Below are 132,884 nucleotides of genomic sequence, written 5' to 3'. Positions count from 1 at the left end.
AGTTAAGGGGTGTATAAAACTTTAATTCAATTTATGGAAGTCACCTAATCACAAGAAGTACATTGAAAAAAAAATCATAATATGAATTTGTTTTTTTTCCTTATAAGATGAATTCACAATCATACAAAAGAGATTAATGGATTAAAGAATTTATTTTTTGTATACTTACACCATTACTATCTATATATACGAATTTAAAACCGTAGACCTATTACATTATTCACATTGTTTTCATATGTTTATTTGATTATATTATAATCGAATATATTATGCAAAGATTTTTATGTTATTTCTTGTTTTTTTATTTGATTCTTTATGCTTTGTGCACGTTCTTCAAAACTTCAAATATAATAACAAAAAGAGAGATTTTTACAAAAGATTAGTTAGTACCTAGTCAAAGTTCTTAGTCAAATTTTAACTAATACAAAAGTAAATTATAAATTATCATTAACACTCTATTTATAGTGTTTTTTCTCATTGATCATGGATTTAATTGGATGAGGTCATCATCCTACTGACCCAATTACCTACCAAACAAGCTTCATCTTTTGACCAAGTCCATCAATGCGTCATTGGATAGGAGACATCAATCCCAAGTCTCTGGGTTGTGATATCTAGTCCATGGTGTTTGGTATTCCACTATGTTAAGGCTATAGACTTTACTTGGGAGGGCCAGTAAATCTTTAGCCCTATACAGTACAAATTTTAAATAATATTTGTGATATAAATTTTAAAAGATGGGTAAATTTATGTTTAAAACATGTTGTTGTTGATTGACCTAACGAGTGAAAATGAAAGGGTCAAGGTTCTTTGCATAAAAAAAAGGAATGTTTTCAAGGTATTTGTGGATAAAGTAAAAGCATCAAGGGTAGATACATAACACCAATAAAATATGAACTTAGTTTATATGTCTTGTTTCTTATATATTGCTTAACTTTTCATTTCTATTCAATCTGAAACATAGGTTTGCATTTGAATTTTCCAACAATCATATTAAGAGAGATGAGTGTGTACTTAACGACGAGCATATACACTTCTTCATGAAAATCACCATGCAAAAAAGCGTTATCCACATCAAGTTGATGTATAAACCAATAAGAGGAGACAACTATAGAGAGAAGGAATTGAACTATAGTTAATTTAACTACAGGTTAAAAGGTTTCAAAGAAATCTACCCACCCTGTTTGTGTGAAGCCCTTAGTAATCATTCGAGTTTTATGTCTTTCTATGGAACCATTTGATTTATATTTGGTTTGGTAAACCTATTTGTAAACCATAATTTTCTTCCTTGGAGGTAGACTAACCAAAGACCAGTATTGTTTTTCTTTAAACACATAAGTATGCTTTCTTCTTTGAAAGATGTAGTGTTCGATGTACCAGAAATAGACAAACAAAAAGCAGTATGAGATGATGAGCCTTTTGAATAAGAAAGATAAGATTGTAAAGGATAAGGTGTGGTACAAGTAAAATGTAAAGAGGCAATGGTAGGACAATGGTAATCATATCATCTAAGTATGAGTGAGACCTTTTATTTCTAGTGGAAATCCTTATATTATAGTTAATGACTTGAAAGAGAATCGTGAGGATAAGATTCAATGTTCTCACTAGATGTAATGTTATCATGATTTTGTAAAGAATTTGTTGAAATAGAAAAATGTGGATTTTTAAAAGTAAAAAGAAAGCTAAATTTTATATTTTTAGTAATGCCACAAGTGATGTCTATGGTGGAAGAATACACTGTTGGGAATTCAAGTGTGAGTCTAAGTCCCACATTGGATAAAAATGAGAAAGTAGAGCAGTATATAAAGAAGAAAGACCCATTAACTCATAATAACAAGATGATATCAGGGACATTGCCATAAACTAATTCGGGAGCTTAAAACATGTAAAAAAGGAGTAAGAAGTCTATTCATGACTTGAGTAGCATGTTTAACAACAAAAGACCAAAAACAAATTGGTAAATGTGCTTGAAATAATAGTAAGTAACATTTAATAGATGTTGGTATTTTTATTCAACCATACTATTTTGTTGAGGAGTCTCAACACATGAAGTTTCATGAAAAATGCCTTTTGATGAAAACAAATATTGTAGAAGAAGTTCTTTACCATTATCATATATGAGTTTCTTAAGCTTTAAAGAGAATTAATGTTCAATTAGTTGAATGAAAGAATAAAATATTTGACATCAAATTTGGCTTGGAGAAGATGTATTCGAGTGAAACGAGTAAAATCATCTCCTACGGTCAATAAATATTTGGTGATGGAGTGGAAACTGGACCCATATGTCCCATGTATGAGTTAAAAAAACTTGAAATTGCTACTATTACTAGTAGCAAAAGACAATATATTTTTTTTGGCATGTATCACAAGGACGTAAGGAATAAAAACCAATATCATTATATATGGAAGATAATTGTTTCAAAATTTTATTTGAAGTATGACCAAGTCTAAGATGTCATAACATAGATTTATCACTAAGCATTACATTGGAAAGATGTGATGAATTTATGAAAACATTAGAACGAGATCTGCATGACTTGAAGTCACTAGAGTCTTGTAAGTAGAATAAGCCATGCAATTTCTTAGTTGCACCAATCATTTGAAAATTGTTTTTCTGCAGAACTAAACAATGTGCATAACAAAATATGACCATGCAATTAATTGTGGAAATGAGTTTGAGAATTGATATAAGATATGCAGTCTAGTACATACAAAACATCAACAAAGGTTAACTTTCCAAGATGAATATTGCTAGAAAAATGGGCAATGACAGTGGTATTATTGGGTAATTTTATTTTAATAGGATTGATAACTTTTAAAAAAGAAAAAAAAATGGATGGGCAAAAGTAAAAAGAGATATCACATTTATGATGGACTTGAGAGGTTTGATTGTGATTGACAGAGGATGAGTTGACCTTGGATTGTTGGAGAAGAGTCATAATAGCTTCATATTGATCCTCTAAAAAACTAAATTGACCATGATTAGAGCTATCAACCATTTCAGTTTGTTGTGAAGCTGTATCAAGATGTACTTCTACCAAACTAGCAGAGGTGGTGGAAGTAAAGGAATTTCTACGATTTCTCCAATAACAAGATTCAATATATGATTGATTTTCTTATATTTCTCACAAAGTTTTGTGTTCCTGCCACTGGTAATCTAGGAGTGTGATTCTTTTGTGATCCAGTTTGAATTTTATTGAAATTGTGAGGTTGAGAGTTGTGGCCATATTAGTGATTTGAACAGAAAAAACAATAGAATATGGAGATGAAGAGGAATTACCAACAAATTCACGTTCATTTTGGAGGATCATGAAAAAATCTTTGACAATTGAAGGCATAAGATCCATCATCGTTATTTAAAAGCATACTTGAGAATATTCATTGTTCAAGCCTCAAAGAAATCAGATTATGCAATCGTATTCGTGTTCTTTATTGTAATCTTGGAATTAACCCGCAAGAACAGGATGTTAAACAAATGCAGAAAATAACACTTGTACAATTCAAGTTCTTTCCACAAAATATAGTATTTGTGATGATAATGTTGTAAGTTAAATGATTATGAAAGGTTTAAAGACCATAAATATCAATATTTTTGTACTTATTTCTATCAATTACAGTTTTTTGACATATTTTTCATGTATTTAAAAAAATGGTATTTTGTCTTTAAGTTTACAAATATCAAACATTATTATTCTGAAATACACATTAGCATTAATATAGAATCCAGAAAACAAAGAAATTGTACCAAATATCATGTTCAATCCAAGACCAAATTTTTTTATCACAACGATAGATGCAGCTGAATTACTTAAAAGATTTTAAATATCTATAATTCAAAATGACTTTTAGTGGCAATGCACTCAGTTCAAGTTGGGGATGAGATTGGAAAAAATACTGTATATTCATTCTCCATAAGTGTTATTGAAAAAAATTCAATTTCGTTCTCTAGGAACTAAAAGGAGAATTAAACAAAACATGAAACAAGTAGAAAAAGGAGAATTAGTTTACACAGAGCAAGAGTTTAGGCGGCACGGGAAATGCCTTCCAGCAACAATCTTGTTTCCTGAACAGATGTGTGCAGATTCTGCATCTCATCCTCTAACTTCTCCAACATGCCTGAATAAGAAATGGAAGAAAAACTGTTTTTGTTGTTTGCAGCAATGACCCTAGCTGTCTGTAACTCTTCGGCTCTTGTCAAATCCATTTGCAATTCTTCTCCTAGAATCTTCATTTCACCCTCCTTTAGGTCATACTCAAACACATGTTGTTGGAGTTCAATAATCATATGCTCTATTTCAGTCATACAATTATCTCTAAACTCCAAGAGCATCTCTTTCTCTTTCATCACACGTTCAAGTGCAAGTTCCTTCTCCTCTGTGTTCCTCAAGCATTGCTTTATTTCCAGTTGAACCGCCTCAATCTGGCTTTCTACATTTGCCCCCTTCTTGTTTAGATTTTCCAGTTCTTTTCTTATAACCCCGAGTTTCTGCTGAGAAAGCTTCATCTCTGCTTGCAGTGTTGTTTTCTCTTCTTCAAACTTAAGTAAATCAGTGGCTTTGCTTCTAAGATGCCAATTTTTCAGCGAGGAATCAATATTCTGTGTGTTTTCGACCGCAATTAGAACCTTTTCATCTTCGTGCTTTCGATTCTCTTCCTCCAATTTCAATTTGATGCACGCAATATTTTTCTTCAATTCAACTTCGGATTCTTGGTTCTTCTCTTTAGCATTCTCCAGTCCCTGTTTGGACGCTTGAAGATCAGCCAATTTCCCTTTCTTGTGGTCAAGATGAGATGTCAAGTCCTTAACAACTGCTCTGGCCCTTGTTTCCCGTTGCACAAAGTAAGAAAATGTCGAGGGAAAGTTTGATAATGAGTATTTTAGCGCTGACAACTTTTTGTCAACAATTGTTCTTCTTTCATGTGCTTCAGAAAGCTTAAGTTTCAAAGATTCGAACTGCTGACGCTTGATGTGAATATCATGCTCTGTAATCTCAATTTCTCTAGAGAGCTCATCAACTTGGACTGTTGCTGTTTCAGCACAACCAAGTGAAGCTATAGTCTTGACTGCATCTGAGATATGTTCATCGACTCTTTCAAGTTTCTTTGTAGCACAACTTAATTCCTCTGATAACTTTGCCTCACTGAGATTATACTTCTCAGAGTTGACCAATACATCAGCCTCACTGTCATCCTTTAAAAGCTTTTCTTGTTCATATGCATCACAGTCAACGTCCATATCAGACCCAGATGTAGTAGTGGGTTCATATTTATTTTCACTTTCACCCCGCACTTCCTGTGAAATAATTTCTACTCTCAAGTCTCTTTCCCCACCATCAACTTCAACAAGCTTTTCTGGGCAGTCCACGAATCCTTTGGTTTCAACTTGGTCTTGTCCAATACATGAAAGGGTTCTTTTTAGATCATCCCTCTCCTGCATGGCTCTTTCATACAAATTCATGAGCTTTTCATTTTCTTCATTAATTTCCATTAACTGGTGTTGGAGATTCTCAACCACTCCTTTCAACTCAGCTTCCTCTTTCGTTATTTCAAGAGAAAAGCAACCGTTGTCAATCTGGGAACCAGTTTCATGAGCATCCTCCCCTTTATGAGCATTTCTATTAATATTCTCTGCAGCAGCTTGTTCATACAATTCAATCAGTTTACTATTATCCTCGATCAAGGTTTTAAGCTTCATCTTGAGTTCATCATTCTCTTTTGCCAAAATAATTGCTGTCTCGTGAGCCTCTGCTTCTCTTTGACTGGCAGCAGCTATGGCATCAACCATTGCTTTCAATTCCAGTTGGTCATTGTTGTTAATTACAGGCATATCGATTGTTGATGGAAGGTCCATTTGCTGCTTTCCTTCATTAACTGTTCGGGATTTCTCATGTTCTAATTTTGCCGTCAAATCATCAACATGACTGCAAGATAAAATTTAAAGGAAAAATTTCAAGCTTTGTTTTGTTCATGGTGGACAACAAAGCGAAACACATCTACGCCGAAACGATTGGAATAAGGAAATATTACGAGAATGACATTCTGGTACAAACTATATACAAGTAATATTCAGAAATGAACAAACACCCCATATATATGACAAAAATGAGATAGTAAACAGCACCTTTTTAATTTTTCTTTCTCCTCAAGGCAAACCTCTAGCTTTTTGAAAATTGTATCCATTTCTGCCTGGTTTTGAATAGCCTGTCATAGATAAAATCATATCAAGTCATGAGAGAACGAAAAGACATGAATTATTAAGTTGAATATTGTTAACACAGTGCAACAAGATTTTTCTAGACCTGAATCCGGAGAAACTCGTTTTCCTCCCTAAGCGAAGACTGCCAACGTAATTTTGGACTTGACTCCTGAAGACAAACATCAATAAGAATTAAACACTTGAATAAGTTACATACACAAAATTTAAAATGCAAGTAATAAAACTACAAGTACGGTAAGTAAACAGAAAAAATATATGTTGTCTATATACAGCAGGCATGAAAATTGCCAGCTAATACGAAAACCTGATTAAAAGGACAATCAAAAACAGATTCTAGTTTACATTTATGTTGATGTAGTCTATTGTGACATTCACTGCTTCAGACATGATTAAGAGTGCACGAGATTCTGTATCATCCTTACCAGTTTGGAGACAAGATTGTCATCACTACGTACATCTTCCATCATCGGATCAGAATTTGCTTTCTAACATTCGAAAAACCAAGAAGATCGATCAAGATAGGAATTTCAAATGACTTCTAGACACAAGGAAAAATTATTACAGTAACAGTTATTACCAGATCGGGTTCATGCATGAACTTCCAGTCTAGTGCTTCCAACAACTGCACATTCAAGTGGAAAAAAAACATAATGAACATGAAAGGAATTAACTGAAGATTTTATGAAGTACAAAGGCGTGTCATACCTTGTTTTCCAAAGCCATGATTTGCTCACTCATCTGTTCTCGTTCTCCTTCCAAACAGAATGACTTTAACCTGTCTCGAAGATGCATAAGTATTAGAAAAGAAAAATATGTAAATCACCGATAAGTCACAGTAGTCTAGCTAGTACTACTCTTTTGGTGAACTCAGACTGGTTAGTTGACTTGTTTCTCGTGTCTAGACAATATCATAAGGCGACTTCTTGCTTCAAAAGACTTTCATAATTCATATTTTTTAATATAATGGGCAAAGTTTATAACTGCGTATATTGTTCATACTAGAACATTGATTTTTGGTTGTAGGGTAAATATGTCACTTCACAACCTTTATTATTTTAATCATATGAAATAAAATGAGTTACTTTTGCATTCACAAGAGACAAAAAAGCTTCAGAACTAAAAGGATTTTCCTGTATCAGTGAACATGCCTTCTAATTTCTTCTTTTAGCTGCAAATTTTCCATAGCAAATCTAGTTACTTCATTATTCCGATCAACCTGCGCTCGCAAGACCTCAATTTCCTTCAAATGCTCCTCTTTTTCTTTCAACAAATGTGTCTCTGCTGAGATCTTCTCAGAAGCAACTGCTTCTAACCTTTTTATTCCAGCTTCTCGAAAACGTAATCTCATCTTCAAACTTTGTATCTCATCTTCTCTTTGTTTCACCTGAATCATCCCATATTTCAACCATTTAATCCACCATCACAAAAACATCAACTATTAATAAATCAGCAAAAGAGAATGGCTGCAAATTAAAAGAGCAAAAGTATACTGAAAACCTAATCAAGAATATTAGAATGGAGCTTTATGACAACCTGACAAAATTAGTAAGCATTTCTCACATAAAATTGGTACTTGTAGGTCAAAAGCTTATATATTCCTTCCGTCATTAATCAATCATTCAAAACTAATAACGAAACTGGTTTGTAAGACGGCTTTTCAATCATCTCCCTCACACCTATGAATGCCAGCCTAGAGTGTGGAAAATGGAAGCCACCCAACAATATAGGAAAGTCTGATACCATCTAAAAATTTCTATTTAAGCACAAGGCAACCCACAAAGTCTGTTCGTAAGGTGACAATTCCATGTAAGCCATATTTCTAGCTGATACAAGATTAAACTAACGCCTTGAGGCTGCAAATAAGGCAGTCATCAAAGAGGTCGTAACTAAGACGAACTAAGACAAACTAGAGGTGACCACAATTAAGGTGACTTCTCAACACACATCAATAAGAAATATACTGTTTTTCAAAGATACCAGCTTCATTGATGCTTGAACTTCATCTCTTAGTGCTTGTAATTTCATCTCTTTGTCCTTTTCCCTTCTAAAGGCCCCAACAAGGGCGATGTCATAGTCTTTTTTCTGCAAAAAGAGAAAGACGCTTATCAGTATACAATGTTATGAGAGACTAAATGATTTCTTAGGCACAAAAGAACATCAACCTGGGATATCCTTTTAACAGAGGTTAATGGACTGAATGATCCTTGCACACCCTCCCACTTGAAGCATCCAGGAGAACCTGGAAAGCTGATTACTGAATTGTCATTATCCTGAATTTCTCCTCCAGCAACAAGACCACGTAAACGGGATAGTTCCTTCTGAGACCCCAAAATAAAGTGGAGTGAAAACAAGTTAGTTTAGTGAGGAAGAAATACAACTTGTTGGAACTATTTAAATAGTAGATGAAAAGTAAAAGTAAAATCTGGGTCACAGTTGTACTTTTCCTATAAGCAATTAAGTAATTTTACATAAAAGCTTCAATAAAATAATTACTCTTATGAATTGGTGATGGCATGAAATGTAAGTTGATGTTATTGTTCCATTAGCATTCAAAGTACAGATGATGAAAAGTGAAAATAAACACTTGCTCACTGTCACACTTCTCCGATGGCCAATTCGATAAGCATGCATCCAAAGGCATTAACTAAATTACCCCTTATATACTCATTATATATAAAGAAGAAGGTCCGCCAAACATTTTTTATTCAGAACATAAGAGATGAAAGGATAAATCAAAATTATAATACCTTAAGTTGCTGAATCTGAATTCTCATGGCAATGACATCTCCAGACGCATCCTCATTTACAATAGCCTGGAGAAAAATACAATTATTTATATAGCAACCACTACAAGTGTCTGCACAGATCACCTACATAACTAAACAGCTGAGGCTATGTTTAACAAAACTAGCTCAAAGCTGGAATTTGATTGCTAAAATCCGGTGAAACACCGATATTCCAATTTGCTTCATGTATCCATGTGCAATACATATTAATACTCAGAGGGTACTTCACAGATACATATCTATGAAGTATTCAAACCTACGAAGCTCCAATACTTTTATTTGTTTCACATATAAGATAACAAACATTTTGGATAATTCACCGAAAAATGTTGAAGTGTCCAAGCTTTTAAACATTTGTATCCAATAACTACAAAAGAAAAAACATTTAAGTATATGTAATATAGAAACATATAATCATTATTTCTTCACTAACCAAACAGAGAAATCGCTCTAGGTGAATTAATTAAAAAGCAATAATGAGATTGATAGTATTGTTCTATATGTAAAAAATAGTGAGTATTTTTTTATGACAACTATCCATTTATTTCGACAATGTTTGTAAAATATGGTTTTAATTTGAATTTGTACAATTACAATTATATATTTATCATGTTTTATGAATTTTTAATGTGTATCTTACACACATATCCTATCATGTTATTTTTAGAATATCTGCATTACTTTATCTGTGCATCATAATTAACAGTTGTTAAACAAACTTCCAAAAGTAGAGCTAAAATAAACATGGGTAATACATTTTTTTAAATTAATTAAAAGAAAACAAAATTATCAACTATCAATAATATTGCATCGAAGTGTAGTCCTCCTCAGTAAAATAAATATTTCAAATAATATAATAGTTAAAATAAATCATATAATAAAAGAGTATCTAATCTAAATAATAATGAGAATAAACTTTTTTTTATCATTGTCAATATCTTATTTAGTAAAAGATGGATAACAAATTTTTACCTTATATGTAAAAAGATAAACATAATAAAATCATGTCCTATAAGTAAACGAAGAAAATAAAATAATAAAATCATGTCTTGCATAAAAAATAAAAAATAAATAAAATAAATAAATAAATAAAAACTAAAAATGGAACAAAATAAGAATAAATTATTGTAAGAACAAGATAAGAATAAATATAAAAAGCTAGAAACTAACGTTTAAAAAATGTTATTTTTAGTAAAATTAACGAAAACATTATAAACCGCTAAAAAAATGTTGTTTTTAACTGAAATGGCGTATCAAACAGCCTTTATAAGCTCTAATGACTAATATTGATGTGATAAGACTAGCCTACCAAGGCCTATAACTTTTTTATGAGTTTTGGAGGACTATTAATTAAAGTTTTTAAATTAATAACATAGAATAAAACAATGTATGTTACTGCATTGTAATAATTGAGAGTCAGTCCCTTGTTTTAGGTAGAAGATAGATGCACATCAATGTATAGTAGGTTCAAAAAGTATGAAAAGACATACGTTGTTCTTAATATATTTGGCACGCTGTGCAAACTTCAATGTGCTTAATGTCTCCAATGAACAACTGCAAAAAGTTACCAAATGTCACTTAAATATTAAAATATTAATAACCAAATAAGGCAACCGACAATGAAAAATAAATAAATAAATAAATTTTTGAAAAAATTATTAAATCCATTATGACTATTGGAGTTAATATACTCGAATACTAGGATAGCGACTCTAAACAGAAAAACATTGTAACTTTCTCTCACTGACGGTTTCCCCAAAATTCCTTATGGAAAAGCAAGCAACCAAGTCCCCATGCAAAGATATTTAGTACAACCATAAGAGGTTTACTGACCAAATGGAGGGGCTTATGTTTGCAATTATGATTGTTTTTGAATTCCCTCCCAGAGAATCCTGAAAAGAAAAGAAGATAGAATACCGATCAGATTTAATTGATAATTACGGCTCCTAATTTATAATGAAGTCAGATAAAATAACAATTTTTTCCTCTAATATTTAAACTATTCATTTTTCAGTGAAACACTTGCTACATGATTTGAATACTACCAGGCAGAATATTACAAGGATCATTGAGTCAAACATTTCAAGTAACAGAATAACTAATATAGTTGCAACAATTATAAATTATAATTGACAATACCATAAAGATCTGCATTTGAGGTGCTTCTACACTATAATGTGACAAGTGCAGTTCCAAAATAAGCTGCTGGTTACATATAGCTGAAACTAAAGCCCCTTAATAGATAACAAATGGTTCTCTAATGAAATTTTATTGCCAAGGAAAATTGCTAGTCGCTATTGCAAAAAAACAAAGTCAGTTAAATAGTAATTAGGTTAGGTGTGACAATTATTTCATACAGTTATTATTTTATAATGACTGCATACTTACAAATTAGGTTGCAACTTTTGCAGTTCTAAACCAATTCATATCCCCCAAAACTATTTTCATTTTATAAGACCGATTTCAGTTGCCACAAGTGTCAGGACACTGAAATCTAATTTACCTAAGGAAAATAAACTTAGAAAATATTAGCACCAACCTGAAGTAAAAATGTCAGCTTTGAATCACGGTATGGAACATGGAGCGACTTCCCATTAGATATGCTCACTAGGTTCATAATCACAAGCCTGCAAGTATATTATCACCTACAATGTTATATTTTTAGGATAATACCACAACTCTATCAACTAATGGGAACTAGCATATCAATGTAACAGATGAGAATTCAATGTTGTCAATGAGGATAACCAACCCCAAGGTTGAAAGAGATTTGTTGATATTAGTAGCTTCCTTAAGGCGTTCCCCTTCAGCACCAGAACTCTTCTGCCTATAATCAAAATGGATATAAAGTATCATCTATGTGAATGTTAAATGAGGTGAAATACTCCTTGCTTCTGTTCTTATCTAATCATGAAAACAAAAACAGACTCTTTGGAATCAAGTACCTCTCAGATCCAGCCAAATCAACTAAATTAAGTCGAGCATACCGAAAGTGAGTCACTCCTTGAGATTCCCACTAACAAAATAGTTCAAATAAAATTGATTGATGATATACTTGGAAAAATAGTGAAAGTTCAACATCTTTTGCACGAAAATAGAAGATAGAACATCAGTATTGACTCACCTGACTCTCAATGATGCAAGTAAATACACTATGAGAACGACTGCTGGCCCGATTCATGTTAGTGGCCGCTACCTTTCTGTTTGAAGCTCCCTAAATTACATTGTTATTTTGAATAAGTGCCGATTCACTTAGTTCTAAAAAGAAAAGTGAAAAATAACTTCACATAGGCTACTTTTTTTCCTCAATTTGGAAATGCAAATGACAAAAAATGAAATTAATTGGTACATTATTACAATCACAAACTAAAAAACACTTCAAAAAATTATATTAAAAACAAAGTACAATTTGATGTTAAAAATAAAAAAACAAGGGCGAAAGAATACCTGAATAAGTAGTTGAATGACCTCTCGAGCATAATTAACTTCTATTTCCTTAAGATTTTCGACATAAACTCCTTTCTTGCTATCTTCTCGTATCTGTCACACAGATGTATGATTTAAAATGGTTTTTTCACGAACACAAAGAAATAGCAGCTCATACAATATTATTTTATTATTTCTCAGCTTTAGAAGATTAATCCTCACGATAATCAGTTCTTCTAATGATTAGAGATTTTGAGAACAAGCAAAATGAGAAAAGATATCGAACAAAAAGGATCATGATTTTATATTTGAAGGGATTTCTAAAATGTTCAATGAATGAATAGTTAGCCATACCTGCAAATTGTTAGATGATGGCTCCAAAAGATCAAGGATCTGTTCATTGTATATCTCCAAGAAAGAACATTTGCATGTAAATTTTAACTTTTCATCTCTTCGAGCCTCTTTTTCCTGACGTATTACAACAATAAGATTACAGATTAAAATTAGAATTTTGCAAATATAAATATATATGAATAATTTTGCTGCAGCATAAATTTATCTTAAGCTATACAGATTAACTAGTCCAAATTAAAATTTAAAATATGAATAAGTCAAAACCTCAAAGTATTATACAACCGGCAAGATAAACATTGATAATTGTAAAATATGACATTTGGAATCCTAAGGAATACAACTTGTAGGAACACTGATTCAAAATATAAGATACTATAGTTAACAAATGGCTTCAATATTTTAACTAGAGAGTGTAAATTACATGAAATTCGTCTGATGTGCAAGCAATTGCATTAATCTAACGTACGCATTCCTTAAAAAATGATTGACTGTCTAGTTGAACAAGAAACAATACCTTTTGAATTCTAGAAAATAAGTGCTCAAAAATTCTTGGTGTCATTCCAGAGTTGACACTGTGTCTTCTAGTTCCCCCCTCAATGTCACCAAGCATGGTGTGCGTCTTCCCACTGCCAGTCTGTACAAAATCAATTATTTTTAGTCATCACACGAGTGTTTCATTTTCATATTCCAGACCAAAGAACAAAATCACGTAAAACATGCAATTAATGATACGAAAACCTAATGAACCATTTGTTTCGAATTAAAATTATGATTTATATTCCTGCGTAAAGTGATTCACGGAAATGTTGTAGCCTGAATATCTCACCTGACCATAAGCAAACATGCAGCTGTTGTAGCCTCCCATGCAATTTTCTACCATTGGCAAACCAGCTACTTTAAAGAGATTTTCCTGTCATATCAGCCATGTGAAGTGTGAAACCCAAGCTTCAAGGTTCAAAAAATTAAAAAGCAAAAGGTTTGTACAGTAATTTGGATAAAATTTATTAATAGAAACCACAGTATGAAAGAAATTATCCAACAAAGTTTACCTGGCTAACATTCTCATCAGCAACCGCATCAAAAGTAAACCGCGACTCGGGATGTCCAGTCCATGTAATTGTTTGACAACTCTCTTGCCTAACACACTTTCCATACCCTTGCACCGATATTTCAGAGTTGCTAAGAGGACGCATTCTAATTATAACCTAGCTCACAAAAGTAAATCATATCAAACTCAATTCCCTTAAACCAAACTACAAAAAGACCGAGATATCGTGAGCCTGATTAGAAACAATTTTCAAATATTAATAATTACAATTATTCTCCCAAACAATTCTAATTATACAGTTTCATTACTTACAGAGAATAAGAAGAATCAATTATAGCCATAAATCTTGAAATTAACAAACACAAAATTTCTTTTAATCAGCATAACTCTTGATACACTGGGAAGCTTTGCATTAGACCTAGTGAACCTGCATAGAAAAATGTACTGTTGTTGTACCTGAACATTGTGATCTTTCCAGAAGGAAGGATCCTCGCAGAATTCAAAGCTCCGAGATGAAGAAACGGCGGCGCTACTTTGTCCGACTACACTTTCGTCGTCCCAATCGCTTAGGTTTCGAACTATGGAGCTTTGCGCGAGCGAGTCCTTGGTAGCGGATTTCAGAAGATCCGGAGTGTTCTGAACCAGCGAAAGCGATGCGGAGGGGTGGTCGTGGAAACCGAACCTGCTTTTAATCGCACTGGCAGCCTCAGATAGGAACGGCATCGTGGAGTGATCGGTCTCGGTGGAGAATTTTGGGAAATGGAGGGAGTGGTGTTTGTGAAAAGGGCGGAGAGAGAAGGGAAAAAGGGGATGAAGTTGAAGAATGAGGAAATGGGGAAGGAGGGAGAGAGAAAAATGAGAAGGAGCGAAGACCAGAGCAAAAGATTTGGTGATCTAACGGTGGATATTCGTTTAAATTCAAACTATGAGACCGTTTGAGATCCGCGTTTCAAATTTTCGAAGAAGGAGCCAAGAGATCCTCTTCCTTCAATTTTTTTATTTCTTTTTTTACTATTTAGTTTACTTTAATTTCTAATAAATAATAAATTAATTGACAGTTCACTCTTCGTATTAAATTACTTTTTGTTTTAAAAGTAAAAACACAGGTAATGAAAATAGTATATTTTTAATATTTTATGTTGATAAACTTATTTATTTGGTTATGACCTGGTATATGTTTTATTTTAGTTTTTTTATGCATTTTAGAGGTTTAAGTATATTTTTAATTTTGTAAATGTATTTAGTTGGCATGGACCGATTAAAAAATCAATAAAAAAATCGAAAAAAATAGGAAAAAATTCAATCATAATAAATAAATACATAATACATTTTATTTAAGTTATACATGTATTTTTTTATATCATACAATTCATTCATGTAAGGAAATGGTATATTGCTGGTTACATGTTGTTTACATTAGCTAGAAATAAAATTTTAAATAAGTTACTGATAAACTCTCTTGCTAATATCTTTCATGCCTAAAAAAATCCTTTCTTTCTAGTTACGGAAAACTTGTCATCAATTTTACTTTCATTATTAGTTATACGTCACACTAAGTCACCATTTTTAATAGTCATTTCTTGGTCGCCCTCTATTTAGTAGTCATTTCACAAATCTTGGCTTTTTCTCGTTTTTCTAATCTTTGTTGTTCTCGTAATCAAAATATACTCATTGAGAGGACGACTCCCCAATTTTTACAAGGAACATGGCGTTAATATCATATATTACACTAAAAGGTGTTTCTTTACTATAGGACTCAGGAGTACATTTATATGCCTACAAAACTTCTAGCGAATCTTTCGACGAGTTGCCCTTAGTTGAGTCTAGTCTCTTTTTCAACTCCACCAAGATGACTTTGTTGGTGGCTTCACCTTGCCCACTAGATTCTGGATACTTCACTGAGTTTGCTATGCATTTGATACTGAGATTAACATGGAATTTGATTAATCCCTTGTTTATAAACTATCTCCCATTGTTTATGATAATAGTATGTGGCACCTCGTAGCGGCATATTATGTTCTTTCAAATGAAGCGTTGTACTTGTTAAGTGATAGTTGTCAAGGGCTCTATCTCAATCCATTTGGTTAAGTAGTGACTATCAAGAACTTGAACTGGCCTTTGTCGGGTGCAAAAGGTCAACGATATTCATTCCTCACTTTGTGAAAGATAGTGGGAAGAAGATATAATGCAACTTTTCATGTTTGTTGTGGATAATGTTTTTGTGCTTTTGACAAGTACATCTCTTAATGTACTCGGCACAATTTGCTTTCATAGTTGGCCAAAAGTAATCAGCTTGTAGGACTCATGCTATCATAAACCTTAATGTATTTCACGAATTATGTTTTCTGCTTGGTTTAAGATAATGCATTTAAGCAGAGATCAATTATAACCTCTTCTAAACAAGTTGTCATTCAACAAAGTTTACTGCACAACTTTCCCAACCCATCCCTTGTCTTCACCCTCAATAACACTTCTGGTCTTGAGATATTGGATGAAAGGAGTTATTCAGGTTGCTCCCCATTGCCAACTTGCATGCATTCATTTATTTTGTTTGTGGAAGGTGATGATAACCCTTGTTAGAGCAGTGACTTATATCTCCCCCTCTTTTTTGTACTTGTTAGCTTTAAGAGCACATAGGCTCTCATATTTTCCCATTTTATGATATGTTCAAGCTTAATCTCGATAAAGTTGTCGATTATGTTTTGGATTAAGTAATGATACTTAAGAAGAAAGGCGTTTTTTATTTGGTAATCTCATGTCATATAGCCTACCATGAGCCAAGAATCAATTTTAGCATATTATCTTGTTTGCTTTGACTTCTTTGGCCAAGGTGAGGTCGACTATGATAACCTCATAATAAGTCTGATTGTTGGATGTTTTGTAATTGAAGTTCAGTGATTTCTTTATTAATATATCATCTGGTCCTTCAAGAACTATATTAGTTTTTGCTTCCTTAAGGTTAGAAGAACCATTTACATATAATATATATCATTCTTCTTCCAAAATTGTATCACCTTGAGGATCACTAGCAAAGTCTGGTAGATATTGTGTCTGCCCTCTTAGTTTGTATCAAAGATTGAATTATGACAACTTCACAGACCATGATGACATCCTCCCTACGAAGTCCAACTTCTGTAAGATCTTTTGTATGGTAGTCAATTTTGACCACAATTGTATGACTTTGAAAGGACGACCTCAACGTTCTTGTTGTGATGGTAAGGGACAACATCACCTTCTCCACCATTTGATACCGAGTTTCAACATTGTTACGGGTTATACTTATAAAGTACATAATATGTTGTTCACCATTGACCTCTTAAACAAGGGTTGCATTGATTGCATCTTTAGCCGTGTAAACAAGCAAAGGTCAAGCAATATCTAGTTTATTAGAATTGGTGGTAGTGCTAATATTTGCTTAAGTTGTTTGAACCTAACATGACACTCGTCATCATGGACAAACTTTGTAGATTTCCTCAATAGTTTTATCATGGGCGAGCCTTATCCGTAAACTTTGGAAGGAATTGTGAGATTATGGTTAACCTTTTAATAAGGCACTGTACTTCTTTAACATTCTTGGAACTTCTCATATCAATAATCGCTTTTCACTTTTTAGGGTTCACCTCGATTCTCCTATGTGTGAGCATAAATCCAAGGAATTTATCATCATCTACCCCAAACACATTTTTTTTTGTTAAGCCGTTAGTTGTATGTTCGTAAAGTTGAGAACATGCCAGATAAATCTTGTGAATATTGGAAAAGGTTAAGGGACTTCACTACCATGTCGTCTACATATACATCGACACTCCTACCAATTAGGTGTTTGATCACTCTGCCCATAAGCTTTTAGTTTATTGCTCCAACATTCTTTAGACCAAAGGGCATGACCTTGTTGATACTAATAGTTAGTCTATTATATAATGAAGGCAGATTTTAGTTTTTCTTTCACTATGAGAACCTGATTATAACCCAAGTAGACATCCAAGAAGCTCAATACATGGTGGTTGTTGACAACTTATCCACTAACCAGTCAATGTTAGGTAAAATATAGTCATCCTTAAAGCAAACCTTATTAAGGTTAGTGTAGTCCACACACATACTTTACTTTCCACTACCTTCCTTTACTAGTACAATGTTGGCTAATCTTGTTGTGCAGTGTGCTTCCTCAATAAAGCCAACTTGCAATAGTTTTTTAGTTTTGACCTTGCCAGCTAACCTTCTTTCTTCCTCTAACTTTCTATTCTTTTTACGATATTGGTCTGACTTCACTAAAAATGGATAACTTATGGGAAACTATCATTGGGTCGACCCTCGGAAGGTCAACCATTATCCACATAAATAAGTCAGCCTTGTCGGTTAGAACTAAGCTTATAGCCTTCTATCCTTCTTTATCCATCATCGCTCCAATATTTAGATCATGGTCTTTTTGCAAAGGGAATATATTGGTTTCTCCTATAGGCTCCATTCGTACATTGTTTTGTACCTTCGATCAAGATATTTTCTTTCTTTGGTGGGTCCAACTACACTTGATTGCTCAATGTTATTTGCATTAAGTGGAAGGATCAAGAGTCGTAAACTTGTCATGTAGCATTCATAATCTGTCTTTTGGTTGTTGTGGACTGTGATAATATCTATAACGATGAAAACTTTATAGTTATGTGAGGGGTGAATACCACTATACCTAAAAGACACTATATCTAGGAGGTTAAGTGATACATTATAGAATGTGTTGGGTCAATGAGTTGGATAGGTATGGTATTTGTGAGGTTGCCTTCTCCAAATTGTATGTAGATAATTTAGCAATTGATACTTACCCTTTCTCTATAAAAATTGTATATGGGTTTATCTTACGGAGTAATTGTCTCCTTTGACAAGTCTAACTTGTATAGGTCAAATATATGAACTAAATTATACCTAATATTAGTTATATGTAGTCAAAATATTTTTAAAATATAGAATTATTGTTATGTTTGTAGTTATCATATTTAACCATCGCTTTTTTAGTTTTAATAAAATCATCCATTAACGATATACATCACTGTTTCTAGTATTAACTATAATTAGTAATATAAAATTGCATATTTTATCTATATTTTCCGTAAGATTTCATTGTAGATTATCATTTATGATTATATATTTAAAACAAATGGAAATAAAATCATTTATATTTCATTGTCAGCACAATAAATTGAGTAATACTTATTCGTGTCATTGATTTATTTAGTCAGAATATTTTAAAATATCAAATAGTTTTTGCCTTTATAGTTACCATATTCAACCACTAGTTTATTTTTAAAATAAAACTATCCATAAACAGTCTACATAATTTCTATCTACAATAATAACTGCAATTGGTTATATAAAATTCCAATGACAGTCATCTTTTATCTAAATTATATTTTGATTTTACATTCTATTATTAAAATTTGGTTTTAATTTACTCGTTTTAAACTAAGAAAGTTGATTTTTCCTATATCTTTATCCTTATTAATTAAATTTATCCTTATGATAAAGATGGATAAAAATCATAAGAGACAAATATTAGTATCAAAATATATTGAAGTGTAATTATAAATAAGCTAATAGCTTGATAATCCATATATCTATATCCAAAAAGCTAAACAATATAATCTGTATCTACATTTTTAATTTTAAAGTTGTTATGTGATTTTCTCTGATTTTACAAACAGTGCTTGATATACATAGGACATTCAATTTTTGAAATATGTAATATTTTCGTGTATATATATATATATATATATATTAAAAAATAAAACATTTCAAACACATGCAATTCAATTATACAATTATCTATCTATGTGACGCTTGCATATATGATTTCTTTATATAATATTTTCATACAACATTTTTTATTTATATGAATCAAAATTTTCAATTATATATTTATCATTTACAAATTTATTCTATCGGGTTTCACAATATTAACATATAAATTCAATCTTTTAAATTCGATAAAACGAGAGCTTTTCAGGAGGAGAGGAGGAGAAAGAGATAATATGGACATACTTTAATTTGTTTTTTTCATTAACAAGAAACAACATAATTTATTATCAATTCACACTTGATGTAACATAATCATATTGTTTTTCTTTTTTAATTTTTTTAGAAAACAATTGAGAAAATTATGGATAGTGTCTTCTATAAAAAAAGTTTAAGTGTATTGTTTAGAAAACAAAATATGTTTTTATTTATTTCATCTAAATTTTCTCAATTATAGTTATATTTCGAATCTCTAATTACATATTAACAAAAAATAAATAAACTTAATCTTTACTTTCCTAATTAAAAATTTACGAAAGTGTGAGTTGGTGATTTATTTTTTATAGCATGTACATACATAAAGATATATTCAAACTTTCTAATAATAAATGTAAATTTATTTTATATATTAACTTGATTAAATTTCAAATATTTGCGTTAGTTCACAATAAAAAAAACATTTATAAAGTAATAAAATATAATTATAAAATTGATTTATTTTTATAATTTAACAATATGGTATTTTAATAATTTATACTATTATGTTATATACCATTATATATTATTATTATTTATTATATAAAGTAGATAACACATAATTTCTCTTAATATTATATTTTAATTGAATGATTTTATTTTCATTTATGTAAAAACCCTTCTGGTTAATCTATTCATCTACGAATACTACTCCCAGGAACAATTTTCCATCTTCCACAACCTTGTGCCGCCATTCTATTCCAAACCTTGACGGCGAACCTGCGCGCTCTCAATCTCTCACGGGCCGTTTCTCACTAAAACAGGTACTCTTCTATCTGCTATATTGGATGCCTACCGATGCCCTAGAAATTTCGCGTTCTCACCTAACTCTGAAGGTCATTCTTGCTTGTAGTTAGATTCTTTCCTTTTCGATTTCAGTACTGCACTTGTTTCATCAAAATCCTCATTGTGAACACCGTTTTCTGAAGTGGATTCATTCAGCTTGTTGAAATACTTTGAAACTAACTCTGCTGTATTGTATTCCCTATATTTGCAACTGACTCGATTGTGATATTTAAATTCAATTTTTGTAGAATTTAATAAAATGGTATAATTGGGGTTTGGAGGTTGATATTTGAGAGTTTGACTAATATCAGAATTGATTTATGTTTCTGGCCAGGGTTTTGAATAATCTAGCCCTTTCTCTGATAATGGGTAAAGCTAAAAAGGGTCCAAAGTTTGCTGTTAGGAAGAAGATTGTCACTTCCAAAACAATAAAAAGGTGAGTTTTTTTCTTTCTCTTCCTTGGGTGTTGGTTCCTTCATCGGACTTGGTTTTATTGCTTGAAATCCTGTCAATTTCAGTTACAAAGAAGAGGTTTTGAACCCAGAAAAGAAGAATATTGTGAAGGAAAAGTTACCCAGAAACATGTAAGCTACTATTCTCACTCTTTGAACCTTGCCCCTTTTAATTGGTCCTGAATTTATTGTTTTTCTTCCTTTCTCTGTCGGTTAAATTTGTGGTTTGAATTTGTCTTGTTCAGTCCAAGTCATTCTTCGGCACTTTTCTTTCAATACAATACTGCCCTGGGACCTCCTTACCGGGTTTTAGTGGATACCAACTTCATCAATTTCTCAATCCAGAACAAAGTGAGTGTGCTTTGTTTTGTTTTAATTTATAGCCTTTTGCTTCTCTTTCGAATAAACAAATGGTAACTCTGACTATACACAGCTCAGATTTGTAATATTTGATATGTTTGCAACTATATGTAGATGACATGCCTTATTACATTTGATGCTCATGATATAAGATTATCACTGTTACATTATAAAAGTACTTAAGTATTTCGATTGTAATGGATTTTTTAGTTTGTCCCTTTCTCACACAATTTTTTTCTTTCTTTATGCAGTTGGATCTGGAGAAAGGGATGATGGACTGCTTGTATGCAAAATGTGAGTTTGAAGTAGATGATAACTTGTCTTAATTAATGTATTTAATTTTTTTTAGTTTAGCTGAATGCCGAGGTTACTATTAATTTTAGATATTGTGTTGTGATGTTCTTTGCTATTATTGAGAAGCTCATTTTTGTAATGTGGCATTGTATATGTGAATCAGACCTTCCATATTATATAATTACCTTTGTTCTATGGCTACTTTGGACTTTCAGGCACTCCTTGTATCACAGACTGTGTGATGGCAGAACTTGAGAAGTTAGGCCAAAAATATCGCGTAGCTCTAAGGTAGATGTTATGACTTGATTATTATAGATTTATATTCTTACATTTGAGATGTACATGTATAAGGTTGGCTCCCCCATTTTAGTGAGGTACCTAAATAAAATCAAATTTTTGTTTGCTTGCTAAGCTTGTCCATGCTTTCTGCATGTTTTGTTTTTCACTATCTGCTTTTATAAGTTAAGTTTAGGTCGGATAACAAACAATATTCTTTTGTATTTTCACTGCTAAAACCCTTTGTTTTTTCAAAAGATAAAAGATTCAAATATCCCACTTATAATTTTCATCCATTATGACATTCTCTTCAAGCTCAAGTACAAATTGTTTAAATTACAAAAGGTAAAATATCTTAAACAGATTTACGAAGGTCAAGCCTCTGGGCATATTTCTCATATAAGTTGCCTTCCAATATAGTAAAGAAAAGGATTATATTATTCTTGTTTCACCTTCTGGCTGTATTTATTTATCCCTTTAACACATAACAGGATTGCCAAGGATCCTCGATTTGAGAGAATACTATGTACTCATAAAGGGACGTATGCTGACGACTGCCTTGTTGAGAGAGTTACTCAGGTGTGATTTATTTTTAAGAGCTAAATGCTCAGAAGCATCTGGTAGCAATTTGATTATTAAGATTAATGATATTCCAAGCTGGATGAGAAATAGTCCATTTGCTGTTCTTTTTATGTGTATTATGATCATGAGGAATGAAAAAACAACTTTTCAACATCTTTTGTTCTATAATGAAGGCAAGGGCCAACACTAGAGGATTGTAAATTTGGTTCATTTCTAAACCCTTGTACAAATTTTCATTCATCTTATTCTATAATGAAGTCAAGGGCAATCATAAGAGGATGATAAATATGGTTGATTTCTAAACCCTTATACATTTTTTGTTACTGATAGATATCTTATTATGTGGGATTGTAATAGTTGAATCTATTAACTGTTTATGGTCATCTAAATCAGTAAACAAATGTCTACTGCTACTCTTGAGATGTAAAGTGAATAGAACATTGGTATACAAATGTCCCCTTCCATGTTGTAAATTGGAACTATGAAAAATTGTAGCAAATTTTTATTTTTGTTTTGAAATCATAGCCAAGAAATAGGTATCACGGACATTTAATCTCTTTATTCTTTATGTTAATAGAATTCATCTCCAAATTCTTTCGTTTTAAAACGTACATTCAGTATTCATTTTAAGTGAACTATTTTATTAAAATGATTTCGAATAAAAGCAATGATAGCACCCATTTGCTGCTTATATCTGTCTTCCCCTTCATTTATGCAAACTATTTTCTTGGAAACAGCACAAGTGCTACATTGTTGCAACATGTGATCGGGACTTGAAGAGGAGAATTCGGAAGGTAAAGTTACATTCATTTTTCATCTTCATTGTTTGATATTGGATTCTGATGCATAACCCATGAACTGAATTTCTGTATTACAGATTCCTGGTGTTCCAATAATGTACATCACCAAACACAGATATTCAATTGAGCGGTTGCCAGAAGCAACAATGGGTGGCGGTAAATACTCTTGTTTAGTGAAATTTATAATGATTGACTACGAATTTGAACTTAGACACCCAACTTTGCACAACTTTATTTATAAAATACGTAAATTAAGCTTCATTGACTTTTGTTCATCAACTCCTAAGCTGTTCTTTATTTACGATGTTTACTCGTGAGCTTCAAATTGCCACCTGCATATCTTGAATTCATGTGGAAATAGATAATAACCGTAGGTTTTTTGTACTGTCAATTACCCTGGTAAGTATGATCTACTATAATCATAATAGAAGAAATCTACAGAACCTATTTTTCTTACATATGACTAAAGCTAAGTTTCAGCTTAGATTAAAGTTAAATTTGTGGGGAAGCTTAACAAATTTTTGCCTTTTTGCACCGGAATTTAGTTGATTTCATTGACACTCTCAAATTAAATGTAATTTTTAGTTGTTGATGATGAAATTTCATCAATTCTTTAGGTAGTCATGAATGGAAATGAATTATTAATTCATCATTTAGGTAGTCTTGTATATATTTGACACTCAAACTGACGTACTTGTGATTCTCAATGCAGCACCAAGAATTTGATGCAGTCAAACTAAAACTGGTAAGACTTGCTATACCAAAAGTATGGACACCAAGAAGTATGAAATCCTGCTACAATACCTGCATGCTTGGTCTTTTTGCTGGCTGGAATTAATACTACCGGAAGCTTGAGAATGAAGAAAAAGCAACTCTTCAATGGATACCTGAGTTTTTCTTAGTCTAACTTATAGGTGTAGAATTGTTCAAATTTTTGGTTTCCTCATATTTTGCCCATCTAATGTATCATGGTCAGCAGAATTCTTGAAACGATGTTTTTTTTATTGCTAGAGAAGGACCTTATTTTCCTTGAATCTAATATGTATTGGTTGATCCTTCACATGTCAGAAGACTGAAGCAGAAAGTAGAAAATTCAAGACTACTTTACCTCTTTAAAAACTACTAGCTCCAAAAAAAAATTGTTTCAAATTTTTTGTTTAATTATATATATCATATATAATTACTATAATTACACTCATTATTAGACGTAAATTATTCTGAACAGGTCATTTGATTAAACTTGTTTGCTTAATAACTTCAACTGGGTGTATGTATAACCTTCAATTCAACATGTTATATTTCATGTCAAATAAAGTGCTACAGGGCATAAAACAAAAATTGCTACGAATTGATTTCATTTTATGTTTAAAAGTGTCTATATTACAAAATTCTTCAACGTTTTATAGATGTTTAGAAATGTATAAAAGCAAGAAATGAGATTTACCTATGGATTCTGTATCGAGTTATACGTTACTTGTATAATAGGGTAGCTATTAGTATGAGAACTTCAAGAATATGAAAACAAAAGTTATTGATATGCTTGTTCAATTTAATTTTGGATGTGCTTGTTAAGGTTTACAAAAAAAGTATACCCTATTGCATTTGTTTTTATGGTTGAATTGGTTTTTGATTAAGTAATGGAAATAACTAACAATATCTTTGAATATCAGAGGAAGACTTCGGAAATAAAATATTTCCGTCTAAATTGAAGTAAGAAACATAATATATATTAAAAAGTTATCATTACGTGAGAAATTTGACTTGAGGGATGAAAACGGAAGTTTGACTATCATATTTTTATTTTTTAAAGTAAAAATTTGTTTTTATTTTCATATTTAACGAGTTTGAAATTTTGTATTATTTTTATTGTTTCAAACATTAATTAAATATTAAAAAACATTAATTAAATATTAAAAAAACAATGAAATAAAAATAATAATATCAAGGATTTAATGTAATAAAAGGACACATGATTTCAAGAGTTTATATATTTGATTTAATAAAATTAAGATTTGTTTTTCATAAGATGTAATAAATTATTTGAACTTAATTACACAAAAAAAAAATAGTAAATTATAAGAGTTTTAGTAATTAAAACCGAGAGAATGTATGAAATGAAAATGAATATAAAAATATATATAAGACAAAAGCTAGACAAATAATATAAAAGTAGATATAGACATGCACATATTTCTCATATCGACTCAATAAAAAAAATGAGAACTACTCATACTTATATCATGTTGATACTAAAATTTTCTATCAAAACCATTACACTACAAATGAATTTATTGGTTATCCCTGGTCTAAAAGTTCCCTTCCTTTCTTTTCCACACAACCTTTTAAAATAATAGAAATATAGTTTTAATATAATAAAAATATTTATTAATTAGTTTAAGAATCATAAATTTGAAATCTGAGGAGAACCACAATATTTATTATGAGGGAAAAATGCATTTATTTTATTGAATCTCCAATGTGCACTTTGATTTAATTTATGAGTTGCAGTGGGACATATAAAATGGGAGAATATTAATTCCAACAGGTTTTTTTGTCTCTATAGAGTGAGGTATCAGCAGCGACGCGCGAGGGGGAGGTGGAGTGCGGGTGAGGGTAAGCGTTCCGTTAGTTACGTTAAGGTGTTATCGAGTTTGGTACATGGACGAAGTGATGACCATGGCGGATGTCGCAGCCAACACGCAAGGATCAACCACCGCCTCTTCTTCCCTCCCTTCCAATTTCCCTCTCATCTCCGCCTTCCTCTCCTTTGCCCTCGCACAGTTCCTCAAGATCTTCACCACCTGGTGCGTTCCTCCGTTTCTTACACTTCCACCAACGCGTAACGTTTCTTCTCTCTTTTTCTCTCGCGCCATTAAGTCAAACTCGATTATCTGCTTTACCGCTGTTATTTTCCTCGTCCGTTAGATCAGAGCGTTGTGATAACAAAAGCGCGCGTGCTAGCGTGTTTTAATAGGATCCAGCATGTTACTCGCTGTTTTACGCCTGCCTTGCTAATATCTGTGTTTTCGTCGATAATTCGTGTATCGGTGTTGTGTATTTGGGTAAGGATTGTTGAGATTTGAGTTTTAGGGTTTGGAATTAAAGTACTGTCCGTACTCTGGATAGTGGAGTATTGGGGATGAATCAATCCGTTGGGAGTTATGATCTCTGTGTGCCTATAGATATGCTTTTCTTAGCAATTTTTTTCTTATCTGAGAAATCGAATATTTTATTTTGTATTGTAGGGATTGGATTCTGAAGCGCTGTTTGGTTTATTTTTTTTATATAAGTACTAATTGGAAAAGAAAATGCAATAAGGTTCTTTCGAGTTATAAAAATTAGCTTAATGAATAAGCTAAAATCAGTTTTCTGAAGAAGTTAAAGGAGATAAACTTTTCTGAAAAACTGAGTTTAATTTATGCATAAGTCCATTTTATTTTATGATAGAAGTTTATTTAATTTTATCTTACCAGAAAACATAAGAACATGAGTAGAATATAGTGTTTAAGCTGGTAGTTTTACTAGCGCGAAATGAAATGTGAATCATATCTAGTTAAAGTTGTGTGCACGTGTTTGCTGACATCTCGTAAATTTTTGGACGTTTGGCTACATTGTACTGTACCTTTTTTTTTCTTTAGAACTGGATTTTTTCTTTGGGCTGAATTGTATGAGATTGGAAATATGAGCTCAAATTTTTGCAAAACTTTTCTCCTAGATATTCAGGTATAAGGAAAAGCGATGGGATTCTAAAAGGATGCTTGATTCGGGTGGAATGCCTTCGTCACATTCTGCAACGGTGTCGGCTCTGGCTGTTGCTATAGGTCTCCAAGAAGGGGCAGGGTCATCTGCATTTGCTGTTGCCGTTGTCTTGGCATGTATTGTATGTATGCTGTATTGTCTTGTTTGTATTCAAATATTATTTTTTATTTTTCATTTTTTTGGTGTTGACATGTCTGGAAATATGTCCATACTTTTACGCTGCTTTCTTGTTTTTAGTCTGAATAAGTTTTATTAATTAATTAATAACTATGATTTAATGTTTTAAGAAGCCATAGTATGTTGCAGCATTCAGAACAAAATTTATAGTAGCCTACATAAATTGGGATTTAGAAGAGAGAAAAAGGGTTCATTTGGTATGAATCTCTATCTTTTGAGTCGTCTGTTGCCCTAAATACAAATTATTCCACATGTTCTGAAAAACAACTCCACCTGTAGATTTATTTACCACTTTCATTGTTATGATGCTTCCATTGGTGGAGCATTAAAGAATACATGGTATATGTTGGGAATTTACTATGAGATTGATTTAATCTCTCAATGTTATTAGTTCTTATGTTAGTAACGTATTCTTATATCTTGTAAAATACGTTTACCGAGGAGGATTCTATAATATGCTGATTGTTATTTCCATCATAATCCTTTCACTAAAAGAAGTAAGGAGTGTTTTGACCACTTTGCCGTGCTTCCTTATCTTTGGTATTATAATTTGTTCAAGATGATTTTTATCCGAGCTTGGAAATGCAGTGTCTTTGCTGGTCCCGGTCTTTACTACAGTCGAGTGGGATGATTAAGTTTTGGGTAACATTTGTAGGTTATGTATGATGCGTCAGGAGTTAGACTTCATGCAGGTCGGCAAGCAGAAGTAAGTTTTTATAGATGATGCTAGTGTTTTTCTCTTGCTTTACACTTTGCCATTAGTTTATATATACATGTACATTTTATACGTTGCTTCTGTGACGTACTGCAGTTGCTTAATCAAATTGTGTGCGAACTACCTCCTGAACATCCTTTGTCGAATGTCAGACCGCTGCGTGATTCACTTGGTCATACTCCATTTCAGGTGCGTTGGGCTTTTTCCCTTGCTTAAGGAGCTTACTTGTTATGATTGATGTAAACTCTTTACTCCTCTGTTTGCTAGACAGCATTTTCCTTCAATGTTCATTCACAAGTATATATGTTGTCGTTGATTGCGTATTTATGACCAATACCATAGCCAAGAACCGCATATAGCCATCCGTACCTTTCATAGTCCAATCTCAATGTTTATGTTAGATAGTTGCTTAACATTATTGGTCCACTAATATCTTATTATATCTGATTGTGCACACGTTTTTCATCATCAGAGACAACTGTTTTCTTTGGTACAGGTTGTTGCTGGTGGGGTATTGGGATGCATTATAGCATTTCTTATGAGAAAATCAAATTAAGATCCTTGTGATGTGGCTGATACTAGTCTTCAGTGTCAAAATTGTCGGTGCATGAACGAAACGAGAGCATCATGGAAAGGATATAAAAAGCTGTTGATGCAAGTATGCAAGTGTATAAAGTGCTTTGATGGTTCCTGTGGGAGATCCTGCGTCCAGACTTTTGGACATTCAGATTTCTCTTGTACACATTAATTAATCGTTTTGTTAGTCCTGTCTTAATTGATCGTTACACAATTTGGGATCACACTGGCTATTCTTTGGCTTGTTGCAAAGCACTCAAGGTTGCATTTTATATTTTAAGTAGATTAATACTTATGTTTCTGCATGGTTATCACAATTTTGTTTTTCAAGTTTTTAGCATCTGAATTATTCTGTGTCATTTTGATTGGTTGGCCGAGTTTATGGAGTAGTAGCTATTAACATTTTATTGCTAATTTGATTGTCATAAATGGATCACTCTTTGAAGCTAATATTTTAAAGAATAAATTACTAATTAATAATTAAAATATTTTAAAGAATGAGTTGAAAAGTATGTTTTCAACATTAAAAATATTTTAAAGAATGGATTTGAGAATATTTTTATTAGGAATGTTTCTGAAAGCATCCCTTAACATTTTTAAATATCATTTGAAATTTACTGGAATTTTGTTAAAATGGGTAATCCAGTTCGATTTGATACGGTCCATCACGAGTTGATCACTTAGTGAGTCAATCCAACTTAGTTCACTTATTAGTAAGTCAAAAAAAATTGGATTCGGTCTGATTTACAATAGGTTAGTGGGTTAAACAGGTTGACTAACTAATTCACTTAATTACAATTTTTTTCTTAAATTAAATAAAAATTATCATGTTTTTGTAATTTAAATATAAATAAAATTTATTTTAAAATGATGTTAAACTCCAAAGACAATTCAAAATAAAAAAAGTAGTATACAATCCAAATGTAATTCAAAAATAAATACAAAAAGCGAACAAATAAGTTCCTAATATTAATAATTTTTGTGTCACTTATCCATTCATAAGATTAGAGTATTGAATGAATAAATTCATAATATTTTGTTCTTTTGAAACATACTTTTTTAATCCCAACTATAATATAATAAAAAAAAGTGTTAGTGAGTCGAGTTTTAAGTGAGCTAGAATGAAAACTGATTCTCTTAAAAAAATTAACAATTTTTTCAAACTCAATCCAAACCTATGATAAGTCAGGTTGACTCACAAGTTTTAACTGATTTTGACAATAGTAACTGAAATGCATTCCTTAATTGGTCTATCTGTCATCTATTTAGTACACTTGATTGGTGAAAGAAGAAGAAAATTAAAGAAAAAATAGAGTAGAAACTAAGATTGTTTGTAGGAAGAAAATAAGTCAAAAGTGAAGTATTTTGGATCACAAAAAAGAAAATGTATAAAGTGAGTAGAAACTCGATAGAAATGTGAAAAAATAATTTTTCTTATATTTAGAAAGACATTTTTAAAAGTAATTTGATATGAAAATATTTTGAAAATTATAAATTAGAATGAAAATAATTGTTAAATTAAAATTAAAAATATTTTCAAATTTCAATGGCCAAAAATGTTATATTTTAAAATAATAATATATTAAAGTAAAATAATTTAAAAGATATAAATTTTAAAATAATTTATTTGTTTATGTTTTATTATATTATTTTTGTTTTAAATATTTATTATATTATAATATAAAATATAAGAACTTATATATATACATATATATATATATATATATATATATATATATATATATATATATATTACAGTGAACATAATCTATTAATGTTAAAATTTGAAATTTTTATTGTATTTTACTCTTTCTCTTCTCATTTTTTTTTCGCTTTCCCATATCTATATTGAGATCTAATAAAAGAAATCTGTTTACAAGTAATAAAACTTCCAACGAAGAGAAAAACTTATGAAATTTCTGGAAAATAAAATGATAAATTTCTTTCTGGTTAAACTACTTATTTTATACTACATTTTTAAAGTTTCTTTCTCGTTTACTTGTTAAAATCTCGCGTGGATCACATGTGTAAATTTAATTTGATTTTTTTTGCACAGTACGCTAGATGTAATTTAGTTTGAATATTATGAGTTGAATGTCTTGTTTATTGTATTTGAGTAGGAAAACATTGTCCAACAAAATCTAATAACAAATTAATGAAGTAATAATAATATATATAATAATCACGGGTCATATACAATATGTCATCCCATACATACATGGGTAGAATTGAACTTTATCGTACTCAGACCTGATTAAAATAATTTGAGTTAAATTGAGCTGAATTTTTATCATTCTTTTACCAAACTTAAAGGAAAGAAGTAATCATAAGATTTTTAAAAAATATTATTTAATTAAGAAGTAACAACACTAATATTCATGTTCTCATATCCATGGATCATTTCGATTAATGTTAACTCCTTGTAAATAATAATTTGTAAAGTTGGAGTATCTTTCAAGAGATTTGTACATGTATGGTTAATCCTGTATTTTTATTGTACCGTAATTGGATGATAATGAGGTTAGACAGTTTAAAGACGTAAAATATCAGAAACAAAACATAATCTCGATAATTTGAGAAGGATCGGACGGACATGTGAAGGACAAGACAAATATGAGAATGACCTGACAATCTATCTTGGTAATCAAGTTCTTCTTAGAGTAAAGTCAAAGGTAAGTATTGATTAACTGTAATGGGATGAGGTTAAGCCGTAATTAAGGTTTCACTCATCTCAAGTTCATCTCAATAATATAAATGGAAGTCAAAGGTAAGAGGTATGTGATCGTATTTACTATGCATTTAAGATTATTGCTCTAACCCGTACAAACGACTTATTAACTTAAGAATCGGAGTATCTTTGGCAGGTATCCTAGTCAGTTAGAGCGAACGCGAAAACAGAACAAAGATATAATTATCCAGACAGTTCTGAAAAAAAACTGTGAAAGTATTTGTAGAAGTTAATCAACCCTACACCTGAAACATTTACTAATTCAAATTATGAGTACAGACATAATTTCATTCAAATTTTTCCAATAATTTCACATTACTAAATTAAAGTTAATATTATATGATCTACTCAAAAGTTTATTGAGATTGAATTTCATAAAACAATATTAATGAATCACTTTAAACAATATATTTTTAATATAACTACATTTATTAAAATTCACAGGTTCTAATTTTTTTAAAACAATTTATAAATCTTAATTTGAAAATACTATCCTTTAATTATTTTAAAACAAAATTTACATTAGAAAAATATGTTTAGAATAACCAATACATTATAACTTATGTCTAAAATCACACATTTAAGTTATTCGATCCTTACTCAAGTTTTAAATCACTTTTCAATCTTTAAATACTATAACACAATATTCATGAAAAAAATATGTATTACAAAGATAAAGTCTAGACTTGAGTTACATCACATCCAACCTTAATAAATGAGAAAATTAGTTACTTCTATATGCTTTGAGCCTAAAAATATATGAAAAAGTGGAATGAATGGATGAAAATGGACAAGGTTCTCGATCTATTGGTGCATCTATGCCTTTGTATTGTATTTGGATGAAGTGGCATTCTCTTAATAACTAATAACACGCAGTAACATTTACTCATTTTTTATAAACTATGTTACTAATTCCAAATTACTTAGAGTTAAAACAAACAATTTTAGAAATTTAGATATAATTACAATATATTATTATCGTATATTTTTAGTTTATATAATAGAAAACTAAAGCAAATAAAAAATAAATAAAACATCTTCAAATGATATAATAGGCACATAAATAATTAATATAACTAAATTTTCTTAATATGCAAAAGAGTATTATTTCTTCATAGTTAAAGATGATCATCTTCAACATTATTTTTAAAATGTATTTTTAAGTCATTTATTTATTATCTTTTCGTTCCTTTTCTCTTTCTCTCTCGATTTTCAATATAAATCGGTCATCCAAGTATCATCATCTTCCTTATTGTTCCCATTAAATTGTGAGAAGCAATGTTTGAAGTCTAGGAACTATAATTATTACTTCCAACCTACATATAAATGTTTAAACAACTTATAAATAAAGAAAAAATATTTTGATACATAAAGTTTGTTGACATCTAATTGACATTATTTTTTTAAAATATAAAAATTTCTTTTTCTATAACTATTTTATTTTTTATAATATAGGTAAAATGAATATAAATTTTAAATATCCTAACCCGTATGCATCCTATTAAAATTGAATTCAAATTTTAGAAAATGGAGGGAAAGTAGATAGTTTATTTTCTGGTACCAAACAATTGCATGAATCCTATATTTCAATGGCGGAAACCTTAAGCCCTAATCCAACGATGGCCCACAAAAAGAGGGTTCCCATGTCCGCTCGTATGCAGTCTCCGACAAGTGCCTTCTTCATGGGCTCCAACGACGACCAGCTCGAACGGGCCCAGGCTCGTGCAGCCCGCGCCGCTGCCATCCGCCACAACTCCATTGCCGTCAACTTCCATTCGCACCCTCCCAAGTCTCCTTCCTGTCTCAACAAGCACCAGATTCTCGAGTTGTTCCACAACTGCATAAAGCTCGCTTCCGAAAATGTAATCGTCAAAATCGTTTTGTTGATTTGTTTTCCTTATTTTTTATTGGTTTTGGTCTGAGGGGAAGTCTATTTTGTTTTGGGCAGAAAATTAATCAGAAAAACACGTGGGAGTTGGATTTGATCGATCATCTCACTGATATTATTAGGGTTGAAGAAGGGAATCACGTGGAGACTAATTTTCAAATAGTATGTTCTGCTTGCTACCTGATTTGTTTGTTCTTTTGTTTGGTTTTGTTGGTTCTGATTTTCTGAACTGTGCCTCTTTTAGTACATTTATGTGATTATTAATTACATTATTTCTATAAAGTTGATTTGGAGAAACCCATTCTCAAAGAGAAATAATTATTTTTCTTAAACTTATCTCAATAGACTGTCAAAGATGTTATTATTTTTCCACAATAAGCTAACATTTTGAATTCAGTTTTTTTTTTCGCACATCCACCTTGACTTGCATGTGTAAATCTACATTAACGAGACATCTGTGGCACTAGAAGCAGGATGCTTATATACATCAATGTTACGTTCCTCCTTTTTTCCTGGGCAGGCAAGCTGCACTCTTGAAGCTGGAGTCAGAATATATTCCTTGAGGGTGGATTCGGTGCACTCGGATGCATATAAAGTTCTGGCTGGAATGAATAGAGCAGGCCAAGATACCCAGGAAGGTTACTATAAGTACCCTCTTATCAAGCCAATTTATTCTGAACATTTTTTGCCCTTTTATAACGATATAGGCTGTCCTTTGCTTTGCAAATGGGGGTCATGGGAATTTTTTTTCCTTAATTGTATCACGAGTTATCTAATCCTACTTGAAAGTTTGGTATCTTAAGAATGTATGAACCACGAATGGCCGCGGTATGCACTCTAAACATAACTGTCGGTATGTTAACTTTTTTATTCTTTAATAGTTTCTAATGCACAGTGTCATGGTCTTCAGGCGCTACTTTAGGGAGTGTTAATACTGAAAATGGAGAGGCAAGCAGGAAGGAAGTTGAGAAAAAGGTTAATAATCTAGATCATTGGATTGAGATCATGCATTTTGCTAACTTCAAGCGGTGTTTGTCCATGCAGTTGTCGCATTTGTCAACATTGGAATCATCTTTTGAGGTTCTTAATGTAAAGAAGTTTGACGGTGATCTCAAATCTCTTTCTGTTTGTCACTTGTTTGTCATGTGGGACAGAGACTGTGCTGACAATGTATTTGTTCAGTTGCATTTGCGGTGGATCCACTCTATCACCATACATCAGCAAAATTTGATGAAGGTGGAGCCAAAGGCCTTTTGATGAATAATCTTGGTGTATATGGTAAATGTAGGGTGCTCTTTGATTCACTAGAAGTGCCGCCGAAGTGCATAACTAGTCAAAATGATCATGATATTTCAGATACAATTGATCTTTCTTTCGCTAGAGGTATATTGATCTTTTAAATGGAGTAGCAAAACTGGTGTAACATAACAAATGCGAATATTCTGCATAGATCGGAGACTTAGTTATCTTTACTCTTGTATAGATTGTGTTGAACAGATGATATTGAATATGCATACGAAGGATGCAATCTCTCCAACTCTCAGGATAATAGTAAACCAATCTGATGAAAATAATGGAAGGCCTTTTGATTTTCAATCTTCTGGCGAGAAATCAGCTGAAGAGTTTGATGCCGCTATTGATTGTGAACTTGCCATTGGAAAAAAAGGATATGAGAACTGCTCATCTTGGAGTTATGATCACGATAGCCAAACATTTGCTGCTGAATGGGGCTTTAGTGACGCAGACCCTAGTTTTCCAAGTTACCATGAGGTTTTGTAATGCTTCAGCCATACAACACCAATGCCTGTCTTGGCAGATATGTTAAAAGATTAATTTTTGTTGTTACATCAACTGTTTGATGGGCCTTATATCTCATTGTAGGAAAAAGAACCTAATATGGATGATATATTTGACAATGTTGATGGATATTTATTTTTGAGTCTGGGTTTTAGGTCAAAGAAAAATTCATGGGCAGGCGCTGATCATTGGAAATATCAAAAAGTTCAAGGTATGGTATAGGAGGCAGTTAGAGATTGTAATGACTAGTTGTATCTGTATTTGGGAGTTCAGTGTGTTAATCAATTCTGATCAATTTCTAGGCTCAACGTCAAAGGTTCGTTGTACTTCCGAGGATAAGTTGATGATTCAGAAAACCAGGCAGCCAAGGACAAAGAGAGAGGTCAAAGTTGATTTAGAATTCACTAGTTTTCTGGAGGAAAAAATACCTGATGTTTTTTCTCCTCCCAAGAATCCGAAATCATTACTGGTCTCAGAAAATATATCACCTTGCGTTACAAAACTTCCAGAGGACTGGCACTACGAACCAGAGGATCTTATCAATTTATTTCTTTTGCCTCATGTAAAGGTATTTTTTATTAACGTATAGAAAATAGTTTTAAATATCTGTATCCATAGAAATAATTATTGTTTCTCCAATGCTTGCCATTCTTTCTGCAGTGTATTAGGAGGAGAGCGAGAAAGGTACCAGGTAAAATACTGTTGTGAGCCCAATAATTTTCTATACATCAGCTAATTCTTTGCTGTCAATTCAGAAGACATTTTAGAGCGTTTTCATCTATTAATATGATTGCGTCTAAAACTCAAGTGTATTGGCAGATGTCTTAGAAGAACAATGCTATAATAACGAACCATTCCCTTCCTGGGATAATGGAAGTGTTTGTGATGGTGATGTCACTGATGTAAATAATGACACGGAAGACTCTAGCACACTTATTTCTCTGCCTCGTCAAGTGGGTTCACAGTTTTTATTGAATACTATACACTGTTGCTCTTGATATATGATTGTATCATAATTCATATATGCAGATGAAAGGATCATATCTATCATGAGATCTAGTATTCCTGTTCATTAATTTTAATTTCAACATACAATTTCTCCAAATATTATTGCACCTCAGCATTCACGTGATTCTTTATTTCCAAATAACACAGATCAATAAAATCGAAGTCCAGTATGACAAAACATCCAAACAAGTCAATGTGCAGGCTCTGAAAATAACACTTTGGGACCATATTCAAGAATGTATTCAACTTCCGTTTCAGGTATGGTAAGGGTTTATCGTTTGTTAAAAGGCTCTGGTTCAAAGTGCATTTCCCTTGTCTAGTTAACTTTCAGTATGATTCTCTCACTAAATAAAATGCTTGTGGATGTTTCTTTCATACATTGTTATGCCAAATTTCTTCTCCATTAGTCTTTCATTGTTAATGCTGAATGATTTTGCCTGACTATTCTATGTGCATGGATGATTAATTGCTTTTCTTTCCTGTTCTTTGATGTTGAGTGATAAGTTTTAACTGCTTTATTGCTTTGTTAAAGGGTCACAGAGAAAAGGTATCTTTCAGGCATATATTGACAAACTTTCCAAGTAAATGTAATGCTGCTGCAACTATTAGTGACATATCTCCACATTTGTGTTTTATATGCCTATTACATTTGGCTAATGAGAAGGGGTTGAGCATCCAAAGTTGCCCCAACTTGGATGATCTTAGTATATGCCTACTTGATGATGGTGCCACTACCACCAGAACAATTTAGATACTGCTTCATTCAACTATAGCTTCACTTCAGGAGAAAGGAAATATGTTGACTAGTTTATGTGCAGTTCCAGTTTGTTTGCTTGCTCTGATACTTTAATTTGTTTGCAGAAAGTGCTCATATTTTTTGTTCATAGGCAATAACTCGTTACCTATAAATTATATAACGTTTTTAGGATATTAGATTGTAAATAGTAGGTTTTGGATTTGAAACGATGATAAAATATTGGTGAATTTGAATTAACTTCTAAAAGAAGAAATTAAAATAAATCAAGAAGGAAAAATAATCAAATTATTCTTTGACGAACTCTAAGTACTTCACTTTATAGAGATACTAAATTGGTATTTTCCAAAATATTAATGCATTTAATTAAATTTAATTTTGAGATGATTGAATGAACTTTTGGATTGTTGCCGTGAAATGTATGTTAAGGAGAGAAAAGAGTGTGGAATGTTTTTAATTGAGAGTGACTAGATTGAGAGTAGTATGTAGTCTCTCTTTAAGTTGGAATTTTAATTCATAGTATATATTGTTTTTTTAAACATTTTAAAAATTATTCGTAGTTAATTAAAGTTCATTCTAAAAAAATTGCTTTTAATTTTTTTGTACGAAAATAAAAGTATAGCTAAAATATGAAGTAAAACATATTTTTTTTGTAAAACATATTCAAAATATGTAAAATATATGCTAAATTTTAGTTATTATTAGTTTAATGTATTTTTTTTGTGTAATTTCTTTGAAAGTATAATTTTTATTAGTATATAAAATCAGACATTTCATATAACTTATAGAAAATAAGTAAAAAAACATTTAAAATATTTTTAAACTTTTATTTCTTTTATGATTTCTAAAAATTATTTTTTAATTTTATGAATTTTGTTTGATTAAATTTTGTAAATTTAATAAATATTTTGGTTCTTATATATATAATTATAATTTTTTTCTAAATATTTAATATTAAAAAAACGTATTTTTATATTAAATATTTGATAATATCGTATTTTCTTTACTTATATGTTCTTATTTTTTTTAAATTACTTAATTGAAACAGTAAAAGAAACGAACTCATACATGAATGGTTGGGATGAAGATTGAAAAAAATGTTATACATGTTGAATACGGATATAGATATTTGGATGAATGTTTTTATTTGAAAATAAATATGAGATAATAAAGCTTTTGTCACTCCGTCACCATTCATAGTCATTAAACTAAATGCATTTTTTTTTCTTGAATAAAAAGAAATTTTCTGTTCATTTTTTTTCTCATTTTTTCACATCTACTTTTTTTTCCTCTTTAATTTTTTGTTAGTTTAGAATTTAATCCAAATCAAATTATCATAACTTCAAAATGATTGTACTCCACCTTCAGTCAAGTCTATCTCTCAAAAACACAAAAATCGGTTTCAGAAAATCAAAGAATGACAAAAAAGAAGTAAAAAGATGTAGGAAGAGAAGCTTTGAGGAAAATAGAGCATTAAATTAATAGTAATGAATAAAATTACGGATAGTCAATAATAAAGATAAATCAATTAATTTATTTCTCAATAATTTTTTTCTATTTAACTTTTATTTATTTTTTCACTTTTCACTTCTACTTTTTCTATCTGAAGATTAAAATCTACGTCTTTATATAAAGGAGTTATAGTTTGATGTTCACATTTTGTTTTTCAGTGTTATCTTTTAATAAACAATTATTTTAAAATTAAAATAATTAACTTATCAAGCTTGTCTGTTCAATGACTCTGTTTTATAAATTTAATAATATTTTTTATCTGATATTTTTTAAATTAAAATAATTATTTATAATTAAAATTACTATAAAATAAATAAAGCTTACTTTTATGGTAAAATATATTTATATTAATTTATTATTATTTTTATTATAATAAAAATAAAACCACACATACTATACGATTTAATTATTATAATAAAAAACGTGCACGTGTTTTGAGAAGGAAAAATATCATCGTGTATTGTTAGGGTGTGCTTTTTGTGAACACATTTAACGTGGCTTATAGGTAGAGACAGGACACGTCACTGAACAGACGTAAAGGCGGAGACACCCTTATCACAACATGTTGGCACTCCCATGAGAAAACAAAAACAAACCAATAATAATCATAAATATCTCATAATAACAATAATAAATATCTTTAACTCTTCATTTCTGCTCATTATTACATCAAAGCAAAATTATCACCACTGCCTTCCCTTCACCATGTCATTATCACCTCCATCTCTGGTAACGGCAGCGATCGCTGCAGATCTTCCGATCCGCCAGATTCCGGGAAGCTACGGGTTCCCGTTGCTGGGCCCCTTATCGGACCGACTCGACTACTTCTGGTTCCAGAAGCCGGAGAGCTTCTTCAAGAACCGAATGGAGAAGTACAAGAGCACGGTGTTCCGCACCAATGTTCCTCCCTCCTTCCCCTTCTTCGTCAATGTTAATCCCAACGTCATCGCAGTTCTCGATGTCAAATCCTTCTCCCACCTCTTCGATTTCGACCTCGTCGACAAGAAGGACGTTCTCGTCGGAGACTTTGTTCCCGACGTCAGCTTCACCGGAAATATGAGGGTCGGCGTCTACCAGGACCCCTCCGAACCTCAACATTCCAAGGTACTCTTCTTCTTCTTCACCTACTCATTCAATTTTTGATTCTGAATTGTTAATTTGCGCAATTTAGCCCAATAAATTGAAGTTTCAGTTAGATTTTTTGTGTTAGGGAAATACTGCTTTTCACTGCCAAGAAATTATAACAAAAGGAAACTGTTGAATTATCTGTTTTAGAATGATAATCATAATATTAAGGCTTAATTGCTTTGGTTTGTCCAGTTTGGTTGGAGTATGTCAATTTTATCAATAGTAAAATTAAAATTTATCTCAAGTCCCTTCTGTTAAGGCGTTAACTTTTATCTCTCCTGCTCTTATGTGAAGTCTTTCTCAGTGCTATCAATGTTGTTTTGTCGTTGGATTATATTCACGTTAGTTATTCTTTGATTCGTCAAACAATCAATTATATTAATAATTATTTTTATAATAAATTATAATTTTATATACTTTAGGATTAAATATATTTTTATTCCTTAATTTTTAGTGAAATTTGGAATTAGTTCCTCTTCAAAACTTTGGTCTAATTTAATCCCTAAACTTTAAAATGTGTGAATTTAGTCTTTTGAACTAAATTTTATTAAATTTATTTGATGTTTTAAGTGCGTTTCATGATAGCATTTAGGTTGTTTATACCATTTGACACATTTTTGCTTCAATGTTAACTGAGAAATACGTTTGAAACATCAAATAAAGTTAACAAAATTTGATTAAAAGGACTAAATTTACACATTTGTAAAGTTTGAGGACTAAATTAGTCCAAAATTTTGAAGAGAGACTAATTCCAATTTTCACTAAAAGTTAAGGATTAAAAACATATTTAACCCTATACTTTATTATTAAATTTGATAACAAATATGTATAAAAAAAATAAAATATAAAAAATTTAGATATATTAAAATTTATAAAAATCCTAGTATTTTGTTTAATTTTACCTTGCTTTGATATAGAGATTTTTCAAAAGATATATTTAAATATATTAATAATATTTTTAATTTAATATATTAATAATATTTTAATGACTTTTTTTTACATTTTAACATAAAGTAATATATATGTTAAAATTTTAGTAAACAAAATATATTTTATTATAAAGTAAAATAGGTTACAAAATATATTTTGGATATTGTAAAATAAATACCGTCCATGAAAGCTATTTTTAATCTCAAATTTTTTAAATACAACCATTTAAAAAGCAAAGAATTGTATAAAAAAATTATTTTTAACCTCAAAATTTGTAAATACAAGCTTTTAGAAATTGTATTTATTAAAATTAATATAATTTTTATTCTCAAATTATTTTAAAAAGTAAATTTCCAGCTTAGTTAAATTATGTTATTTTTTACCCTTTTGTATTTTATAAAAATTATATAAAATATCTTTTCGTAACAAACGTCACATTTATCTATTCACAAGGTATTTCATATTCCTATAATAAAATATAAGGTTCAAATAATATATAATTTGATTTAAAAATTAAATATAATTTTTAAAAAAATTAAAAAAATATATTTAATCTATTAAATAATTATTAGAAAAATATGAATAAAAATGATTTTTTAATCATTTTAATAATATAATAAAGATAATATGAGTAGTTTCGTACACAACTTTCAAAACATCAAATATTATTATTTATTAATATTTTGTTTCAATTTTTGTAAATGTTGACCGAAAAAACCTTTTCTCTCCAACTTTTTAATAATTAAATGATCAAACCTTCTTTCTTCAACTCTTGATGCACATGATTAGAGGATGTGTTGACAAAAAGTTACTCTATTCAAAATAACATGAGAGAGAAAAAAAAATTAACAGTGTTTGTGTCTATTTAACAGAAAGATTTAATTGAGGTAATGTAATTGACATTTTTAAATCACGTGAATAAAATTATAATTTTTTTAAAAAGATGTACGAAATTGACATACTTTAATAAAACTGGAACAAAACAATCAATTAAGCCTAATATTAATAACGTTTTTTCGTAGGCCAAAGGCTTTTGTATTATTTGTTTTATTTATGCATGGAAAGAAATTGAGATGAAAAGAAAATAAGTGTGGTAGGAAGAAAACAAAGATGTGTTGGTAAGGTCTGGGTAATGAGACGTCGTAGTTTGTACTGGACTGGACCGTTTAAATAGTACAGTGTACCATGAAATGGCTAACAGGATCATTATTATGTGGTGTGCAAAGATGCAAAATTTGTTATTTTGATTTGTGTTGGTGGGAAACGTGAGAAAACTGGTTACTCCACTCATACATGGCCCGCCAAAAAGGAAGGAGGACAAACTGCTTTAAAAACGCATAGAAAAATCTTGATACGCAATTATTTTTTTAATTTTTAATTTATATATATATATTATTTTAAAGCTACGTATAGTTGTATAAATATTTTTAAGTTCTTAAGTAATTAATTAATATTTTTATGTAAATAATTGAAATAATTAATTTAATTTATCATAATTAATAATTTAAATTAATTTATAAATATTAATTATTTAAATAAAAAATATAAAGAAAGTTAATTTAAAGTAAATAATTTTAATTTTTAATTTTTAAATGAAAAACAAGTTTGTAGATAAAATTCTTTTATTCTATTTTTAATGTTAGTTTGACGGATTGGATATGATGATAAAAATAGATTGACAAACATTAAAGTAAAGAAAAAAAAGGAAAATGTTATATATAATGTGCTAAATGATGTTTGATTAAAATTAAATTTTTATGTACTTGTACTATTAAATCTTTTTATGGTAAATTAAAAGCCAACCTATCAAATATAGAAGATACTGTAATGATTAATTATCTCTCAAAAATTGAAATTTGTAATAATTGATGAAAAAAAAGTTAAAAATAACAGTGTGTATATATATATATATATATATATATATATATATATATATATATATATATATATATATATATATATATATATATATATATATATATATATATATATATATATATATATATATATATATATGGGGTTTGCTAACGCGCGTACGCCTGTTTTTCAGTTGGTACATTTTAGCAATGTGTACCGGATTTTAGTAGACAAAAAATACCCTTATATATCATGGATTCAAGTTTTAAGGTTAAGGGTATTTTAATAATTTTCATTTTCAAAACTTAAAAAAAAAAAAAAAAGAAACCCCCGAAACCCTTACTCACCTCTGTTATTCCTCTCAATCCTTTCTGTTTCATCTCTCTCACTCCAACCTTTTCTCTGTCATCCCTACTGCAGCCCTAATTGAAAAAATCAGAAGCACTTGTCTTTAAACAATTTGTCTTTCTAAAGAGTTGAGTCATTGACATATTCACCTTGACGCAAAGGTTCATTCAAGATCTCTTCAATTTCACCATCTTCACTAATTTCTCTAATTTCATCATCTGCATATATTGAATCATCATCTCTAAAAAAACCCTAGGCCAATTACCGATTCTTTTGGATGTCATTATGCTTGTGAAAATTAGATAAAATTAGATAAGACAAATATTATAAAATAAAAACTCATTATAAAATCATTTTTTTGTAAGAAATTGTTTAACAACAAGTATTTCTGATTTTTTCCAGGTCAATTACCAATTCCTTTATGCTTGTGAAAATTAGATAAAATTAGATAAGACAAAAATTATAAGATCAAAACTCATTATAAAATCATTTTTTTGTAAGATTATTTAACGGCAAGTGTTTCTGATTTTTTTCAATTGGGAGTAGGGATGACAGAGAAAGATTGGAGTGAGAAAGATGAAAGAGAGAGAGTTGAGAGGAACGAGAGAGGTGACTAAGGGTTCTGGGGTTTCTTTTTTTTTTTTCTTTAGTTTTGAGAATGAAAATTATTGAAATACCCTTAACCTTAGAACTTAGAATCCATGGTATATAAGAATATTTTTGTCTACTAAAATCCGGTACACATTGCTAAAATGTACCAACTGAAAAACAGGCGTACGCGCGTTAGCAAACCCATATATATATATATATATATATATATATATATATATATATATATATATATATATATATATATATATATATATATATATATATATAAAGGAGAATATTAGAAAAAAATTGAATAAACTAGAATTAAAAGTTAACTTTTATAAGTTATAAATTCTTAAAATAAACTCTTTTAATATATTTATTGAACATTTTTATAATGATGACTTTTAAAGAAAAATTATTATTGTAAATGTTTTGGGCGGTATTTGTTTTAGCTACCACATATTTCATTATTTCATATCTATTTTTTAAAAAAATCTATCTTCATCCTCATCTCTATGTTAGTATTTGGTGAGTATAATATTTTTATCTCATTTTATTATCAGAATAATAGGTATATTCGTATCTATTTTCTTATTATTTCAAACTTTTTTAATAAAAAAAATAAAGAATCATAATAAAGAAAATATGATATTATTAAAAAGAAATTTTGCACAATTACAAACTTATGTCATTCGTAGTTTTGGCTTTGTCCCACCGACGTTTAAATCTATGTCAAAGCCAATTCTATTATAAAACCGTATTTTTCTGTCAATTTTTTAAGCAATGATTTCTACTGTGATTTGCAATTGAGGTGGGACTTTTTGGAACTCACTTATTTATTATTAAAATCACTGTCCTGTTTAAGGGAATTAATTAATTGGTTTTTCGTTACCCATTTCAGATCCGATTGCGACCTTAAGAACTGATCTTCATTTAATCTTCTTGATAGAGTTTGGTAAACACGAAGATTTAAGAATGATTCCAATCAAGTTTTGATCGAGAGAGACGCAGGACAAAATAAGAGACAGACAAAAAAGAAAAAAAAAGGTGTTCTTGACTATCTAATACCGTTACAATATTTGATGTTAACTATTTTAAACACAAAAAGCAGAATAATTGAAATACGAGGGAAAGAAGAAGATTGAATTTGAAAGAAGTTTAGAAGCTTAGAGTATAGTAAATGAGTCCCCAGAAGAATAAACATCAGAGCTCTTTGTGTAAGAAGGGATTGCAGTTGTCATCCATGGTTTTTGTGTATGCAGGTGAAGGGCTACATAATAGATATCCTAAAACGAAGCTCGGGAATATGGGCATCAGAACTAGTGTCCAACCTAGACGTATTCTGGGACAACATCGAATCAACAGTCTCAAAATCTTCATCTGCGTCCTATTTGTTCCCTCTGCAACAATTTCTCTTCACTTTCCTCTGCAAAGTTCTGGCAGGTGCAGACACTTCTCGTGACCCCAAAATCGCAGAGTCAGGCCATGCCATGCTTAATCGATGGCTTGCCCTTCAGCTCCTCCCCATTACCAGCATCGGCATACTCCAACCTCTTGAAGAAATCTTCCTCCATTCCTTCGCTTACCCTTCCTTTCTCGTTAGTGGAGACTACAACAACATCTATAACTTTGTCAAGCAACAAGGTCATCCTCGTACCGTATCCTACTTTTATTTTAATGTTTGCCGCCGTACTTTTAATGTTCATGCACTGATGAAATTGCTGAATGGGTGATGCAAATAACGTAACAGGGAAGGATACCATAAACAGAGGCGAAATCGGGTTCGGGTTGACCCAAGAAGAGGCAATCCACAACCTACTCTTCGTTCTAGGGTTCAATTCCTTCGGGGGCTTCACCATTTTCCTCCCATCTTTGATTGATGCCGTAGCGAAAGACTCCGCGTTGCAGGAGAAGCTGAAGAAGGAAGCCAGGGAAAACGGCGGCTCAACGCTGACCTTTGACTCCGTCAAAGAGATGCCTCTCGTCCAATCGGTGGTCTACGAAACGCTGCGTATGAACCCTCCGGTTCCGCTGCAGTTCGGTCGCGCTCGAAAGGACTTCCGTTTGACTTCTCACGACTCCGTTTACGACGTGAAGAAGGGGGAGTTGTTATGCGGCTTCCAGAAGCTCGTCATGAGAGACTCTCTCATCTTCGACGAACCGAACCTCTTTAAGCCGGACCGGTTCACGAAGGAAAAAGGGGCCCAGTTGCTGGACTACTTGTACTGGTCCAATGGGCCTCAAAGTGGGTCACCCACTCTGTCCAATAAACAATGCGCCGGCAAGGACGTTGTCGCCCTCACTGCGGCCTTGCTTGTGGCTCACCTGTTTCGCAGGTATGATTCCATCACCGGCGATGGCAGTTCCATCACTGCCCTTCAAAAGTCTAAGTGAACTCAAGGCTAAATTTTTATTTCCACTTGAGATTCTACTTAATCTATGCACACACGTGCAGATAATGATATCTTTTTATCCAAGAGTTTAAATGCAAGATTATGCTACTCTTTCATACCACTGTCATATATCTTTTTATCTTTTTAAATCTGAAGTAAAAGTATGACGAAGCTCGTTAAAACTAAGGTTTGCATGGACACGTGACATAAAGTGCATAGTTCTTGATCTATTGATTTGAGATATTCCCCCAAATTCCCCTGAAGCTCAACATTATTTTTTGGCAACTTTGATAAAATGATTGGTGATATTCTTATCTCTCTCGATAGACTTAAGTCCATGTTTGTGTAAATTTATTTTTGACAAAAAAAGGCAATAATATAATTGCTTATTGACAAATTCCACATAAGCCATATAACAAGTCTGCCCTTTCATACTCTCTCCGTCTTAATGACAAATCTACATAATCCGACCGTGGAACAAACAAACTTTGGTTCAATGCATTATAATACAGGACTTGTTTTCTAAAAGAATTAGACACAAATAAAATAAGTTTTTTCTACAAGCTAGAACGAATTTATGTACACTTCAAAAATCATTTTCTAAGAAAGCTAATACAGAATAATTTCTATAAACTAATTTATGTATAAATCAATTTTACCTTATTGTAAAACTAACTTTAATATGTATGAAGAAATTTATCTAAATATGTCTGCATAAATCCTTCTATTAATAACTAATCCTTCCTCAGTGCATAAACAATTAGGTCGCCTACATTCAGTTAGGTTTAATGCACACCTCAGGCAAACAAAAATGGTATCTCTGTAGTTCAATGCCATATTTCCAGAATAAGCTACAGTCAGAATTGATTTCAAACCAGAACTTTCAGAAACAAGTAGTCACACAATTTTGTTATGTAAGAAGTTTTTCACAAAAAACCTAACACTTCTCATCTTTCAACTGTCTTAAATATATAGTAAGTACCAAAAATGGAGGTTAGAAATACAGCAACATTTGTATTAGGATTTTACAGTTTTGACTCTTAAAGGATATACCAGAATTATACGGGACCTATGATGATTGGCTACTACCCCAACTATATATAACTTCCATTAGAAAGTAGTATGTAGGCCACAGCAGTCTAAGCAGAGTGCAGTTTCCCTTTAGAGCGAGAATTAGATTTGGCAAGCCCTTCTTGCCATCCTTTGTGACGAGCTCTCAGTTCCCATAATGCAGAGAGCTTCTTCTGAGCCACTAAGGCCATCTCAGCCTTCTCCCTGGCTTCCTCACATGTCTCCATTCCTGAATTACACTTGTCTGCTTCTTTTTGATACTGAGATGCAATCTTCTTAGATTCCAGCAGACCCATGTCAGCACGACGCTGATTTTTCAAAGCTTCAGTTTCCCGGAGATTTAGTTCTTCTGACAGTAGCTCTGCAACATTGTTTTCGGTGTCTCCATCCACCTTTGGATCGTGCTTTGCACAATCTAAATGACAATTCAATTAATCGAGGGAAGAAACAGCAATTGGACATGAAAAACAGGCATAGAAACAGCATGCTCTGATGACACAGCTGCAGGCAAAATAAAAATTCTGTCCTCTTCTTCATGCAGACAAATATCAAATACGAGAGTTTGTTTGATTAAATTTGTATAAAAATACTCATAGGAAAGAAGAAGAAAGTTTTTTCATGAACTATAAATTAACTTATGAATAAGTTCATCTATAACAATTCCCTCATGTTAACTTCATGACCATTTCCTATTAGTGATGAAAATGATACATCACACCAAACCATGAATACCATGTCACTCAAACAAGTTTGTTCTTTCATTTGAACACAACATATTATATGCTTCAGAGAAAATGGTTTGCAACACTAGCCGAGTACCCCGAAATTTTGTTTAGCACTGTAGAATACTAGGTTGAAATAAATCAGAACTCTATATTATATACCACAAAATCTTTGCATAACAGATTTTTCAAACACAAGAAAATTTGGCAAAAGAAATAAATCAAATTTTATAAAAGGAAAACACACAAAAAGGCACATGAGATTTCAGATCCTGATAGTTCGCCCAACCTAAAAAGAAACGAGTTAGCTTATTAAATGAGTGAGAGTAACTATGTAACTTCGGCTCTTGTCATCACACAAATATGCTTCAGATTCAGTCATAGAGAGGTCACGATAATAAAGAAAGGTTTACTCATGCAGAGTACATCAGCTGAGATATTTCACAGGAATTCATTCAGGAAACCAACCTTCAAATGAAGAGTTGCTAAGCCCTGCATAAATACAGATAAAGAAACTGGAATAAGCACATGATTGACTTGGTGTGCAATCAAGAGAACGCAACAACAATCATAATGAAACAACAGTCTCAATTGGAACCACTATTGCTTTGACAGCACATACAGAAATAAATAATCTACAGATTTATTAAAGATAAGCAAGCAAAAGCTGTAGAAATGTTTCAAGGCTATTGGGCTTAGGTTAGTATTTCTCTTAATTTAGAATACAAATAGGCTAAGCCATGATACTCTTGTTTTATTGCGAGTTTCATGGTGAATGCTATGTGACAACCACATGTAACCAAGCAAAAGGGGACCCTGGTAATTAATTAAAAATAATTACTTTCACAGTATCATTATACAAGAGACTAATATTTAATTAAGGAAAGTTACAGCCTAATTAAGCTAGGGCAAGCCTATTGAATATTGTTTATGCCACTTCATAAGTCCCCGTATGATTACTTGATGCAACTTGAGAGACCCAGAACACATTTCAATCCAGAAGTAGCAGTAATAACGAAACAAAGAAAAAAGAAGAAGAAGAAGATCTAAATTGGAAGCACATGAGTGATGAAAGAAGTTATTTTGAAGAAAGAAGAAATTGGTAAGATGTTGAAGGCAGAAAAGGAAAAAGGTAAAAGGGGTGGAATTGAACTAGAGGGAAAGTATATATACATTGGGGAATGGAAATGATGGGTTGGGAAGAACAATCACAGACGCAGGGAGTGCAAGAAGAAGAAGAATGGTTGAGGAGTTCGACGAGGTGCCAGTAGAGAGGAGGACCCACTATGTAGCCGGCAATGGACAGCGCTGCCACCCACAAACCAAACCTCACCACAACGCCGCCACAATTCAAACCCATCTCTCTCACAAACTCTGCACTCTGCACTCCGAAAAGAGTCAAAGAAGAGAGAAATTGAAGTCGGTAATGAGAGACAACCTCCTCTTCTTCGCTTCCTTCTGTATTTATTCTTCTCTGGGTGTCATTAAATTCTTTAAAAAAGATATTTTTATTTTCAGTTATTTTTATCTTATCCTAGTACTAAAATATATTTAAAAAGTGACTTCTTTTATGTATATTTTTCAACAATCTTAGATAACATGTTCAAAAGGTACAATTATTTTTCGATATTATGTTAATCTTATCATATATGTATATTATTAATATACAATAATGATTTTTTTATTGTGACGTTATTTCAACACATTCTCACAATAAAAAGAAAATTAGAAAAATTGTATGAATAATTTTTATATTGTTGTTTTTGGGCTAGTTTTTTTTTTTTTTTTTTACGTTGAATATCTTTGTCTCTGTGTTGTTTATTTATTATGTTTTTGACTTTTTAAGAGACATTGGTTGTTCCACCACCTGGCCTAATTAAGTTTCTGTTACACTTGCATTTTGGATATTAAAACTTCTGTGTTCTCCTAACTAACTTTCCAAAAATTTTATATTAAGTTTAGGTTTTAATTTTATACTATTAAATTTCAAATTTCTTCTGTGTGAAAGAAAGAAAGAACAAATGAAAGGGCTTACGTTCACGTGTTTTGTTCTCTTTTATTGCAAGAACTATTGTGAGACCCTGGATAATTAGCAAATTTAATCCTGACATCACACCACTAACACACACACCACGTCACTGTTGCGGGTAATTAAAAACCCACTTTCAACTCTGATTTTCACCTCTGCAATGCACAGAAAACTGAACCACCATCATTCTCTGCAACATTAAAAACGCACCACTCCTTACATGCACACCTGCCACTTGTCACGTTAGAAACTTACAAATCAGAATTTAGTATGCAGGTGTCAGTCTTGGACATGTTTGTTCAAGCAAACGTTACTTTAACAAAACCAAAGTTTTCTGAGAACCCTTTCACCTGCACACTCATTCATCTTCTTCCTCAGAAAACCAAACTCTTCATTTTCTCCAAATTTCTCTCTAAGAATCCTTAACTTCTCTCTATCAGAAAACTCACGTTTCCTCTCTGATCACAATTGCAGCACCATAGGAATGTTAGTACTGCTGTGATCTCCATTTTGGACCAAACAGAAACTGAATCCAATCTGGTAAGCCTTCTTACTGTATTTCGTTCTTAGGTTTCTGGAAGAATAGAGTTTTAGTGCATGCAAGTATGTAGTCTCAGAGTTCTGCAATTTTTGATTAGATTTGTTTTGGAAGAATCAAGAATATAATAGAAGCATAGTTGGATAAAGCCATTTTCATCTAGGACAAGTTGGAACTTCAATCCGGGTAAGGGAAGCTTATATGTTTAATTCATACTGCTTGATTTTATAATCTGAGTTGCATGTATATGAAATCTGATATTTGAGCCTTATGAACGTTTACTGATATGAGATATAAATTCTGGTTCATTTGCATGTTGTTTTGGATACGCATGAAAGATGTGTGAATGTTATAGAGTTGGAATGATTAGATCGATTGAATCTGTCATGAATGAACACTGCTTAATTGTATTATATATGTTGTTGCTGATTTTTGATTTAAATGTATATTGATTTGATTCTGTATAAATGGAGTATGGTGATTGTATATTTGGAATGATCTAAATGTTGAAATCTGTATGATTTGATGTATTAAATCTGAAAGGAAAGTTGTCAAGTTCATAAAAATCGAAATCTGGAAAATTCTGTTAAGAGTTGAGAAATCTGGTCTCTGTACTGATAAAGGACGTTCGTCCCTGTACGGTCTTAAACCGTTCGGTTTTCAGTTAAGCTTACTTAGACTAGAATTCTTTCATTTGGAAAGAATTCTGCCCGAGAATGAGCGTCCCTAGTTGATGATCTGAGCGTTCGTCTAGCTCAGTAATATTTAAATATTTAAAACTTTATAAATGAGTGACGTTCGGCCTTAAGTAGAGCGTCCGTCCTTAATAACGTTCGTCCTAAATGAAGTTCGACCTTCTGTTGAACGTTCGTCTACAGAGCGTTCGTTTCTATATTGAACGTTCGTTCATAACTGGTGTTCGGTCATATACCTAAACGTTCGTCCTACCCAACGTTCGGTTTATACCAACGTTCGTTCTGATTGTGCTCGGTCATTGACTTAGCGTTCGTTCCAAAGCGGGGTTCGGTTTCTAAACTGAACGCTCGTCCCTATTATTGAATTTTGAGCGAACATAACTGGCGTTCGTCCAAATTGTTAAATTACGTTCGTACTTGGACTGCCAGTGCTGTTCTTCTGAAATCAATTATATTGCTGGTGTATCTAAACACTTATCACTGGTTTTATTCCTTGGGTTCTATCTAGATTCTTTACACTTAAAATCTTTCAATGTATTATTCATCTCTTCTAAAGATCAGTATTTTCAAATTATCAAGAGTTGAAGCATATTAAGTGAATAAATGACTCGTTTCTTTTGTCCAGAAACGTGAAATCAAAGGTTCTGTGATAAGTTCATTTTATTTGATTAAAGAATGCATGACGTTAATATTAAGAGAGTGAAATACAGAATGGAGATATTATAATTATGAAAGGATATGATGGTTGAACACGACATGATATGATTATATGATTTTGAACTTGAATGAGCGTTCCATGGAGGAGCTTCTCAGTTGTATTAAATGCTAAATTTGTAAAGTATGAACATGGACAAGTTACTGATGGCTTGGTCCATCCTGATATTCCGTGATGCTCATCTTCACGTAGAAGGGGGTAGTCATGCGTGGGAATGGCAGGAGGTCATTCGTATCCCTCACTTAGCAGGGGCGAATGATTAACCTCAAGTGGAGGTCATTCGTATCCCTCACTTAGCAGGGGCGAAGGATTAACCGCATGTGGAAGCTGATTAGGTATATCCCGGCTACCACACCACTTGGGTGCAAGGACGCCTGTAACTACATGGTTCATACAGTTCAGTACAGTCTGTTTTATATAGATTTATATGTTAAATTTTATGATTAAGTTGTTTGATGTATCTGTGAATTAAATTGTGAACTGTATGTATGTTGTATTAATTAAACAATATAAGCTTACCCTTGCAATTTTCCTGGTGCTGTTTACTGTCCATGTATAATCCGTCTTGTCAAAATGCAATGATCATCCGTTGTGGATGTGAGCAGAGGGTGATGCATCTCTTGAAGTATTACTGGAAGAAGAAAATTTGGAAGATGCAAACCTGGTTGAAGTTGAAGTAAAAGCTGAACAGTAGAGGCGCGATTCCGTAGCAGTTTTAGTCTAGTGTGTTGTGCAGTATTTTTGGCAGTTGTATATATATATAGTTCTGCAGATCTGTTTTGTATTTATCTGAAAATTTGGAATTCTGTCAAGTGCTGGTCTGTATTTTGATATTCTGTATTTAAATTCTACAGAATGGATAATCAGAACTGGTTTCTGTTTATTTTTTTATGAATTCTGAACACTGCAGATTTTACTGTACGTGCTGTATGTTAAGTTTTAAAATTCTGAGCTACTGTAATATTCTTAAGACTGCACTGTTTATCTCTGTAAATGTGATCAGTCCTGGTTAATGGTAATTATCATTATTTTGGGATGTTACATTAGTGGTATCAGAGCAGTTTTGTTCTCTTAAGGACACTGTAGGGTTATGAGTGCACTGTGTTTTGCTGTGTGCTTATTATATGTTTAATGAGTTATTATTATTTAACTCTTGGACATAACTAACGCTCGTTTTCTCTGTATCCAGAGAACTAATGGCACCTAGATTGCCTCCCCCTCCTCAACCGAATGAACCTGATACTTCCAACCGCTCTAGATTGTTGGAGGACGTTATTGAGAGACTCCAACGACAAAATACCACCCTTATGGAACAGAACACCACCCTGATGCAGCAGAATCAGGCAGCCATGCAGGGTTTAGAAGCCTCACGTGTTACTGCTGAAAACACACAGAGACAATTGATGGACATCCTTGCTGCCACTAGAGGTACGCCTGGAGCATCCTCTTCAAACGCCACTCCACACGCTGCTCAACCAAACGCTGAATGGAGTTTGGAGAGTTTCCTCCAGCATCATCCAGCTAAATTCAATGGAAAGGGCCTCCCTGATGAGGCGGATCAGTGGCTAGGAGACATGGAGAGAATTTTCAATGCAAAGAGGTGTCCGGACGAGAATAGGTTGGCTTACACAGAATATTTACTGACTGGGGAAGCAAGCCACTGGTGGGCGAGCACAAGAGCTATTCTGATAGAAGCTCAACGTCCTGTCACTTGGGAAGTATTTCGTGGTAAATTTTACGAGGAGTACTTTCCTGACAGCGTACGGTTTGCGAAGGAAGTGGAGTTTTTACAACTAGTTCAAGGTGGGATGACAGTTTCAGAGTATACCAACAAGTTCAAGCACCTTGTTCGGTTCTATACGATGGCAGCCAATGAAGAATGGCAGTGTAGGAAGTTTGAGAACGGATTGAGGAGTGATTTGAAGGTGTTGATATCCAGCTTATGTATCCGGTCTTTTCCCAGTATGGTTGAGCGAGCTAAGGTATTGGAGAAAAATATGGCAGAGGTTGAACGACAGAAGAAACAACCGCAAGTTAGTAGGGGACCAATTGTGTCCAGGGGAAGTTCTGTTCAGAGGAGACTACCTTACGCTCGTCCAAATCAATCAGCCAATACAAGTGGTTCTCAAGCACTGGTTCCTGTAGGACAAGCTGGACAAGGCAGTGTAACTTGCTTTCACTGTGGAGGGCCGCATTACCGTTCATCCTGCCCTCAACTGGTAGGAGGAAAGCACTGTAACAGATGTGGACGAAATGGGCACGTGGAGAACGAGTGTAACATGAGTGGAAGAGCAGTGATGAGACCACCAAACACTGGCAGAAATCAGCCACGGGGTGGACGTGCACAAGCAGTGGGGAGAGTGTACGCTATCACTGGAGCGGAAGCAGAGAACGCAGGTAATCTTATAACTGGTGAATGCTTGCTGTTTGGAGTGCCTTGTTGTGTGCTGTTTGACTCTGGGGCAACGCACTCCTTCATCTCGAAGGCGTGTGTTGAAAAGCTGGGAATAGTAGAGAGAGATCTGCAGTTTGACTTGGTGGTATCAACACCAGCGGCTGGAGAGCTTAGAACATCTACCGTGTGCATTAGATGTCCTATTGTGGTTGAGGGGCATAGTTATAAGGTGAACTTAATCTGTTTACCTTTGAAGGACTTGGAAATAATTCTAGGAATGGATTGGTTGGCTACCAACCATATTATTATAGATTGTGGCAAGAAGGAATTAGTGTTTCCTGAAGATGATGAAGAATGTGTGGGAGTTACATTCGGTCAGTTAAGGGAGGATATAATGGAAGGTGCAAGCTGTTTTCTCATTATGACACATGAAGACAAGGAGTTAGGAGGGTTGACGGAAGCACGGACGTCCAATGAGAGCAGTACGGAACGAGCAGTGGTGAGTGAATTTCTGGACGTTTTTCCAGAAGAGATACCAGGATTGCCTCCTGTTAGAGAAGTCGAATTCACCATTGATTTGGTGACAACGGCAGCTCCTATATCTGTTCAACCTTACCGAATGGCACCTGCAGAGTTGGTTGAACTCAAGAAGCAAATTGAAGAGCTTATGGAGAAGAAATTCATTAGACCGAGCGTATCACCATGGGGAGCTCCGGTACTCTTGGTGAAAAAGAAAGATGGCAGCTCTCGGTTATGTATAGATTACAGGCAATTAAACAAGCTGACCATCAAGAACAAATACCCGTTGCCAAGAATAGATGATTTGTTGGATCAGCTGCATGGAGCAACAGTATTTTCTAAGATTGATTTGCGTTCAGGATATCACCAGATAAGGGTTAAGGAGGACGACATCCAGAAGACAGCATTCAGATCACGTTATGGGCATTATGAGTACGTGGTAATGCCATTTGGAGTAACGAACGCTCCAGCCATCTTCATGGATTACATGAACCGGATATTTAGACCCTATTTGGATAAATTTGTAGTTGTGTTCATAGATGATATTCTCATCTACTCCAAAACCAATGCTGAACATGAAGAACACTTGAGAACAGTACTAACCGTGTTGAGGGAGAAAGAGTTGTACGCAAAGCTGTCCAAGTGTGAATTCTGGTTAAAGGAGGTGCAGTTTCTGGGGCATGTGATATCGTCTGAAGGTATTTCAGTAGATCCCTCTAAAGTGCAAGCAGTGTTAGATTGGAAGAGCCCGCGTTCAGTCACTGAAGTGAGGAGTTTTGTGGGGCTGGCTGGTTATTACAGACGTTTCATAGAGGGGTTCGCCAAGATAGTGGCTCCTCTTACTAGATTGACTAGAAAGGATCAGCCATTCGCTTGGACTGATCTGTGTGAGGAACGGTTCCAGGAGCTGAAGATGAAATTGACGAGCGCGCCAGTTTTGATTATTCCAGACACGTCCAAGCCATTTGAAGTGTACTGTGACGCATCTCACCAAGGTTTGGGCTGTGTGCTCATGCAAGAGAGACGTGCAGTAGCGTACGCGTCTCGCCAGTTGAAGATTCATGAACGCAATTATCCCACACACGACCTGGAGTTGGCAGCTGTCGTTTTTGCACTAAAGATTTGGAGGCACTATTTATACGGATCAACGTTCCAAGTCTTTAGTGATCACAAGAGCCTCAAATATTTGTTTGATCAGAGGGAGCTGAATATGAGGCAAAGACGTTGGCTGGAATTTTTAAAAGATTATGATTTTGAACTGCTATATCACCCTGGGAAAGCCAACGTAGTGGCAGACGCCCTAAGCAGGAATACAGTACAAGTCTCATTGATGATGGTGAAGGAGCTGAACTTGGTGGAGAATTTGAGAGATCTAAGATTACAATTTGAATTAGGAGAGAACGTAATAAGGTGCTGTAATCTTAGAATTTCTAGTGATGTGTTTGACAGAATCTGGATGAAGCAACGTGAGGATGAAGAACTGTTGAAGATATTTGATGCACTCGGTTCAGAAAAAGCTAAGGAGTTTAATGCTGGAACGGATGGTATGTTGCGTTATTTGGGAAGAACTTGCATTCCCAATGATGGAGAGCTGAAACGTATTATATTGGAAGAAGCTCATCATAGTCGTCTTAGCATACACCCCGGTATGACTAAGATGTATCAAGATCTTAGGAAATCTTTCTGGTGGCCGGGAATGAAGAGTGATGTTGCACGCTTTGTGGCATCTTGCTTAACCTGTCAACGCGCCAAGGCTGAACACCAACGTCCAGGTGGATTGCTTCAACAATTGGAGATTCCTGAATGGAAGTGGGACAGCATTTCCATGGACTTTGTGACTCATCTGCCACGCACAGTCAAGAATCACGATTCAATCTGGGTAATTGTGGACAGATTAACTAAGAGCGCCCACTTCTTAGCCGTGCATTTGAAGATGTCAATGACAAATTTGGCTAAGCTGTACATCAAGGAGATAGTGCGTCTTCATGGAGTGCCTTCAAGCATAGTTTCTGACCGAGACACGAGATTCACATCTCGGTTTTGGCAATCTTTACAAGGTGAATTGGGAAGCAAGCTACAGATGAGTTCTGCGTATCATCCGCAAACAGATGGCCAATCTGAAAGGACCATCCAGACGTTAGAAGATTTGCTTAGGACGTGTGTCCTGGACCATTTAGGCGCATGGGATGAGGTCTTGCCACTAGTGGAATTCACATACAATAACAGTTTCCAGTCTAGCATTGGTATGGCGCCTTTTGAAGCTCTCTATGGAAGGAAGTGCAGAACGCCACTTTGCTGGTTTCAGGAAGGAGAGAATGTGCTAACTGGACCAGAACTTATCCAGCAAACTACTGATAAAGTGAAATTGATTCGGGACAGATTGAAGACATCCTTGAGCAGACAGAAATCTTATGCAGATAGGAGGAGAAGACCCTTGGAGTTTGCAGCAGGAGACCATGTATTTTTAAGGTTGAATCCAATCACTGGAGTGGGAAGAGTTGTTCGTCCAAAGAAGCTGTCTCCCAAGTTCATAGGACCGTATCAAATTCTGAAGAAGATTGGACCAGTAGCTTATGAGCTTGCTTTGCCTCCTCAACTATCAAACCTTCATCCTGTTTTCCATGTGTCTCAACTCAGAAAGTATATAGCCAATCCCTCTCATGTTTTAGAACTGGAAGACATTCAACTACAACCTGATCGAACGCTGGAGTTGCAACCAATCCGCATTGATGATGTTCGCACTAAATTACACAAGAGGAAGGATGTTCGATTGGTGAAGGTAGTGTGGGATGCCAAGAATGGAGATTCAACGTGGGAGGTGGAGAGTGCAATGAGGGACTTATATCCACACTTATTCATAGGTAAATTCTGAATTTTCGAGGACGAAAATTTTTGTAGTTAGGGAGAATGTGAGACCCTGGATAATTAGCAAATTTAATCCTGACATCACACCACTAACACACACACCACGTCACTGTTGCGGGTAATTAAAAACCCACTTTCAACTCTGATTTTCACCTCTGCAATGCACAGAAAACTGAACCACCATCATTCTCTGCAACATTAAAAACGCACCACTCCTTACATGCACACCTGCCACTTGTCACGTTAGAAACTTACAAATCAGAATTTAGTATGCAGGTGTCAGTCTTGGACATGTTTGTTCAAGCAAACGTTACTTTAACAAAACCAAAGTTTTCTGAGAACCCTTTCACCTGCACACTCATTCATCTTCTTCCTCAGAAAACCAAACTCTTCATTTTCTCCAAATTTCTCTCTAAGAATCCTTAACTTCTCTCTATCAGAAAACTCACGTTTCCTCTCTGATCACAATTGCAGCACCATAGGAATGTTAGTACTGCTGTGATCTCCATTTTGGACCAAACAGAAACTGAATCCAATCTGGTAAGCCTTCTTACTGTATTTCGTTCTTAGGTTTCTGGAAGAATAGAGTTTTAGTGCATGCAAGTATGTAGTCTCAGAGTTCTGCAATTTTTGATTAGATTTGTTTTGGAAGAATCAAGAATATAATAGAAGCATAGTTGGATAAAGCCATTTTCATCTAGGACAAGTTGGAACTTCAATCCGGGTAAGGGAAGCTTATATGTTTAATTCATACTGCTTGATTTTATAATCTGAGTTGCATGTATATGAAATCTGATATTTGAGCCTTATGAACGTTTACTGATATGAGATATAAATTCTGGTTCATTTGCATGTTGTTTTGGATACGCATGAAAGATGTGTGAATGTTATAGAGTTGGAATGATTAGATCGATTGAATCTGTCATGAATGAACACTGCTTAATTGTATTATATATGTTGTTGCTGATTTTTGATTTAAATGTATATTGATTTGATTCTGTATAAATGGAGTATGGTGATTGTATATTTGGAATGATCTAAATGTTGAAATCTGTATGATTTGATGTATTAAATCTGAAAGGAAAGTTGTCAAGTTCATAAAAATCGAAATCTGGAAAATTCTGTTAAGAGTTGAGAAATCTGGTCTCTGTACTGATAAAGGACGTTCGTCCCTGTACGGTCTTAAACCGTTCGGTTTTCAGTTAAGCTTACTTAGACTAGAATTCTTTCATTTGGAAAGAATTCTGCCCGAGAATGAGCGTCCCTAGTTGATGATCTGAGCGTTCGTCTAGCTCAGTAATATTTAAATATTTAAAACTTTATAAATGAGTGACGTTCGGCCTTAAGTAGAGCGTCCGTCCTTAATAACGTTCGTCCTAAATGAAGTTCGACCTTCTGTTGAACGTTCGTCTACAGAGCGTTCGTTTCTATATTGAACGTTCGTTCATAACTGGTGTTCGGTCATATACCTAAACGTTCGTCCTACCCAACGTTCGGTTTATACCAACGTTCGTTCTGATTGTGCTCGGTCATTGACTTAGCGTTCGTTCCAAAGCGGGGTTCGGTTTCTAAACTGAACGCTCGTCCCTATTATTGAATTTTGAGCGAACATAACTGGCGTTCGTCCAAATTGTTAAATTACGTTCGTACTTGGACTGCCAGTGCTGTTCTTCTGAAATCAATTATATTGCTGGTGTATCTAAACACTTATCACTGGTTTTATTCCTTGGGTTCTATCTAGATTCTTTACACTTAAAATCTTTCAATGTATTATTCATCTCTTCTAAAGATCAGTATTTTCAAATTATCAAGAGTTGAAGCATATTAAGTGAATAAATGACTCGTTTCTTTTGTCCAGAAACGTGAAATCAAAGGTTCTGTGATAAGTTCATTTTATTTGATTAAAGAATGCATGACGTTAATATTAAGAGAGTGAAATACAGAATGGAGATATTATAATTATGAAAGGATATGATGGTTGAACACGACATGATATGATTATATGATTTTGAACTTGAATGAGCGTTCCATGGAGGAGCTTCTCAGTTGTATTAAATGCTAAATTTGTAAAGTATGAACATGGACAAGTTACTGATGGCTTGGTCCATCCTGATATTCCGTGATGCTCATCTTCACGTAGAAGGGGGTAGTCATGCGTGGGAATGGCAGGAGGTCATTCGTATCCCTCACTTAGCAGGGGCGAATGATTAACCTCAAGTGGAGGTCATTCGTATCCCTCACTTAGCAGGGGCGAAGGATTAACCGCATGTGGAAGCTGATTAGGTATATCCCGGCTACCACACCACTTGGGTGCAAGGACGCCTGTAACTACATGGTTCATACAGTTCAGTACAGTCTGTTTTATATAGATTTATATGTTAAATTTTATGATTAAGTTGTTTGATGTATCTGTGAATTAAATTGTGAACTGTATGTATGTTGTATTAATTAAACAATATAAGCTTACCCTTGCAATTTTCCTGGTGCTGTTTACTGTCCATGTATAATCCGTCTTGTCAAAATGCAATGATCATCCGTTGTGGATGTGAGCAGAGGGTGATGCATCTCTTGAAGTATTACTGGAAGAAGAAAATTTGGAAGATGCAAACCTGGTTGAAGTTGAAGTAAAAGCTGAACAGTAGAGGCGCGATTCCGTAGCAGTTTTAGTCTAGTGTGTTGTGCAGTATTTTTGGCAGTTGTATATATATATAGTTCTGCAGATCTGTTTTGTATTTATCTGAAAATTTGGAATTCTGTCAAGTGCTGGTCTGTATTTTGATATTCTGTATTTAAATTCTACAGAATGGATAATCAGAACTGGTTTCTGTTTATTTTTTTATGAATTCTGAACACTGCAGATTTTACTGTACGTGCTGTATGTTAAGTTTTAAAATTCTGAGCTACTGTAATATTCTTAAGACTGCACTGTTTATCTCTGTAAATGTGATCAGTCCTGGTTAATGGTAATTATCATTATTTTGGGATGTTACAACTATATATCATGTGTTTAAATGCAGGAAAAAAATACAAATATATTTTTTATAATAATTTCAATTTCTCTAAAATGAAAAGTTTATTATGTGATAATTATTAAAAAATAATGATTAAGATGGCAATAAATATGTGTGCATGATAAATAACAAAGTTGTTAAACTTTTGACTATTAATTAATTTTATAATTTAAAGAATTCATCTTAATTTTCTAATCAAGTGTATATTCACGTGTCTATTTCATTTGCAATTTATCTTATGTTTCACATAAAAAACATAGAATTTTTTTTCTTTAAGTTTTTGTTTTGGATGAATAGACATTAAAGTGTTTGCTGACCAATTACTCTTACATTTTTATTAAAAATAATCATTAGAACTATATGAAAACATATAAAAAATTTGAAAACAAAAACACTTTTTTCGTACTCTAATAAATTTCACTTAAAAAAATCGTTAACGTGTATTTTCTCACTTTTCACATTTTCAAACGCTTATCTTACGTTGAAAGTACCAAGTGAATTTTTTTTGTCATTACCTTTTATTTTAACTTTTAGCACTTTTTTCAATTCAACGTTTTCGAACAAATTAGGTAGATGATTGATCTTCCTTACATAACTTAATACCACTCCATATTATCTTATGTTTCAATTACTGTATTCTAACAATGGAACCATACAATGAGAAGGATATGAAGTAGCAAAATACGTTGAAAACATCCAAATCCAATCATCCTTGATAAGCTCTGCAAAAATATAAAAAAAGAAGAGTCAACACCACTGACTTGCATATCGTGGATAAGGGAATTCCATATTTTCCTTTGCCAAATAAACCTTTGAAAAATGGCCAGTAGCACACAACCAAATATGAACAGCAAAACAGTTCTCCTATGCCGGATCCATGACCATTTCTAACAGGTGCTTGCCATCCCAACAACTTGGTAACCAGTGCTGTGAGTTGAATAAGCAAAATAGTTGTACCAGGTACAAAAATGTGAGAGTTGTTGAAAGTGAATCTACCATTGTTTTCCTTAGCACTCTCATTGGATGATGATTGCTCTTTTTTTGTTATTTCAAACACACTGTCTGATAATCCGAATACCTTAAGCAGGACGTGCAAAAATCCAAAAAACCAAGCATTTGTGGTCGTTATCCTTGCCATTCTTTCACTGTTCAACCATGTTCGAATTGACAACCCTGTTCTCAAGTACTCTACAAAAGTACTTATGTTGTAAATCACAAACATAGTGACAAGAATCCATTGCCCGGGTTCCTGCAGACCATTCAAACAACGAAAAATGTGTGCATTGAGTAAGTTATTGGATATCAAGTAATATTGTGAAATTTATGTAACTATCTTCAAACTCTTGTACTTTTTTATAACCTTAAAAGAAAGCACAAAGTAAGCAATCAAAAGAAAGTATGTCGATGGAAGAAATTGCTTAAAGTATGTTATTAATTAAGAAACTGACTTTAATTCTAATTTAATATTATAAAATGGACTTATAATAAATAAATTTGTAATAATAAATCATCTTATTTTTAATTGATGTGATATCTTGAATACATTTTTACACTAAATTATATCTCAAGTATACGAGACTAGACATTAATAATATTTTGATAACGGTCTAATAACAAATGATACAATAAGTTCAATAAATGATAAATTGTTAGGAAATACTTTGTGATATTATATTGAAAAGTATATTTTAAACTTAATTAAATCTTACAAAATATATTTATAAGATGAAATTTACACTTAGCAATTATATTGAGAATTATGTATGCAAGCTTAAACTTTTGATTACGAAGAGATTTTTATCTTTATGAAAATTGAAGTTTAAATATTCAATGAATAAAAATTAGTTTATCTATGAGTTTGAAATTTGCATGTGATCTAAGTTGATACCTTGGGCAAGAAAGTATAGTTGTTGATGATGCAATAAGCAGGAAGAAGAGTGTAGGAAATTTCAGGAACAGATCGTACGGCCCAAGTGAGCACCCAAAGATAGCCCAAGCACTGTCTGAATTGGAGCTTACCAAACAGGGTTCCAAAAATTGGACAGTGTTTGCTTAGGAGAATATCAAGCAACCCTGAGGTCCATCTCTTTTGTTGACTCATTACACTTATGATATCCTGAGGTGAGCAACCCATAAAGGGTATAAGTTCTGGTGCACACGTTTCAGATCTCCATCCTTGTGTGTGTATTTTCAGCCCTGTAAGTGCATCTTCTGATGTTGATCCATACATCCAACCCACCTAAAATTAACACCCATGCCAAAAAAAGTGAACTTTTTCAACAACAAATTAACTTTTAATTACATTTTTTGTTATGAATATATTTGTTTTCAACAAATAAGAAATTTCACACTTTCAGGTTAAAAAATAAACTTTTAATTTAATTTAATTTTATAAAATTAATTTATAAAATGAAATTTATATTTTTACGGAAAATGTTTTTTTAATAATTTTTTTATAACTTTTTTATAATCGTTTAATTATGAATAATTTGAGATTAATTCGTTTCAAATATAGAGACCAATAAAATAGTGATACATAGTCTATTATCAACAAATTATTAAAAAAAAGTTGTTAATCTTTTTCCTATATATTATAAAGGAAAAAGGTTTTTTTAACAATTTTTTTAACAATATTTTTACATAAGTCTAGTCTACGTGGTAGTTTGTGGGATTTAAAAGAGTGACTTGTGAAAAAATTATTAAAAAAAAGTGGTTAACTTATCATTGTTCATTTTAAAAAGCTTACCTTTTTACCCCAAGCAGTGCCGTATTCATATTCAGAACTGGCAACTTCTTTGGCTGCCTCAACATATTTCCAAATCTTATCATTGGAAGCCAATGTCTTCCCTTCCAAAGCATTAGCAGCTGATTCCAAAAACCTCTCTGAACTTCCAAATATTCTTTTCTTTTCTGAGAGTTTCCCTGGACACACATTTATATTATAATTTCAAAAGTTGAAGTTTCTTTTCAGTTGACAAAAATATGCAGACCTTTTGAAACTGAGAATGGGTATAACAATTTTATAAACTCATAAACGATGACAGTGAAATCAAAGTATACCATGTGTGATGTCATGATGCTTCTTTCCATTTGGAATGTGATGATCAGGAGAAAGGCCATAAATTACTTTTCTTCTGTGCAAGCAATTTGTTCCAACGTAAAATATTCCTTGGATCCCTGCTAACCCACCACCTACGTACTGCATTGCACAAAAGGAGGATGTCTCAAATCAATCTTAAAACTCTTATTTTTCGCAATTCATATTAACGGTTTTGCTATGTGTCGTGAAACTTGACGCACCATAAACTTTGCCACAAGTTGATTTCCAAAAGGGTCATCCTTCAGTCCATCGTAGAATTGCTGGATACATTGTGCAAATGCAACTTCTTTCTCTCCCTTTGAATCTAGTAAAATGCAGAGGGCGTGTTGGACAATCTTTGGATTATGAACATACATGTCACAATCTACGTTCAGGATAAAAGGAGCATTTGTCATCACTCCAGAAATTCTTGTCTGTTCATGATACAAAAAGTAAACATTTGAGATCATGAAAGAATTCTGAATACAAAATAATGATACTGATTACTAGCAGTAACAGAATAATATTATGAAGAAAAGAAACTCACCAACACATTCATGGCACCAGCTTTATGATGATGTGGATGTTCCTGCTTCTTTTCTCTAGATACGTAGACTAAGTGTGGCAACTCGTCTGAAAGACCTTTGTTTTCGCATATTACCTAACAACATGTGCAAAAGTAGTTGGTTTCGCATGTTACCTAACAACACAGTGCAAAATTATTTGTTTTGAAGCTGTATGCGTTGTCTTTCAGGAAGTAAATTAAACCATTACTGATATGATATCATCGAAACAATATATAAAAATCAAATATCGTTGAGTTTAATTTTATTCTAATTTAATGTAAAGTTCAAATAAAATCAAATTAATATTTTATAGTTCGATTTAGATGAGTTTTTATGATTTTTTTTTCTGCTAATATACAATTATTAAACTTTTTTTTAAAATAGTAAAACAAATATTCGCAGAATAATTATCACACTTTTTATAATAAAAAATTGTGGAATAAAAGCATAAATTTTGAACTTATTTTACAGTAATTATTATATTTATAATCTCAACTTTCTCTTATATTTACAAATAAATTATATAATGTTATAACTAAAAGTTAGAATATAAAATTGATATTATATTTTTGAAAACTATAAATGTAGTATAAATAAAATTGCATTAATCTATAAAGCAACAAAGTATTTGTTAGGTTTATTAAAAACAGATTTCGAAAATTTGATATTAATGAGTAGTGAATAAGTTTATATATAAGAAAATTTTCAATTCAAAGTTTTAAGATATTAGATTTATACTTTCTTTTTTGTTTATATGTTATAGTCAAATATCAATTATAGACTTTAATACGATTAAGAAAAATACTTTAAATCTAATTTTTAGAACAATTAGTTTGTAAAATAATTTTTGCATTTATATATATTTTAAATATGACTTTACCTTTAGTTCAAATAGAATTTCCAACGACTTTTTATATATATATATATATATATATATATATATATATTACTATATATATATATACATATAGGTGTATATAGGTAGTCTAATAATTGAAATAGTGGATGAAATAATAAATTTAAAGGACTCTAAATTATTACTATAATATAATGTTAAGAAGTGGATTTTAAGTTTAATTCAACCTTAAAAAATTATTCTATGAATATAAACCTTAGTTTATAAGTCTATGTGAAATTAAATTAAATTTAAAGTCTTTTTCTTAATTAATACTATCGTTAGATTTTTTTTTCAAGGAGAGAGATAGTAGAAAGATTTGGTAATGATGAATAATGTATACATTAACATACTACTTTAACCTAAAACTTAATAAATTTATGGATTCTTATACTTATATATTAATCATTTTACACATTCTTAAGTAATGTAAATTTTTTAGTTCATTTTAAATTTCTAGCATACATTTATAATAATTAAATAATTTTAAAAAATCATTATTTGGTTGAAGAAAAAGTAAATCCAACAAATTAAAAAATAACAATTTTAATTAATAAAATTTTTTAGATCGATTTTTAATTATTATTTTTGGATCTGGTTGATTTTCAACTTCTAACATTAATTATTGAGTGTAAAAAAACTCAGTTATCCTCACATACTTGTTTTTAGTTATATAAAAATTAACATCACGAGATTTGCAATATTTTAGACCACCAATCCATTATCTATTGCACCACTGTAGCTTAGAAAGTTCTTTTAACACGTATTTAGCTGTATATTATTGTATGTTAAAACAGTTTTATTATAATAGTTTTATTTTTCAGTGAATATATTGCTAATTGCATACTAAAAATAATAATTAAAGGGAAATTTAAATAAAAATTAAAATTTTATTGAAATATAATAAATTCAGTAAATTTAATTTTCTCTAAAATATATAAGGAAAACAAATTGACAGAGTAGGACAAGACAGGTACATATATTTATGTTGAAACTGCAATAACTTATGATGTACCTTAATTATGGTAGGATGGTTTCTAAGCTGTGTATCGGAGAAGATAGCAAATTCTTCTATAAGTGGAATCGAATTTTGTGATGCATTCATAATTTTACTGCAAAGGTCCTCATACTCCTTCTGCAAACAAAGACAATTAACGTTAGATGAAGTTTTCTTTCAAGATATATTAATTAACATTAGATAATTAAATATTTTATAATATTATAAGTTAATACTTTTTAATTCATTTTAAATTTATGTAATCCAACTTTTTTAAAAAATCAAGTAACATTTGTTAAGAAATTAGAATTTAAAATAGTTATTATTTCTTAATAAAATAAATAAATATTTTATTAAAAATAAATAATTAAGAAACTAATAAATAAGCGCCATATCAAATTAATAATACAAAAAAGAATAACAACATAACAATAACCCAAAAAACTTAATCCCGAAAGTTCTTTCGTCGGATTCGAATGATATTTGGACAACAAGTTTATAAATATTTTTCTTTGTTTTCATGTTTTGGATTGTTAATTTGAAAAGTCTAGAGAGAAAAACTATTCACAATAATTATTATAGTTTAAAATATGTTTATCTTCTCTTTTAGTTATAGGTATTATTATTTGGTTTTACTTTGAGTAATTATTGCAACTTTTATATGTTGTTAGATATTCGTTATATTCTTTTAATGATGCCGTAGATGAATTTCTTTAATATGTACAACTCATAATGTTTATTCTCATTGAGAAAGTTTTCGGCAATAAAAACCTTTTAATCTACTTTACTCTCTTTTTTTCTGTTTATTTTATTTCTATGAGTACCTTTTAAATAAAATTAAAATATTTTTCCGTCCTTTAATTGATATAAAAAAATTAATATAAATAATATGTAAAGATTATATTTTAGTATAATGTAAAACATGATTTTTTATAATTTGAAGACGAAAAATATCTTTAATTCTTTTAAATATAAAATATTATTGTAAGTTTGAAAGAACTTTTTTTTAAGTTATCACTTTATTGAATTGTCAAATTTCTTATACATTCCCATCACGAAATCTGTCCCATCTCTCTTGTCGTGAGAATTTGCCATACATATGGATATAAAGTTGCAACTTGTACAGTGACATTTAGGGCAAGTGATTGCAAATGCCAAATGGTATTTTGTTTTAGCTATATGTGGATCAGTTTACGTGAAGCTAAGAAAGCTTCATTTTGTCAACCACTGTGTTATCTTTATGTTGGAAAAAAATACTAATAAAACAATGTACCGGAATATAAAACTATTACTTTTGACAATAACTTTTAAAAACCATAAAGAAAAAAAACTATTAATTGGCTGTTAGTATAAGAAAAATATTTATTAAAATTAATTTTGAACTAAAAGATTCTAAACAAAACCATGGCATGTTTGCTTGTTAACAAGATTTTGTAAAAGTATTAAATTTATTATACACGACAACTTTAATCAGATGTGTGTACATAGTTTTTCTGGTTGTTGGCAAAATCAAGCTGAAGGTTCTTTTACCGTCTCAAATTTGTCCAATGGTCATGGGTTAATTGTATAGACTCACGAACATCATTAAATGAAGCTGTCAGGACAATCTATTAACGTTAGACTCGTTATAACGTTTCACGAGTTTACTTTTTCAACAATTTATAAAAACATCGTTTAGATTCCTTGAAACTTTACTTTTGAAGTTGTCGACTAATTTAATGATCAATAATATTTTTTTGACAATATGTAAAAAAAAATAAAAATTGAAAGTATACGATGTCACCTTGAGTCGTCGCCAGTCTTGAATGAATTCTGGTGAATCTTCATTGTTTGCAGGGTTGGTGTTGTTAGAGAAGTATCTGAAGGGCACTCTAAGTTGAATGTTGTAGTTCTTACAGAAGGGTACCCAAAGCTTGGCAAACTTAGAAGCTTCGAGAAGGGCATAGAAGTTAAGAGGGGAGCATCCATCATCAGAAACATAGCAAGCTAGCTTCTTGGTAGGATAATCAAGTGCCAACAGAGACAAGACAGTGTTGATTGTGATGATAGGTGGCTCAAGAACAGGGTCCGCAGTTGTCACAAATAGGTCAACCGGTGGAAGCTCATGCTCAGGTACCCTATTGGAAACACACATGTATTATATAATAAGAAAAACAATTAATACAACTTGACCTAACAGTATTAACTATATTATTACCGAAGCAAGAGACGATCTATGTAGGTTGTGGTGTATGCAGGAGACCATTTGGTGTTGATGACGAGAATCCAAGCGAAAGTGAACCATGATTCGCATATGACAGCAACGAAGAAAGCGAAGGTGTTGCTGTCATCAAGGAAAATACGATAACCGAGAAGCAGGAAGAGGAGGAGCAAAATCAAGGAATCCATTGTTCTTGAAAACGTGTGCTTCACCCAAATTTTATCATAAAGCGGGAGACTTTTCTCGTTCGCCATGTTCAACGATCAATGGATAACTCAACGGCTCAAATGGGGTGAATTTAGTTGTGGTTTTATATTGTGACAGATCCTATTTCAGTCATCTTCAACAAGCACTCGAGGATAAGGTTGGTTGAATGAGTAAAAGGAAATATAATAATAAGAAAAGGTAAGTCAAATTCTTTGAATGAAGTAGAAATTAAAATAGTTGAACAAAACTTGATCAAGTTACTGTATATTTTCTAGTAAGAGAGAAACAAAGTAAAATAAGTGAAAATATTTGACAGATAAATCAGTGTTGCTGATGCAGAATAAAATTTGAAAAAGCAATCACTTTCTATTTCTCTCTCCAAAATTAATGCTGTCAAGCAAATTCATTTAATTTATTTCAGTCGGTTTGAAGAGAGAAGCATAGACGTAGCAATGTGTCATGCATGGTCGACTGAACAACTGATCTCTGATAGCCTAAAGACAGTAAAGGTACCTGTCACTTTATTTTACAAATAAATTAAAATAAAAAATGATTTAAAATATTATTTTTTGTACTATATGATTAAAACAATGTAAATAAGTAATAGTATTTTAATTTAAATTATCAATTCTTATAAATCAAATTTTAGTTATTAGTTATAAATGTAATATTTAGAAGGTTTATACCATTTTAGTTACTATTTCATCTATTTTGTTTAATTTGGTTTTATTTATTTTTTATTCAAAAAGTTCTGATTTTCATCAATTTTAGTTAATTTAGTTTTTTCTAACAAAGTTTAAATTGTTAACAAAAATGAATAATGTTGTTATAGTTCATAATTATTTTAATTTAAAAAAGTTATTCACGTATCAAGTCAACATTATATTACGTGACAGTGTCTCTCATAATATCTTTGGTTAACCATTCAAATGTTTTAAAAAAAAGGATTAAAGTGACCAAAATTAATAAAAATTAAGACTATATTAAATTCTTAAAAACATAGGACCAAACTGAACAAAATAGACAAAAATAAAGACAAATATTATATTTAAATCAATATTTTAACAAGTAAATTTAATAATTATTTTAATTTTTCTTATTAAAGATATTAATTAACAATTAAAACTTAAAACCTATTCACACTTTACTTTTAATATATACATATATATATATTTATAATTGAAAAAAATTAAAATAAAAAAATTAAAAAAAAATATATCAATCAATCTATTAATGTGGGACAAGTTAGAATTTTCAATTAATTTTTTTTATAACGAGTCAATTATACATTATCAAAACGAATCATACTGTCCTACTTTATAATTTCTAAATATATTTGTCTCCTTATTAAGAGACCATTAAAATATGAATGGCTAATTTTTAAATTCTGTTTTTAAATGATTTTTACTTTATTTTTTGTTGATATTGAATTAAAACTAATTAAACTAATTTCGTTATCCTGTTAATAACAATTAAAAAATTGATAAAATTCAGCGGAGGAAAAAATAATTGTAACTTTTGAATTGGAATCATATGATTGGATGTTTTTGGTAAAAAAAGGCAGGGTTTGTAGTTTCATGGGTTGGTCTCATAAATGTAATTAATGAGACCACGTTCATATGTCCATGGTCTGTCCATTTGTTACTTCGTCGTACAAGTTTTATGGCAATTTAAAATCATAAATAAAATAGGTACTCTTTAAGGGGTCAAAATGGGCAGATCATTTATGATGAATTGAGTTAACTCTATTACTTAAAAATAAAATAGAATAAATTATCAATTTATATAATTAATATATATATATATATATATATATATATATATATATTTATATATTGTTGTTGGATCAAATATTAATGTATTTTTAATCTGGTTTAAATTTATTTATTTACGAGTTAAATAAATTAGAATCAATTTAACTTATATTTAAAAATAATTTTTTTTTAATTAACTCGAAAATCAGCATGACTTAAAATCCATTTTGATATTTATAATGTCTCCAAGAGAAAATATCAAATCTTAATTGAGTATAAATAATATTTTGTTTAAACTTGTATGTTTTCTGTTATTCAATAATTAAAATATTTTAAATTTATTGGGTACCTTATTTTAAAATTTGAACAATTATATTGTTTATTGGCATTAATACTTGTAATTTATGTATTATATTTTAAAATTAATACAATTATAACTTTTTATTTGTTATTTGATATTATTAAAAATACACACGCGTTTTATAGTACAATATCTACTATATTTCTAATTTTCTTTTTAAAATTATTTCATAAATATTTAAATAAATATATATATATATATATATATATATATAAATTTATATATGTTAAATACTTATAATTATAAATAGATTTTTATTTTAAATTTGATGTACGCAAACTCGATCCAATATAAATTTGGTGCAAATTTAACTTAGTTAAAAAAGATAACTTAGTTAAGAAAGAGATAGGCATGACTTGACTTGATTAGAGTTGGACCTAACCTTAAAAAGTTGGTTCCAGTTGGACAATATTTGACTTAACTTAGTGTAGGTTTAACTTGACTTAACCCAACATAGATTAAACTCTACTCTAACCAAGACTAGCTTGATTCTACTTGGGTCTGGTATTATTATAATTCTATTCAACTTGATGTGATTCGAAACGACTCATCGTGATATGATTCTAACTTAACTTTGTCCAACCTAAACCCTATTCAAATTGGACCAAAGTGGATCTGACTTGGATCCAATATAAGTCTAAGTTTACTCAACTTGATATGGACCCATCTCAACTCAGTCAAATGTGATTTACTCGATTTGGTTCAAGGTGCACTTAACTTATGTTGATTTAAGGTGCGTTTGACTTGAGTTTTCCTTACATGTGCTTGACTTAATTCATGTTAAAATAAGTTTAACTTAACTCACATTGTACATGAGTTTGACTTAACTTGACCCAATAAATCTAACTCGATTCCATATTACATGATTTAACTTAACTAAACTTAACTTAGATTTTACTTGATTCAACCTACTTAACTTGCCCTAATCCAACCTTGTCCATAACAATTTGGACTAATTTAAATATATTTAATCTTTTGGTTTAAACCTCCCTTGGTCCTCATTTTTGTATGAAAATCTCAGTTCAGTTCTCATTTTTTCATATGTCTCAATTGGGTCATATTTTTTGTAAAAATGAACACATTTTACCCTAATCGTTAACTGGTATCAGACGATGTTAAATTTATCTGAGTTGTATTTTTTCTTTTATCAAACGGCGTTCAATACTAAATTAAAATACTAAAAATATGACTAAGATGTTCATTACATTACTAAAAAAGAAACAATATCTAATTTTGATCTTCGTTACTTTCATTCTTTGACATGCTCGCTTGATCAGATACCTATAATATAACATTATAGTTAGTCAATAATATATTTAATAAAAAGAATCATACAAATAAATTTAAAAGATGGTCTAGATATAATGTTATTAAGTTAAAAGAGTGTGCAGTTTAGAAAACCCAGGTTTATTTATATTAACAGAACAGGAATAAAAAATTAAATAAAGGAGATTTCATATTCTCTAATGACAAAGATATGGGAATAAATAAAAATGTTCCTAATATAATATATAGGTTCAACTTCCTTTTTCTATAATTATAACAATAATACATATCCATGCACTTTTCCCTTTTATTTGGTTATCAAAATTCAAGTAATAATGGATTAACCATAATTTGAAAGAGAGATAGACCAATTGCCAAAAAATAACTAATTGCCAAAAAATAAACTAATTAGGTGCAAATTGTATAGGACAACACACAAGTATGAAGAAAAGCTACCTTCCACACCACATCTCTTTTTGCACTACCAATTACACATGGATGATGTGAGCAAAGTAATATTTTGACAAATGAATCTGGAGCATGTTTCAGAGTGGTGACATCATAAGCAGAGCCTTAACCAACACCTCAACAAATGGAACAGACGAAACTTGAGGGTTCAAAGAAATATCAGTATCACTGCAAAATCAGATATTAAGAGTTTGAAAGCAGAGTGGCAAATATGGAGATTGACGGGGGCATAAATACATGACTATGATTGAAATGCTATACAACACTAGGACTATGTTTGATATCTTCTATAATACTATGCTCCCCTAAATACTATGCTGAGGCCAAATGCATTATCGTTAATGCTATTTAAGAAATTTTACTGATCAGGGTAGGGAAAACCTTATATAGATGGGTAATGATATCATTTTTAAAAAATTGGCGTAAACATTGAGAAATAGTAAATAAGCATCATCATATCTATTTGAAGAAAACGAGATATCTTGGAAGATGCTAATCATGAATGAATATGCATAAGCTCCCAGCTCCAATGATCTCATTGTTAATATGAAGACATGTTGCGACAAGATAGAAAACCAAAGAGTAAGTGTAACTGTTGTAGCAGTTGAGTCTTCCAAAACATGTAACTAAAGTCATACCTGGATTCCTTCAGCTAGAATGTCGAGGCCATATAGATTTGCTGCCCTTGAACTTGCCATAGCTCCCATGTCCCTTGTAACATCCCAAAAATACATCAATATACTATATAATAGAATAATTACAATTAATAATATCTCAGTTCAGTCTTACACTAGCATGACACACACTCATAGCCGAACGACATTACAGAGTGAGAGAGTTGCTATATATAAAACAATACATAAGTACGAGTCTGACCGAACGGTTCACACAAGCAGAATACCGAACGGTCATACATATAAAGATGAGAAAGAGGGAAGGACCGCCTCAATACAAAACTACCCTACTGACCGAACGTCCTACTGTTTGGTCTTAACTTCAACTTCTACCAAATTCTCTTCTCCCAACGCCTCTTCCAGCAGCTCGTCTCCTTCTGCTCACATCCACACGGATGATCATTGCAACGACAAGGACGGACGTACAAAACGAGACAACACAGGAAAACACAGGGTAAGCTTATGTAATTTAATTCAAGTATAAACATACACTTCAAACAATCAAACGCATAAGGCCAATTCATCATACGTAACATACAATTCCTAATACTAGACTGACTGTCCGGACGGTATGAATTCCGTGTAGCTACGACGTTCGTGCACCCGGGTGATGTAGTAACTGGAATACTCTCATCAGCTGCCACCCGAGGTTAGTCCGTTCCGTCCAAAGTACCCCTAAGGACTAGGACCTCCTGCCGTTACCACACATGACCTACCCTCTTCTACGTGAGGACGAGTACTCACGGAACATCAGGATGAACCGCCAGCTAAGCATTACCACATTCATACTTTACAATTTCAATAGTCATCCATGAGTCGTTCCTCCCCGGAACGCTCGTTCAAAAATCACAACGTTTCTTCCATCTCATATACTCTTCATCATTTATTTTCCATCATTTTAATTTCATCTTTATCATAAATGTTAAAACTATCGAATACCGAACGTTCAGTCCTCATTAAGAACGAGGATGAATACTGTAGACGAGACTAAGAAGTCGCTCGTTCCAGATCAGAATAAGACTGAGAGAGTTACGATTAGGTTTAGGAATGAACAGAGTACAATCATGCTTTATGACGAACGTTATTTACCACATGAATCAGTTGAATGAACTGACTCTCATGAGTTCAAACCAATACTCAAAGAATAAATCAAGTATGGAGGCTCTAGGCCGGATCTAATGAAGGTAGACACGTCAAGACGTTAACGAACCATATTTAGAATAGTTCACATACAGAAATCCAATGTCAGTAAATGACCGAACATGGTAAAGGAAAATTCTACTGAAGTTGGATGAACGCTATTTCATCAAGATTGATTTACTATGAACGAGTACGAAAGCTTGGTATAAGACCGAGCGCTACTCATTACAAGAGCTTGGTGTGAGACCGAGCACTACTAAACTTAAAATAAAATATTAATAAATAAGATATTATCGGAATTGTGTCTAAGAACAACTACCATATATATATATATATATATATATATATATATATATATATATATATATATATATATATATATATATATATATATATATACTATACATATATATATATATATATATATACATATATATATATATATATATATATATATATATATATATATATACACATATATATATATATATATATATGTATATATATATATATATATATATATATATATATATATATATATATATATATATATATATATATATATACCGGATTTATATTTGTCACTGAACGTTCAGATGCCACTACGCTTGGCCGAACGCTCAAGTACAGAATTACTACAAGAAGGCGCTCGTCCTTAACTAAACTGCTTTCCAAATGAAAGAATTCAATGTCAAACTAGTTTACTAGAAACACCGAACGGTCAAGGACCGTTCAATGACGAACGCATATTATCATAGTGAAAATTTCATATTCAGCTTATCATTTATATATATTTAACTCATTTTTCAATACATCATTTTTAAACCTTATAACTTCACATAAAACATCAATTGACATACTTCGTAAAACCTATATCATGTTAATAAATCATACTCCAAACAATTACTCATATTCACATTCATATACTTCAAACATATCAACCATCATGCATTATATTCATTCATTCCAATAACGGACGTTCATACAGTACAACAACATACAAATTAAATTAAATAAGCTTCCCTTACCTGGATACGTGATTAACGTCCTAAGAGTAGGTTTTTGGGTTCGTCCGACTACAATCTTTCTACCCTCAACGATCAATAATTCTTCAACTAAACCAAACATCAAGAAACCAAAAATAACTTAGACTACACCCACGCATGCAACCAGAACTTGGTTTGCATGTAACAAAATACTAACGACCAAGGACAGATACACTTACCCGTTCAAATTTGAAACTTGTTCGGTTCAAGATGAAGCTTGGGACGTCGAGAATGCTCCTACGGTGCCTGGACGGTGATCGGAGCAGAGAAAAGGTGAGTTTCAGTAGAGAGAAGAAGGAGAAATGGAAGGTCAGAGTTTTGGAAGAAGAAGGGTGCATGCAGAGTGAGTGGGAATTTCAGAAAATCAGATTTTGCTTCTCTCGTTAAAACGAACGTCCGCTCACTCGCTGACACCTGCCTTCCACTATCTGATTTTTGAATCCTCGTTGCCTGACACCTGGCGTCCGCGCAGAGGGTTTTGGGTGCGTTTTAAATGACTCTGACAGGAGGGTTTTGGGTGCGTTTTTCCGAGGTCTGACATTCCTCCTAACTACAAAAAATTTTCGTCCTCGAAAATTAAAACTTACCCGAAAATAGGTGAGGATACAAGTCCCTCATGGCATCCTCCACTTCCCATGTAGAGTCGCCCGTCTTCTTGTCCCACACCACTTTCACCAATCTGATGGCTTTCCTCTTGTAGTACTTGGTGCGGCTGTCTTCAACACGGACTGGTTGCATCTCCAGCGTTCGGTCTTGACGAAGACGAACGTCTTCTAACTCCAGTATGTGAGAGGGGTCGGCTATGTACTTCCGGAGTTGGGAAACGTGGAAGACTGGATGAAGGTTGGACAGTTGAGGAGGCAATGATAGCTCGTACGCCACTGGTCCGATCTTCCTTAGGATTTGGTAAGGCCCAACAAACTTAGGAGATAACTTCTTGGGTCGGACGGCTCTGCCTACTCCAGTGGTCGGATTCAGCCTAAGGAAAACGTGATCTCCTGCATTGAACTCCAACGACCTTCTTCTTTTATCCGCGTAGGACTTCTGCCTGCTCTGCGACGTCTTCAACCTTTCTCGGATCAATTTTACCTTCTCGGTCGTCTGCTTGTGTGGAGTGGAAGAGTGAATGGGTCATGTGCAACTGCTGGATGTTTTCCAAGCCAATTTTTTTACTACTTAAAAATTCTAAGAAGTGAGATGTTTCCAAATGTCCCAAAATATAATTCCAAAATTTTACCTGCATTCGATAATGTAAATAATTAACTCAAATAATTCAAATTAATTAAAATTAGAATTTCTGGTCAAATTAAGTACAATTAGCAAAAACGGAAAAATACCGGACATTTAAGCACAATTCCCCGATTAATTCTAGCACAATAAACTAAGTGAAGTGAATAAAATATCGACTCATCAAAATAGACCACACTTAGTCTTTTGTACTCCTGGGCAAAATTAAGACACAAATCAGGGAATAGTTTCAAAGGACATCAAAGGAGTGACACAAAACGCAGCATACAGAAATCAAAGACTCACGAGAAAAATAAATAGAATTTACACAGTTCTCAAGAAATCTGGACAACGAAAAGGTGTAGACAATATCCAACACAGAATCAAATAAAGCATATACTTACAGAAATCTTCCAAGTAATTCAAAACATGGTAAAATAATTAATCAGTTTAAGAGGTGAATTAAAAATAACAAAACCTCACGGATGCACTATCAGTGTTTCTCTCAAGTGTCTAAGGTAAATCAATGTCACTCAAGAAAGTAAACACAAATAGACTTGGCAAGCTTCTAATATCAACACTTAAAACATATGCATGTTCGGATCCAAAGGTCTTTATTAGGTTGTAATGGGGCCAAGGACAGGGGAGGATAAAATATGGATAAGTAGTTACAACTCAGAAGAAATTAGAGGAGCACTGGGGAAAAAGTGTAAACACAGTGAATTCTCACCCAAACCTCTAATTCAATCCTCTTCTCGACTCCATTATTCACAGAATTATTTTTCAATTTTCTCTTTTTCTCATCAAAATTTTTATCCATCCTGTCTCTTTTCTTTTCTCTCTTTATCACACAACAGGATATAAATCATGTAAAACCCATGAAAAATATTTACCTTAATAGTAACAATTTTATTACTAGTAGTAGTAAATTTCTTTGTGAATGGAAAATATAATAAGTTTATAAAATGTGAAGTCATTATTAAGGAATCCATTATGAATCCATTATGTAAGTGGTGAATCCATTATGTAAGTGGTGAATCCATTATGTAAGTGGTAAATCCATTATGTAAGTGGTAAATCCATCATGTGAGTGGTAAAATTAAAATAATAAATAATATTAAAAAAAAAAGAAGGATGAATAGTAAAATTTTGGACTATAAATAGCAAGCATGGGGAAGGCTAAAACTTGAGAGAAGAGAGTTGGAGGAAATTCTAATTTCAAAGGGGAAATTCTGGAGGATTTTCGGGGAAATCGAATTCGAAGCAAGAGACGTCTGGAATAGAGGTAGGGGAGCTAATCTTTTTTTTATATATGATTTTTATGCATGTTATGATCATGAATATGAGTTATGAATATGTTAAAATTTTGGTAATGGTAGTTATCTATTCACTTGTATAAAGTTAGTTTTCATGATTATAATTTTCTTATTTTCGAGTTACTGTGGTAAACCTTTTCTCATAATTATTGGGACCGTTGGATTTAGCTAAAATTTTAATATATTAATTCTAAGACATATTTCTTCACCTTGACCGTTAGGATTTATAATTAGAAGTCTGTACTTAGAGAAATAAATTCTGCATGTTTGAGTAAATTAATTACCCATATAGTTCTGTTACTGAGTCCTCTCGGTAAAATATAGATTATGACTAATTTAACCGTTAGATTGAGCCCAAACTTTAGTATGTAGTTCATAAGACATATTAAGTCATCTTGACCGTTCAGATTTGTAATTAGATGTCTGTGCGTAAAGAAATTAGTTCCGAATTTTGAGTATAACAGAAAACCACTTAAAATTCTGCACCTGAGTTACTTCGGTAAAACCTCAATATCTATCTAGTTAACCGTTGGATCAACCTGAAATTTTAATCTGTAGTTCCTAACACATAGATAATGACTTTGACCGTCCAGATTTAAAATCGGAGTTATATATTTAGAGATATTAATTTCGCATCTTCTCAAGGATGTAGATATTGCTAATTTCCGTTTTTGGACCATTTATACAAAAATTATGAGTTCTACCTTATTAACCGTTAGATTGAACTAAATATTTTACCACATGATCTAAACATGTTTTTAATTAGTTTGATGGGTCCAGATATTTAATTAATGATATGAGTGAAGAGTAATGTTTTTAAGAAATAGTAAATTTATTTGAATTGGGTGTGCAATATGTTTTGAATATATATACTGTGATCTAATTTATGTGAAAAGTATGTGAATGCATGAGATATGTTAAAATTATTGTGATAATATGACTGTAAGTTTAAATGATGAATTTGAGTATGATTCGGACATCTCGGGGAGAGATGGATGAAAGTGGTATGTGGTGTTGTGGTTGTTCTGTATAATTGTAGTGAACTTAGCGCTCGGTCTGTCTATCCCTACACTCAAAGCATTGTTCATGCTCACATAGAGAAGAACAATGTCAGTGGTGAGAGTAAAGGGAGGTCCTCGTCTATAGCCTTTAATGGCAGAGATAGGCAGCTTAGGGATTTACCTTGCTAATGTTGGAGAGTGCCAGCAGAACTATGCAAGTGCATAGACGACTGATAGTTCGACAGTTATACAAATCCGAATGAGTCGTGTGAGTGTGTGAGTTGTGGTTTAATGAGCATGCCTTAATTATTCTTTTATATGAATCTATGTATGATGACATGAATTAACTGTGCTATATGTATAACATGTTTTTTTTTTATATCTAGCTCACCCTACTTGTTTGTGTTTTTGTGTTTGGGTATGTGCGATGATCGTATAATTCGTTATACGGGAGCAGATGAAGGAATGTCGTCTCATTAAGTGCCAAGGAAGGGAGGGATAGAAGAACTCAAGTTATAGTTTTATAGTTTAAATCTGAGCCCAAAACATGTAATGTTTATATATATATATAAATTATGAATTTTCAAATGTGAAAATTTGGGATGTTACAAATCATACTTTCAAAACATGATGAGGAACCAACTAGCCAATTTATCAGAATCCCCACGAAGACCACACTTTTTCACAAAACACTTCTCTAGCTCCAGACTTTCCTAAGGTTAAGGTAATTATTGTTTTTCACTTAGGGTCAGTGTATGAGCTTTACAACAAAGAAATAGGGAAAGTATAGGCTCAAAGGGGTTATCAATGGATAATAACAGGGTAGGCTTATTTGGCTAAAGAGGCTTAAGAAATAAAATGCCTTTATCATTTCTAAACATGCATATTAATCAAGCATCATCAAAAAGAGTAAAGCCAAGGCATATGTGCGCAATCATGAGACATATCTCACACAAGAAAGATATTAAGTGGCTCAAATTCTCACGCAGGGTATTTGTGTCATAATTAATTCAACCTCTTAACACATCATAATCATCTTTCCATGCAATGAAAAACAAGAGTTTCATACTATAAATATCAGTCAAATGAAGTGAAAGATATGTCTACAACTTAAATAAAATCCAGAAATCAAGAGAAACATGTAAAACTGTATAGAAGCCACACTAAATACAACTTAAAGCAGAAAAAATTCACACAAAACAAAAAATTTTTTACACATAACTCAAAGAAAAATTAGAATCTCCCCCAATAGACCACACTTAAACTACACAGTGTCCTCAATGTGTCATAATCATAAGATTTAGCAGTTAGAACAGTGAACAAATCATGGACAAGTGCAATAAAAGTGGGAAAAGGGGAAGAAGGAAAAAGAAAACTCCCTTAGGTTAGGGTGGAAGTTGCCAATTTTGGACAAGCAGGGAGATGTTTTCCACCATTGAATTCAGCAAATAAGTTTTTAGGAGGAACTGCTTCATCAGTATTGCCCTATCATCCACAGCAAGATGTTTCTTCTTTCTTCTCACAGCAAACTGTTGCAGCAGTATCTCTCCTTCCACTGGCAGTTGTTGAGTGTGTGATACCGGAATAAATATCTCTGGCTCGCTCAAAGAAGTAGCAGTACACTCTCCTTCATTAATCATGATTTCCTTAATGTCAGCACCTGTATTCTCATTTAATTCTGCAGCATGGTCATCAAACTCACAATTAATAACTGTTATTAGCTTAGAATCTGTCTGTAACACATAATCAATTTCAATACAAATCGGGCAAGAACTAGATTCACAATCACATTCAAAGTTCTTAGAGAACTGTGTCAGATCAAAGTTCAGTCCTAACTCTATAGAGTTATCAGATTGCACAGTTTCTACCTCAAAATCAATATTGATATATGCATCATCATCAGAATCAAAGGTCAGTTCAAGGCTATTATCATTCAAAATTTCATCACGGCAATCATGTCCATTCAAAACAACATCTATACCAATGGGTTCAATGGTTGATACTGAATCAAAAATTTTAGAATGGTCAATCAAATTTGTATCAGTATCAGTCATGAATCCTATAGAATCAGTGTGCATCAAATAACAGGCATTTGAATGTATAGGCAAATCAGGTAAAGTGTTTGGAATCTCAAGTTCAGAATAAACCTGTTTTTGCTCATTGAAAATTTTCTTACCAATCTCCAAGTCATCAGCTGCATCCTCAGGGCTATCATATAAATCAAGATCAGTGCAAGGATAGTGAACATTAGGTATGTCAATGTGCTCTACAGGGAATAATGAATCCACAACATGAGTGTGCACATGCATATCAATATCAGAATCCAGAACAGGCTTAATGGGTTCAAGTTTTACCAATTCAAAAGCATTAAAATTTACTTGGACCTCAGATACATGAGTAGGGATTTCAAGTTTACAGTAAACCTGCTCAGGTTTTTCCTTCACTACCTCATTTGGATTTTGACCCGCCAGCTTGCAGAGCAACTTCTTTGCCTCTGTTGGAGTTCTGTCCATCAAAGATCCACCAGCAGCTACGTCCACTAATATCCTTTCATAGCCCAGGAGCCCTTCATAGAAGTGAATCAAGAGCAAATGCTCTGAAATTTGGTGGTTTGGACAAGCTGTGCAGATCTTGTTAAACCTCTTCCAATAATCCGTCAAACGTTCTTCTTGAAACTGCTCAATGGCAGTGATCTTCCTCCTAATGCTGATCACCTTTGCTACTGGGAAAAACTTGTCGAGGAATTTTTGTTGTGTTTCCTGCCAACTATTAAAAGGATACTGGTATATGAACTAGTCTCTTGCTTCATCTTGAAGGGACATGGGAAACATTTTTATCAACACTGTCTCCTTTGAAACACCAGCAGGCCTCATAGACAAACACACCAAACAAAACTCCTTGAGGTGCATGTATGGATCTTCATGTGCCAACCCATGGAATTTGGGAAGACTCTTGACTAGCTCATACATCCAGTCTTGAGAATCTGTCATCTCCTCTATTATAGTGCAAAACCTGTCTCAGACTTTGACTTCCACTTCAAACAAAGATTAAACCAAACATATAGAAACATAACATGGGGAAAACCAGTATTTACATCAATTGAAACTTCCAGAAATAACAACTAAATGCACAAAATACAAAAATGATAAAAAATCTAAACACACAAAAATTGATAAAAGAAGTAAACCCAAACAAGACTAACTAAACATCCTAAAACGCATCACACAATACTTTTTTATTTATTTATTTATTTATTTTTATTTTTTAATTTAACAGACAAAACACATACGACACGCATACAAAAACAGAACAGAACAACACAACACAAGAAAAAACACAATTAACACAACAAATATTAACAGAACAACAAACCTGAAACTGAACCAACTATTGATCCCCGGCCACGACACCATTTTGATGAGAGGGTCGCGCCTCTCTCAAAATTTGTTGCAAGATATTAATGGAGTATAGTACTAGAAAGTGACTCCTAGGTCGTGTCTCAAGGACCAATTTGGGTTCAGTCAATAAGTCAAACACATAGTGGAGGATTTTGAAAGTGTTTTTGTGATTCAAAAATAAACTAAATTAAAACTGAAAATTAAATACAATCGAATATAATTGACAACATTAAAGTGAGTATTAAAATTAAATAAAATAAAAAATATAAAAAAAATAAAAAAAAAACCTTGCTGCATTTAAATATACCCGCATTCCAGCTAAAGCAATTGGAGCAGTGAAATAAATTGTTGAAGAAAAGGACACCCATAAACCATCGATTGCAAAGCATTAAATTACGTGCAGCAAGAATGAAAATTCAATGCACGTTTTCATGAACCAATTGAATATGAACTTTTAGCTTAACATTAAATGCATTTCATCACGAAAATCAATGAATTAAAAATACGTAAGCAATAAAGTGATTTAAATGAACATGCTGCTTCTTGAATGCATATATAAAATATAATTTATACTTATTGAATTCAAACGTGAAAGTGAAGAAGATGAGAATGAAATGAGCTAGCTGCTTCAACCTAAATCCACTTTAATATATAAGATATGAAAATAAAATTTGACTCAAGCGTGAAAAAGTAAAAACCGAACACCTCTTCCTTGTTCCACATCATGGACAACACTCCGTTTCTTCATTCATTCTCGGACACCGTGCACACCAACTCTGGACCATCCATTTGTTGTGCGTGTGCTTCCAAAAATCCTAGACTCTTCTCCTCTAAACGTAACAAGCCTTGCTCCATCCATTCTCCGTGACACGCTGGATGCTACATGCTCCAGGTCTCCACTCTCAATCTCCGTGTGCTTAAACATACTTCTTCCATCCCATCATCACCAACCCGTCAGCTCTTCATTTCTTTCGTTCAAGAACAGCATTCAGCCAAAAGTAAAGTTCAAATATCCAAAAATAAATGGCCTCCAAACCAAGGACCGAGAGAGTCAAAATGGCAAGTGGCCAGTAGCGGTTGTGAACGTTCTTCAAAATAAAAATTGTTTGAACCAAAGAAATAAAAAGGCCATGTATAATCAGCAAAATAAGTGAAGCTTTTTCTCTGAAAAGTGAAGCTTTTTCTCTCATTCATCATGAAAAATCGCGTAAACATCATTCTCCCCTCATAAGAACACAAGCCGAGAGGAAATGTAACAAGTGCAATGAGAATGTTGGAAGTGGAGGTAGCTTTTTAGAAGAAAGTAATAGAAAATTTCTTTCACCAAGGCATGACACTCTTGCTAACGTAAAACCTTTCTCCAAAATGAAAGATGCTCCTTTGCAGCAGTGACTCTCCCTCCCCCGTGCAGCTCCTTGGGTTTTTTAAACTTCCATCTCCCAGCTACTGGATATCCAAATCCTCAATTTAATTCAGCCCGTGAGGTGCTTGCTGCTGTCCGCACCTCTTGCTTTTCCTAGTGCCTTGTGGACCAGGCCGTGCTCATCTCCTCCAATAATGAAAACCTCCTCCAGCAAAATCCATCCCGTGAGCTTCCACTTTTCAACGTGGTAGCCCCCTTATTCCATAACATGTGCTGGATCCTTGACAAATTGAATTGGCCGTGTGTAGCTGCTTTGATGTCCCTTGCAGATTTTCTTCAATCAACTTTTGATAAAAGCAAGAAAAGGGGCCATGTGTCCAGCTATGATAATTCAGCAAATGAGCTCCTTGGTCCATGAGCTTGTTTTCCAAATGAAGGTCCAAAACTAAAATGCTTGTGTGGAGTGGAAGAGTGAATGGGTCGTGTGCAGCTGCTGGATGTTTTCCAAGCCAATTTTTTTACTACTTAAAAATTCTAAGAAGTGAGATGTTTCCAAATGTCCCAAAATATAATTCCAAAATTTGACCTGCATTCGATAATGTAAATAATTAACTCAAATAATTCAAATTAATTAAAATTAGAATTTCTGGTCAAATTAAGTACAATTAGCAAAAATGGAAAAATACCGGACATTTAAGCACAATTTCCCGATTAATTCTAGCACAATAAACTAAGTGAAGTGAATAAAATATCGACTCATCAGAGGGTGTACCAACCCTATGGAAGTGAATGAGGTGTACTAACCTCGTGGAGGGTGTACCAACCCTATGGATGAAGTTGATGAGGTGTACTAACCTCGTGGAGGGTGTACCAACCCTATGGATGAAGTTGATGAGGCGTAAAAACCTCGTGGAGGGTGTACCAACCCTATGGAAGTGAATGAGGTGTAATAACCTCGTGGAGGGTGTACCAACCCTATGGATGAAGTTGATGAGGTGTAAAAACCTCGTGGAGGGTGTACCAACCCTATGGAAGTGAATGAGGTGTAATAACCTCGTGGAGGGTGTACCAACCCTATGGATGAAGTGAATGAGGTGTAATAACCTCGTGGAGGGTGTACCAACCGTATGGATGAAGTTGATGAGGTGTAAAAACCTCGTGGAGGGTGTATCAACCCTATGGAAGTGAATGAGGTGTAATAACCTCGTGGAGGGTGTACCAACCCTATGGAAGTGAATGATGAGGCGTAAAAACCTCGTGGAGGGTGTACCAACCCTTTGGAAGTGAATGAGGTGTAATAACCTCGTGGAGGATGTACCAACCCTATGGAAGTGAATGATGAGGCGTAAAAACCTCGTGGAGGGTGTACCAACCCTATGGAAGTGAAGTGAGAAATTTGAGTTTGATTGGGTTCGACCATTGCCAAGCAGAGGGCCGTTGGAAAAATTAAAATCTGGACCTGACCATTGCCATGCAGAGGGTCGTTTGAAAAATTAAGATCTCGACTTGACCATTGCCATGCAGAGTGTCGTTTGAAAAATTAAGATTTGGATTTGACCATTGCCATGCAGAGGGTCCTTTGAAAAAAATTAAGATCTGGACTTGACCATTGCCATGCAGAGGGTCGTTTGAAAAATTAAAATGTGGACTTGACCATTGCCATGCAGAGGGCCGTTTGAAAAAAATTAAGATCTGGACTTGACCATTGCCATGCAGAGGGTCGTTTGAAAAAATTAAGATCTGAACTTGACCATTGTCATGCAGAGGGTTGTTTGAAAAAATTAAATCTGGACTTGACCATTGCCTTGCAGAGGGCCAAGATCGCAGAAGAAAGTAAAATTGGGCTCGACCATTGTCTTACAGAGGGCCGAGATACCAATAGTAGAAAGTAAAATTGGGTTCGACCATTGTCTTACAGAGGGCCGAAATTCCAATGAAAGAAATGAATTGGGCTCGACCATTGTCTTACAGAGGGCCGAGATACCAATGGCAGAAAGTAAAATTGGACTCGACCATTGTCTTACAGAGGGCCGAGATACCAATAGCAGAAAATGAAATGTTTGAAATTTTTTTTATTTTTTTGATTTTTTTTTTATTGAGATAGAAAATAGTGTCCAATGTTTTAAAAATTTTGCATAAGGTTGAAACAAGGTATTGCATCTTTGTACAAGGATTAGGATTTTGAAACCTTGATATGCAAGAGAAACATGGTTGATGTAAATTTTGAAATTAGAGGAGAAAACTTTGATGCATGTTGATTTTTTTTTGTCTTTTTGAAGGAAGAAGATTTGGTGAAAATATGTAATTTTGAAATTGAAGGAGAAAAGTTTGATGCATTTTGATTTTTTTTTGTATTTTTTGAAGGAAGAAGATTTGATGAAAATATGAAAATGTATACATGATGTTGACTTTTGATCCGTGATGGAAGATTATGAAACTATGACACTTTTTTTTTACTGAGTCAATTTGTTTTCTTTGAAATCATCAAATCTATGAAGATTTAGACTTTCATTTTTTTTGGATGTCAAATTCTAAAGTTAAATGTTCAAAATGAAGCTTCTGTGCTAGAAATTTCTTGACGAAATATTAGTGCGTGCATGCTTGATATCAAGGGTTGGGACAAATATGTGGAAGGATTTGGAGAGTACCGAGTTGGCTACTTGGGCCTTTTACTCCTTAAAAATAATTACAAATGCCAATGTGAAGTCGTAGATACTCAGAAGTTGCCCCAGTTTGGGGGCATGTTAAAAAGATAGGTATTGTTATGTAGTAAGATATTTATTACATAAAATATCTTAGATATTTTAAACGGTTAAGATATTTATAAGTAACTAACCACATTTTTAGGTAAGGTTATTTTTGTTTGGCTTATAAATACAATGACCGGGAAAAAGTTCAGGTACGTTCCCTTTACGTTCTACTTATGCTAGAGGAACTCTAGATAATATTTTACAGTGATAATAGGGTTAAATATGTTTTTAGTCCCTAAACTATTGACCGTTTCTGGTTTTCGTCCCTCTTTCAAAGTAAGGTACAATTTGGTCCTCATTCTTTTCGAAACGTTCGTTTTAGTCCTCGGACCTTTGGTTTTAGTCCTCATTTTGTTGCTAAATGAGGACCAAATTTTTAAACGATGTTAGTTTTCGAGGACTAAAACGAACATTCTCGATCATCGCCACGAGCACTCAAGCAGTCGGCCGTTCGGCCTCAAAGGTATTCCTCCCCTTGGCTCCAACCGCTCGTCAATCCATGGCCACGAGCGCTCAAGTATTCGGCCGTTCGACACCACTGATGTTGTCCATTCGGCCTCAATGACGTTCGTCCGCTTGGCTTCAATCATTCGGCTTCACATGCCACTCGGCCTCTACTGTCCGTGGCCTCAAGCATTCAGCTTCTATGACCTTCGGCTATACAGCCTCTACCGCTCGACCATACATGTCATCACGTTCGGCCTCACTCGTTCCAGCTTTTTGCCGTTCGGCTTCGCATCTTTTTGGTTCTTCGACCTCAACCGCTCGGTCATCCTTGGTTTGAAACGTTCAGTCCACACATGAGCAACAACCAGAAACACGCTCCCTAATACGACGAATACAACCTCCCTCAAACGCATAAGTCCTATAGTTACCACGTCCATAAAACAGAACGGTTAACTCGGACTTGGGGGGCATGTTATGTAGTAAGATATTTATTACATAAAATATCTTAGATATTTTAAACGGTTAAGATATTTATAAGTAACTAACCACATTTTTAGGTAAGGTTATTTTTGTTTGGCTTATAAATACAATGACAGCGAAAAAGTTCAGGTACGTTCTCTCTACGTTCTACTTATGCCAGAGGAACTCTAGATAATATTTTACAGTGATAATATAATCACTTTCTTGAGAGTTGAGGCTCCATAACTCACATCTGACTTGAGCGTCGGAGTATCTTCGCAGGTACCTCCCCTTCCCTTGGCGAAAGTAGACGAGCAGTACGAGCTGAAGGAACGCGAACGACAACAATGGAGGAGAAGAGGGCGCCCCAGACATTTAGAAGCAACAAAGACACACCGGGAAATATTTACACCGAAACAGGTATGGACAAATGTATCTATGAATTGTGAGGGTATAACTTTCACAAAATTGCCCCTAGTTTCGGGTATGAGTCAATTAAGAGAGGTTCAAAAAGAGGTTGCCCCCCATTTCGGGTTTACGAATGATAAGATGGACTCAAAATCATACAAAGCCCCAAAGTGTCTGCCCCTGTTTTGAGGGTGGATTTATGAATTTCAGTGCGGACAAATCTGAGAGGCCCAACAAGGGATGCCCTGGTCTTGGTACGAACTTTGAATATACACATGAAACAAATGTGAGATTAATAAAGTTGCCCAATATTTTGAATGGGCCAAAACATATGAAATTCATAAAGTTGCCCAAAATTGCCCCCTATTTTGGGAATCGGGGGAAGAATTTGAATGAGATTTATTCAAAATTTTGTGATGGATATGGAAATGGTTGGCTTGAAAGGATTGCCCTGATCGGCTTGGTTTTCCTTTATATTCTATTAATCAAATAGGGAGTTCCCTTCTTCCGAGGACATTTATTTTTTCATCATCATTTTTTTTACAACTGCATTGTTAGTCATTTTGTCTTGTCTCAAAATTAAGCTTTATGAAAATTTAAGCAATCATTATTCAATCTGTGTGGACTTTTATTGGGCTTGTAATGTGGCTTGGGCTGAAGGGTATTGAAAGAAAAGATATAAAGGCTCAAATAAATGTTTGTGGATTATTTGAAACAAGAGTTACCATCTACACCTTGTATCAGCTATTTTTGAAAAGAAAATTCTTATTGGCTCAAATTTGGTATCAATGGATATATTTTTTTTTGTTTTTGGATGAAGAAAAATGGCCACACATCATTTCAAATGTTGATTGTTTTATTTTCACAAAATTAATTAGGAGACAAAACTAAATGATCTCAATAAGAGTCAGTTTTCTTTTATTTTTGTTTTTCTTTTATTATTATTATTATTATTATTTTAACGGATTCAAAGATCTCCCAAATGAAAGCCAATGAAGGTAATCTTGACATGGAAAATCTTTTCCAGTGTACAACTTTTGTGTTTATTTGGACTCAAGAATATGATTGGGGTTAATCTTTGGTTTAGTGAAGATTGAAGGGATGATGTTTTCAAGCAACGCACACACAAGTATTTCTTAAGAATATGTGATTTAATCATTTGACTATAAGAGATTATGACATCCATTACATTCTCTTTTTTTTTTTGAAATGTCATAAAGTGGATGATTTACATTGAAAATAATTGACTCAACTTTTGATACGCTATGCATTTTTTTTTGGGTTTTACGAATGAAGAAATGTAATATGAAGTAAAATAATGATAATAGCTGAAAAAAGAAAGGTATGTACCAACCATATATTTCATTCATTTCCAACAACGTAGCTGTCAACACCCAATTTCGTCCGGATTGACTAATAGAGTGTAAAATAAAAAAAAAATAATAAAAAAAAAAACAAACAAAAAAAAACGTTCGTCCTCTACTCCGAACAACCGTTCGTTTTTTGTTGACCAATATAGTAGACCATTCGTCCTCCACCGTACACTTCCCTTCTCCATATTTTTTGACGTTCGGCTACGACCCCGCTGATGCTCGGTCCTTTGATCTCAATGACGTTCGGCCGTTGCACCTCAAACCGTTCAGCCACTCAGCCTCCGAACGTTCAGCCACTCAGCCACTCAACCGTTCGGTCATCAACAAGCGTTCCACCATTCAACCGTTCGGCCACTCGATCTCAATGACGTTTGGCCGCTCGTCATCAACTGTTCGACAATTCGGTCTCATTGACGTTCGATCATTCGACCTCACCGTTCGATCATCCTTGTTCCCAAGTGTTCAAGCGTTCGACCGTTCAGCCTCGAAGGTTTACCGTTTGTTCTTTAAGAATTGTCAACCTGAGCGTTCGATCTTGATCAGAGTCTCAGGATTCAATGTAAAAGGTTCGGTCATATTATGCCGCTCGTCCTGATCATTTCTCTTCCTCTACCGCTCGTCCTAATCACTTCCCCTCATCTACCGCTCGTCCTAATCATTTCCCCTCATCTACTGCTCGTCCATGTCACTCCCCCTCATCTACCGCTCGTCCATGTCACTCCCCCTCATCTACCGCTCGTCCTAATCACTTCCCCTCTTCTACCGCTCGTCCTAATTACTCCCCCTCATCTACCGCTCGTCCTAATCACTCCCCCTCATCTACCGCTCGTCCTAGTCACTGCCCCTAATCTACCGCTCGTCCTAATCACTTCCCTCATCAACCGTTCGACGACGAAAATTTTGTTGTTAGGGAGAATGTAAGGATCGTGCGTCCTTTTTGGGGAAAGGGGGCGGCTGCACATTGAGAAGTGGAGGGGTTTTCCATTCAGCAAAAGTGGGCAACAGTAGATGGTGGTGGGTCTCTTCACCTGGAAGTGCTCGATCCACCAGCAGGAAATCTCCATCATTACTTTCATAGTGGACACTTCACTTAGGAATGGAAGGGAACGGCTGTGGATCGTCCAAGCTGACACCAACAGTTGAGTGCAGAGTCTTCTTTCCTTTTAAGAGAAGAACCCATGTATTCCATGGGGTGCTGGGTTCTGAATTTCTAGAGGAGTGAAACTCTTGTTGCCATATCTGTGAGAGGGTGAAGTTGGGAGCTGCTGAAGTGCAAGGAGGCCTTGGATTGCAAGTCTTAGGAAGAGGGGTGTTGGGTGCTGCATCTGGAGGAGTGAAGAGCTTTGCTTGCAAATATTTTGGAGATACATCCAAGGAAGTCTTCAAGAGGTAAGGGGAGTTAGATCTTTTGTTTGATTGTTGAATCATACTGAATTAATGCAAATATGAGAATTTGGGGATGAAAATTGGGAGTTTCTGGGTTTCTGGAATCTGGTGCGGTTCTGCAGAATTCTGCAGAACGCACGTTCGTCCGCACAGTGCTCGATCAGTTAGTGGTCGGCCAAAATATCCTGAACGTTCGGTCCTAAGAATTGGTAGTTTCAATTGAACGTTCGGTTTTGTGTTCGGCGAGCATTAGCGTTCGTCCTTCATTGTGAGTATAGCGTTCGGTCGTTAGTCGTTACCGTTTGGTTAAGCCTTGATTTTAGTACCGTTCGGTTAGGTGTTGAATTTACCGTTCGTCAATGTTAAATTAATACTGTTCGGTTTTGATGAAATAGTAATCTTAAGCGTTCAATCTTAAACTGGTATTCAAAGAAAGTCATATTTAGTGTTCGGTTTAAATGAGGTATTCTCGGCTTGTGAGCGTTCGTTCTTAATTAGGATTCTTAGGTTTGGATCACCGGCGTTCGGTCTTGGCTATTAGTGATTGTGGACGTTCGTTCTTAAAATTGTATTCTGAGGACTAATCTTTAGCGTTCGGTCTTCGTGTATTACTGATTGTAAGCGTTCGGCCTTAAGTTGGTATTCTTAGGTTCGGATCTTGAACGTTCGGCCTTGGTTTAATTGTGATTGTGAGCGTTCGGCCTTAAGTTGGTATTCTTAGGTTTGGATCTTGAGCGTTCGGTCTTGGTATGATTGTGATGTGAGCGTTCGGTCGAATAGTATTTGATTGTGGTGCTTGGTATTAGCGTTCGGCCGAATAGTGTTTGATTGTGGTGCTTGGTGTGAGCGTTCGACCGAATAGTGTTTAATGGTGCTCGGTTTTAGCGTTCGGTCAAATAGTGTTCAATTTAATATGGTGCTCGGTTTCTAGCGTTCGGCCTAAGCACTAGATCTCAGCGTTCGGCCTAAGTACTCGATCTCAGCGTTCAGCCTAAGTACTCGTTCTCAGCGTTCGGCCTAGTAGTGTTTAAATCCAATATGATGTTCCGTGAAATAGCGTTCGGCTTTATAGTGTTGGTAAATAACGTTCGTCCAATACCTTTCGGTGAATAACGTTCGTCCGGTACCGTTCGGCGAATAACGTTCGTCCAAATAGGATTTTGCAGTGTTGGGTTTTAAGTTCATTTTCTCTTGAATTGAATTATGTGCAAAATGTTTGGAATATATATACTGTGATGTGATTTATGAGAATGTATGAGATATGTTGGATTTACAGTGATAATATGGTGGTATCTGGTTATTCATAACTTGGGTTAAGGTTCAAAGTAACAGTATGATTCATGGACGTAATTCCATGATCCTCAAGGAGAGGATACATGGTGGTGATTTGGGGGTGTATAGAATGATTGCATGGTAGTTCAGTCTTGGGGGTTTTCCTGACGCTCCAATGGTCTTTCATTCTCAATTAGAGAGGATTGATCCATGTGGTGAGGAGTAGCAGGAGGTCCTAGTCTTGGAGGCTTCTAGTATGCTCCAGGGCGCGGAACGGACTAACCTCGTGAGGGTGGTAGGGTGGAACCCATTGGCAATGGCTTTGCAAAGCAGTAGAGGCCACCACGAGTGCATAACCCGTCATAGCTTGGTAATCATTCTAGTCCAGACGAGTTGGTCTATAAAGCAACAAGTCGGGGTATAAAGTAATAAGTCTTGTGATGTCAGTTTATCATGTTTGGATGACTTTTGCATGTCGTGTGAGATTGTATAACATGCTTTTTATATCTAGCTCACCCTTGCTTGTTTGTATTGCTTGTGTATGTTTCTTTGGCGATGATCATCCACTTGGATGGGAGCAGATGGCGGGGAGGATACTTTGGGAACAACTCTTGATGGAGACGACAGTACTGCAGCTTAGAATTGCTCGCTCTTATTCCATGAACTCATTTTATTTGGAATAACATTTTGTGTATTTTAAGATTTAAATTCTCCGAGATTTTTATGGAGAGATTCTAATACTCTGGTTGTCAATTCCGCACTATTTTGAGGATGACCGTAATCCTTAATTACTCTTGACTGCTTTCCTATATTATGCATGATGACGTCTTTATTATATATGCATGATGTATATAATTGGGATGTCACATGGGGGGGTTTTGATTGGTTGTTTTTGGTTGCGATTATAACTTAAATAAAACTGGAAATTAAAAATGGTGAAGTAAAATTTAAAATGGTAAAAACCGAACGGTAAAAGACATCAAAATAAAATAAACGCAGGAACTTTAAACTTATAGAAAACGTAAAACATTAAACACAAAAATAAAAGCATCAGTAAAAACAATACGTAAAAATAAAGCTAAAACGGTAAAAACGAAATTAAAACAGTAAAACAAATTTAAAACAGTAAAAACGAAATTGCTACAGTAAAAATGAAAATACAGTAACATGAAACAGTGAAAATAAATCTGGAACAGTAAAAACGAAAATACAGAAAAAACATAAAATACAGAAAATAGTAAATACAGAAAACAGTACAAACAGTAAAACATTAAATACAAAAAATGAAATTACATGCAGTAAATAATAACAGTAAAAACAGTAATTACAGAATTTCAAAATCAGTAAAACAGTAACAACAAAATACAGAAAACAGTAAATACAGAAAACGGTAAATTTAGAAAACAGTAAAAATAGAAAATAAATTACAGCAGCACATAATGTAAGGACCGTGCATTTAAAATAAAAAGTGGTGGGGGAGGTGTAATGACCGCACGTTCTCAGTGGGGGGCGGCAGTCATCATGCTTGGAAGCACCAGCCGCCCCAATATCAGAAGTGGGCTTTTATTTTATTTGCAAATGGGGAGCAGCACTCAGAGGTCCCTTTCTTTCATTCTGCACCGTCCAAGAGCACCATTTCTTCCTTCTTAAAGGTAAAAGCCATGGATTCAAAGGGATTTGGGGATTCTGAAATTCTGGAGGAGTGAGAGGCGTGCTGCAAGTTCTGGGAGAAGAGAAGGAGAGCTGGGCACTGTAGCAGAGAACTGGAACGACAGAGGAAGAACTCAGAGATTGATTCAAGGTTTCCAAGGAAGTCTTCAAGAGGTAAGGGGAGTTGGATTTTCTGGATGTTGATAGTAGTTGCATGAGTAGGATGCTGGAAAATTGTGGTTGTATGTATGGGTGGATTGAAATTGATGTGTTGATTCATGTATGTAATCTTGTATGCTTTGGAATTGAAGAAAATTGGAATTTCATAGCTTTTTAGTCATTTGGAGAGGAAGTGAGGTAGTGATTTTGAGCATTTGGGGTCTAGAGTGTTATTGAGCCTTTGGAACAGTTTCACCCACTGTATTATGACTTGTTAGAACCATCAAATTGATCAAACTAGGTGTAAAGCGGTAGAATTGGATTTTGAGTATCAAAGTTATGAAAATTGATGTTTTATGGTTGAATTTGAGTATGAATCCCTTAAGAATTGAATAAGGAACGGTTATAATCAATTAGGTAAGTCCAATCTAGTATAAAACATGAATTAAGGGTGTTAGAAGTTAATTAAAAAGGGTTGAAAATGGTAAGAGAGGTTCTGACCTCAAATCTGCAGAATTCTGCATTCTGCATCAGGTCGCGCCCGAGCGCGCGATGCTGCAAAGTGCGTTCGTCCATGACTTCTGTGCGTTCGTCCAGTTTGATCCAAATTGGACGTTCGTCCGTTTTAAGCCACATTGGACGTACGTCCAAATGGCTGGAACAAGCGTTCGGCCTTAAATTCAGTGTTGAGCGTTCGGCCTTTGTTTTGTTCTGATGGTGAACGTCCGGTCTCGGTTTTGTTGGGAGCGTTCGAGTTCAATTTAGACTCTAAGTTTCAAATCATAAGCGTTCGTTCATGGATATGATTGTTAACGTTCGGCCTCAGGTTGGTATTCTTGGATTTGAATCTTGAACGTTCGGTTTTGATGTATAAATAAGCGTTCGGCCTTTATTTGATAGTATTAAGTTTGAATCTTGAGCGTTCGGTATTATTATTATGGGATTAGAAATTCTTAGCGTTCGGCCTGTTGATCTCATAGCGTTCGTCCGTTTTGAGCAACATTGGACGTTCGTCCAAATGGCTAGCGTTCGGCCTTGTTAGTTTAGCGTTCGACCAAATATTGTTGAATCCAATATGACGTTCGGCCTAATTGTGTTCAAGCGTTCGGTCAAATTTTGTTAAAAGTCTTAGCGTTCGTCCTAGGTGTCAATATAAGCGTTCGGCCTAGTGGTGTGAAATAGCGTTCGGCCTGTTATGAAATAATGTTCGTCCTAAGTTTAATCAGCGTTCGGCCTGCTGGTAAATAGCGTTCGTTCAATATCGTTTGGCAGATAACGTTCGTTCCAATAGTGTTATGAAAATATCGGGTTTTAAGTTCATTTTCTTGAATTGAATTATGTGAAAAATGTTTGGAAATTATATACTGTGATGGGATACGTTGGATTTAATGTGATATTATGGAGGTATCTGGTTATTCATTAATTGGGATAAGGTTTAAAGTAACAGTATGATTCATGAACGTAATTCCATTATCCTCAAGGAGAGGATACATGGTGGTGTTTTGGGGTTGTATAGAATGATTACATGGTAGCTCAGTTTTGGGGGTCATCCTGAATCTCCAATGGTCTTTCTTTTCATGTAGAGAGGATTGAACATGTGGTGAGGAGTAGCAGGAGGTCCTAGTCTTGGATGCTTCCATATGATCCAAGGTGAGTAATAACGGATTAACCTCGTGATTGTGGCCGGGCGGGAGTGCCCAAATGTTTCACCAGGCGGTAGTGCCTAAAGTTCCACCAGGCGGTAGTGCCTAAAGTTTCACAAGGCGGGAGTGCCAGGGCGGGAGTGCCCAAATTTCATAAAGCCACCACGAGTGCAAGACCCGCCATAGCTCGGTAATCATTCTAGTCCGGACGAGTCGGTCTATAAAGGAACAAGTCGGGGTATAAAGTAACAAGTCTTGTGATGTCAGTTTACCATGTTTGGATGAATGTTTACATGTCCCGGAAGTATGTGAAATATGGATCAAGGAGTATGCTTTAATTGTTCTTTTATATGAATCTATGAATGATTGCATGAATTAACTGTGCTGTATGTATAACATGCTTTTTATATCTAGCTCACCCTTGCATTGTTTGTGTTATGTGCTGTTTGGGTATGTTTCTTTGGCGATGATCATCCACTTGGATGGGAGCAGATGACGGAGAGGATACTTTGGAAGCAGCCCTTGATGGAGACGGAAGTGCTGCAGCTTAGATTAGCTAGACTTATTTCGTAATTCTTAATGTTTGGAGGAACTCATGTGTGTTTTAAGTTTTAAATTCTCCGTGATTTTCATGGAGAAATTCTAATACTCTTGTTGTCAATTCCGCACTATTCTGAGGATGACTGTAATCCTTAAATTACTCTTGACTGCTTTCCTATATTATGCATGATGACGTCTTTATTATATATGAATGATGTATATAATTGGGATGTCACATTTATGGTATCAGAGCAGTTTCTGTCCTTAGAGGATCCTGTAGGGTGTGTATGTGCGCTGCTTATGCTGTGTACTCTTAGTATTGTGTTGGACGGTTGTCCTTGTTTCCTTGGGTTGGACTAATGGTGTTTTTCTCTGTATGAGCAGAAAATGGCACCTAGACCACCACCACCTCCACCTTCTCAGCCTGAGCCTTCTGAGAACACCGTAAGATTGGAGGCTGTACTTGTGGCTATGCAACTTCAGAATGCTACTTTGGTGCAACAAAACACCATCGCCCTTCAAAACTTAGAAGCTGCAAGAGTGTCAGCTGAAGACACTCAGAATTTCCTCAGGGAAATGCTGGTTAATGGAAGACCTACTCCTGATGTTTCTGCCCCTATTACCATTCCAGTCAAGGAGTGGAGTTTGGAGAGTTTTCTCCAACATCATCCCGACAGGTTTTCTGGCAAATGCAGTTCGGATGAGGCCGATCATTGGTTCCAAGATATGGAGCGAATCTTTGAAGCCAAAGGGTGTCCGGATGAGAAGAAGCTGGCCTACACCCAATACTTGCTGACAGGAGAAGCTGGACATTGGTGGAAGAGTGTAAAGACCATCATGGAAGGGAACGGGACTCCTATCACTTGGGAGTTGTTCAGAACTAAATTTTACACTGAATACTTCCCAGATAGTGTCAGGTTTGCTAAGGAGGTAGAGTTTCTTGAGTTGACTCAAGGCAACAGATCGGTATCGGAGTATGCAAATCGTTTTAAACACCTGCTTCGCTTCAACACCATGTCAATAAATGAAGAATGGCAGTGTCGTAAGTTTGAGAATGGCTTGAGGAAGGATATCAAGTTACTGGTGAAAGGATTGCACATTAGAGAATTCTCCGCTTTGGTAGAGATGGCCCGTGATATGGAAAAGACTAAGGGAGAACCAGAGGGACTACAGAGACAACAGAACCAGCCAGTTAGGGTTGGGGGACCTATGATACCCCGGGGAGGCTCCAGTTCTAGAAAGACCCCTTTCTCTAGACCCTCTTACTCCGGGTCCAGGGGTTTTTCCTCTCAGTCATCGGGGCAATCCAGTTTTGCCAGTTCCGTTAGATGCTTCAAGTGTGGTGGACCACACCTCCAGATGTCCTGCCCTCAGTTAGAAGGGTATAGGAGGTGTAATATCTGCAGGCAAGAGGGACACTATGCCAGAGACTGTCCTACTACTAGGAGGGCAGGACCACAGCCACGCCAGGCTGGCAGACCTATTCAGAGGGGTGGACACAGACCTCAGGCAACCGGGAGAGTATATGCATTGACTGGGGCTGAGGCAACCAGTGCAGGTAATTTAATTGTCAGCAGTTGTTTGTTATTTGGAGCTTCATGTGTGACGTTGTTTGATTCGGGGGCGACACATTCTTTTGTGTCTAAGGCTTGTGTGGAGAGGCTTGGTTTAGTTGTCAGGGAGCTTCCGTGTGACCTGGTGGTGTCTACACCAGCAGCTGGGTTAGTCAGGACATCTAATGTATGCTCCAGATGTCCTATTGAGGTAGAGGGGCGCAGGTTCAGAGTGAACCTTATTTGCTTACCTCTGCAAGGGCTAGAGGTAATTCTGGGAATGGATTGGTTAGCAGCCAATCGTATTCTTTTAGATTGCAGTGGTAAGAAGTTAATATTTCCCGGAGAAGATGAAGTTATGTCGTTATCGCTCGGTGTATTGAGGCAGGATATCTTCGAGGGTGCCAGCTGTTTCCTAATCATGTTTCATATGGACGGGACTACTAATTTAAACTCTTTGTCGCTTGGGAACCAGAGTGTAGACCTTCTGGTTGTGAATGAATTCATGGATGTTTTCCCTGAAGAAGTTCCTGGTTTACCTCCTCCGCGAGAAGTAGAGTTCTCTATTGATCTGGTCTCAGGAGCAGGACCAGTATCCATAGCCCCTTATCGGATGGCTCTAGCTGAATTGACTGAGTTGAAGAAGCAGATTGAAGAGTTGTTAGAGAAACAGTTTATCCGGCCAAGTGCTTCGCCATGGGGTGCGCCAGTGTTGCTAGTAAAGAAGAAGGATGGTAGTTCGAGGTTGTGTGTTGACTATCGACAGCTGAATAAGTTGACGATCAAGAACAAGTATCCGTTGCCAAGGATTGATGATCTGATGGATCAACTACACGGAGCCACGGTATTCTCTAAGATTGATCTGAGGTCGGGTTATCATCAGATTTTGGTGAAAGAGGATGATGTGCAGAAGACGGCGTTCAGGTCTAGATATGGTCACTATGAGTATGTGGTTATGCCTTTTGGTGTGACTAATGCTCCAGCCATATTCATGGACTATATGAATCGAATTTTCAGACCCTTCTTAGATAAGTTCGTGGTGGTGTTTATTGATGACATACTTGTCTATTCTAAAACTCGGGAAGAACATGAAGATCACCTTAGGGCAGTACTTGAAGTGTTGAGAGAAAGAAGATTGTATGCCAAGCTGTCCAAGTGTGAGTTTTGGATGGAAGAAATTTCTTTTCTTGGGCATGTGATTTCAGCTAGAGGAATTGCTGTTGATCCCGCTAAGGTGCAAGCAGTACTTCAGTGGGAAAGACCTAAGACTGTCACAGAAATCAGGAGCTTTGTGGGTCTAGCGGGCTACTATCGTCGTTTTATTGAGAGCTTTTCCCGGATTGTGGCACCGTTAACAAAACTGACTAGGAAGGATCAACCTTTTGTTTGGACCGACCGTTGTGAGACTAGCTTCCAAGAGCTAAAGAGCAGATTGACCAGTGCACCAGTTTTGGTTATCCCTGACACAGGTAAACCTTTTGAGGTTTTTTGTGATGCCTCTCATCAAGGATTAGGGTGTGTACTGATGCAGGAGAAGAAGGTAGTGGCATATGCATCAAGGCAACTCAAGGTTCATGAGAAGAATTACCCCACTCATGACTTGGAGTTGGCAGCTGTGGTCTTTGCTTTGAAGATTTGGAAACACTATCTGTATGGCGCGCAATTTCAGGTGTTCAGTGATCATAAGAGCTTGAAATACCTCTTTGATCAGAAGGAGCTTAATATGAGGCAAAGGAGATGGATGGAGTTTCTTAAAGATTTTGATTTCGATCTCCTTTATCACCCTGGGAAGGCTAATGTGGTGGCAGATGCATTGAGCAGGAAGTCAGTGCATATTTCAGCCTTAATGGTCAGAGAGTTAGAGTTGGTGGAAAGCTTCAGAAATTTGAGGTTGCAGGTAGAATTTGGAGCTGACAGCATCAGATGCAGTAATTTGGTAGTGTCCAATGACTTGTTGAAGCGTGTTAAAGAAGAGCAGTCGAAGGATGTTGAGCTCCAAACGTCATCCAGTTTGATTGGGACTGAGCAAGGAAAAGATTTTGCTTTGGGGGCTGATGGTATCTTAAGATTCAAAGGTAGGGTCTGTATCCCTAGTAATTCAGAAATGAAGAGGTTAATCCTTGAGGAAGGTCATAAAAGCCGTTTTAGCATGCATCCTGGCATGACTAAAATGTATCAGGACCTCAAGGAGTCTTTTTGGTGGTCCGGTATGAAGAGAGATGTAGCTCAGTTCGTCGCTTCTTGTTTGACTTGTCAGAAAGCGAAGGTAGAGCATCAGAGACCGGGAGGTTTATTACAGCCATTACAAATTCCAGAGTGGAAATGGGATAGCATCGCTATGGACTTTGTTACCCATTTGCCACGCACTATCCGAAGGCATGATGCAATATGGGTAATAGTGGACCGATTGACCAAGAGTGCTCACTTCTTGGCGATCGATTTGAGAATGTCTATGGCGAAGTTGGCGCAGCTGTATGTTAAGGAGATAGTAAGGTTGCATGGAGTGCCTTCGAGTATTGTATCGGATAGAGACCCGAGGTTCACGTCCAGATTTTGGCAAACTCTTCAGAGTGAGATGGGAAGCAGACTTCAGATGAGCTCGGCGTATCATCCCCAAACAGATGGACAGTCTGAGCGGACGATCCAATCGCTTGAAGATTTGTTGAGGACTTGCATTTTGGATCACTTAGGGGTATGGGATGAGATATTACCACTGGTTGAGTTCACTTACAACAACAGCTATCAGGCTAGTATCGGCATGGCACCGTTCGAAGCGTTGTATGGGAGGCGCTGTAGAACACCTCTCTGTTGGTTTCAGGATGGAGAAGCAGTTTTGACGGGACCAGAGATAGTTCAGCAGACTACAGAGAAGGTGAAGCTGATACAAGAGAGGATGCGAGCATCTCAGAATCGGCAGAAGTCCTATGCTGATCGGAGACGCAAACCGTTAGAATTTGCAGTTGGGGATCATGTGTTCCTCCGAGTGACTCCTACTACAGGTGTAGGAAGAGCCATTCGTGCTAGGAAACTTTCTCCTAGATATCTTGGTCCTTACCAGATTCTTCGACGAGTAGGACCCGTAGCTTATGAGATAGCCTTGCCACCTCGGTTAGCTAACTTGCATCCAGTGTTCCATGTATCTCAATTGAGAAAATACATGTCTGATCCTTCTCATGTGCTTGAAGTTGACGATGTGCAAGTCAGAGAAGATTTGTCAATTGAAGTGCAACCAATAAGGATTGAGGAGAGTCAAAACAAGCAACTTAGAGGAAGAATTGTCCAACTTGTCAAAGTGATCTGGAACAGTGGAACAGGCGACTCTACTTGGGAGTTAGAGGACGAGATGAGAGAAGCTTACCCCCACTTATTCTGTTAAGCCTAATTTTCGAGGACGAAAATTTTTGTTGTTGGGGAGAATGTAAGGACCGTGCATTTAAAATAAAAAGTGGTGGGGGAGGTGTAATGACCGCACGTTCTCAGTGGGGGGCGGCAGTCATCATGCTTGGAAGCACCAGCCGCCCCAATATCAGAAGTGGGCTTTTATTTTATTTGCAAATGGGGAGCAGCACTCAGAGGTCCCTTTCTTTCATTCTGCACCGTCCAAGAGCACCATTTCTTCCTTCTTAAAGGTAAAAGCCATGGATTCAAAGGGATTTGGGGATTCTGAAATTCTGGAGGAGTGAGAGGCGTGCTGCAAGTTCTGGGAGAAGAGAAGGAGAGCTGGGCACTGTAGCAGAGAACTGGAACGACAGAGGAAGAACTCAGAGATTGATTCAAGGTTTCCAAGGAAGTCTTCAAGAGGTAAGGGGAGTTGGATTTTCTGGATGTTGATAGTAGTTGCATGAGTAGGATGCTGGAAAATTGTGGTTGTATGTATGGGTGGATTGAAATTGATGTGTTGATTCATGTATGTAATCTTGTATGCTTTGGAATTGAAGAAAATTGGAATTTCATAGCTTTTTAGTCATTTGGAGAGGAAGTGAGGTAGTGATTTTGAGCATTTGGGGTCTAGAGTGTTATTGAGCCTTTGGAACAGTTTCACCCACTGTATTATGACTTGTTAGAACCATCAAATTGATCAAACTAGGTGTAAAGCGGTAGAATTGGATTTTGAGTATCAAAGTTATGAAAATTGATGTTTTATGGTTGAATTTGAGTATGAATCCCTTAAGAATTGAATAAGGAACGGTTATAATCAATTAGGTAAGTCCAATCTAGTATAAAACATGAATTAAGGGTGTTAGAAGTTAATTAAAAAGGGTTGAAAATGGTAAGAGAGGTTCTGACCTCAAATCTGCAGAATTCTGCATTCTGCATCAGGTCGCGCCCGAGCGCGCGATGCTGCAAAGTGCGTTCGTCCATGACTTCTGTGCGTTCGTCCAGTTTGATCCAAATTGGACGTTCGTCCGTTTTAAGCCACATTGGACGTACGTCCAAATGGCTGGAACAAGCGTTCGGCCTTAAATTCAGTGTTGAGCGTTCGGCCTTTGTTTTGTTCTGATGGTGAACGTCCGGTCTCGGTTTTGTTGGGAGCGTTCGAGTTCAATTTAGACTCTAAGTTTCAAATCATAAGCGTTCGTTCATGGATATGATTGTTAACGTTCGGCCTCAGGTTGGTATTCTTGGATTTGAATCTTGAACGTTCGGTTTTGATGTATAAATAAGCGTTCGGCCTTTATTTGATAGTATTAAGTTTGAATCTTGAGCGTTCGGTATTATTATTATGGGATTAGAAATTCTTAGCGTTCGGCCTGTTGATCTCATAGCGTTCGTCCGTTTTGAGCAACATTGGACGTTCGTCCAAATGGCTAGCGTTCGGCCTTGTTAGTTTAGCGTTCGACCAAATATTGTTGAATCCAATATGACGTTCGGCCTAATTGTGTTCAAGCGTTCGGTCAAATTTTGTTAAAAGTCTTAGCGTTCGTCCTAGGTGTCAATATAAGCGTTCGGCCTAGTGGTGTGAAATAGCGTTCGGCCTGTTATGAAATAATGTTCGTCCTAAGTTTAATCAGCGTTCGGCCTGCTGGTAAATAGCGTTCGTTCAATATCGTTTGGCAGATAACGTTCGTTCCAATAGTGTTATGAAAATATCGGGTTTTAAGTTCATTTTCTTGAATTGAATTATGTGAAAAATGTTTGGAAATTATATACTGTGATGGGATACGTTGGATTTAATGTGATATTATGGAGGTATCTGGTTATTCATTAATTGGGATAAGGTTTAAAGTAACAGTATGATTCATGAACGTAATTCCATTATCCTCAAGGAGAGGATACATGGTGGTGTTTTGGGGTTGTATAGAATGATTACATGGTAGCTCAGTTTTGGGGGTCATCCTGAATCTCCAATGGTCTTTCTTTTCATGTAGAGAGGATTGAACATGTGGTGAGGAGTAGCAGGAGGTCCTAGTCTTGGATGCTTCCATATGATCCAAGGTGAGTAATAACGGATTAACCTCGTGATTGTGGCCGGGCGGGAGTGCCCAAATGTTTCACCAGGCGGTAGTGCCTAAAGTTCCACCAGGCGGTAGTGCCTAAAGTTTCACAAGGCGGGAGTGCCAGGGCGGGAGTGCCCAAATTTCATAAAGCCACCACGAGTGCAAGACCCGCCATAGCTCGGTAATCATTCTAGTCCGGACGAGTCGGTCTATAAAGGAACAAGTCGGGGTATAAAGTAACAAGTCTTGTGATGTCAGTTTACCATGTTTGGATGAATGTTTACATGTCCCGGAAGTATGTGAAATATGGATCAAGGAGTATGCTTTAATTGTTCTTTTATATGAATCTATGAATGATTGCATGAATTAACTGTGCTGTATGTATAACATGCTTTTTATATCTAGCTCACCCTTGCATTGTTTGTGTTATGTGCTGTTTGGGTATGTTTCTTTGGCGATGATCATCCACTTGGATGGGAGCAGATGACGGAGAGGATACTTTGGAAGCAGCCCTTGATGGAGACGGAAGTGCTGCAGCTTAGATTAGCTAGACTTATTTCGTAATTCTTAATGTTTGGAGGAACTCATGTGTGTTTTAAGTTTTAAATTCTCCGTGATTTTCATGGAGAAATTCTAATACTCTTGTTGTCAATTCCGCACTATTCTGAGGATGACTGTAATCCTTAAATTACTCTTGACTGCTTTCCTATATTATGCATGATGACGTCTTTATTATATATGAATGATGTATATAATTGGGATGTCACACATAATTACAGCAAAGACAGTAAATCTGGAATTTCAAAATCAGTAAAACAGTAACAGCAAAATACAGAAAACGAAAATACAGAAAACAGTAAATACAGAAAACAGTAAATTTAGAAAACAGTAAAAACAGAATCAAACTTACTGCAATAAAATACAGAGAATAAAATTACAGTGAATTAATCAACATGCAAAAGATAAACAGCAGCAGAAATTTAATTTGCATAAAACAACAACTAAAATTAAATTACAACAGTAATTAAATTACAGCAGTAAAAAGAGACAGTAAAACAATTTAAATTTCAGAAACAGTAAATCAAACCAAACTTTGAATTTAAATTGGACATGAATTTATTACAACAAAGAAAATAAAAATGAAAAACCTAACTTGCAGTGTTGTTCTCAACCGTATCCTTCCATTCTCTGTGATTCTTCCTTCTCTGTTCCAGCAGTCCAGCCCTCTCTTCTCCACTGTCCAGCCCCCTCTGCATTCTCTCCTCTGCTGGAAAATGTCCAGCTTATTCCCCCTGCAGCAGCCCCTCCACGGCACACCCTCTACTACTACTGGCACACTACTCTACCGTCTGGAACTTCAACAGATAGCTACTGGAAGAGGGAGCCTCTCCAGGCCGTAACGTCCTTCTTGCTCACGGCTCTGCCTTTTTTTATAGCTGTAACTCCCCTCCTTTTCTCTTCATTCCCGTCCTCATCCAACCAACCTTTCTCCTTTCAATCTCATAAAATAATTAATAGTTTCCTCCGCCCATGGAATTTCTTGGACGACACCACTTCCTAATAGAAATAATAACAATTCATCCTGGCCCCGCATACCAATTTGAACGTTCCTTTAATTCCCATCCAACACCACTTCTTAATTTTTAAAAGAAATTAAACTTCTCCAATGGGGTGTGCTTGTTTCTGGTGGGCCGTGAGCTGGTTGAACATGAGTGCTGCATGGACCAAGGTAATGATGTTGCACCTCCCATGCTCTCCACGGTGGTTGCTGCTGGACGCTGAAGTTGCTGGACTTGCACCTGCTGCTGGACGGTGATGAGCGTGTTGGATGGTGCTGCTTCTTCCTAGGACGAACGTTTTGAATCTTGGTCGAACACCTAGCTCTGGACGATCGTTTCAAAGCATGAACGACCGTTACCAAATTAACACCTAACCGTCCGGTAAAGAACCTGGTCGAACGGTTGTTCATAGAGGACGAACGGTCGAATGCTGGAACATTGGCCAGGATGAGCGAGCGGTGAGGTCGAATGGCTGAGGACGAACGCTAGTGGTCAGTGATGGCCGAACGGTATATGCTCTACATGTTTTTTTCTGATCAGTCGGTGCAACACAAACCGTTCGGTAGTGACTTTGGCAGACCGTTCGTTGACGCTCGGTTTGTAGTGGTCAGACTAAGTGTAAGCTTCAACTTACCGCTCGGTATTCATTCGCCGCCCGTTCATTGACGCTTGGTTTGGAGGTCGTTCGGTCTCCATGCTTACCGTTCGGCCAAGTCATCAGAAGACCGTTCGTTCAAGACTCTCAGCTTCGTTACTGTTCGGTATTGAACAGACCGTTCGGTATTAAGCTGACCGTTTGGGTGCGCCCTGCAAAATAGTCATTTAAAATAATTAAGCCCAAATAATTTAAATTACTTAAAATAAGAATTACTGGTTCAATTAAACACAATTATGAAAAATGGGAAAATACTCAACAATTAAGTACAATTTCCTGATTAAATTCGGTACAAGCTGAGTGAAGTTGACAAAATATTGACTCATCAACCACACTCAACACGCCACCTCACCCATAACCAGGACTGGGCACAATTTACTTAAAAACTATAAACTATAGTTATCTAACTCCCTTCAAAAGAAAGGGAAGAACCAGGTAAAAAGCAACCTGAAAATTGGCGTAAAGACATAACGAAGAAGACGGAAGGAAAGGAAGAGAGAGAAGCAAGGAAAGATTGATTCAGTGTTAGAGAAAATGAGGTGACATTCTATTATTTTAATGGTGAGCACAAAAAGTTATATAGTTTCTTTAAAGGATCAAAATTTGAAAGAGAAACTAAAAATGAAATCGCTTAATAGTTTAATGATTAAAAACATATTTAACCCCTATTAAAGTCATTTTAATTTTCCTTTCAATTTTTTTAATAAACTTTAATCTATTCTACAAAACACATCCTATAATAATAAATAATTATAGAACATTTTGAAACGATCAATCCAAAATACTTCAAAATTAATATAAACTTTGCATACTAAAATATTACAAAATTATTTTAAATTGTACATTCCAAAATTACCTTTTAATTTGTGGGCATCTTCTACATGTTCAATTTCATATTTAAGAGTGAAATGAATTTAAAGAATCTGTTACTGTTGTAGACTTCGTTGGTCCTCTTATCAATTCTTTTCAACGTAATGTCTTATTTGGAATGCAGTTTCGGAATTGCACGACTTGTATACATTTTATAGTGTTTAATAAATTCATAGTGGAACTCATACGATTTTTTAGGTTAAAATAAAATACATTAATTATGACCAACATAAAACTAAGGAATGTTGTCACAGATGCACAATACACATAAGTTGCATTCTTTAACAGCTTAACAAAGAGCTAATACTTAACATGGTATAAAATGCCGAAAGCAGTCTACCCTAAGAAAGATCAGCATAGAGAAATATATAACATTAATCATCAAATTAATGCTACTGAGTAGCATCTTCAGAAAACCTCGCATCGAATGGAGCTGAGGGATGGGAAAGAGCTGAATTAGCAGAACTAGCTCCAGAACCATGCTGCAATTCAATGACAAGCCATCGAACAGCTTTACTCATTTGTTCCAACCGAACTGCACTTATGGGAGGAAGACCAGTCATGGTAGCTTGTCCAGGTTTTCCTGCCACAGGCCTTGTTGCCTCATCCACTAGACACTCGGATCCTATTCTTTGCTTCACAGACTCCACAAACTCCTCAGCTTGATCACATGCTACTCTAAACAATTCCCACTTCTGCTTAAAGTTCTCTAGAGCAGTATCTGTAGCTGTTGTTTTAACGGAACCAGCATTTTCTTTGGCCTCTAATACATTGGCAGCAGCAGAAACAAAATCTTGATAGGCATTATTCAGAGAATCAACTACGCTGTCCATTGGGCTGCTTGTGTTAACCAAATAAATTCTAAGATTCTTGTTACTACAGATCCTAAGGAAAAGAAACACCGAAGGAATTACAGCTCAAGAACAGCAGCTACTAATATCTCAAAGCTATTTGTCTCCGATCCTGATATTGTTCACTGCAAATACACCAAATATTCGTATGAAAGACTATAATATCACTATGAAAAAAAAACGGTATGAATTGTTGAATTATCAAAAAGGGAAGACTGCTATACCAAGCACCCTATAAACATGTACACAGATCACCAGTTAATTTTTTTCTCACATAGGGAATATAAATATTATAAAGTAAAAAAGTATCTGATCAGAAATAAAAATATAATAAAGTAAAACAAAAATTGCTGGTCATGAATCAAATACAGTAAAACTAAAATCTACCAAACTCTGATATCATAAATTCAAATCTGTCATTGTACCCAATCAAGAACATTTCGATTCAACTTATAATTGTTTTAGGCACAGTGAACATGTTCAGCAATAACCATTCAACATAAATATTAATTGATTGAGGCAGATTCTAATGACATAAACATTGAACCATATTTCTTCTCAAGAAAGGCATTCAGATTGATACCACTGTTATCACCAGATTGATCTGTAGCAACATTCTTAGGGCATACACATAATTAAGAGAGGTAATACAATTTATCCACTTAATCATTGAATCTCATTGGCCTATTTTAGATGATGTGCAAATTCGACTTTGAACTTAGAAGGCCACTGGAATCCAAATGGGAAAACTTTCAAAAGGACATCTTAATACTACTTTCAAAAGGAGCTGAGGGAGATAAAATCTCACTCGCACAGATAAAATGTCATTCAAATCACAGTCAAACATAAATTGTTTCGTTTTACAATGATTCTAACTTTAATCCACCATCCTGAAAAACCTCACCACTTTCATCTCACCCTGTTCATTACCAACTCTTTTCCAGAATGAAGATAACACAGGGCCTCATCCTCATCCACATCTCCTTTTTCTTTTCTAAAAAAGAAAAAAATCAAAAGAGGATAGTGTCGTTAGTTAAAAGAAATTTCAGCACTTTTCTTGGTCTTGGTTCCATTTTTTTCTGGCTTGCCTTAGTTCATCTGTACCCAAGTTAGAGAGAAACGCAGATTCCCAAGCACCCACACATATACTGCGTTGTGTGGTTTGTGGAGCTGTGATTGTACTAAATTCACATGCCCCTATCCTCATGATATGAATTTTGAGTGTCCTTTGAGGTTACCTATTAGTATATTAGAGGCTAAGCCATTCTTGGCACATAAAGGAACAGAGAGCTCTCTACTCTCTAGTGTCTACACAACTGCAACTTACACAGTTTGGAACATTGTAATACAGAAAAAAACCCAATAGGCCTATTATAATCCTTTTTCAACCCAAGCTTACAGCAAAAACATAGAACCCACCCAATAGTATAAGAATAAACCAACTGACAGAAACAACAAAACAAAACATGCATGCTCACATACTCCTGATCAATCTCATCTCGTAGCGTCAATTTCAACCAATAAATCAATGTAAACACATTCATACTTGGTTGGACTCAAATGCTTAAGAGAAGGTCAGAAAAAAATAGAAATTTCATAAAGTTAGTATATGGTAACTAAGAGTCAGCAGGAATAGAAGTTTCAACGGTATGATTTTACGATTGAAAATATCTAAAAGCTAAAAGTCAAACCAAACAGCAGCTGAGAAAGATGCCCCACCCAGGCAAACAAAATGGCTTTTACAGTGTCACAATAAATAAATATCAAAACCTGATTTTCAGAGTTTCACAAGAACTCAACAAACAGTCTTCAAGTTTTCCGTCAAGTTTTGAAGACATCTTCCGTTTCGGTAACTGACTTCACACATGTAGAAGAAAATAGCTCCCACAATTGTCATTGTATAACACAACACTCCTAAACCACAAAACAGCAGCAGTGAAACAAAGAATTGGTGTTGTTGATTGATGAACAGAAGGCAAACAATCTCCTCTTCTACCACTCGATCGTCATCAATCACCACCGCCTGTATCACTGTGTGCTGCTATTGAGCTCCATCGAAGATAGTGGCAGTTGGGAAATGTGAGGTTTCGGTTGAACTTGAGTGAAGATTATTTATCGAGAAGAATTTTTTTTCATTTCTAGAGATAAAGTTTTGAAAGAAAGAGGTTAACCTGGCCCTAGTCCTGTCCCAACTCACTTCATGGTGGCTTTGATTGACAGGGACTTTGGGAAAGCCCCGTGTTATGTGGGTCACAAAAGTGGAGTTTAGCTCTAGAAGGGCATGGGTCGACCCATGGGCTGAAAATTAAAATGACAACTCTAAGCACACCTCCAATTAGTTTAGTTTATCTGACCTAGTCTAGGAGAACAAATTAAATTAAGTCACTGTTTAATATTTCTAAGTTTGAGACAATACTAAAAGAAATGCATCATCATACATAACCCCAATTTGCAATGAAAGAGAAATAATCCTACCCTCTATAGCGTGCGTTTGCACATAGGGATAGTAAAACGGGGCAACCCAACCCGTTTTAGTCCGACCAGCCTCCGGCCCTCCTAAAACATGCATGGCCAGGCTGGTCCACAACATGGGAGCAGGCTGAAACGCAGAACCCGTCCTACAGGGCGGGATGGCCCGCCAGTTTTGACTTTTCGTTTGAGTTTTTTTTCTGTAACTTCAGGCCAAGTTTTCCATGTGGTAGCTTTTTAACCCTATAAGTTGACAAATTATAAACTACTATGGTACAGTACTAGCAAGCATTCTCAAAGATGCACGAAGAGACCAAGCAAATATATGGCAGAGACTACGTTCAACAAATATTTCAAGCAAATGCAACTAATGGGGCAAGTAATTTGACACTAAATGTTTCTAGCAACTAACCTACAATAAAACAAAACCAAGCGTGCACTGCAAACGAAATACTTCATTACAATAGAACTTTAATCTCCCATAAGCCAAATACGAAGGCAGCTATAAAAGCACAAGCCAAAAGAAATGTATTCTAATATTCCAGGATCACTCACCAGCCCACCGAAATGCCAAAGGCCACCGCAATGCCTCAAGCACAAACTAATTAAAATAGCAGATACAACACACATCGAGACAACCACACACACCAACAAACATGAAGGCCAAAAGAAAAATGATCTCGGGAAAACCAGATTGCTCAAATAGGTACAAGCACGACAACGGCGGCTCAACAGAAAAGAAAGAACAGATCAAACACATTTATTTTACATCATTATCCATTGCAAATAAAGCCAGGTAAATTTGAACCTTGGAAGGGGACAAATCCTTCACTTCTGCACCTCCGAAATCTGTCACGAATTAGGGTTCAAATGGGATGATCCGTTAGGCTCGGTCCGGCGACGAAACCGGTGATGAAGGGGTTGAGCGAAGGCGATAAAATCGCCGTAAATGGCAATGCTGCCGTCAGCGGAAAACGAGCAGGAACATTGTCAAGTTCTCGTCACCGGAACCACCGAGCATACCTGTCCAGCTGCGGCGAACTCGCGATGACCCTATGAAAGGGGTTTGCTCCAATCAGTGAGGCCACTCGACTTAGGGACTTAGGGTTGAATGGCGTGTGTGGAATTGGGGAAGAATGAGGAAATTTTATGAGGGAGAGCGACGGGTCAAGGAGAAAAGAGGAATTGATCAATTGAATGAGTTCGTGGTGGTGGGAGGAACGAAGAGCCTGAGCTTGAGTGTAGTGTGAGATGAGATTATGAGATGAGAAACGCGGAGATGAGAGTCTGAGACATAAATGAGATGAGAAGATGTATAGTGTCAAAACTTCTACAATTCAACCCATCCATGTGCAGGCCCCTTACTGACAAACTCAAATCACTGTACGTATAGAAACTACCTAATTTTTTAAGACACGTGGTGAATATAATTTATGCTTTGTTTTAAGGAAATAAAAAATATTTAAATTACAAAATGTAAAAATAATTATAAAAGTGAAATATATTTTTATTATTATTATTATTATTATTATTATTATTTATTTTATTTTTATTTATAAAAATTTTAATAAAATATAACTTATATGATTAATATAATATAACGTATGTAAGTTTTACGCAGAAATTTTCTTATATTTGCAATATTTGTGTATATGTAAGATTATTTTTTATGTTTCATATTTATTAAAAATGTTATGTGTCTTTATTTTAAAATTTGTTTATTTCTTTTTATTTCTACAATAAAGTAATTGAAGCAAGTACAGATTAAAAGTATATTTTTCATATATAAATACTAGTTGTTGTATTTATTTTGTGTGTTTTTAGGTTAGTGAATATATATCATATTGAAAAAGGTTTAAATGTTAAGAAAATAAATAATGGATATTTTTAAGAATACAAAGGTTGGAATTTTTTTTTAAAAAAGGTAAAGAATACACAATTTAAAAATACAAAGGTTACATAATTCAAAAATATATAAAGATTAGATTATCTTAGACAATTCAGAAAAATGTAAGAAGTATACTCTATATATACAAAGGATAAATAATGTAGAAAAATCTAAAGTAAACACTATAAAAATACTAATGATAGATGATGTAAAAAAATATAGAACAAACTCTTTAAAAATACTAATGATAGATGATATAAAAAAAAATATATAGAATACATGTCTACAAATACAAAAGTTAGATAATGCAACAAAATGGGAAGAATAGATTATATAATAATATAAATGTTAGATGATTCAGAAAAACGATATAAAAATACAAAGATTAGACGATTCTAAAAAAATCAGGATCTATAAAAATACAATAGTTATAAGGAGTAGATCTTACAAAAATAAAAAGATTAGATGATATAAAAAAAATGTAAATAGTAAATTCTCTATAATATAAAAGTTGGATGATGAAAAAAAAAACAAAACACATTGTGGATGATTTAAAAATATAAAGGTTAAAATAATACCGAAAAATATCAAAAAAAATAAACGATTTAAAAATACAAAAAATAATCAATATAGAAAATTATAAAAGATAAACTATCTAAATATACAAAGTTTATAGATTATAAAAGAAAAATACATTTACACATGTTGATATATTTCCTTGTGATTTTTTATAAAATAAATCTATTTATAAACAATAAACACTATAACTTATAACTATCGTAACTTTTATCAAGAACCAGTAAAATTCAAGCACGTGTCGTTAGTGGAATTCACGTGTCAAGAGGAAGGCTCGACACTCAGATGACGAACGCCAGGTGTCAAGCGAAGGAGACCGGAAAATCAGTAAGTGGAAAGTAGGTGTCGACAGATGAGGGGACGTTCGTTTTGAAGTGTGAAGCAAAACTTGGATTTTCAGAAAAACCTACCCCACTCTCTACATGCACCCTCTTTTCAAAATTTCTCAAGAACCTCATTCTCTCCTCCTTCTCTCTACATCTTCTTCATCTTTTCTCTACATTTTCTTCATCTTTTCTCTGAGAAAACACTCCCTTTCTCTCCTCCGATCATTATTCTGGAACCGTAGGATCACTTCCGGCGTCCCAAGCTTTAGTTTGATCCGATTGGTTTCAAATACTGAACGGGTAAGTTTTTCTTGTCTTTAATCATTCGTTATTGTAAATATACAAACCAAGTTCTGGTTGCATGAGCCCTTAGTTTCATTCTGAACGAGCTTAGTCTGACGTTTTACTTTGGTTCGAAGAGTCGTTGAGCGTTGAGGGTAGAAAGGATCGTAGTTCGGCGAACTGAGTCTGAGTCTGAGGGACGTACGTTCACGCTCTCAAGTAAGGGAAGCTTATTTAATTTAATTGGTATTTGTATGTTGTTGTACTGAATGAACGTTCGTTATTTGATTGAATGACTTTGATGCATGATGATTGATATGATTAGATTGCATGAACGTTCGTTTGTTTAATGAGTGGAAATGAAACATGGTTGAGTTATGTTTTAATGCATGAAAAATATGAACCTTATATGATATGGATTGTATGAAGTATGAAAGTTGATCATGATATGAATGTATAAAGTTATGAAACTATATGTTAAGAAAGGAGATAAATACAAATAGATTCTGAATATGAAATTTCTCATATGAAAGTGTACGTTCGTAACTGAATGGTTATTGACCGTTCGGTTTTTCTGGTAAACATAGTTGAAATGGGATTCTTTCATTTGGAAAGAATCCTAGTTGAGGACGAGCGTCCTCGTGTGGTAATACTATGCTTGAGCGTTCGGCCAAGCACAGTTGTATCTGGGTATCCTTTGATAAACTCAATTTATATATATATGTAATGGTATATTTTCGTCGTTCGTAAACAATACTTCGATAGTATCTTATTTTATTTTATCAAGCCTTTTATTATAAGTTTATAAGTGCTCGGTCTTACACCAAGCGCTCGTACTGAGTGGTGCTTGGTCTTACACCAAGCGCTCGTACTTGTTTCTTATATAATCTATCTTGATGAAAAATAGTGTTCGTCTAACTTAAATAGAATCTTCTTCTCCACCGTGCTCGGTCATTGACTGGCATTCGGATTTCTGGATGTAAATTCAAATAAGTTAAATATTCATAAGCGTTCGGTTTTCTTCACGAGAATTCTTCTAAGTATTATTATTGGAATATCTTGAAGTGTTTATATCGATTGGTTCCAGCATAGAGTCGTAGCCTTTGGCGAGGTCTTTTCAGCGTTCGGTCAGAGTTATCAAGAGTCAGTTCATATAATTGATTCACTTTGTAATGAACGTTCGATTCATTCGTTCCTTGCTATATCTATTACACTCGGTTTTTCTCTCAAACCGACAGTAAACCTCTCGGTCTTATTCTATTCTGGAACTGGAGACCTCTCCGTCTCGTTCCAAGTGTTCGTCCTCGTTCTGAGTGAGGATTGAACGTTCGGTAATCAAGTATCCGTAATAATCTTTGAACAAAGATGAAAATTTAACTTTTTGGTAATGAAAGATGAATTTGAGAAAAGTGATAATGAAAGATGAAATTGAGAATGATTATGAATAAAATAGGAAGCGAATGTGATATGAATGAAATGATGTGGATTTGAACGAGCGTTCCAGGGAGGAACGACTCATGGATGAATATTGGAAATTGTATAGTATGAATGTGGTAAAGCTTAGCTGGTGGTTCATCCTGATGTTCCGTGAGTACTCGTCTTCACGTAGAGGAGAGTAGGTCATGTGTGGGAACGGCAGGAGGTCCTAGTCCTTAGGGGTACTTTGGACGGAACGGACTAACCTCGGGTGGCAGCTGATGAGAGTATTCCAGTTACTACATCACCCGGGTGCACGAACGTCGTAGTTACACAAAATTCATACAGTCCGGACGGTCACTCTAGTAGTAGGCCTTGTTTGAAGTGTATGTTGAAATGTATTTGACGTGTTTGAATATGTGAAATGTATGTTATCACTTGAATTAAATTACATAAGCTTACCCTGTGTTTTATTGTGTTGTCTCGTCCTTGTACGTCCGTCTTGTCATTGCAATGATCATCCGTGTGGATGTGAGCAGATGGAGACGCGCTGTTGGAGGATGCGCTGGAAGAAGAGAATCTGATAGAAGTGGAAGTGAAGGCCGAACCGTAGTACGTTCGGTTAGTAGTATAGTTTAGTTAGTATAAGGTGTCGTTCGGTCACCTTTTCTTCTGTTAGTAATGACCGTTCGGTATTTGACTTTTTATAAACCGTTCGATCATGTTTTCTTTTATCTGGAACAAATTAAGTTTATAACTTAGGACAAAATTATACATTTAGAGAAAATATTCTGGGAAGATTATAGTCATATATTATGCAGATTGCATCTTAGAAAAGAGTGAATAATATCAATACTTTTTTTAAAGGTTAGTTTGGAGCATTGAAGATTTGGAGTGTTGAAATTGTATAAGGAATCGAAATAATTATTTTCATATCTTTTATTTTATTTTGAAATTTTACAAATTTTCTATTTCGCTATATATGAAAATTTAGAATATTTTATTTAAAAGATAGTTTAAATTTATAAAATTTGAATATTTTTTATAAAATATTTAAGTTATTATCATATGTAAAAAACACAAAAATTGTCATAAAATAACATAGTGATGTCTAGTGAAAAATATCTATAAGCATCGTTAAAAAAATTATATTACATACTTTAAATTGAAAGATCTTATAGATATATACTAAAGAATAATTCCATTAATAGTGGTAAAAAATAATCATGACAATCAATCTTTATTTATTATAGTTAACACCAATTAAAAAATAATTGTTAAGAAATAACTTTAAGTGACATTAAGTGAAAAATAATCTTAATCAATGTCAATAAAAAAATTAGTCATATAGACACAAGTCTTAAATCTTAATCCATTGTCCTGCATTAGTGTCTATTTATAAGGGAAAAAGTAACTGAATTATGACACTAATCACTCCAATCGAATGAAATGTTGTTGTACAGATTTTTCCACTGAGACAAATCAAAACCAAACGACTTTTGAACCAAACAGTACACTAAGTACACACTTGTACCTAATAATACACTAAGTAGAAACTAGACAACCTTTGATAGACTTATTCAGTGAAGTATGAAATCCGTATCAAAGAGAAAGTTATACTCATCAAGTGATAATATTATTTGTACAAAAATGCAGAAAGACTAATGCAAACACGGATGACATGCAAATGGTGGATAGGGGAATTCCGTATTTTCCTCTGCTAAACAACCCTTTCAAATATGGCCAGTAGCACACTACCAGATATGTACTACAAATCAACTCCCCCACTCCACACCCATTTCCAATAGGAGTTGGTTGCAACCCCAAAAACATTATCAACATGGCTGTCAAATGCACCAACAAAATGGTGCTGCCTACCACAAAAACTGGGGACTCGTCGAACGTGAACCTTCCAGCATCTGCATTGTTTCCATCAGCACCAGAAGCAGTGTGTTCCTTCTCTGTTATTTCAAACACAGTATCTGAAATCCTTGATAGCTTAAGCATAGCACTCAAAAATCCAATAAACCATGCAGTTGTGGTTCTCATCACACACATTCTTTGATTGTTCCACCAATGTGTTATAGATAACCCAATTGTGAGGTACTCTGATAGAGTATGTATATTGTAAATCACAAAAACAGAAATTGCAATCCAGAGGACAAGTCCCTGAAACAAAAAGAAAATTAAGAATCCTTTGTATTGTCTAGCATAGCATATAATAAAACCTTGCCATTAAAACTGCATTGGAATTTGAATCAAACCTGAGGAAAGATACTGGTGTTGGCTATCATGCAATATGCAATTAGAGCAACATAACAAACCAGGAATGCACCACGTAAGCCCCAGTTGGTAAGCCAGAAATAAGACAAGCCTGCTCTGAATTGGACCTTACCAAAGAGCATGCACACAAGAGGAGAATGCTTCCCAAAAAAGACTACAGTAAGGCCTGAACCCCATCTCTTTTGTTGTATAACTGTAGAGAGTAATCCTCTGGGAGCACATCCTTGAAAGGCAATTGGATCTGGGGTGCAACACTCCGATCTCCAACCTTTTCTTTGAATATTCAACCCTGTTGGTACATCTTCTGAGATTGATCCATACAACCAGCCCAACTAGAGTTTCCAAAATTGTCAAAGCTAATTAACAAAACTGCACTTTTGCAAGAAATGGTTTACTATAGTCTAAAAAGTATATTTTTGTTTCTGTTGAGTACCTTTTTACCCCAGAAAGTGCCACATTCATAGTCACAATTCGCAACTTGGGTTGCTGCCTCAATAAAGTTGGAAGGAGTAATATCATTAGCTGAATATACACTCCCTCCCGAAGCATGGGCTGCTGAATTGATGAACTCCTTTGAGCTTCCAAATTGTTGTATTAGTATATCTTCTTCTAATTTTCCTGCTGAAGATACAAAATAATAAACACGAAGTGGTGCAGTATTTAAGAATAAGAAATTTCGTGCATTTGGGTAAGACCTTTTATCTCGGTTTCAATTTCATGAGGATAGAGACCGTAAATAGTGTTTCTTCTATGGAAGGTGTTTGTTCCTCCATAGAAAGGTCCTTGAAGTCCAGCCATGCCTCGTATTATGTACTGCACGAGACAAAAACAAGAAAATATTAGTTTAAAAAGTTCTTTGGTTCATAAATTTCACTGGTGAAGTGTAAACTTAGAACTTCATTTAAGGCTGAAAAACACCTCAAATGCAGCCACCCATTGATTTCCAAAAGGGTCATCTTTTATTCCATCGTAGAATTGTTGGAAACATTGAACGAAAGCAACGTCTTTCCCTTTTTGTGAATCCATCAAAATGCACAGAGCGTGTAGAACAATCTTGGGATTGTTCACAACCATGTCACAGTCTACGTTCAACATAAAGGGAGCATTGCTCATCAATCCAGACACTCTTGTCTGCACATATGAGTTATTGATTCAAATTAAATCAATGGTTAAATAGAAAGAATGAGACTCGAAATTCCAAGAACCATACATCAGTTAACAAACTTACCAAGACATTCATAGCTCCCGCTTTGTAATTATGATGGTACTGTGGTCTCTTCTCTCTTGATACATAGATTAAGTGAGGCAATCCATCAAAAAGACCTTCCTTGTTTTCTAATATAACCTGTTCGTATGTCATGTAAATAAGTGCTTTCTTGTTCTTTAGACGTGTAAGCACCATAACTTCGATTGGAACAGATATTGGAAAGATGTATGTAAACTTTGCTGTTTCAACGAACGAAGAAGTAACATGTTCGTACAATGGAAGATTTACTTTTTCATCTTCTAATTTGACTGTCTAGAAATTTGGCAAGAAATAAATAGAAAAGAAGTAAAATGGACAGTGTAAAGGAAAGAAAAGAAACGGTGAGGTGCATATATTTATGGGAAGATAACACTTCTGACATGTTCGTACTCTAGAATTTAGAAATTAAGGTAGCCAAAATCATTTGTGTTTAATTTCTATGTAGTCGCTCGACCCATTAAGGAATCATGATATTTCTGTTACCTTAACTATGCTTGGATGATTTCTTTGTTCTGTATTCGAGAAAATCGCAAATTCTCCATCAAGTTGGAATGGAGTTGTTTTGTGTGTCACCTCTTCAATTGTTCGGCTTAGATTGTCGTACATCTCCTGCAAAATACAAAAAGACAAAAAAGTTCAAACATATTGTACATCTCCAAATTTCATTTGTCCTTATATTCGGTGCTTATCTAATTATTATGAATGTGTGGAGGAGTTAGAAGACTAGTTTGGAATTTTAATAATGCAGGGCGAGGTTGTTGTACTCACCTTCACTTGTAACCATTCTTGTTTGAATTCAAGCGAGTCTTCGTTATTGTTTATTGTAACATCAGAGTAGTATCTAAAGGGTGCTCTCACTTGTACGTTATGCTTCTTACAGAAAGGAACCCAAAACTTAGCAAATTTGGAGGCTTCCAGAAGGGCATAGAAAGTAAGAGGGGAGCAGCCATCATCAGAAACATAGCAAGCTAGCTTGTTAGCAGGATAATCAAGAGCTAGAAGAGATAAAACAGTGTTGACTGTGATGATAGGGGATTCAAGTACAGGGTCTGCTGTTGTAACAAACAAGTCCACCGGTGGAAGCTCCTGAACCCTATTGAGATTAAAAACATTAAATTACAAGTACATAAATAGTAATCACATGAATAGCACTAAAAACCAAGAATAAGCATTTACAAACTTGCAACTTTTGGAAGTACTTGAAGAAGGGAAAAAGTCCATCAGAATAGGAAACTGGACTGAAAACAGAAATCAGTTGCTGTATGTTATTATATACCTTTGCAAGAGACGATCTGGGTGGGTTATGGTCACTGCAGGACTCCACTTGGTGTTGAGAATGACAATCCAAGTGAAGGTGAACCAGGATTCGCATATGAAAGCAAGTAACCATGGGAAACTGAAGTTGTGGGATGCGAAAACTCGATTACTAAGAAGTAAGAGGAGGAGGAATAAAATCAAGGTGTCTATCACTCTTTGAAATGTTCGTTTGAGCCAAACTTTTTCATAGAGAGGGAGATCATGTTCTTCGTTGGCCATTTAGCAAACTTTAAGAAACTAGAACAAGGTTTAAGATTCCTTAGTGGTCGATTATCTGCAGAATGGGAAAGTTCTGTAACATGTGGTGTTAGGGTATCTGAAATTTATTATCTAACATATAATACAATGTTTTACTAAGAAATAGTTTATTGTGGAATTTTGTCCTGTATAAATCATGGACTGACTTTCATTTTCCTTAAAATAATAATACTAGTTGAGGTCTTTGGCTGCTGTCATCGAGGTACTTGTCTCTTATATCATCTGATTACGTAAATGAAGTGTGTTGCATAACTTCTCTATGGTTTGGAAAATCAGTCATCAGGTAAGTTACTGTCACGTATAAAAAACTTAGAATAGCCGTGACAGACAAAATGACCTTTACTTATAAATATTTAACTCTAGAATTCATGCTGTCATAAGTACAGTATCATATTATTGTGTTAAGACAATTTACTGAACATGCGGTACTGTTCTTGTCATATTAGTATTCTACAGACATGGCGGATACATGTTATATAAGATTTGTTCCTTTTCTTAGTGCTGTTTCACAAAATTTCTGTAAGATTTAAAAAAAGGAAAAATAAAATTATTTAAAATTTTATAAATTAATTTATTGAAATTATTTTATACTTTAAAAGCTTAATTTATATAGTCTAATTTTAATCTATAGATTTTTTTCGTTCCTAGAAATTTATTATGGAAAAGTTTGTGAATGTTGAAATATTATGTAAAAGAACAAAAGCTAATTTTAGATACTCAAATCATGGAGAGAGAATCTTTAATAGGTTAGTGCACTAGGCACAAAAATAGCATTTTCCTTTCTTTGTCACAATAAAAAGTTGTTCTTTGAGGTTTGCACGAACAATTATGATTGAATAGACTCTTTTCTTTGATTCATTTTTTCTTTCGGTCTTAATATCATGTTTCGTTAAGAATTTGTCTTATTATTATTTAATTATTTTAATCAGTCTATGTGTAGAAGTACATTAATTTAATTTCTTTTGTATCTATTCTTTCGAATAAATTCACTGGAAGAAGTAAAATGATAGAAAAATCAACTTAAGAACTTCAGAATAGATGGATGAAATAAGTAGTTGCATTTTTTCAACCATTTTCTCGTATTATTTGTATTGATATAATATTCATAAAGAACAAATATTAATAAATATCTCTAAATAATAGGACATTTTCGACAAACCAGAAAGATTTTCTGGACAAAAATTCTCATGTTAGCTTTCCTACTTTCTCTGCATCTAAAATTCCTTCAGCGTCATGACCACAGCTTGACAGATGATGAACGAAATTCAAATTTATTGATGACAACATCCTTAAATCCCAAGATAAACACCCCTGGTTTGCTGTCTTGAAGCACAGTAAAAGCCTCGTTCTTTATTGGTTGAAGCACAAAGTTTTTCCCTAGATTGCAACCATCAGACATAATTTTTCGACAGTGACCATCATGATTGCCTGCTGTGTTTCCTTCAAGGCCTCAATGATGACCAAGAAGCTCTACAATCTAAGATATGTTAATTGAACATTGAACATTGATATCTTCACTGCTCACTCTTGCAATTTAAAGACAAATCTATGCATCAAAATTCTAAAGTCAGGCCTGTTCAAATAATGATCAAACCATGTGCTTTATCAAACATGACTTAAGAGATAATTCATCACAAAATTTGCTACATCACTGGTCTTCAAAGTAACAATTGGGTACATAAGGAGGGGAAGGCAGGTTTCCAACGCATTTGAACTTTTGCTGCTTGTACTTATCCCGGACAGCTTTGAAAGATGCTGCCTTTCGTAACAAGTACAGGTCATGCAAAATTAAGACACATTCTTTCAATTCGGCTGATTTGTAACCAGAACATTCACTCAAAGAAGGAGTCCATGGATGCACTTCAGGCGAGATAATAAATCTAGAAAGAAATACAGCAGATGCTGCTACAACCGAAGGCAAAAATTTCAAACAATCATAATCCAACAAACTTAACTCAGCAAGATAGCGGCCCAGAAATTCACTCTGTGAATTTGGAGTCATTTCGTTATCAGCAAACCTTCTGAGAAAAGTGTTCACAGTAGGATTTCCCATTTCAAACTTTAGTGACTGCAGTATGTCAGCTTCCATCTTCACAACCTCTGCCTTGTCATATGTGTAATCAGTGATGCTGCAAAAATCATTCACACAAGGTGGGTCAATTTCCTCGTATTTGGATGCAATAAGCATGGAGGAAACACCCAGCAACTGAAGTCTGGATTTATTCACCGGATTAACCGATAAAAATCTATCAATGTACGAAACTGAGAGATGAAGAGTGTCTGGAAGAAGCTTGTACTCCTCACCCACTTCTACTAACCAATCCACCAAGATTGCTCTCATGGTTGGTGTAAACAATTTCTGAACTTTCTCAATGTAGTCAACAGTTGGTCTCCTCTTTTTCTGCATCTCCATTTCATGAAGATACTCATAGACATGGGAAAAGAGGGATTCATCAGTATGGGGGGAAGAAGAGTGGTGGATTGTGGAAGATTGCTTCTTTGCATTGGGATTCTTCACACCTTGCAATTTCTCTTTGGGAGGATCTTGAACCAAAGAAACCCTATGCCTTTTGGGGTGTTGTTTTTGGACCAAGACCATAGCATTTGCCTTTCTCTTTGAGGCGGCACGAGTCTCCATCTTTTGTTCCTTCTGTGATGTGAATTTGGAAGAGAGGGAAAGAACGCACAGATGAAAGAAGATGGGATTGAAGTCTTGGGTGCAGAAGAAAGATGGTTGCCATGTTTATGTATAATGGATAGAGAAGACAAGGAGGGTCCGAAAAATAAAACGAAAATGAATCAGTGTGTCTGAAAATTTTGAGATTTGGCGTTACTGAAAATTTAGAGATTTCGTTTTGGTTCCAAATTCAAAGGTACAGTGTGATTTAGGGTTTGTCTAGGAATTGAAGAGAATTTTCACATGGCGGGCTTCTTTTCCGCCTTCTGCTGGTAAAGTGACCTGGAATGACATTAATAGGAAATATTTTAGGAAGATTACATAATATCAATATTTTTTTATTTAAATGTTGGTTTGTACTGTAACATTGAAAATTTTGAGTGTGAAAATTGGAAACAAGAAATTGAAATAATTACTTTAATATCTTGTACTGATCTTAGGAAATTTTACAAATTTTCTATTCAACTATGTACGATTTTTTTTTTTAAATTATTGAGTTTTTGAATATTTTATTAAAATATAATTTAAATTTGCTAATTTTTTTTTCATATATAAAAGTACATAAAATAATATTAGGGATGTCTAGTGAAAAAATTTCTATAAATTTTACTAAAAAAAATTACATACGATTTTACTGTTCTAAAACATTTTTCATCACTTTTTTATATTATTTGTGTCGGTAATATTCATTGTAACATCCCAAAATATAGTATAAACTATAGAAGAGACTCATTACATACATGATAAGGTAGAACAGTTGTCTATCTAGAATATAAAGTAATCTCTTTATAATTATCAAAAAACAACTATAAATTTAAAACTTTATATGTGTACATTAAGATACTCAAAACTATCTACAAGATTCAACTAAACTAACTACTCCGCAGCATATCACTTCCATCCAATGCCTGCTCCAGGATACCTTATCTCCCTTTGCTCACATCCATAAGATGATCATTGCAGAAGAAATAACACAAATACATACAAAACACAAACACACAACAGGGTAAGCTAGTTTAAACAAGATTAATCATATATTCAGTTACTAAGTTTCATACATATTCACATCACATAAAATCTTCATACATGACACTACACTGACTTTTACTGTCCGGACTTAGAATGATTGCCGAGCTATGGCGTGTCGTGCACTCATGGTGGCTTCTACTACTTTGCGAAACCATTACCAATGGGTTTCACCCTACCACACTCACGGGTTAGTCTGTACCACGCCTTGGAGCATACTGGAAGCCCCCAAGACTAAGACATCCTACTACTCCTCACGACATGGATTAATCCTCTTTACTTGAGAATGAAAGACCATTGGAGTTTCAAGATAACCCCCAGGACTGAGCTCCTGCATTCATTCTAAACATACACTAGTACAGTAAAGAGCTAAGGCACCGGTTATAAATGTTTATAGGCCTCGGTTCTAGAACCGAGGCATTCGAAGGCGAAGTAAAAAGGTTAAAGTTTATGTTTCGGGTATGGACCGGGGTAAAACGAAACAGCAATATATGCCTCGGTTCTTAGATAACCGAGGCAATAGAACATAAATATATCTCGGTTCCTAAATAACCGAGGTAATAGCTTCTGTGTTATTTTCCCACACGTTCCTCCTTCAATCATGCCAACCAAACTCAAGATTTCAGATTCATAACCAAACCAGAAATCAAACACAACCAGAAAAACCACATCAGAAATCAAACAAATCAGTATTACAACCAATAATCAATGTCATAAATCTATTTACAGAAGCAGCAAAGCAGCAAACATCATGAACTCACCAATGTCCAAATTACAACCCACAAATTACAAATTACAACAACTAATGAGAAGAAACTCAGATACAGAGATGAAGATGGACTTAAGCTGAAAAAACTCAGAAGCAGAGATGAAGATCGACTTAACAGGAGCATGTCCGACCACCAGAAGCATCTCCGACCATGGGTTTCTTCCTCTTCGCACATGGATTTTCGTGTTCTTCTTCATTGACGCCAGCGACTCCACCAGTAGCAAGGGCGGCACCAGGCGGTCCACGAACAACACCAGATCTGAGATCGTGTCCGCTGGTGGAGTGAGATCGCGTCCGGTTGAGTGGCGATTGGTGGTGGGTTGGGGTTGTAGGGTGGGAGGCACGACGGAGCGAGGGCCAGGGAGCGGCGTAGCGAGAGCGAGAGCGAGAGCGAGAGCGAGAGCGAGAGCGAGAGCGACGAGAGCGAGAGCGACGAGAGCGAGAGCGACGAGAGCGAGAGCAGCGAGGGCCAGGGCCAGGGAGCGAGAGCGAGAGCGAGGGCCAGGGAGCGGTGGAGCGAGAGCGAGGGAGTGAGAGATTGACGGAGCGAGAGAGCAAGGGAGGAGGGAGAGGGAGGGAGAGTGAGGGAGAACGGCTGAGATGGAGGGAGAGTGAGGGAGAACGAGTGAGAGGGAGGGAGAGTGAGGCAGAACGAGTGAGAGGGAGGGAGAGTGAGGGAGCGAGGTGGGAGAGCGAGGGTCTGAATGAGATCTGGAAAATGAAAGGTTACTATATGACTCGGTTCTCTGCTCGCCCGAAGCCATACATGCGTAAAGGTTTCGGTTTTACACCTAACCGAGGCATATAGTTCTTAAAAAAAAAATAAAAAAAAATGGAATAATTATATACCTCGGTTTCCGTTTAAACCGAGGCATAAACACTATTTTACACTGGTTCTAAACGAACCGAAGCGTATAACTTGATAGACTCCGGTTTCACCTAAACCGATGTCTATGACGCGAGTTGAAAAGCAGTTTTTTTACTAGTGATACTTGAATCTCTACAAAAGAGTTCACTTTGGATCACAACATAGGGCACCACCATGTAACCTCTCTATGAGGTTCATGGAATTACGTCCATCAACAATACTTTGAAATCACATACTTTGAAATCACCAACTTTCACTTTGGGACATAACTCAACAATAATTAATTATGTAATGTAAGACAACTCAAACATACTTCATAGTGCACTCAAATATTCATTTAAACCAACTTAGAACTAAAAGAAAAGAGTGAACTAAACCTGGACCATTCGCACAGCGCACACATTCGTAGAGCGAATTGAGAGGTATCTCGCACAACGACCTAACTCGCTGTGTGAATCCTCAAACAGAGACTCACCCTTCAGAACCATTCGCACAACGATTAAACTCGCTATGCGAATAAACTTGTAATTGTATCAGACCCAAACCCCTCGCATAGCGCCCCAAATAGTTATGCGAGAGCCCTAGGCAGTGACTCAGACTCCCTAAACACTCGCAGAGCGCACCTATTCGTTATTCGAATAAAAATTGGCAATAGTTCCAGAACCCAACCAGTCGCATAACGCCCCAATTTGCCATGTGGATCATCAAATAGAGAGCAACCCTCTCAAACCATTCGCAAATCCTTATTCGTTGTGCGAATGCCCTGGCAGAGAGTAGGGATGGCAAAAAAATCCGCGCCCGCGGATATTCGCGGATAAAATCCGCGGCGGATAGTTGATACCCGCGGATATTTACTACCCGCAACCCGCGGGTAGCGGATATTTTAATACCCGCTTATAAACGGGTCGGGTGCGGATATTATACTATCCGTACCCGCGGATACCCGCTACCCGCAAAAAATGAAAATAAAAATTTAATTTATATTTTATTAAGTTAAATTTAATTAAAATTAACATTAATTTATATTTTACAAGATTAAATTTAATTAAAATTGAATTTATATTTATATTTAATTTAATTTATATTATATTTTATATATTTTTTGTAATTCTATTTAAATTTTATTTTCATAATTTATTAAAATATATTTTTTTAAAATATTTGCGGGTATCCGAGGGATATCCGCGGGTTTTAAAATACTCGTGGATATTTTTAAGCGGGTATTCGTGCAGGTAGCGGGTGAATTTTTTTTTGTCGGGTCGGGTTGCGGGTAGGCACTATCCGTGCCCGACCCGACCCGTTGCTATCCCTAGCAGAGAGCATCTCGCCAGGGTGACTCGCTATGCGAATCCTTTCACACAACGAGTCTGCATAATCTGCAGAAGGTAATTCTACAGAATTATGCAACTCAACCACCAATTATCAATTCTAACTATTTTTCCCAACTTCAAACACCTCTAGATTGTTTTATAAATCTAATTAGACTATACTAAGTGATTCTAAACCTTCCTAACATCAATCTAAGGTGTTTATGAGCCAATTCCTACTCTAAAACATCAAATTCATCAACTTAGGGACCCAAATTCTAATCTACCACTTTGAACCTGTTTTTGACCCTTTTGATGACTCAAACAATTCACATATAACTTACTAAAGCTATCCCAACATACCAAAACAACTTCTAACATCAAATTCTCATTTTCACTACTCCACTTCCTCATAATGACTTAAACAAAGACAACCTACTGTCATTTAAAATCAATCAACCTCGGTACAACTTTCCTTTCATAGATTCCCAACCTTTATACCACCAAAACATATCAATTCATAATTCAAGTTAGTCCAGAATCTCAATTCATGCAATTACATTCAAATTAATCATTTCACATATTGTTCATATACCACAAAACATCATTTCAGTTCAAATAACTCAAGGATCATCTTTTCCATAAACATACACAAGAAATTACACAAATTAAAGAAATTTCCTAACTCCCCTTACCTCAGAGATAAACTGCCCAGCTCACAGAATCACTCCAATAGTACTTTATACCGCAAGGAAACTCAACAGAAACCTACAACTCGTCAATTGGTGATAGAGAACAACTCTTAGAGCTTGAATTGAACTAGGAACTTAAGAACAAAACTACAAAACACATGCAACAGAAGAATTCGCATGATCTTGACTCAAGAACATATGGTGAAAAGGGGAAAACAACTTACCATCTAATCGAGAAATTGATCGGTCAGCTGTGTAGCCCTCTACGCCGTGAACGTTTGGACACCTCCTAATCGTCAATCAGACAGCTCAAATGAGAGAAACTCTAGAGAAATATCAGAGAACTTTGAGGAATAGTATTCTAGAGAGACAAATTGTATTTAACTAATGAACCGAGCTTTAGAAAATTTTATTTATATTATAAGATTATTTTAAATTAAAATTGTTTGTCTCATTATTTTAATATATTGATCTACTCTAATATCCTATTCTGTAGTTTCTTACATTTCATAAAAAATTATCATGTTAAAAAATGTAATTGCTTTTGTTTCGATAAACATTAATAAGATGAGTGTTTAAAATAATTATTAATCAAATTTTTGAAGTCTTTAATTTCGTAAAATACGTCTACAGAAGTAAAACAAGTTAAATCCAAGTTATCAGAGAAGGTAAAACTTTTGTCAATAATTTCACTATCACACCTCGATAAAACGTCTGACAGAATAAAGTATCTTCTTTTCAATTTACTTTAGAGCTAAAAAAAACAGTTCTACTCTTTTTTTTATTCTCTTAACTAGTTATATATATATATATATATATATCATTACAATTACGTTCTTAATCAATTAATTATGTTGACTTTTGTAAACACTTTAACATTTCAATAAAAGAAATTATTCGTCCAATTTATCACTATTAAATTTACAATATTCTTATTTTTTATTTGATTTTCAATATGATTTAAACAAAAAATTTTACTAGTTTTGAGTTTCGTTGGTAATTTTATTGCAAAATTCATTCTTAATAAGATTCCTAAATTTTTTTTCAAATAAAAAAAATCAAGATCACAACCAATAGTCTATAAAAATAATTGTTATAATGTATTAAGAATAATTTGCAGTATATAAAAAAGTTTATTAAACCCATTTCTCTCCAGAAATTTCTTGGAGGGTCCTTCTTTATGTACCCCATATTTTCTTCTCGCAGCCATAGTCATGTGAAAATGACCTAACTATCTTAGATTAAAATTCTCCAATTTTCAGCGGCGCCGTACCTACATTGCTGGAAGCCTGCACCTCCATTGTTGGAAATAGAAACCAGACCAGCAAGTTTTATTATTAACAATATTATTATTCTCTTTCCGCCATGTATGAAACTAAAACAAGTTGTTTCATTATACAATGCAACAAAAATAATTTTTATTAAAGATGATAAAAATATTTTTATTTACATATATATGCAAATAAAGGTTTAATGTCTCTATAGGTCTCTATTTTCGTTCAGAATCTCAAATAGGTCACCTTCTTTCTCGGCATCTCAATTGGGTCCTTATTTTTGTAAAATTGAATCAAATAGGGACTTTCCGTTAAATTGAGAAGACGACGTTAATTAGAACTTTACCTGACATGCTGATTGTGTCTTTTTAAATAATATGGCATTAAAAACGTGTGTGAAGTATAATTTTTTAACTTTTGAATTAAAAAATAGAGTGCAAAGAGGGAAAATAAAATTTAAATAAGGACAAAGTGGTCATCTTATTTCATAGAATACATGGAAAGGTCAAAAAACACTCTCAACACCAAACATTGCTCCTGGAATGCTATCCCGGTAACCAAATCACGCATCTATGGCAGCCACTGCAAATTGCAGAAACCCAACCATTTTGGGTGTTTCCTCTGCGAAAAAAGAAAGTAGCTTTTAGAATCATTCAACTAATAAAAAAGGAGTATAAAAGTTCTCTATTCTCTTCAAGATTTGATGATCAACAAATATATATTTTAAATACTCACGGTATACTCTCTAGGCATGAAAACCTTCCACCTCCAAAAACTTTTCCAGAATCTGAAACGAAGAACAACCAACTTCTCAAAAATTAAACTCATGTACCTACCACAATGACATAGTCTGCGATTTACACCACCAGTAACAAACTAACATTATCATAAACACTAAATAAAAATAATTGATAATAAATAATTAAAACACGTATCAGCAACCAAAGACATTCAACAAACAATACCATTACATTTACAAGTACCACAACAAAAATTCAAAACCCCAACTTTTTACTTCTTTCGAAAGAAAAACATTTCATCAGACAAACAGAGCATGAATGCAATGAGGACGAGATGCGGCGTCCAGAACAAAATCCAGTAGTATACCTAAATTCATGTATCGACATTCATTTAGCAGTCAAGTCTAGAACATAATTTCAGCACAACACAGAACCAGATCCGTAAATATTTCATCATCTGAAAACCCTTGAGAGAAGAAAAAAACTCATACCTTAAAAGGAAGAAAACCTAAAAACCTAACAAAGGGGAAGGACAAGAGTGTCAATGTCGTCAGCGTGAGACGCCTTGCCTTTGCCTCGTCGTCGCCGTCGTGAACTCGACAGAGGAGATCAGATGAGCTTGCGGCGACGGGAAGAGAGATTGGAGATGAGCCTCGTTTCTCTTGAGGGGGGAGGCGATTCGTTCCTGTGGTTGGGTTGTGTTTGCTGCAATGCCCGACGCCCGCGTAACATTGTTATTTCATGCCTTCCACCTCCTTCGCCGGCGGCTACCGCGTCTGCGTCTTCCAGGACACCACCGAGCCCTGCCACGCACTCCTCAAGACCTTCTACCTCAACCTCCTCGCCTCCAAGCACGTCTCCTTCATCATGCTCTTCCGCAACAACATCTCAGAACACTCGCTGACCTCGAGAACCAGCTTGCCGGAAGATCCTCCAAGGCGAACTTCAACTCCTCCGTCGGCTCCGCCTCCTTCAACTTTTTCTCACGAACCCTATTTTCGCATTCCTCAATTCCAGATAGAGTTACTGCCTTTAATTTCTTTTTCCCAATTTACTCTCAAATTTTTAATTTAAAAATTATAAAATACACGTTAATCATGTATAAACTGCCACGTCATTTAAAATAATACATTGACTATGCCACGTTCCCCAAACTTAAACGGTTGTTTGTCCAATTTGATGAAAGATCTCTAATTACTTCAATTTTACAAAAATAAGGACCCAGTTGAGACACCGAAAAAGAAAAGGACCTATTTAAAATTCTGAACAAAAATAGAGACCTAAGGAGACATTAAACCGCAAATAAAATCCACATTATATTCACATATATTTATTATATAGCAATTTTATTATATAAAAATTAGTAAATATTTTAATATTCGTTTACAATGGTTGAGTGGAAGTATTATATTACTTATTACCTTATTCACAATTATCTCAATAAATTAAACTTAAAATTTAATTTATATTTTATTAAGTTAAACTTAGTTAAGATTAAAATTAATTTATAATGTTAAATTTAATTAAACTTAAATTTTAATTTATATTTAATTTAATTAATATTATATTTTAACTTTTTTATAATTTTATTTAAATTTTATTTTAAAAATTTATAAAATATTTTTTATTAATTCACAAAATATATACGGATTTTAAAGTATTTGTGGATATGTTTTAAACATATATCTAATAGGTAAAAGAACGAATAATAAATAATTTTTTAATTACGAATCCAATAATGAATAAAAATTATTTGTATTGACCTAACTCGCTGTGATATTTAACATTTACCCAACTTATAAAACATACGAATCTAGAGATTGAATTACACACCTAATTCCAAAATGTATTAATATTAAATGAGAAGTTGATGACCCAACACCAATGATATGCTAAGAGAATTACAAATTATGAATTATTTATTACATGGCCTTATTAAAATTTTCAAATAGATCATCCAACCTAACCTTAAAATAGATCATCCAACCTAACCTGTCTCGATCTATCATGGGTTACTTTCTTAGTGAGTCAATCTAATCTGACTCACTTAATAGTGAGTCGAAGAAATTTGAACTCAACCTGGTCCACCAGAGGTTGATGAGTTAAAGAGACGGGCTCAATGTCTTACTTAATTATAAGTTTCTTCTGTTTCTTCTTTTTCTATTAATAAAAAAATAAAATTTTCTAATTCAAATCTAAATAAATGGAAGGGTCTTAAATTAGATTTAAGATTTATGATCAATAAAACATAAGATTTCATTCACACAGAGATATATAAAATCTCCTCAACAAAATTTTGTTTCTGCATAAAAATTGAGTTGTTAAGTATATATTTGTTGATTTTTTAGGTTGTTTAACTATTTCATACAAAAATAATTCACTCAAGTCTCTATTTCAATATTTTGTAAAATGACTAACCTAGGGATGACAACGGGTCAGGTCGAGCACGGATAGTACCTACCCGCAATCCGATCCGACAAAAAAAAATTTCACCCGCTACCTGTACGGATACCCGTTTAAAAAATACCCGCTGATATTTTAAAACACGCAGATATTCATGGATACCCTCAAATACCCACAAATATTTAAAAAAATACATTTTTATAAATTATTAAAATAAAATTTAAATAAAATTATAAAAAATATATAAAATATAATACAAATTAAATTAAATATAAATTAAAATTTAATTTTAATTAAATTTATCCTTATAAATTACTAATTAATTTTAATTTTAATTAAATTTAACTTAATAAAATATAAAGTAAATTTTTATTTTTATTTTTATTTTTTTGGGTAGCGGATATCCGTGGGTACGGATAGTATAATACCCGCATTCGACCCGTTTATAAGCGGGTATTAAAATATCCGCTATCCGCAAACCACGGGTAGTAACTATCCGTCACGGGTTTATCTGCGGGCGCGGATTTTTTTGTCATGCTTAGACTAACCCAACAAAAAATAATTATTAGAAAATTGGATGGGTTAATGAGCCAATCGCCTTACCACATATTCAATTCGAGTGAATCAAGTTCTTAGTAAACCGAATTTTGTATCAAAATTTCAAAAACCAACTCATTTTGACGACAATAATAGAATCATATATTTTTCAAAAGCAACAAAACATAAAGGCAATAGATTTATATTAATGATGGTACAATATGCAATGGAAATTGGTATTATGAATTATATAATTCAAATCTTAAATTATCTTTTATATTTGAAAACTATACAATTCAAAATATAATTTATATTTTAAATTGGTTATCAAATTTATATTAGAAATTATATCATCTAAAATAAAATTTTAGATTATGGATTATATAATAAGTAATGTTTTAACATTTTAAATTATATTCTAAATTTATGTTGCATATTATACCGTATAAATTTATATAATTTAGAATATAAATTTACATTTTAACTTGTACAAATAAAAATATATATTTTTAATTATAAATTATATAATTCAAAATATCCAAATCCAATACTATTAGTATAGGAGAGATATAATTAGATACCAAATCAATTTCTAACTTTTATACAAAAAAAAAGTATTAAATTTAACATTACCAAGGTATATACTATATATATATATATATATATATATATATATATATATATATATATATATATATATATATATATATATATATATATATATATGGGTTTGCTAACGCGCGTACGCCTGTTTTTCAGTTGGTACATTTTAGCAATGTGTACCTGATTTTAGTAGACAAAAATATCCTTATATATTTTAATAATTTTCACTAAAGAAAAAAAAAAGAAACCCCAAAACCCTTACTCAGCTCTCTCATTCCTCTCAACCCTTTCTCTTTCATCTTTCTCACTCCAATCTTATCTTTTCTTTGTCATCCCTACTGTAGCCCCAATTGAAAAAATCAGAAACATCCTACTGTAGCCCCAATTGAAAAAATCAGAAACACTTGCCGTCAAACAATCTTACAAAAAAATGATTTTATAATGAGTTTTGATCTTATAATTTTTGTCTTATCTAATTTTATCCAATTTTCACAAGCATAAAGGAATTGGTAATTGACCTGGAAAAAATCAGAAATACTCGTTGTTAAACAATTTCTTACAAAAAATGATTTTATAATGAGTTTTTATTTTATAATTTTTGTCTTATCTAATTTTATCTAATTTTCACAAGCATAATGACATCCGAAAGAATTGGTAATTGGCCTGGAGGGTTTTTTTAGAGATGATGATTCAACATATGCAGATGATGAAATTAGAGAAATTAGTGAAGATGGTGAAATTGAAGAGATCTTGAATGAACCTTTGCCTCAAGGTGAATATGTCAATGACTCAACTCTTTAGAAAGACAAATTGTTTAAAGGCAAGTGTTTCTGATTTTTTTCAATTGGAGCTACAGTAAGGATGACAGAAAAAAGGTTGGAGTGAGAGGATTGAGAGGAATGAGAGAGTTGAGTAAGGGTTTGAGGGGTTTCTTTTTTTTTTTTAAGTTTTGAGAATGAAAATTATTAAAATACCCTTAACCTTAAAACTTAGAATCCATTATATATAAGGGTATTTTTGTCTACTAAAATCCGGTACACATTGCTAAAATGTACCAACTGAAAAACAAGCATACACGCGTTAGCAAACCCCATATATATATATATATAAAGATGGGTTTGCTAACGCGCGTACGCCTGTTTTGCAGTTGGTACATTTTAGCAATGTATACCGGATTTTAATAGACAAAAATACCCTTATATAACATGGATTTTAAGTTTTAAGGTTAAGGATATTTTAATAATTTTCATTCTCAAAACTAAAAAAAAAACCCAAAACCCTTGTTCACCTCCCTCATTCCTCTCAACCCTTCCTCTTTCATCTCTCTCACTCCAACATTTTCTCTGTGATCTTATGGTAGTCCCAACTTAAAAAAATCAGAAACACTGGTTGTTAAACAATCTTACAAAAAATGATTATAATGAGTTTTCATTTTATAATTTTTGTTTTATCTAATTTTATCCAATTTTCACAAGCATAAAGGAATTGGTAATTGATCTGAAAAAAACCAGAAATACTCGCTCTTAAACAATTTCTTACAAAAAAATAATTTTATAATGAGTTTTCATTTTATAATTTTTGTCTTATCTAATTTTCACAAGCATAATGACATCAAAAGGAATTGATAATTGACCTGAAAAAAATCAGAAACACTCCTTGTTAAACAATTTCTTACAAAAAATGATCTTATAATGAGTTTTCATAATTTTTGTCGTATATAATTTTATCTAATTTTCACAAGCATAATGACATCCAAAGAAATTGGTAATTGGTCTGGAGAGTTTTTTTAGAGATGATGATTCAACATATGCAGATGAT

General features: G+C 34.1%; 10 protein-coding genes, 1 long non-coding RNA gene and 1 pseudogene across 17 annotated transcripts; 4 read left to right on the top strand and 8 right to left on the bottom strand.

The window, feature by feature from the left end:
• Positions 1 to 3,877: 3,877 nt before the first annotated feature.
• LOC124829340 (P-loop containing nucleoside triphosphate hydrolases superfamily protein) lies at positions 3,878 to 14,695 on the bottom strand. The gene is made up of 22 exons (XM_047302827.2): positions 14,288 to 14,695; positions 13,833 to 13,988; positions 13,610 to 13,693; positions 13,298 to 13,417; positions 12,784 to 12,897; positions 12,451 to 12,543; positions 12,128 to 12,217; positions 11,949 to 12,019; positions 11,756 to 11,830; positions 11,543 to 11,630; positions 10,837 to 10,895; positions 10,494 to 10,557; positions 8,965 to 9,030; positions 8,380 to 8,535; positions 8,195 to 8,299; positions 7,366 to 7,601; positions 6,923 to 6,992; positions 6,795 to 6,839; positions 6,640 to 6,702; positions 6,300 to 6,365; positions 6,122 to 6,201; positions 3,878 to 5,921 (listed from the first exon to the last, which is right to left on the bottom strand). The coding sequence occupies exons 1-22, from the start codon at positions 14,552 to 14,554 to the stop codon at positions 4,022 to 4,024; spliced, it is 4,068 nt and encodes a 1,355-aa protein (XP_047158783.1). The 5' UTR covers positions 14,555 to 14,695; the 3' UTR covers positions 3,878 to 4,021.
• Positions 14,696 to 20,469: 5,774 nt separating this feature from the next.
• Positions 20,470 to 24,469, top strand: LOC124829339 (PIN domain-like family protein). The gene is made up of 10 exons (XM_047302824.2): positions 20,470 to 20,628; positions 20,985 to 21,086; positions 21,169 to 21,234; positions 21,348 to 21,453; positions 21,714 to 21,756; positions 21,972 to 22,044; positions 22,524 to 22,611; positions 23,352 to 23,408; positions 23,492 to 23,570; positions 24,127 to 24,469. Exons 2-10 carry the CDS (start codon positions 21,016 to 21,018, stop codon positions 24,138 to 24,140), a joined length of 597 nt encoding a protein of 198 aa, XP_047158780.1. The 5' UTR covers positions 20,470 to 20,628; positions 20,985 to 21,015; the 3' UTR covers positions 24,141 to 24,469.
• Positions 24,470 to 25,951: 1,482 nt separating this feature from the next.
• LOC124829338 (uncharacterized) lies at positions 25,952 to 28,942 on the top strand. Of its 3 annotated transcripts, none has more exons than XM_047302822.2 (5): positions 25,952 to 26,218; positions 27,138 to 27,294; positions 28,006 to 28,056; positions 28,162 to 28,254; positions 28,562 to 28,942. In XM_047302822.2, the coding sequence occupies exons 1-5, from the start codon at positions 26,073 to 26,075 to the stop codon at positions 28,619 to 28,621; spliced, it is 507 nt and encodes a 168-aa protein (XP_047158778.1). In that variant the 5' UTR covers positions 25,952 to 26,072; the 3' UTR covers positions 28,622 to 28,942. The 3 variants fall into 3 exon arrangements, with proteins under 3 accessions (XP_047158778.1, XP_047158777.1, XP_047158779.1); XM_047302821.2 differs by having other exon boundaries at positions 25,959 to 26,253; positions 27,130 to 27,294; XM_047302823.2 differs by having other exon boundaries at positions 26,008 to 26,218; positions 27,130 to 27,294.
• A 3,978-nt stretch (positions 28,943 to 32,920) lies between these two features.
• On the top strand, positions 32,921 to 36,946 carry LOC124829337 (condensin complex subunit 2-like). Of its 3 annotated transcripts, XM_047302817.2 has the most exons (13): positions 32,921 to 33,231; positions 33,318 to 33,419; positions 33,778 to 33,895; positions 34,168 to 34,232; positions 34,302 to 34,362; positions 34,440 to 34,640; positions 34,741 to 35,027; positions 35,139 to 35,265; positions 35,357 to 35,622; positions 35,715 to 35,745; positions 35,874 to 36,007; positions 36,210 to 36,320; positions 36,595 to 36,946. In XM_047302817.2, exons 1-13 carry the CDS (start codon positions 32,959 to 32,961, stop codon positions 36,811 to 36,813), a joined length of 1,995 nt encoding a protein of 664 aa, XP_047158773.2. In that variant the 5' UTR covers positions 32,921 to 32,958; the 3' UTR covers positions 36,814 to 36,946. The 3 variants fall into 3 exon arrangements, with proteins under 3 accessions (XP_047158773.2, XP_047158772.2, XP_087948499.1); XM_047302816.2 differs by having other exon boundaries at positions 34,168 to 34,362; XM_088092373.1 differs by lacking the exon at positions 33,318 to 33,419 and having other exon boundaries at positions 34,168 to 34,362.
• Positions 36,947 to 38,983: 2,037 nt separating this feature from the next.
• On the top strand, positions 38,984 to 45,694 carry HPL1 (hydroperoxide lyase 1). Its single transcript, XM_047302814.2, has 3 exons — positions 38,984 to 39,432; positions 44,448 to 44,829; positions 44,936 to 45,694. The coding sequence occupies exons 1-3, from the start codon at positions 39,034 to 39,036 to the stop codon at positions 45,577 to 45,579; spliced, it is 1,425 nt and encodes a 474-aa protein (XP_047158770.1). The 5' UTR covers positions 38,984 to 39,033; the 3' UTR covers positions 45,580 to 45,694.
• An 822-nt stretch (positions 45,695 to 46,516) lies between these two features.
• LOC124829335 (uncharacterized) lies at positions 46,517 to 48,917 on the bottom strand. Its single transcript, XM_047302812.2, has 3 exons — positions 48,545 to 48,917; positions 47,840 to 47,863; positions 46,517 to 47,064 (listed from the first exon to the last, which is right to left on the bottom strand). The coding sequence occupies exons 1-3, from the start codon at positions 48,729 to 48,731 to the stop codon at positions 46,718 to 46,720; spliced, it is 558 nt and encodes a 185-aa protein (XP_047158768.1). The 5' UTR covers positions 48,732 to 48,917; the 3' UTR covers positions 46,517 to 46,717.
• Positions 48,918 to 60,730: 11,813 nt separating this feature from the next.
• LOC124829345 (cellulose synthase-like protein H1) lies at positions 60,731 to 68,230 on the bottom strand. The gene is made up of 9 exons (XM_088092674.1): positions 67,873 to 68,230; positions 67,459 to 67,792; positions 65,694 to 65,813; positions 63,765 to 63,878; positions 63,439 to 63,651; positions 63,199 to 63,337; positions 62,885 to 63,060; positions 62,027 to 62,377; positions 60,731 to 61,387 (listed from the first exon to the last, which is right to left on the bottom strand). Exons 1-9 carry the CDS (start codon positions 68,127 to 68,129, stop codon positions 60,845 to 60,847), a joined length of 2,247 nt encoding a protein of 748 aa, XP_087948800.1. The 5' UTR covers positions 68,130 to 68,230; the 3' UTR covers positions 60,731 to 60,844.
• An 11,191-nt stretch (positions 68,231 to 79,421) lies between these two features.
• LOC148196767 (uncharacterized) lies at positions 79,422 to 83,545 on the bottom strand. Its single transcript, XM_088092599.1, has one exon. It carries the CDS (start codon positions 80,846 to 80,848, stop codon positions 79,721 to 79,723), a length of 1,128 nt encoding a protein of 375 aa, XP_087948725.1. The 5' UTR covers positions 80,849 to 83,545; the 3' UTR covers positions 79,422 to 79,720.
• A 21,943-nt stretch (positions 83,546 to 105,488) lies between these two features.
• Positions 105,489 to 109,917, bottom strand: LOC148196766 (mediator of RNA polymerase II transcription subunit 32-like). 2 transcript variants are annotated; one of them, XM_088093143.1, is made up of 2 exons: positions 109,387 to 109,917; positions 105,489 to 106,234 (listed from the first exon to the last, which is right to left on the bottom strand). In XM_088093143.1, the coding sequence occupies exon 2, from the start codon at positions 106,089 to 106,091 to the stop codon at positions 105,651 to 105,653; it is 441 nt and encodes a 146-aa protein (XP_087949269.1). In that variant the 5' UTR covers positions 106,092 to 106,234; positions 109,387 to 109,917; the 3' UTR covers positions 105,489 to 105,650. The 2 variants fall into 2 exon arrangements, with proteins under 2 accessions (XP_087949269.1, XP_087949268.1); XM_088093142.1 differs by lacking the exon at positions 109,387 to 109,917 and adding an exon at positions 107,880 to 108,282.
• Positions 109,918 to 114,426: 4,509 nt separating this feature from the next.
• Positions 114,427 to 118,245, bottom strand: LOC124846959 (cellulose synthase-like protein H1). 2 transcript variants are annotated; one of them, XM_047324330.2, is made up of 9 exons: positions 117,872 to 118,245; positions 117,364 to 117,688; positions 117,079 to 117,204; positions 116,578 to 116,694; positions 116,268 to 116,480; positions 116,045 to 116,162; positions 115,783 to 115,970; positions 115,331 to 115,681; positions 114,427 to 115,235 (listed from the first exon to the last, which is right to left on the bottom strand). In XM_047324330.2, the coding sequence occupies exons 1-9, from the start codon at positions 118,129 to 118,131 to the stop codon at positions 114,690 to 114,692; spliced, it is 2,244 nt and encodes a 747-aa protein (XP_047180286.1). In that variant the 5' UTR covers positions 118,132 to 118,245; the 3' UTR covers positions 114,427 to 114,689. The 2 variants fall into 2 exon arrangements, with proteins under 2 accessions (XP_047180286.1, XP_047180287.1); XM_047324331.2 differs by having other exon boundaries at positions 115,783 to 115,967; positions 117,872 to 118,244.
• Positions 118,246 to 119,272: 1,027 nt separating this feature from the next.
• Positions 119,273 to 121,100, bottom strand: LOC124846960 (putative cyclin-A3-1 pseudogene; annotated as a pseudogene).
• A 6,124-nt stretch (positions 121,101 to 127,224) lies between these two features.
• LOC124848066 (uncharacterized) lies at positions 127,225 to 128,560 on the bottom strand. Its single transcript, XR_007029665.2, has 3 exons — positions 128,015 to 128,560; positions 127,519 to 127,570; positions 127,225 to 127,404 (listed from the first exon to the last, which is right to left on the bottom strand). It is a non-coding gene; the product is annotated as an uncharacterized LOC124848066 (long non-coding RNA).
• Between the last annotated feature and the right edge of the window lie 4,324 nt (positions 128,561 to 132,884).

The sequence above is a fragment of the Vigna umbellata genome, chromosome 6 (assembly GCF_029865625.1).
Source record: "Vigna umbellata cultivar VRB3 chromosome 6, Vumbellata_1.0, whole genome shotgun sequence".
In the NCBI taxonomy this organism is placed as follows: Eukaryota; Viridiplantae; Streptophyta; class Magnoliopsida; order Fabales; family Fabaceae; genus Vigna; species Vigna umbellata.
This window is presented reverse-complemented; position numbering and strand designations above follow the sequence as displayed.

What these genes read in the sequence shown, in the direction of transcription:
- LOC124829340 (XM_047302827.2), bottom strand. Translation starts at nt 14,554, where the DNA reads ATGCCGTTCCTATCTGAGGCTGCCAGTGCGATTAAAAGCAGGTTCGGT. An exon ending in AAATCTCTTTCAACCTTGGG is followed by an intron (nt 11,631 to 11,755) that starts GTTGGTTATCCT and finishes ATATACTTGCAG; the next exon opens with GCTTGTGATTATGAACCTAG. An exon ending in ACGAGTTTCTCCGGATTCAG is followed by an intron (nt 6,202 to 6,299) that starts GTCTAGAAAAAT and finishes TATCTATGACAG; the next exon opens with GCTATTCAAAACCAGGCAGA.
- LOC124829339 (XM_047302824.2), top strand. Translation starts at nt 21,016, where the DNA reads ATGGGTAAAGCTAAAAAGGGTCCAAAGTTTGCTGTTAGGAAGAAGATT. An exon ending in ATTTCTCAATCCAGAACAAA is followed by an intron (nt 21,454 to 21,713) that starts GTGAGTGTGCTT and finishes TTCTTTATGCAG; the next exon opens with TTGGATCTGGAGAAAGGGAT. An exon ending in AAATATCGCGTAGCTCTAAG is followed by an intron (nt 22,045 to 22,523) that starts GTAGATGTTATG and finishes AACACATAACAG; the next exon opens with GATTGCCAAGGATCCTCGAT.
- LOC124829338 (XM_047302821.2), top strand. Translation starts at nt 26,098, where the DNA reads ATGTCGCAGCCAACACGCAAGGATCAACCACCGCCTCTTCTTCCCTCC. An exon ending in TCTTACACTTCCACCAACGC is followed by an intron (nt 26,254 to 27,129) that starts GTAACGTTTCTT and finishes CTTTTCTCCTAG; the next exon opens with ATATTCAGGTATAAGGAAAA. An exon ending in TTGGTCATACTCCATTTCAG is followed by an intron (nt 28,255 to 28,561) that starts GTGCGTTGGGCT and finishes TCTTTGGTACAG; the next exon opens with GTTGTTGCTGGTGGGGTATT.
- LOC124829337 (XM_047302816.2), top strand. Translation starts at nt 32,959, where the DNA reads ATGGCGGAAACCTTAAGCCCTAATCCAACGATGGCCCACAAAAAGAGG. An exon ending in TGGAGACTAATTTTCAAATA is followed by an intron (nt 33,420 to 33,777) that starts GTATGTTCTGCT and finishes TTTCCTGGGCAG; the next exon opens with GCAAGCTGCACTCTTGAAGC. An exon ending in GAAATATCAAAAAGTTCAAG is followed by an intron (nt 35,266 to 35,356) that starts GTATGGTATAGG and finishes ATCAATTTCTAG; the next exon opens with GCTCAACGTCAAAGGTTCGT.
- HPL1 (XM_047302814.2), top strand. Translation starts at nt 39,034, where the DNA reads ATGTCATTATCACCTCCATCTCTGGTAACGGCAGCGATCGCTGCAGAT. An exon ending in CCGAACCTCAACATTCCAAG is followed by an intron (nt 39,433 to 44,447) that starts GTACTCTTCTTC and finishes TTGTGTATGCAG; the next exon opens with GTGAAGGGCTACATAATAGA. An exon ending in TAACTTTGTCAAGCAACAAG is followed by an intron (nt 44,830 to 44,935) that starts GTCATCCTCGTA and finishes ATAACGTAACAG; the next exon opens with GGAAGGATACCATAAACAGA.
- LOC124829335 (XM_047302812.2), bottom strand. Translation starts at nt 48,731, where the DNA reads ATGGGTTTGAATTGTGGCGGCGTTGTGGTGAGGTTTGGTTTGTGGGTG. An exon ending in CATCATTTCCATTCCCCAAT is followed by an intron (nt 47,864 to 48,544) that starts GTATATATACTT and finishes GTATTTATGCAG; the next exon opens with GGCTTAGCAACTCTTCATTT. An exon ending in TAGCAACTCTTCATTTGAAG is followed by an intron (nt 47,065 to 47,839) that starts GTTGGTTTCCTG and finishes ATTGTCATTTAG; the next exon opens with ATTGTGCAAAGCACGATCCA.
- LOC124829345 (XM_088092674.1), bottom strand. Translation starts at nt 68,129, where the DNA reads ATGGCGAACGAGAAAAGTCTCCCGCTTTATGATAAAATTTGGGTGAAG. An exon ending in AACTTGTGGCAAAGTTTATG is followed by an intron (nt 63,338 to 63,438) that starts GTGCGTCAAGTT and finishes TGTGCAATGCAG; the next exon opens with TACGTAGGTGGTGGGTTAGC. An exon ending in GCATCATGACATCACACATG is followed by an intron (nt 63,061 to 63,198) that starts GTATACTTTGAT and finishes ATGTGTGTCCAG; the next exon opens with GGAAACTCTCAGAAAAGAAA.
- LOC148196767 (XM_088092599.1), bottom strand. Translation starts at nt 80,848, where the DNA reads ATGGACAGAACTCCAACAGAGGCAAAGAAGTTGCTCTGCAAGCTGGCG.
- LOC148196766 (XM_088093143.1), bottom strand. Translation starts at nt 106,091, where the DNA reads ATGGACAGCGTAGTTGATTCTCTGAATAATGCCTATCAAGATTTTGTT.
- LOC124846959 (XM_047324330.2), bottom strand. Translation starts at nt 118,131, where the DNA reads ATGGCCAACGAAGAACATGATCTCCCTCTCTATGAAAAAGTTTGGCTC. An exon ending in AAGAATGGTTACAAGTGAAG is followed by an intron (nt 117,205 to 117,363) that starts GTGAGTACAACA and finishes TGTATTTTGCAG; the next exon opens with GAGATGTACGACAATCTAAG. An exon ending in AATTGAAACCGAGATAAAAG is followed by an intron (nt 115,971 to 116,044) that starts GTCTTACCCAAA and finishes TTGTATCTTCAG; the next exon opens with CAGGAAAATTAGAAGAAGAT.